The 144179-nt window shown below is 38.7% G+C and overlaps 4 protein-coding genes and 3 long non-coding RNA genes across 7 annotated transcripts in view; 2 read left to right on the top strand and 5 right to left on the bottom strand.

The window, feature by feature from the left end:
* LOC139947028 (uncharacterized) overlaps positions 1-58310 on the bottom strand; it is a 60718-nt gene extending 2408 nt beyond the window's left edge. Inside the window, exons 1-2 of the long non-coding RNA XR_011787306.1 lie at positions 58040-58310; positions 28549-28779 (exon numbers count right to left, since the gene is read on the bottom strand). This is a non-coding gene — a long non-coding RNA (uncharacterized lncRNA). The remainder of the gene's footprint in view (positions 1-28548; positions 28780-58039) is intronic.
* Positions 58311-66505: 8195 nt separating this feature from the next.
* Positions 66506-68828, bottom strand: LOC139947282 (cell adhesion molecule 2-like). The gene has a single exon (XM_071945168.1). The coding sequence runs from the start codon at positions 68607-68609 to the stop codon at positions 66834-66836; it is 1776 nt and encodes a 591-aa protein (XP_071801269.1). The 5' UTR covers positions 68610-68828; the 3' UTR covers positions 66506-66833.
* Positions 68829-75306: 6478 nt separating this feature from the next.
* LOC139947375 (monocarboxylate transporter 12-like) lies at positions 75307-97143 on the bottom strand. Its single transcript, XM_071945274.1, has 4 exons — positions 96918-97143; positions 95919-96062; positions 78308-79150; positions 75307-75434 (listed from the first exon to the last, which is right to left on the bottom strand). Exons 1-4 carry the CDS (start codon positions 97141-97143, stop codon positions 75307-75309), a joined length of 1341 nt encoding a protein of 446 aa, XP_071801375.1.
* LOC139947088 (uncharacterized) lies at positions 81588-89971 on the top strand. Its single transcript, XR_011787316.1, has 4 exons — positions 81588-81663; positions 87784-87844; positions 88339-88504; positions 89606-89971. It is a non-coding gene; the product is annotated as an uncharacterized lncRNA (long non-coding RNA).
* On the bottom strand, positions 83977-86583 carry LOC139947242 (THAP domain-containing protein 1 A-like). Its single transcript, XM_071945123.1, has 3 exons — positions 86451-86583; positions 85467-85591; positions 83977-84643 (listed from the first exon to the last, which is right to left on the bottom strand). The coding sequence occupies exons 1-3, from the start codon at positions 86519-86521 to the stop codon at positions 84603-84605; spliced, it is 237 nt and encodes a 78-aa protein (XP_071801224.1). The 5' UTR covers positions 86522-86583; the 3' UTR covers positions 83977-84602.
* An 89-nt stretch (positions 97144-97232) lies between the features above and the next one.
* On the top strand, positions 97233-143974 carry LOC139947374 (complement C3-like). The gene is made up of 27 exons (XM_071945273.1): positions 97233-97241; positions 97848-98027; positions 102531-102605; positions 103109-103163; positions 113361-113429; positions 113614-113905; positions 114763-114991; positions 116140-116364; positions 119173-119284; positions 120465-120569; positions 122828-123016; positions 123758-123833; positions 124390-124549; positions 125582-125656; positions 126517-126685; positions 127342-127556; positions 129546-129707; positions 131016-131084; positions 131340-131464; positions 131913-132000; positions 132272-132346; positions 136854-136959; positions 137549-137638; positions 138892-138981; positions 139485-139568; positions 140128-140266; positions 141990-143974. Exons 1-27 carry the CDS (start codon positions 97233-97235, stop codon positions 142141-142143), a joined length of 3417 nt encoding a protein of 1138 aa, XP_071801374.1. The 3' UTR covers positions 142144-143974.
* On the bottom strand, positions 133504-135960 carry LOC139947400 (uncharacterized). The gene is made up of 3 exons (XR_011787350.1): positions 135858-135960; positions 135009-135094; positions 133504-134637 (listed from the first exon to the last, which is right to left on the bottom strand). It is a non-coding gene; the product is annotated as an uncharacterized lncRNA (long non-coding RNA).
* Positions 143975-144179: the final 205 nt, after the last annotated feature.

Here is a 144179-nt window from a genome sequence, read left to right as displayed (position 1 = left end):
ATAACATCAAACATAGGCCTATTATACCAGAGACAGGTTTTGATAGCTGTCTTTAATGGCAGGCAAGTAAATAGCTTCGGAAACTCATTAAATATGTTTTATCAAAGATTATAGAGCGCCGCATGATGCGGAACTGAGAAGATGGGGAACTGAAGCTTTATCTAACGTGAAATACGCATGGGTGCCATTTCAGCAAGTGAATGTTTTGTTTCCCATTGATAGGAATGGTCATTGTCTGCACTGATCTGCACTGATCTACTGTTGTATCAAAAGAGTTACTCGCCGAAATGGCGTCCACTGGGATTTCACATTTCAGCCCAAGTTCCGCATCTTCGGCGCTCTATGATCTTTGGTTTTATACACACTTCAGCAACTCTGCACAAAGTTGGTATAAATGTAGCGCCAACTCTAAGTACATGATCGGGGCTACATTTACAAACTGTCCTGTGGCCATATTCAGATCCGGCGTGATATCCGGATCTTCTGATTAAGGTGCCGCTAGTGTCTCAGACAATCGGGGATGCTCCTAACGGAAGCGGCAATAGTCTGAATCACAATGTTAAGCCTGGATGAGAAAGTGTATATATGTAGGTAGAATGTACGAGCCGAAGACGAGTACATTTTTTGACAAATAAAATCAAAAACTAATTTAACGTCACCGTCAACCAAAGCTTACAGTGCAAAATGTCAAATATTCAAAAATACACAAGTATACATATTCCAATTCTCACAAGTACAGCTTTTCAAAGTAAAGGGACACTGATTGGGAAAGTTTTTTTGCACGGTACGCGAACAAACACGTGAACGTAAACGTCAGGAAATTGTGTTGTTAAAATCTCACATTTTTAGCATACGTGAAGTTAACATTAATCTCACTTGAGGTACGTACGTGCAGACGTCAAACGTGAGCATGCAATAAGTCCAAAGTGACCTAGTATAGACACAATTCACGTTCACGTTTTTGCTGGAATAAGGTGCAGCTAAAGCTCCCTATTAATTGACACTTGAACCCTAGGCCCATCAAATTATTTTCCCTTCCAAAATGCCATCCAAACTACATCAAATTTGGAGGTCAGAACTGGGCACATTATTTTTTATCATAAAACCCTATTTGGATGCTCTCAAATATCTATATGGAACATTTTGAGTCTATACACAAAATTGACTGGACGCTCTGTTTTCTCCCCTAGCCCTGGCGGCCATATAATTTCGTATTGTACTACAGCACAAAGGAAGAGTCCTGTAGGGCCAGGGTGCACCCATATCCACATACAATGCACATATTTTATTGTGTACAGTATAACATGAGGGTGCTATCGATAGAATAAATGTGGGGTCAATATACTTTTTGCAACCTCGTACAACTGAGGCGAAATAAAACGGATGACCACTGATAGTTGCAGCTGCTTTTGTGACAAGGAGAAATAATCCGTGTCCGAATTCACACTATGTGACACTGATATGGAATTTAGTGCTTTAAACTCTACACCACGTAGTAAAGCAGAACACCATATAGTGGGTGATCACAATCACTCGTTTTGACTACAAGAGTTGTGACCCGCTGTACTTTTGCTCCCGGGTCTTTTCTGGTATAGGATATTAGTGGTACACGACTATAGGTCGCGTAAATAGAGACAGTTTTGTCATTGTTATGTAGTTGTACTACCGTCAACGTTTAGTACAAGATATGATGACCCACGTGGACAGACAACACAATACAAATCTCGCGCGTCGAATGTTTTGTTTTTGGGACGACTGGTTCCGGTCTGTTGCTTTTTACGAGTAAACAACACATTCCGCGCACTTTCTAGTTAATTAAGTTCGAATACATGCTAGACTCGCACGGTACAATGTTTCGGAAGTATATTCTATATCATATCACCTCCTAACTTTTTAAATAACATAATATATTGCAGCAAAATCAAACAACTCATATCAGCAATGATACATCATGACAACGATAACAACAGTATCTTAACCAATATCAGTTATTAAAACAAATACCCGATAAACTTGAAAATAAACCTGATAAGCTCACCATTCACTTTTAGTTTGCAAGCACATGTCATCAAGATTAAAACATCATTCAAATTGTGTTCTTTTCCACAACGTCCAGTAAACGTTTGCACTGTCTACTTTACATTAGTACATTCCGAAAAGCCATCCTATTTCCATTAAATGTCAATGGCAGTTAGTGATCCTATTGGATTATGTAAAAGTGCTGGTGGTCTATCCGCAAATATCCGCTCAAGCGAAACCAGCAAAATGTAATAAAACTTATAGTTCGGTTAAATAATTTAAGCCACTCGGTTGTGTTAAGTACTATGTAGTGAGATTGTTGTAATTTAAGTGTAACGTAACGTTCCCTGCTTGTGCGGTAGTACATTTTTGTTTTTATCGGAAACTGGCAGCTAAGGTTGAATGGTTTCTGACTGGCATCTGCAAACAAAATATATTGACGAAACGACAACGATATCTAAACAAAAGTCAATATTGATGAATAAAGGTACGATTTGACAGCAAGAACAGAAAGGAATGAAGTACATGATTTCGAGTTGACATGGAGTTTTAAGTTCCGCTCACTTTGACTAACTTGAACTGTCCTACAGACGTGTATCGAGCAAAGGTGTCATTTTCGAAACTCCGGAAAACTTCTGGGTCAGAATTGACCCATTTTGGGTTAAATCCCCACGTTCCGGGTCAGCCTGACACAGGAATGGGTCACTCCTGACCCGGATATATAAATATCAGCTAACATAACATTTTCACCACCTTCTCCAAAAGGGAGGGCTATACATGTGCGGGAAAATTGTGCATTTTATTCAAAGCGTAAAACACAACATGAGCAATTTTGCTATACTCATTACTGGAATCACAGTACAAACAAACCTAAATGGTATAATGACACATACCGGCTAAATATATATCGAGGTAAGCATTTGAGGAAAATTGTCTAGTGCAATGTAATGAGGCAAGTTCATGGCGACTAGACTCATAAAAAGTAAAGACCACACGACAAGTCAAACATTACACACAGTTCACTGAGAAGCTACTTAGCACAATCCATGTCTATAGCCTCTATTGGGAGAATGTGTTGGGACCGTACTGTCCATCCAGCCTGTTCCAGCCTTTCCTATATCTGATGAAAACCCCCAAACAATCAAAAACATCCCGAAAACAACCCAAACTGCATCTATTATGAACAAAATATTACAGAAACAGCGAATGACCACACATTGAATTGGGCAACAATGTGTTCAAATTCTTGACTTCTATTTATGGTCAAATAGTGGCGGCAAGCGGTACACAAACCGTTGATGAAAGGATGGGGTTCGTTTGACACCCCCCCCCTTCCCCAACGCACCACACCCACCTGAGCCTACCCTTATTCTAGACGACGGACCTTTAGGTTCGGGCTCATCCAGTCTTGCTCCGATGGCCTGAACACAAATCTGACCTGCAAAATTTGCAGTCTTGAACCCTGACCAAGTTATGCACCAGAGTGTGACGAGTTGGGTAACATTATTGATGGTAAGCAATGGTTACATACTGTAATTGTGTAATTTGCACAGCGTTGCCTAGACCCTGCATGCCCTTATGGCACTATATCCACGGACAATTTAATATTTTAGACACTTTTTCGAAGAAACATGATATGGTTACACAACATATTGTTACAAAATCACAAGTTTTGTTTTCACTGTTAATGAAATTTTCATTTCGGTTTTACCCAATACACCAATGTGTGCAAGCACTGTTAATACCCCGTACTTTCCCTTGGGTTACTCGGGTGTGGTTCGAACTCACGACCTTTGCAATTCTAGAGTAGTGTCTTACCAACTAGACCACCGATCGCGCCCGGTTGCTAGAGGCAGTTCGAATCCAATTCGATTTTTTCTTTTTCACACAACTTGGGAAAGTAAGTATAGGCTATACAGTGCAGACATACGTTGGTGTATATGGGTAAACAACAAAACTAATATTTCAACCCCGGTGAACATAACATCTGCTAATGAACTGGCTTTCCAGTTCTTGAATGGCTAATGCTACTTGTTTGTTCTTGAGAACAGTCCTTCCAGTTTTTATTAGAGTTTTGTTTTCTATGAATAAATTGACATTTGTCCAATATTTCATATGTGTTCTTCATCTCTGTATTTCTTTTATATTTGTTTTTGTTTACTAAAATGAAACTTTGGAGATTGGGCACGTGGCTTAAAAGCTTTCCAACAGTTAGACATAAGCTTCTTAAAATATATGAAGTCGTTTATACGACTCTATTTAAATGATTAATAGCATTCGGCGGGTTTCAACAATAAATTCCTCAAATGAGATTTAGTTTCAGATTTAGTGATTTAAAGTTGATTCATGAATATCTATATAAATAAACTCCAGACGGAAAGAAAAGTAGGCCTGTAGTAAAAAGCATTTCGAGAAATATTTAAATTCGAAATTATGTGGTTTTGGACTATCTTATGCCCCAAATGTGAATCTGCAAAACGTAAATGTCAGATACGTTTCTCAGATTGTGTATTCCTGTTGTTTATTAATTTTCTTTCGAAGATATCTAAAAACAAGACGACTTTGTGAATTGTTTGTATGTATACGGTATACATGTACCTACATTGAATTAAAACACTCGAACGGAGCCAAGAAACCAAGGGTCTATTTTGCCTTCCACAGTGAGAGGCACTGGCGTGGACACTATTGGCAATTACTCAAAACCAAGCATAACAACTTACTTGGTATTAAAGCCATTGGACCCTTTCGGTAGACAGTGTTATCCAAGGCCCACACTTTGTGTACCACAACTTCTATATCAAATAACAAACCTGCGAAAATTTAGTCTCAATCGGTCATCGGAGTCGGGAGAAAACGGAAAACCCCACCCTTGTTTCCGCACGTTTCGCCGTGTCATGACATGTGTTTAAAATAAATCCGTAATTCTCGTTAACGAGAATTTATATTGTTTTGCTGTTTCTCAAAAAGTAAAGCATTTCATGGGATAATATTTCAAGAGAAGTCTTTCACCATTGCCTTCTGTAAAGCCGGTAAGTTATTTGTAAATCTGTGAACTTTTATTTTTTTTCTGAACCGAAAGGGTCCAATGGCTTTAAACAGAGCTGTTGGAGAGCTGTTGATGGTATGAAATACTGTGAGAAACGGCTCCCTCTGAAGTAACGTACTTTTTGAGAAAGAAGTAATTTCTCACTAAATTATTTTAATTTGAATTCGAGACCTTAGCTGAGGTCTCGAAATAAAGGCATCTTGAAGCAGACAACTTGTGAGACAATGGTGTTTGTTCTCTCCCATTAATCTCTCGCAACTTCGACGACCAAATTAGTCCAAATTTTCACAGGTTTGTTATTTCACGCATAATGGTGAGATACACAAAGTGGGAAGACTGGTCTTTGACAACTACCAATAGTGTCCAGTGACGTTAAAAAAATGTAACGATACTGCCTTGGTCACTTGAAACTACGTGTGTGACCCATAGAGTAGAATTTATTACTGTAAATACTTTTATATTGTAATGGTTATAGCCTAAGGAATATATTAAATTGCAAGCTGCTTATTTACAAAAAAATCATATTAACAAACAAACGAATCAACAGATTAAATAAATAATATTCATAAAATAAATTAATCCGCCCAGCTGGATGAAACTTGTGAACTCATGCCGAACACATGACACACAAGGGGTTCCTAAAGTGACTGCTAGAGCCAACAAACATATGCATCGCATACAAATTGCTTATATTATTGCCATATTGTACAGGTGCAAAACTCGCTTTGCATATCGAGGGACTTGCCAATATTTATTTGTTCATTGGCGTCAGTGTTTAACATAGTCGTTGCTTGACGTGTTTTGTCGACGGTTTGGGGCATTTCGGTGAATAATGTTAGGGGACACCATCATTTTTACTTGTTTGTTGATTATTTCTTTTATAATACTGTCATTATAGTTATTTGTGTGAGATTGAAAAGAGCCGGAAAGTCGAAACGTTGAGACAAAGACCTCACTCCGCGTTTCATTTGAAAAGTGCCGGTGTCTTTTTTACTGATCTTGTAACAGATTTAGCCATGTTTTTTTTCTTTCTATAACTGAAATACTTTTTTACCTGTGACATTAAGGAAACATTTCCCATCAGAAGAAGTTTCCTAACACAAATAAGGAACTACAAATACAATTATGAGACGAGTAACATTCTTATATAGATACTATGTTTAGGTGAGAATAAAACGTGTAATATTAACATATCAGGAATCGTCAAACAATATGCATACATTCGAAAACCTAAAAAATAAATTTCCCAAAACTGTTTACGAAACAGTATGCAAAACCAAACTTTTTGAAAAACTGTTTACATTATGCAAACACCACATTTCAAAAAAAAACTGTTTACGTAAACAGTATGCATGGTGGTAAAACCGAGCAATAGAACTAAGATGGAATACTCCGAACCCAAGCAGAAATCCATACAGGTGAAAAAGGGGGAAAAGCTCAGGCTTTGAGGAAACGAGGTTGAGACTCGTCCCTACAAGGACATCACGGAGGATCGAAAAGCCTTGACTTATAAATTTCTAGGACGAGGATCAATACGTATTTTTATAACAGCGAGATAATCAAGGAGTTTCGCCTTGGCAGAGGCTTCGAGGATAATATGATAGCCTTAATGGCAAGATTCACTTCCTTATTGCCAATCGAGCAAAAAAGGTAATTCTTTCCACACATCGATCCCCTCACTATTTTCTATTTCCTTTCAATGACTTTAATGATGAAGAGCGGAATTAAATTCAAGGCGAAGATTTATTGTTACCAGGCTACATTTGGAACAAGTAATCAACTTAGTATTGGCGATAGTTATACCCAAAATGATTCCTGTTTGAAGCTAATTTGCTGTTGCTGCTCCTGCTTTTATTGCTTCAAATAAAAAATAAAATAAAAACAAATGAATGTAAAAACGTACATTTTATTTTGTACTGATAACAAGGCCCTTAACTAATAAATGTGTAATACAACATTCAAGGGACCTATATCGAACTGGTTTATTTCATCTATTTGCATCAAGATAATGCACAGCTTTCGCCAGGTTCATAACATTATGCTATATATTTACGTAAGAGGGAAGTTAAGTCAAGTGAAGTTGCGGTTGGGAATAACACATTAATTTGATTCAAGATAAAGCACATGCCAGTGTGACCTTTAAAAAATGTCTGCTTCTCTGTTGTAGTACAGGAAATGTGGAAAAGGTAAACATGGATGATCAAACAATTCCACTTGATGCAAGGGAAGCCTTCTTAAAATCAAGCTCTGAACATGAGTGTCATGTTGGATACAAACATTAGAAAACAAATAGCCTAATATACAACGTAAAGCTGTAGCCGATTTTCAATCAACAGACCGATTTAAAGCCATCATACTGTTTCGGTAAACAGTATTGTGCAAGTCCCACACTTGGTGTAGAATAACTTATTTATAAAATAACAAACCTGTGAAAATTTAGGCTCAATCGGCCATCGGAGTCGGGAGAAAATAATGGGAAAACCCACTCTTGTTTCCGCGCGTTTCGCCGTGTCATGATATGTGTTTAAAATAAATCCGTAATTCTCGCTAACGAGAATTTATATTGTTTTAATGTTTTCTCAAAAAGTAAAGCATTTCAAGGAACAATATTTCAAGAGAAGTCTTTCACCATTACCTTCTGTAAACCCTGTAAATTATTTGTAAATCTGTGAACTTTTTTTTCTGTACCGAAAGTGTATAATGGATTTAAGTAAAAACAAAAATCAATGTCACTACTACCCTCACAACGTGTAAACTCTATTTCACAAGGAATTCAAACCATCGATTTATTTTCCTTCAAGCTACGCTCGAACTAGTTGCGTAATTAATGAGCACTGAACATAATTTCCCACATGCCCAATTTAGACGCTTAAAATGTGACCTTCAATTTGCTCAACATAGGCCGTGTCCGAAACGGCGACTTCGGCTACAGCTACGGCTAGATCGCGCGCGTCTGCTATTCTTCAACACTGGTAGACGCGCTGATCTAGACGTAGCTGTAGCCGAAGTCGTCGTTTCGGACACGGCAATACAATAATACCAGCTATATACCAGGGTCAAGGGTTAAACTCACGCCCTCGCCGACTTGTTTGGTCGACAACTTGGCAAACACACCAAGAAAAAACACACAAAAAAAAAAAACCCCACAGGGGACTACACTTTTAGTATTCTAAAGGTGCTAGGTCAAATTTTGATAATATATTTTGCAGATTTCCATCAATTTAAACCTTGAATTGGAAGAATCAATCAAGACAATTGAGTTTAAAGGAACACGTTGCTTTGGATTGGACGAGTTGGTCTATAAAAATCGTTTGTAACCGTTTTTTTATTAAATAAAATGCATATGATTGGAAATATGTTTTAAAAGTAGAATGGAACGGCCGTGTTAGTCGACGAGGTAAAAGGAAAACCGTGCAGTTTCGAGGCATGTTTGTGTGAATCATAGTATTCTATGTTTACAACAACTGTTATGCGTTTTATAACAAACGGTTACAAACGCTTTTCAAAGACCAACTCGACCGATCCAAGGCAACGTGTTCCTTTAAGCAACATTTCTCTGACATCTTCCGTAAAAAAAAAATACATATCTGTCAGAACAAATTAATTAAGCTGGTGGTGGACATATCCTAAAACACATTTTTAAGGCTATACTTCAAAAGAAAACTTACATCGATAACCTATATACAAAATTAAATGTTCGTCTCAAACTACAGTGTGTTTGTATTTTACAGTATAAACATCTCGTCAGTGCAATTTACCAAGTAACCTAGATGTAATAACTAAATAAAGTACATCGTCTGCTTTAAAGAAACGCATGCGAATGTTTAATCATGTACCCCAACACACCTGCACAAAAACAATGCATAAACACACACTCTGTGGGTATTCTGACATTTTGCTCTATGCGCTCAAAAGAAGAAAAAGTGCGAAAACACTGATTGGACTTGTGCTAGTCCACAAAGTGCTCCAAGTCTCTACATCGTGTCGACTGCCTTTGTTAACAGAGCATGCTTTTCTTGTAACACTTGTACAATTTTATAACGGTCAATCTAAATGCAAATTCCGCACTCAATTTGAAGTGTTTGATTGTTGAGGTGTTGTCCCTCGGGGATTCTTGTTCCGAAAGGTTTATGCAGATTTAGTTATACTTTTGTTTCACTGCAGTGTCACTGACCCTTAAGATGAGGGAGTTATTAATTTCGAGTAATTTGCGTGGGTTCTATAATTTTTAATTATTCTAAGCTATAGGCATTAAACACGAACACGGTATGCCCGTCGCATCGGTGTTTCTAAGCTATTTGAATCGCAAAACGTAATCTTTGATGAATTGAGCCCGCGTGAAGAGCTATCATTGGCTAAGCGTGTAACTGATCATTGTTTTACATCAAAGATGGCGGTCAATGACGCGTATTGTAATCCATTTATGGGCACATTGATCTCATATATGGACGGTACTGACTAATTTTAATAGAGATCATTATATATCATTAAATAAGCAGCACTGACGTCATCTCTACCTTCTTAGATGTAATGATAATACTTTTGCAGCAATTGAAATGCGCATGAACGCACTGCGCACATGCTTGGTTAACCAACATCCCTATTGTGCCCCTAGCCAAGAACACATCAATCAAATGACGTCATAGGCCTACTCACTTTATAGGATTTTGGTCTTTAATAATTTTTTTTTTTTCTTTTTCAAATGACTCTGTTATAAATATACTATCACGAGCGCGGCCCACGCTACTTTAACACGTATATTTTAAAGCCATTTTTTAACACTCTCTGAACAGAACAACAATTAAAAGTTCACATATCAACTAACTAACAGGGTTTATGGAAGGTTATGATGAAATACTTCCATTAAAACAGTATTCCATGAAATGCTGCACTTTTTGAGAAATTATTACAAGAATTATCAATTCTCGATATCGAGAAAAACGAATTTATTTTGAACACATGTCATGACACGGCGAAACGCGGAAACAAGGGGGGGGGGGGGGGGTCCCACTATTTTCTTCCAACTCCGACGACCGATTGAGCCTAAATTTGCACATGTTTCTTGTTTTATATACAAGTGTGGTACAAGAAGTGTGGGTTTTTGGACAATACTATTTTGCGATTGCTTTAAGCGGCGGCTGTCTGACAAGATGACGGAATCAATCTGAAGCTTTTCAGAACAGAGTAATAAGCTGCTAAAATACATAGGTTTCCAAACTAGAACAAATTTACTGTCGAAATTTGAACAGTTCAGCTAATACATTGATGGTAAGGGTCGTACTAAAATATAGCTTTACCATTTCCCGGTGGTCCGGCTGGCCATATGCCAGTCCTAACACCTGAGTACAAAACCGTAAAGATTTTGTCTAGGTTTCCCAGCTGTTACAAGTTTATTCACGGAGGAGCTGCGTCTCATACCAAAGCTACATGAACACCATACATTTAATGCGCACGACAAAATGGTGTTAAACGGTGATGGAAAAAAGTTCATATAAGATTTCAAAACTGTCATACAAACAAGTCGTGGACTTCAGTCCCGAAAGTGAAAAATCGCACAATTTGTGACAATGACACAAACCCATTGAAGCTAACGTTCATATGAATCAAAATGAGAACCAGTGAACAAAATCAGTTTTCAATTTATATTTTCAAGCATCGGGTTAGTGATCTCTATGGTGGAGTCAATTGTTTGTTAATGACACTGGATACTATTGGTAATTGTCAAAGACCCGCCTTCACAGCTGGTGTATCTCAACAAAATGCATAACAAAACAAACCAATCTGTGGAAATTTGAGCTCAATAATATTGGTCGTCGAAGTTGCGAGATAATATTGCAAGAAGAAAACACCCTTGTCACACGAAATTGTGTGCTTTCAGATGCCTCATTTCGAGACCTCAAATTCTAAGTCTGAGGTCTCGAAATCAAATTCGTAGAACATTACATTGTTACTCGAAAACTACATCACTTCAGAGGGAGCCGTTTCTCACAATGATTAATACTATCAACTTCTCCCCAATACGCATAATAAAGAAAGGTTTTATGATAATAATTATTTTGAGTAATTACCAACAGTGTCCACAGCCTATAAGAAACCACACAGATTTTAAGCAAACATGATCTTATGGTACGTTTTTAAACTTGGACTGCTTGATGTCATATAACAAATTGGTATATATTGGTTTACACTGACACAAGTACCAGCAGCAACCCCCCACCCCACCACAATGGTAAAAATATAAGTACATGTACAAATAAAGCAATTACATAATATTTTTAAGGGCAATCAAGTAAAAAGTCCATTTTTACAAAGACCTTCATACAAACTATTACATGTGATGAGCAGTTATAAAAATGATCCTGCAACTCACTGGAACGATGGTAACATGCAACGAACAAGTATTTTAAAGTGAATTTTTATTAATTCTACTTTCAATCTTAAGCGACGCAGCCTGTATTAAAACCGCTTTGGGTAATCTTGAAGGGAATCAAATTATGGTTGATTCGAACGGATATTAACCATCCATATACGTCAGATCCAAAAAAAACTAATTTATTTGATTAATGGAGAGCCTCTTCTGAAAGATTTGACAGAGCGTGTAGACTCTTATCTAACATGGACAATAGTCAGCTACCATGCAGAGGGGACTGGATACCAGATATGTACCAGCCTAACTGAACATTTTGGTAACTCGCCAAGCCGAAGTTTTGAAGAATTTAAAATTATGTCAGATCGTGAAAAATGAAGACTTAACAGTTACAAATAATTTTCAATGAATCGAATCTCATAGAAAATATTTTATTTATTATCAGACGGATTGAATCAGACACAATAGTTGTCAAGAGTCACGGGGGAAATAATTATCAGTAATTGTTACATGATTTGATGTACGAGGTTAAAGCCAAGGCAATGGTGAAAGACTTTTCTTGAAATATTATTCCATGAAATGCTCTACTTGTTGAGAAAACTGCAAAACAATATAAATTCTCGTTAACGAGAATTACGGATTTATTTTAAACACATGTCATGACACTGCGAAACGCGCGGAAACAAGGGTGGGTTTTTCCGTTGTTTTCTCCCGACTCCGATGACCGATTGAGCCTAAATTTTCACAGGTTTGTTAATATTTGATATAGAAGTTGTGGCACACAAAGTGTGGGCCTTGGGCAACACTGTTTACCGAAAGGGTCCAAAGGCTTTAATTAACGTTGGAAACAGGTGATCATGCGCAGACCGTCAGTTCGGGGCAGAGAAAGTATTCATTTTAAATTAATCTTAACCTTAGCCTCTTAAGTACATATAAGTACCCCACAAACCTGAGGAAACCTGTAAACAAGGGTGCTTGCCATCTCATGTGAACTCGAAACACAGGGTTTGAGGCCCGTTTCTGGGAGGACAAATTTCACAGCTTCATAACTTAAATCTAACCTGCAACAAGCCACTAATTTACACAGATTCACATTCCATTGCGGCATATATTTTTCTGCGGTGGGTTTTGGTCCTCATATATTCCTCACAAGTCCGTCATTTTCGTGAAATAATGCAGCTTCCAACGTCAACAAGTTCCTCTTACGATCAAAACCCACCGCAGAAAAACGTATGCTGCCATGGAATGCGAATCTGTTGAAATTGGTGCTTTCTTGCAGGTAAGATTTGTGTTATGAAGCTGTGAAAATTTTCCGTCCCAGAAATGTACCCTGATGTCCAGGACGTCACTGTAGTACAATACGAAAGTGTAAGGCCACCAGGGCTAGGGTTAACCCCTACTCTTCCATGAAAAGTGCTCTAGGTACCTGAACGTGCACTACAACCTAGAACACACGGGACCTAGGGCCAACTGCTTGATGTCCCATCTTAATCATGAAGGACAAAAACATTGGACATTGAATATCTGATAGTGTCTTGTTCAATGACAAAATAGTTCGAAGCTCTTAACCGCTCAACCTTTCCAAATGAATTATCCCTGTTTTGGAAAATGTGTATCTTAGTCAACAATTCATATTTTTTAAATTTTCAGCTACATGCGACCGCGCAAGCGCCAAAATGCATCCAGGGGTCATAACGGTATCACGACTCAATTCTGAGTTCAAATAATGTAAAGCACCGATCGTGTCCAGGGGATGGATGGTAGCTTATTGAGGTAAATTGTATGCAGCATGGAGGCCCATACACTTGCTGATTTAATCATTTCAATGGTAGAGCTAACGAGGCAACTGTTCAGTCCGTGTGTCGAGCACGGTCCGGTTGTCTTGATCAGTAAAATTGAGAGTTATAGTGCAACGCTGGCTTCTTGTGTTGCGATCACGAACATTGTGTGTCACTTAGGTCAAACGCATAAGTAAACTAATTAATTGGATTCCCTTGCACATCATTCAAGTTGCAAAAGTGCATTGCTCCCTGTACAGGCCACGTCCAGAATACAGGATTCATAAACTTGAAACGATCTTTTTGGGTTTGATCTGGTTTGTTTAGACTACACTCCATCGCTAGGTGGCAGCAGACTTACCAGGTAAATCTCCATTGTTTACGTAGCTCTGAGCATGTGCACATTACCAAGACCAATGGATTTTACATGGTAAATCTGCTGCCACCAAGCGTCCCAAAAGTATCCCATTGTGAAATCGATTACACTTCTTAAGGAAATCATAAACAGCTAACAAACAGAAAACACAAAATCAAATAATAAAGATACAAACTAATTTATAGTATCAATACAGGAAGACTGAAGTAATAGAGTGAGTTACGTCTTCAACATCTTGTTGTCGAACACTGTTTAGCAGCCGAATTAGCAGCCGGTGCTCTTTAATTGTGTGTTGCAAGAGAATACCCATGCTTTTGTTGTAATAAATATTAGGTGCAGATACGTTGTTCGCATCACAAACTACGCATTTTTACCACAGTTGACAATGTTTGTGCCAAGTTACCACATTTTGCCATGCATAATAACTGTGTACCCCTTTTCTCATCGCCAGAGCAACAACATATACTTCACATATTATACCCTCTCATAAGGTATTGTACATAATTGCAAAGGATCCGAAACTTTATTAAACTTTTAAAATCGATAAAATTAATATCATTTTATCGTTATTGAACTAACTCCCTCTACAACGATCTGAAAAAAAAAAAAAAAATATACGAAACCAAACAAAAATCGCAGAAGCGTTTTCAGATGTTAAAACCAAATGATGTCAATTTTTTTCACATGCTGAAATTGTGCGTTGTTTCAATTATTTTCTCCTGGCTCAAACAACGGATTAAGTACAATTGTCACTTGTCACAGGCGTTTTTTTAAACTCTACCGATTCTTTATAATTAATACAGTTTAGTTTGTCTTCTTCTTCTTTTTGACAAGTCAAACATTGAGTGATGGCCAAGCGATTTACCGGTTCAACGCACATGTAGTTCGTTTGTAAAATGCACCAGACAGTATCGTCGATTTCTGATAACAGTTAAAGGCAGATGACACTATTGGAAATTGCTCAAAATAATTGTTAACGTAAACAAGTTTCTTGCTAACAAGCATTGGAGAGCTGTTGGTAGTATAACACAATGTGAGAAACGGCTCCCTCTATAAAGTAACGTGGTTTTCTAGAAACAAGTAGTTATCTACGAATTTGATTTCGAGACCTCAGACTTAGATTTCGAGGTCTCGAAATCAAGCATCTGCAAGAACAAAATTTCGTGTGACAACGGTGTTCTTTGTTTTCTTTCATTGTGTTAATATCTAGCAACTTCGACGACCACTTTAGTTCAAATTTTCACATGTGGTTTGGTGTGTGCATAATGTTAAGATACACCAAGTGAGAACTGGTCTTAAACAAATACCAAAGGTGTCCAGTAGCTTTAAACCCCATTTGAACTATACTGGAGTCAACACAGTCCCGACCCTAGGTCAAACCCTGACTCCGAAGTGGGCACATTGCAGGGACACAAGTTAAGCATGCGATGTCTCCTGCATTCGTCTACCGGTGGATTGTGAGCGGAGATAAATCATCCGCCGACCGCAGTGATAACGGGTCCGTATTAGACGAGTAAAACATAAACACAAATCCTTAAAATGGAAACTTTACACGGAAAAAATTCAACCAGGAACATCTATCATTACACAATACAATACCCTATCACTTTACTGTCGCTGCATATGAAAACCCTTTTGCCTGTTTTGCTTACATAAAAGCATCTGACGTTGAACAGGAACTTGAACGAAAAATGTCAACTCGTGATCTTTGCTGAATTTCATTTAAAAGGTTTTCAATCAGTCACGAAGTTGAGTCACATGAGTATAAATAGATTTTTAATTTGGTTAAAAAACAATCATTCCGAATACCCTTATCCAGTGCTTTTCTGAAGTTACGTCATCACACTCATGTTACGTCATGGATGGGAGTTTTCCGGTCCCACAATAGACGTCAAAGTATTGTCTTTTTGACGCAAGCCGTCGATGGCAGAATTGTTTTTAGTTTTTCAAAACCTTGAGTTTGTGGCCTGTTTTTTTATTCAATACAAATTCAGAAGTGTAAAAATATCAACATTCCTTTAAACTGGTAAGCAAACACGGTATAAGCAAGTTTAAGTACCATTCCGTCAACAACAAATTTGCTCATGTATCTGTTTAAAAATGGGCCAAATTGTTCAAAAGCGAAAGAGTAGGCCTTAAAGACACTGGACACTATTGGTAATTGTAATAGAAGACCAGTATTCTAATTTGGTGTATCTCGACATATATACGCATAAAGTAACAAACCTGTGAAAATTTGAGCTCGATTGGTCGTCGAAGTTGCAAGATAAACATGAAAGAAGAAAAACCTTGTCACACGAAGTTGTGTGCTTTCAGATGCTTGATCTCGAGACCTCAAATTCTAAATCCGAGGTCTCGAAATCAAGTTCGTGGAAAATTACTTCTTTCTCGAAAACTACGTCACTTCAGAGGGAGCCGTTTCTCAGAATGTTTTATACTATCAACCTCTCCCCATTACTCGTTACCAAGTGAGGTTTTAAGCTAATAATTATTTTGGGTAATTACCAATAGTGTCCACTGCCTTTAGTACACAGTTAAAAGCTGAATCATGGACAGAATTATATAACACAATAACAACTTTCGAGTGGGCAGATCAAGAAATGGACATAACGGCTGGTAGGCGATGTGAAGGGAGGGGGGGGGGGGGCGCCGTCTCCAATATTGTTGAATTCCACTGACTCTATGATGACGATGTTTGTTCCAATCCAGCTCGACAAACCATGTATAATTCGTTTTAATATCTTGCCCGAACGTGTGCACTGGCTTGTGTGTGGTTATTGAGGGGATATAGCTTGTCAAATAATGCATGTAAATTGAGTCCATTTCGTTTAAATCTTAAAATAATTGTCTTCAGTTGGAGGTGGGGGAGTCTGGGTGTACATGCAGGCGTCATCGCGTGTGTATCAGAGAGCAATAACAAATATAGGGTATGATGTCAACGTTATATTCAGTTTGCGGTAATAACATGTGTAAATCTATTCTTGAGAACCTTGTCTAATAGCTATTTTTTGCCACTACTGCGGAGTAGATTTCAGAGTTCGGGGGCTACTGAAAAGAACTGTGCTGATATGTATGCAACGTGCGACAATGCAATAGGCTGGGATCGTAATGTCCCCGATGTGTGTGCAAGCATCAACTTTGTTTTGTTCGCGGGTGAAATACTTAAGCATTTGTTGGATTAGAGGCATTGCCCGGTGTGGTATCAATATTTTGGTTTGCGGTGCGAGGTAGAGTTTGTTCTTTATACAAATCGTGTTCTAATATTTTTACCATCCGGAGTACATTTGGCCGTATTAGAATATATCAAGACAGTTCCCTAAAGAACACATTTTTTACTGGCAAGTATATACACACATTAAAATAGGGTGGTGTAGGCGCAGTGGCGAACAATGTCATGGTGTCCAAAATAGTTGCATCGTGTATGGGTTAAAAAATAAAAATAATAATGTTAGCAAAAATAATAATAAGAACAATCACAACAAGTTCAGGTTCAGGTTTTTTTCTTCATACCATTTGTACAATGTAAGGGAACAATAATCATAAAACTTAATAACAGTATGGGCAGGGTCTGGCCAATATATAAGTTACGATCATGAGTTTTGAAAATAGACAAATAAGCACTCTGCATGTTGTGCTTTATTTTTTAGAGTAGTTAAACAAATGTATCATAACGTGACAAGTCAAGAAATATAATTTAAAAGAAAACTAACCCTCTATAACTAAACAATTATTTGTTAATATTGAGTCATATGGCAATTTAAGTAAAAGTTCATAAATCTTTCAAGTTATCTTTAACTATGACTTATTAAGAAGAAGTAGCGACGTCCTGTGACAGGAAGAGTTTCTTTCATCTCCAACAACAGAACGATCCGAATGCATTCGTGTTGTTTCACTTTGGTTTTATTTCAAAATGTTTCCAAACACGAACATTTGCTTCACAAATAGAGACCAGACAATGAAAAACAAATATATATATATATTCCCGGTTCCCAAATTACTAAAAAAGCATACTTCATACTTGAATTCACTTCAATCAGTGGATCATAGTATTCCAATTCATGATTGATTAACCCAGTAAACTCAAAATGAAAAACGCGACCCCAAATTTTGACTTACTTCTACCGCCGAATACGCTAAGTCCATCCATCCACAATAAACGCTTCCCCGCGCTCGCTGAATCCAATATCCCTAGCCTTCCTTCTTCCCGCCAAATCACGATTGACGTCACTAGACCTTGCGACGTCACACACCGCACAACACTCCTGATGTATTCGTGCATTAAAAAAATACCCCATCCTTGTTTTCTTCTTTTGGAATTCACGTGTGCTTTTTGAAAAAACAAGACTTCGCAAGACACATGGTAAACACGGCTTAATTAGCATGGGGGCAGACTGCTTAAATCGACCGTCAAGTTAGCGGCTTCCTCTATGCATGGCCGTGGGGAATGAGGCTCATCCATGAGTCTTTTGCTTGGCCTAGCGTATCCTTGAATGTGATTAAGAAATAAATTGGCATGGTGAATCCCTTCATGCCAATGTACTGCCATGGTGGCTTCTTTAGCCAAACGACCACAACATTTCCCATGAAATGTGTGTGCTTGTTTATTTTATGAAGTAAGATTAGAAAGATTAGCATTTTGCCCCATATAAATTGTTAGTCTTAGTAATGAATTTACCAATTCATATATTTAAAGGTGAGGTGGGAAAAGTCATGTAGTAAACACACATACGGATTTGGGTTGACGCGTTATAGGGTCTACACGATAAACATTAACACATAAATGTTTAAAGGCACTGGACACCTTTGGTAGTTTTCAAAGACCAGTCTTCTCACTTGGTTTATCCCAACATGTGCGTAGCATAACAAACCTGTGAAAATTTGAATTAAATTGGTCGTCGGAGTTGCGAGAGAATATTGGAAGAAAACATACACTTGTCGTACAAGTTGTGTGCTTTCAGATGCTTAAATTCGAGACCTCAGCTGAGGTCTCGAATTCTATTAAATTACCTTTATAGTGACAAATATTTTCTTACTAAAAAACTACGTTACAATGTTTATGATATCATTAGTGGCGTGTCATGGCCGAGCGGTTAATTAAGGGCACCGGATTCAAGCTCTGGTGTTTGATCAGCAGAGTGTTGGTTCGAATCCCCCGGTCGTGACACTTGCTACATAAAATTGGGGAGGTAGTGATTTATGCTCTACCGGCCAGGCTTCGAACTGATGATACCTACATCTATATGGACTGTAAAAGGGATAACCCTGTGTCAACACTAGGAATAGGTGACAACGGCCTCTGGAAAAAAAAAAATAATAATTGTAGCTCACACCTTGAAGTGGCCTTTAGGCCTTGTGTGTATGGCGACTTGCATTTAAAAAAAATAAAAATAAAAAAAAATACCAAAGTAAGTTTTTATGCTAATAATTATTTTGAGTAGTTACTAATAGTGTCCACTGCCTTTAAGGGAATCTTAGGGTCGAGGGGATATTAATTTATGATTTGAATATGAGTACATATTTGAGATAACATTATGTGCCGATAATGGCGACACATGATCCATGTCCATAATATATCACTGAATGCCACTGAGGCGTGTCATTGTAAATCCCCCTATGGAACCGTGTTGACATTAACATTGCGCCACGCCGGTCCCTGGTTAAAGAACCGGCTGAATTAAACATAGAGCAAGAGTCCTTTCTCTATCTATGATTTAAACAAGGACACCTCTAACACAGCCTGGCTATTTTTTTTGCCACATGAACTTTTGCAGCAGTCAACAATATTGTTCTTGAAGGGCATCATACTGAGAGTCCATTTATTGGGAAATTTACTCAATCCATTATACGAAAATGACTGGATCTAAATCTAGTTGTGACAATGGAGACCCTCTTTACCAATATTGTGATAATCTAGATCAAAATATTTTAGTTCAGTTTGAAATTTATGATGGGAGGTTTTTCAGATTAATACTAGTTGATACTCCGTGGAGATACAAAATCCTGTATTTTTTTTTCTTCACAAATCAATTTGTTTTGCTCTACTCGGAGAATTTTTATAACCAAACGTTTCTGGGAAATGGACCATACGTAACATCCTCTGCAATGCAAAAATAGACTTGGCTGTTGCAAACTGCTTTCTGGTTTTCATTAAAAAAACAATATTATTTTGAACGACCTCGCGTGTTGAGTCCAGCAGAGTCTTCCTATAAGGCGAATACAAGAAAGCCTTTGCGAAAACTCAAATTTAGGGTCGAAATATTCAACGAGATCTTGTCAGCTTCATTCTAAGCAATCTTACCTACAGTGCATATATAACTACGAGAGTGAAACTTTTAAAGGAACACGTTGCCTTGGATCGGACGAGTTGGTCTATAAAAATCGTTTGTAACCGTTTTTTTTTATATAAAAAGCATATGGTTGGAAAGATGTTTTAAAAGTAGAATACAATGATCCACACAAGTTTGCCTCGAAATTGCGTGGTTTTCCTTTTACTGTGCATGCGAACTAACACGTTCGTCCATTTATGGACTCCCATAAATGGCCGACCGTGTTAGTCGTCGTTAATATACATAAACTAGCGTGTCTATATAATGATATAAATACTTGAACTACCTTGCCGGCTGATAAATTGTCCAACATATGTCATAAGCACATGGCCTCGTATTCGTCTACAAGTACAAAGTTGGCGCCTAATTCCTAACTGAGACGCATTTTGGCCAGTCTTATCGTCTGCTTTGCCTTAATAGCTCTGAGTTCAAAGAAACAAGATATGCTGAATATACTTTGAAGAATTCTAGCTAAGATCGTAAGCCCGAAGGCAGAGTAATATGTGGTGCATAATTACAGCTCATCAATCCAAGCTTTACGACCGTGTCCCAAAACTTGCAAGAAATAATTTAAATAGGACAAGGGTTTCCGAGAAATCAAAGTGTGTGTAATAATTGGCAAGTTAAAGGCCCTATAGGCACCTGTGATAATTGTCAAAGACAAGTCTGCTTACTTGGTGCATCTCAACATAAGCATAAATTAACAAACTTGTGAACATTTTAACTCATTGGTCGTCGAAGCTTCGAAAGAACAATATAATAACATAGTACATTGTTGCACAAGTTATGTTTTCTCTGAGGTCTCAATCAATTGCTATAATAGTGATACATTACCTCTTTCTCAAAAACATGTTACTTCTGTAGCCATTGTTTCTCATCTAGCCTTGCCTAGTTACTAAGTAAGTTTTCATAATATCAGTCATCTTCAGTGACATACCAATAGTGTGCAATGTCTTTAAGTAGGTTGGTACGAGTTCGAAGCCACTTTTCGTATAATTGAAAGGGAGGGTACACGTTTGGTATATACTCAAAACAAATATTAACTTAAAAACTGACTTGGTAAATAGCATTGGAGAGCTGTTGATAGTATGAAACATTGTGAGAAACGGCTCCCTCTGAAGTTGCACAGATTTTGAGAAAGAGGTAATTTCTCACTAAAATAATAAACGACTTCTAGCTAGAAGTCTTTCATTCCTATCTGAAAGGACACGGATTGGTCCAGCAAGGGTGTGCTTTCTTTCATCATTTTTTCCCAACTCCGATGACCAACTGAGCTGAAATTTTCACAGGTTTGATGTTTTATGCATATGTTGAGATACACCAAGTGAAAATACTGGTCTTTGACAATTACCAATAGTGTACCTTCCCTTTAAGGTGACCATAAGGAGGCATTGCAACCAACGCGTTAGGGATTGTATTTATGCACTCAGCAATGGCCCTTGGAAACCGTACTCCGATACGGATATCTTGGTGGTTTGTGAGTACCAGTTAATCTACAGGGTTTTACACCGAAGATGTATCGAGTGGTTACTGAAATGTTTTCTCGGTCCATCTGATACGCCTAAGAGGGGGATTGGGAATAACACTGCGGAGAACTGACATCGTAAAAGGGTTGAAGCTCCGAAGGGCCCTGTACAAATATCACGGTTTATAATGCTGAGCAAGGCGAATGATAATGTGCTAGGTGCTAGGTTGCAGTGTTTACCACAACACGTTCACCATTTTGTTTAAACATTATTCTGAATTGATATGCATTAGCTGGCAGGAACTTATAATAATTGTCAAAATGTCCACATCATGAAACATACAGACTGATACGAAAAACAAAAGGCGCTTTTGTAATACGATTTGTGCTGAACTTGGTTAAAGACACTGGACACTTTTGGTAATTGTCAAAGACTAGTCTTCACAGTTGGTGTATCTCAACATATGCATAAAATAACAAACCTGTGAAAATTTCAGCTCAATCGGTCGTCGAAGTTGCGAGATAATAATGAAAGAAAAAACACCCTTGTCACACGAAGTAGTGTGCTTTCAGATGCTTGATTTCGAGACCTCAAATTCTAAACTTGAGGTCTCGAAATCAAATTCGTGGAAAATTACTTCTTTCTCGAAAACTACGTCACTTCAGAGGGAGCTGTTTCTCACAATGTTTTTTACTACCAACCTCTCCCCATTACTCGTTACCAAGAAAGGTTTAATGATGATAATTATTTTGAGTAATTACCAATAGTGCCCACTGCCTTTAAGCCTAAAGGTCAAACGAATCAAATTATTTTGATATTCATTTTGAAGTCTTATACTTTCCAAAACATGATTCACCGATCCAATTTGACACTTTATAGTCTGGGTGGACATAATATGTTATAATGATGTGGAACCACTATTGGTAATTGTCAAAGACTACTCGGCACATATGCATAAAATAACAAACCTGTGAAATTTGAGCCCAATCGTTCGTTAAAGTTGCAAGAAAATAATGAAAAAAACAAAAAAAAAAACACCCATGTCACACGAACTCGTGTGCTTTGATCAGACTAGCAGGAAACCCGCGCTACGCGCGGGTCCCGCTAGATTTCCGCGCTTTTTCAATTTCACAAAGCACTTAGATTGATCTTAACTTTGTATCAATCTTAATTGCTTAGCAAAGAGTGACGTCACAATACCAATTACCCTGTCCTTGGTTGAACTCTGTTTCGTTTATTTTTCCCATTCAGTTTATTTTTGTTCCTGTCCCGTATCATTTATTAGTCCCTTTTCTGTTTTCCTTTCCCGTATTATTTCCCCAGCCCCGTAATTTTGTTTTCGTCCTGCGTCCTGATCATTATTTTATCGTACTGTTTTTCCCGTTTTGTGTTATTTTTGTCAGTCGAATTAATTTTGTTAACCAAAGCTTAAAAATAATTTGTCATGTGCAATGAATGTCCAAAAATACGTAAACTTTTAAGGCATGTTTTACTACCAAAGAAGTCGTGTGTTTGTGGAGGGGGAGGGGGTAACAAAATAGGTGTAGATGTCGCGAGTTTTAAAATAAAAATTAATGTCCCCATGTGTAAACTTTTAATTTAAGGCGTGTTCTATTCAGTTTGCTTGAGGACGGATGTAATGTGTCCTGAAAAAATGGAGCTGCGTGATAGGTGCCGTTCCCCCGTCCCCTGCCTCTCCCTGTTCCAAGTCCTCTAAAGCCCGCCTCCGAACTCCATGATCCCGTCCCGTAGCAAAAGTTTAATAAAAGGTGCCGTTCCCCCGCCCCTTCCCTCTCCCCGTCCCGCGTGCTCTAAAGCCTGCCTCCGTTCTCCATGATCCCGTCCCATAGCAACAGTTAAATAAAAGGTGCCGTTCCTCCGTCCCACCCTCTCCCCGTACCACGTGCTATAAATGTGCCGTTCCCCCGTCCCCCTGCTTCCCCCCGTCCCACGTGCTCTAATGAAAGAAAAATGATTCTCCATGATCCCGTCCCATAGCAAAAGTTAAATGTAAGATGCTGTTTCCCCGTCCCCCTTCCCCTTCCCCTTCTCTCTCCCCGTCCCGCGTGCTCTAAAGCCTGCCTCCGTTCTCCATGATCCCGTCCCATAGCAACAGTTAAATAAAATGTACCGTTCCCCCGTCCCTCTGCCCCTTCTTCTCCCCGTCCCAGTTAAATAAAAGGTGCCGTTCCCCCGTTCCCCTACTTCCTCTCCCCGCCCCACGTGCTCTAATGTCGAGATGCTTGATTTCGAGACCTCAAATTCTAAACCTCTCACTTTTGTTACAATGAAAACAAAATGGTAGGTGGTTATCATCTATGGGTAAAATATGTTATTAAGGACACGGGAGAGAGAACACTCAGCTCTCGAAAACAACTTCGATTTGATGGGATAGAGTTGGTGTAACCATGATTACGGCAAGAAAAAACGACACCTGTACGTTTCCAAACCAATTTCAGTCACATTATTTAAATTCGACATTACGAGCAGAGTGTACACAGGTTTTAGTAATCGACTGTCTACAGTTGATTGGTTGCCAACGCCCTCGCTAATTACGTCAACACCTGTTGTTTCTTTTGTATTTGGGAAACTTTAAAATGTCATCCACAGTTCATGTTTTGTTATTTTTTTAACTTGCTTTTTTTGAGCTTCATTTATAATGTAAGCGCAAACAACGGAATATGCAACACTTTCACAAACGCACGTGCTACCACCGCTGTGCTTTTTTTTTTTTAACCGTTACGTCGATAGTCGTTACAAATGCGAGCAAAGTTGCTGCCGTGATGTTGCAAGTATCAAATGTTTTTATAAATAGATTTTCAAGTTTGACTAGGGTTCTTTATAACCAAACTAAGCAAACTAACTTAGTTTTTCCATTCATGCTGTAATTAGTTTTGACTTTGAATTGGTGCTATGGACCCTACTCAAGGTCACTGTTCCCGAGGCAGACCACAAACCACCTATGTGGACACCTTGCGCCGGGACTCTGGACTGCGTCGGGAAGAGCTGCATACAGCAATGTAGGACCAACGTGTTCGGAGGGCCATCATCCGATGCTCCGGATCTACTGAATGAATGAATTTTGACTAGCATGCGAATGTTCAAGGCCCTAAAGCATTCCATTATTATTCTTAATGTAGTAAACTAATTTACAGTGTGACAAAACTATTACACATATCAGTAACTTGCAATAACTCAAACCAAGTTAATGCTGGTTATTCTTAGCATGGAGATAGTAGTTTATGATGGCATAGAAGTTCTCAACCAAAAGTGTGACAAAACTATTACACATTTCAGTAAGTTTCAATAATTTAAACCAAATTAATGCTGGTTAATCTTAGCATGGATGTTAGTGGTTTCTGATGGCATCTACTCATCCCAAACCGATGCGTAAAAACTAGCACCTTCACCTCTCAACCAGTTTCCATATCAAACAACACACACACGCCTCTCAAACCGATTAACCTATATCAAACAGTACTCTATGCAATTATGGCGAGCTAAATAGAACACTACAACAAAACAAACAAATGTACGGTTCGCTGCTTATACGGCCATTACCAGAAATATATGATAAATAAATATTGCTGGCCAGGTTTATGGTGATCGTCTCGTTGTACATTGCCCGTAGACACATCAGGGGTCAATTTTACAGAGGGACGATATATGTTTGGTATCACTCTTAAAATTAAAGGCAATACACACTTATGGTTTGACTGCATAATCAGCTTTCAATACAACATTTTGAAAAAGAAGCAATTTTGAAACACGTCAGTATATAGGCCCTCAAACTAGAATTTGAAAAGCGTTACCACAGTCACGCTTCTCAGATTGTGTGTTTCTACTTAGAAATATTCGTCCTGCATGGACATAAATTTTGTGCGTTCCGGGTTGAAGACTGCATCAGCTTTCAATACAATATTTTGAAGAACAATTTTGAAAAACAGAACACATTTAAACAGATTTGTTCACATGTTATGTAGACTTAAAAACATTAGAATAGTTTTAAAAAGGTATATTTTGCCTTTAATTAAGCAGGAAATTTTGCGGAACATAACATATTTCTGCTCAATGGAAAATTAGCAGAAAACCACATTCTAAAAGTGAAAGAGTGTTTTTTATACCTGAATCTGGTTAATTCGAGTTGTTTTGCGCTTATCTACTTGAGTTGTGCTAATACAAGCAGTTCGTGAAATCTGGAACTGGATAATTAGAAGTTAATTTGTGCGATTCCTTTATAACACGTATATGTTATTTGTACTGTTTTGTTTTTAATGTAAAGTTATATACATTATACAATGCTCTAGACATTCAACTTAATTATTTTAAACAGTTCATGAAATTTGGAACTGGCAACATTATGGCAGGTAATTGTCACATGTTTTCATCTAATTTGTAAAGCCATTACATTCAACGTCTAGTATACAATGTAATTATTTTAGCAGTAAGGTTTATTTTAAAGGAACACGTTGCCTTGGATCGGTCGAGTTGGTCTTTGAAAAGCGTTTGTAACCATTTGTTATAAAATGCATATGATTAGAAAAATATTTTAAAAGTAGAATATAGCGATCCACACAAGTATCACTCGAAATTGCGTGGTTTTCCTTTTACCTCGTCGACTAACACGGTCGGCCATTTATGGGAGTCAAATTTTTGACTCCCATAAATGGCCGACCGTGTTATTTCGCAAAGTAAAAGGAAAACCATGCAATATCGAGGCAAATTTGTGTGGATCATTATATTCTACTTTTGAACCATATATAACCGCGTTTTCTGCGTCTAGTACACTATTGCACCGCCTCACTACAAACCTATAATGATGCGCAGTCTCCTATAGTTTATGATCAACGATGCATCAGCAACAGTGCTGTCAGGGAGGGGGGGGGGGGGTAGTTAATCGGTATCCTCTATTTGTATGTCAGGAGCAGAGGAAGGTTAATTATTAGCTGGTCGGAGTGAAGGAATTCCTGGTCGAACGGCCTTCATCGATTCAATGAAGTTAGACTAGCGCACCGATCGATTCACTTCTTTGATCACTGCACTACACTGCACTGCAGCATCATAGACCCCTTCAAAGCCACTTGTGCATGTCTACTATATGTGGGCGTGTCCATGTTACCGGATATGAGCCATTAATGTGCTCCTTGTCGATATGTAGCACGTGTTTCTATCAGAGGATTTACCGATCTGTTGTTTATTCAGCGCAATTAAATGACATTAACTGAAGCTATCAATTATTATACTTATACATAATGTTCAGCACTACTTAGTTTGTTATCGCGTAACACAAAACCATTTATTTGTTATGCATTTATTATTTGTTTTAATGAACCACTAACCTGTGTTAGCTGTAGTTATCATTAGCCATCGAGGACGACTCTGCTATGTTCGAAACGTCAAGCCTCTAGCTATGTTTTGATTAACTGCATATGATGCACATTTTAACGACAATTGACCTCACAATAATGAAGTCATTTGACGTTTGCATTGTGTGGCATACAACAATTGCCTTTAAATATTATTACTTTGTACCTGTCACCATGATTCTCATCGTTAATATCTCAGTTCATTCGCATTGAAAACGCGTAGTGAAACTAACAATGTCTTTAAGTTACATATCGTCGTATATCTACGAAATGTATGACGCCTATAATTGACGCCATAGCAGAAGAGCTACCAGCAAGTGCACATCTCCCCCCCCCCCCCAAAAAAAAAAAAAAATGTGATTAATTGTGTGTAAAGTAGTCATGGAAGGGACACTAGATTGGGCGAGTAGGTCTATGAAAAGCATTTCAAACAGTCCTTTTATGAATCGCATGGCTAGAAAGATGTTTTAAAGGTAGAATATATTAATCCATACAAATGTACGTCGTGAACTAACACGGTCAAGTCATGTGGAGTCAAATTGTTGACTTCATCAAATGGCCGACATGTAATTTCGAGGCATATTTGTGTGGATCTTTGTACTTTGGAAACATCTCTTTAAACCATATGCATTTTACACCAAACAGTTTCAACGATGTTTAGGCAGCAACACGACCGATCCAAGGCAACGTATTCATTTAAGTCTGGCTGGAGTGGATATCATATACAATGGTTGATTTGTTTTAATAACAGTTCAGCATATCCCTGATCTGCGCTGTGTTTTTAATGAAACGTGAACAGTTGTTTTTACTTCATAAGTATGGGTTACTAGTTCACCATTTGCAATATATTTTCATGCGAGTAAATATACTCAGTATATGAATACTTATTTACATGTTTATACATTTACGTGTGAAAAGGGAACCGGTCAATACTAGCCAACGGCTGTTTTGTTACAGTTTCTCAAAAGTCGATTTGTTTGCCATTGCATGCCGGCTAATACAAACCTACCCAATAAGTATTTGAAATAATTGATGATATAATATAACTATCGACTGTCTACTCATTAACAATTAAAGGAAAAAGACCTTTAAAAAATGCAGTTCACTGGTATTAGCTTAAATTTCCTATTGTTGATAGTGTTGATATTTGTTGGCCTCAGAACAAAACGGGCCTCAGAACAAAACGGGTCACAGAAAGAGTAGTTTTGAAACACTATGTGAACTTACACACGTCCACATAGTGTTTTTAAAGTGATGTCTTTAGAATATAATTTGTCCTAGTGCACATAGCATAAGTTAGTATTGCAGTGCAATTACATTTCTGGTATAGAGTGCAGTTCATGCCTGATATAACATAACACATTGAGATGAATTAAAGGCAGTGGACACTATTGGTAATTACTCAAAATTATCAGCATAAACCTTGGTGAAGAGTAATTGGGGAGAGGTTGATAATAATTTAAAACATTGTGAGAAACGGCTCCCTCTGAAGTGACATAGTTTTCAAAAAAGAAGTTATTTTCCACGAATTTGATTTCGAGACTCCTCGGGTTTAGAACTTGAGGTCTCGAAATCAACTATCTAAACGCACACAACTTCGTGTGACAAGGGTGTTTTTTCTTTCATTATTATCTCGCAACTTCGACGCCGGACCAATTGAGCTCAAATTTATACAGGTTTGTTATTTTGTGCATATGTTGAGATACACCAAGTGTGAAGACTGGTCTTTGACAATTACCAAAAAGTGTCCAGTATTGATATAAATATAAAGTACACGAACAAAACATAAACAATATTCACTCACCTTTGCTAAAATGCTATCTCCAAATCCGCTGGTAGGACTACAATGAAGTTCCTGCCTTAGTCATGTTTCCATGTAGTGTTGGTATAGTATTCGATATAATCACTATTTCTAATATTCTCCTTTTCAATACAGGTATATTTTCCAGGTGTAATCGAAGCTCTGCTCCCAGGTGCTAATTAGGAACATCTGTTCAGTTGATTCAGTTCATGGCCAGGTCCCGGTAAACTCTTGCTATAAGATAAACGGGAAATAGAAACAGTGGAATGGACATCACGTACATATTTTAAGGTGAGCAATTTCCTGGTAAGAACTCGACCGAGATATGCTAATAGAACACGTGCCCAACTCAGGCGACGCTCTTGAATTTTAAAAATGTTTGCTGCCAGTGTACATGAACATGGACACACCTGACAGCTCGTTTCACTCCTGGGCCATACTATCATGAATAACAAAGGTTAAACAAGTCAGATGTGCTTTCTTTTACCTTGCATCGAGTAAGTCACAGAATGGTATACCCTTACTCATTGTTAAGCAAATTAGCGACGAACTGATATTAAGTTTGATGGTGATTGTTCAAGGCGTTGATCGCCAGATGTCACGGCGTAACGTTCGGTAGAAATGCGTGATCTGGTTTACAGAGAATGTCCACATCAACGGACTTCAAATTTAAATCCTCCCCACGCCGATGGCTGAATGGCATGCACAAGCCACTTTGCTCTAAATTAATACGGATCCCGTCTTTGCAAACCAATCTCACTGTAGTGTAAAGATTCTTAATTTTTCGGTCTGCAGATTCTGCCAGCAGTGCGTGGCTCCTATATACACATACTATTTGGAAGATTGGACGTACAAACAACGTTAAAGGGCAGTTTGGTGATTCATTATTGATGCTCTGTTAATTTGTTGAATACATGTTTAACCTTAATTTCATGTCATTTTGTAGGCCTCGGCCAATCAATTTGTTGCGGTATTATCTAGTATAAAATACACTCGCGTGGGGCACCGCAGGGTACAGATACGGCGAGTTCATCAACTATCTTCAGCTGATAGGCAAGACAACCAGATATAGTTGCAATACACAACTTACTGCGTTTGGTTGTTTGTTGCTGGTCACGACTATAAGCCAGAGTAACACTAGTGTTATAAGCAACGCCCCGGAATAATTTAATAAAGTACCATATTTTGTTTTTCTCTTCCAAATGGGAGAACACATTAGGTCTAACACCAATTTCTGCCAACGCAATTACATTGGTGTTATTTTAACACCCAATGATGTTAATTTTGTTACTCTATTGGGTTTCTATATCGAATAACACCCACGGTGAAAAGTTTAACACTCTAGTTGTGCGGTGTATAGAAGAGTCTACACTAGACTCAATTCCAGTCGTATGTGGTCGCGATTGAACACCGTGAAGTGGACTGTTAATTTGAAATCCTCTTTGTACTCACAGGCGATTACTGTGGATTTTCATGAGAAAAAATTAAAACGTAAAACCTGACATTTTAACGAATACCCAATAGTATAACTGTAATTATTTGCAATCTGCAGTGTATGCAATGGATGGACAACTTTGGTTGATTTTGGTGCTTTATAAATTCCCTCTGATTGGTTGTTTCATGGGATTCTAAGGTGACCATGCCTTGGTCCATGGTATAATTGGTTAGCATGCTGCTTAGGATTTGTCTGAGCTAAGCGTGAAACGATAGATGAACCATCCCCAACAAAATGCCTTCATCGGCGGTGATGATAGCTGGTAAGCTCACTCCGTTTTGCAGTTTATATTTGTCATGAAGGTTTAACAAAAACGGGCAGATGACAAAAATGTTAATTGGAACGCCGCTTATCAGCTATTTCCAGTAGCAAAGCGCGCATTATAGATAATACTGTGCACATCATGTACTTTCTTTTATAACTTATGTTATCATTGGCCGTTTCAGAGCATGTTACTGGATTGGGCATCAATTGGGTGAAACCCATATACTGATGTAAATTACCGCTATAATTTACATATTACGTAACACCTAACATTTCACTGTATAAAGGTCAATCTCAACATGTTGTTAAAAGTAAACGGGTGTTTACAAACTGCAATGCTCGACACGGATGATCTTTCAATCACAATTCATGTTATATTTCTTGAGCAAAACATTAATTAAAACATAGTTAACTTTACATCATTAAAATTAGTATTCAGTAAATTCGGTGTTACGGAGTTTCATTTTTGGTTTTAAAGCAGCGTGCAATAGCAGCCACGAGGTGTTCATATAGCAGCTCGAAATGTCATTGTAATTTAAATAATGTCGTAATTATTAGTTCAGCATTGCATAACTTGATAACTACATGATCATGTTTTTGATTTCTTCCTATCGCAAGAATATTGACCGGAAGGCAAGACCTGCTTCAGCAGTTTTCCTTTTTCTCTGCAGTTGAAACGACATATTCATGTGGGACATTCAACTTTGACATTTGTCGGATATTTATAGGTATGGAGCTTATTAACTGTAGTCTGCATTGCTTCTTGAACATACATGTAAAAGTCCATACATGTTGAATGCACGCACAGTTAGGCATAAGCCAACTCAAACATTAGAATACATCACATGGTAAACCCGGAAGTCCATGATCACGGCATATTCGAGATACACGTCTTCATAGAGATATTCCTGCTTAGCAATTATGTGCAGGATACCAGTTATACATTGTACATGTGACATTGTACTTTGGTTGGTAACCGTGTCAGGTTAGCAACCTTTTGTTTTGCTTAGCTTATTTTTGTGCTTAATCATCTCTATGAGAGTGGCCCATGAGCACATTGTTGGAAACAAATATATTCATCACTACACGGGCGGGGGTGGGGATCAGAGGGTATTGGATTGGGAGAAAGGTTGAAGACTGACGAAGTTGAAATTTCTGCTCATCGCAACGGAGCGGTTGGTTAGGTAGATACAACGGACTAACAACTTCTACAACGGGTAAAATAATCAAATGCCTCGAGTCTGTCTGTCTGTGTGCCCCCTGGCACATGAAAAACAAACAGTGCTTCGATTTCCTTGTAACGTTTCGTGTTTAATCCACATGGTTCTGATCAGTCACAAACAAGTATGAGCTACTTATAACGTGGCTATAGCTTTGTGGTACTTTTAATGCATAATATAATAAAATAAGCCTAATATTTTCTTACAACATTAATGAATTAAAATTTAAGTTATTTGTAGACCCAATTCGGATGACGTCATCATCACAATGATCTCGGTTGCGCAATTTGTCAGTCATCGCTCGTGTATGCGACACCTAAATGTATAAGCCCGAGCCCTAAATGTAGCCTGACCTAAATGTAGCCCCAAACATGTACCTAGATGTAACCCGGACCTAAATGTAACCCCAAACATGTAACTTGATGTAGCCCGGACCTAAATGTGACCCAAAACATGTACTTAAATGTAACCTGACCTAAATGTAACCCCAAACACCACTCGTGTGTTTGATACAGAGTTAAGTATCATCATTGGATAACGGGAAAGACATTAGCTTTACTTCAGCTTGTATGGCTTTCGAATAAGTTATATTATATAGTATGTCTTGGGCGTTTCCGAATATCGAGTAGATGCCCAGCTATAATTGTTTACAATTATCTTGGGTAATTATTCACACATAATGCATTTCTTTATTTCGAAAAGGCAGAATGATTTGAAAGAATACAGTCCGCGGAAAAGTAAAACATACATGTAATCGCGCAAACATCACTTTAAGGACGACGCATGCATGTGTGGTGTTGACAACATATCGATAGTTTAAAACTCGAACTGCAAAACAGAACTATCCCCACTGGTCTGTCTTTCTTGTCGTGTGTGAACAGGGGTGAATGCCCGCACCGCGAGAAGCCCGGTGCATGAGATTGAGATGCATTAAGCACCGGTAAAAATAACCTCTTACCGGGACCCGCTTCAGTATTAAATATAGACTCGGAGTATAAAGCATTGATAGAATGTTCTCAAATCGAAAATAGATAATTCCTGATGACGTGCGAACCGGGTGTAAGAGATCTGTTAAACCGGTCGTGAAGGCGATGGGATTTTATATTTCCTCGCCCGGAATGGTTTGATGGAGGTTGGGAGGGAGATAATCGGCTTAGCTCATATTGCCGTCCGACCGTGCGAGCTAGAGGGGAAAACAAGACTGAGCAAGGTGGAAAAGCCCGTGGCACTAGGAAAATGTGCTTTTTTTGATTTGAATGTTATTCCCGGTAATTTTTTTTCGAATCTGTCAGCGGCATTTTGAAACTTACAAGCACATGGACTTTTAACAGGGTAGTTCTCCAATATTAAATTGTAAACCTGCTAGTAACTTTCTCAGGAGAATGGCCCGAGGGATTTTTTTTATTATTATTTTTTTTTTTTAAATATTCTCCATGCTCAGGAAAAGTGTTCGGTTGAATATCCAACAATTCACCGGTTGCATCTTTAAATAACCGTATTCAAAACACAAACAAACAAATGAATACACATAATAGGTTAACCAAACGATTCCATACTTTTTTAGAAAATTTGCATTTTAATCACATTAAAAACAAACTAGACTTGGAAACTCGTCCAACCTTAACAAATTATGTAAAAAAAAAAAAAAAAAAAAACGTTGAACGAATCCTTTTAAACATCGACCATGTCTGCCATGACGCGAATTTCACTGTTTCGATAAAACGCTCCAGGGCGTCCAATATTACGCCCTATCAATATTGGACGGGCACCTGCTTAAGTTAAAGTTTCGAATCGTCTCAGCAGCACGTGGTAAAAAACAATGGCACATGTTCATTCAACTAATTATAACATGCATTGATACTGTATGTGTTTTGTTTTCCGATGCACGGGTTAGTTTACTAATTGTGACGGTGTAACTCAGTTGCATACCTGGCCACACATAGGCCGTTTTCGAAACGACGGTTTTTGGCCTGGGTTCTGGCTTAGGCTGCGGTCGCCTGCGTCTAGTCCCTGACCGAAAACGTACTGTTGAAAGTTAGCTGACCTAACAGAGCCTAAACTGAAGCCTTGTCCTCGAAAAGGCCATAAGAAGATAAACTGCCTAAATGTGTACTGAAACATCACATTATCATAGACTAATTGCAATAATTGTCGTAGCATTATTGCTAGCTTGTTTAATTGTTCAATATCGCCACCACTGTTGACTGACACATGAAACTAATAACTTAAGTTTGGTTCAACTTGACAATAGTGAAATTAAGGTTAGGCACAATTTACACATTATTACCACAGGCTGGGACATGTATTGAAGGTCCGCAAACAGTCCATCATGATTCAAACAGAACCCACGTCCATCTTGTTGCATCTGTCATATTTCTTGCATGCACGAACCAAATGGACAAGCAGATCATGTTTTGAATCCGGCTGTGAATATTACTGCAGCTTCGTTAGGCACTTCAAGACACTGTTCCTAGATTTGTATGCCGACTGCATTTTCTGAGCCTCATTAAAGCCTGTTTTTCAACCACTCCTTGTTTAGTTATGGAAAGAGGTTAACCATTGCCGATGGGCCCTCGATCACGAATGAATGTCTACATTAACCGTCATTAAAATGGATCTAGTTTCTTGTTTAGGTCAAAGATGTTTAAGTTAGGCTCAACACACAGAAGGGAACAACGCACGTTAATACGGTGATCGTTAAACATTGACGCATGAACAAAGCTTGTCAGCAGAAATACTTACATTATTAGATGCTACGTCCAATTTCGGGTAGTCTGACTCGGACATTTAGGTACAAGTAGAAGTGCATAGATTCGTGAAAGTAGCAGTTCCAGGTACTAAATGAACATAAACAATGAATTTTCACATTTTTGTTTATCCCATGTCCATACATTTGTGCGAGCGAATAGTTATGTTCAGTGTATTTTGTGCATTTGAAACAGCATCAATCTATAAATTCTGGCAAAAATTGTGCAGATGAACAAAATAGCAAAAAAATCATGTTGGCGTAAGTTGTGCCATGAAAATTATGACGTTAACTGTCATGTCTGCAACATTCTTTGGTCCAAATTTTAATTGAACAATTTAATGCTCAGCTAGATTATGAAGTCACAAATTGACGATCTGTCAAGAGATAAGACGACAAGGATATTTTGTTTTTGTAATTTTACATAAATTGATATGACGAGTTGCACAGCATAACAATATTGGTACCGCTCAGACCACGCATGTTACTGACACAAACTATATCAATATTTCGCGATCTCGGGGAAAAGTGTGTGTGCATGAATATTCACATCAACTTGGTGTTTCTTAAATACCATAAGATTAAAGTCACTTGAACAGTACGTACACAATTGCAATTTTTCGGAAAACTAAAAAATTTGACGAAAATGTTAGCGAATTCGACAGAAAAACGTGGTATTTCGAGAAGACTGTGTGGAACACATTACTTAAAAAAATCGTCTTGCTCCATCACTGGAAGCCTCTACGTAATCTCTGAAGACACATTTACATGGCGTCCTAGCTTTGTTATATTGTTATGTTGTTCTGCTTGCTAAACGCTGTGATAGACCTAAAATTTATGTAAGTGCGCCATACAAATGCTTTATTTTATAAATTCCCATTAAATTTGACGTCAATGTTCAGGTTCTGTGTGTTTGCCCACCGTGTAGTCCATTATATACCTTTTCAACCATGACATTATATGACACTATCCGATGCATACCTCATCTGCTTTATTGAATTGTTTGATGTTGTTGTTGTTAAGTTCATCTATATATGCTCAAAACTACACTATAGCCTATAATTTAACACAAATTGAAACTGAAATTGCCAGGCGGTAACAAACAACACGTTAGTCTTGCGTCATAACCCGGTGCTATTGTTTACGACATTCAGTGAGATCAATACACATCGATCGATAACCAATCCCATCATCTAGTCAGCTAAAAATATCATTCATGAACCATCTGTTTTATTTGTTGTAATTGTTCCCCATCCCCATTCATTACTGGCATGGTTGATGTTCATTTATTGCCGAAGTGTACTGTTTTACATGATCAATGCAATGTAATTAGCCTCGTACATGTGGAGTAAACGTCAATAAAGCTGTGTGCTGACTGTATAAGAGTTTGGAATTTGTATACTGTTTCAAACGTTTAAACTTATTAGAGCAAACGAAGACTTGATGCAAAACGGTTAAATAGTTCTTGCAACAGACTAAAATACTGTCGTCATTAACGTGTGTGGGTGTGAACTCATTTAACACAAAACATTTTAAAATATAAAATTGATAATTTCGTATAAATTATTTGTATTTTTGTATTTTTATGTGAATTGCCAAATAAATAACAACAATAATAATAATAATAATAATAATTTATTTATACTATTCATTATTTCAAGGATGTCGACGGGCTGGCTTCGAGGTCAGTATTCAAATGAGGCTATAGCTGAAACTGCAGAACGTGTGTAATACCAGTCATTTACATTAGGCCTAAGTTGAACTATTGTTATACACAAATCGATATGGACAAACTGATAATAAATTGATATATTTTTAAAACCCACATTAGATGAACTTTAAACCAATACTAATTCGTGATGACGATATTAGTAATATCGTCATCAATTTTTTGAAAGCTATTGGACCCTTTCGGTAAACAGTATTGTCCAAGGCCCACACTTCGTGTATCACAACTTCTATATCAAATAACAAACCTGTGAAATTTAGGCTCAATCGGTCATCGGAGTCGGGAGAAAATAACGGGAAAACCCACCCTTGTATCCGCGCGTTTCGCCGTGTCATGACATGTGTTAAAAATAAATCTGCAATTCTCGCTATCGAGAATTGATATTGTTTTGACTGTTTTCTCAAAAAGCAAAGCATTTCATGGAATAATATTTCAAGAGAAGTCTTTCACCACTACCTTCTGTAAACCCTGTAAGTTATTTGTAAATCTGTGAACTTTTTTTTCTTTTCTTGTACCGAAAGGGTCCAATGGCTTTAAAGCCATTATACCGAAAGTGTAAAATGGCTTTAAGGCACACAATGTGTTTATAACACGGAAATGTTGCTGAAAGGTTGCTAGGTAAAGGCTGTATTTCTAGGGGCCGTTTATTTGATTTTCCCGTTCTAAGTAACCCAATCTAAACAACCATTGTGACTTGAAATCCCATTGTTCCAAATATATATTTATATTCATAATAATCCAACAAGCTATAGTGTACGCCAAATAGCACGGTTTTAACAAGGGAGTAATAAACAAACAATTTAACAAGAAAATTAGAAATTTAAACAGAGACAAATTAACATTTAATAGGAATAGGAATTACAAATGAGCCACACACAAATGAAAAAAAAAAAAGATAACGAAATAATCCATAGCTGCATAGGACACTGGTTCATGAGTTTCGTCAAAAAGGGAACTGCACTATTGCCATATCTTTTTTGTTTTGTGATGAAGAACTTGGTAAATAATGGATTGTCTAAAGAGTGATATTGTGTGAACAATTATTGGGAGGACACCATTCTGCATATCTGGCTGTTTTGTACATTTCCTAGAAAACTCGATGCACCATAGCTGCATCCCCACATGGTCTTTACTCTCTCTCTAAACGAATCTTGAAATAATATGCTTATTCGTGACGAAACATGTACGAAATAGTGGTGTATGTCATTGCTAATTTACAAAGTATATTTCGTAAAATTGTTTGCTCGTGAAATAGCTTTTTTTTATATGTTTATTACTGTTGGGATTCCGACAAAAGCCTTTTTTTTAAAGATAGCTACCCCATCTTATTGGCAGATTTGTTGTTACACGTGATAATACCTGCATGAACTAAACATTGTAATTTTCTGATGTCCACAAATACATAAAGTCAACAATTTATGTCTGATTTTTCTAGTGAAAGCGGCCACAAATCTGATCTCTGCTTTGTGATGACAGTTCCGGGTTGATTTTGCAACCCTTTGGATCAACCTCCGTCTGTCAAGGACATTGCAATCGTAAAAGCTCAATTGGCATGAGCTTGATGGAGGGGGAGGGATGGAAATGATGAAAAACTGCCCGGTTTGGCAATAACATGTTGTGCAATAAATACGTAAATCAACATGTATTGCCTTATTGGCAATGAAAGGGAGCAGAGATGAAGTGATAGTAAAGCTAGGATTTTCAAGGTGACAAGTACGTTTGCGACATGGAGGTAGCTCTGATTATGGAAGGGGCGGGGATTTGAAAGTATTGATTTCATTTTTTACACAAAAACTTCAAGAGTAATTAGAAACACGTGCTGCAGCTCTTGATGAAGGGTGACTTTGGTACACACCGCGAAGCTATCAAACTAAAGACTGCTCGTCAAATTATTATCTTCGAAACGATACAACACATGTATACCATGTTACTAATAGTCAATGTTGATCTTATCAATACTGTTATAATGGTTGGCTGAAACCTGTTGTGTTAGTGTCGTGGGAAAATATAGTGTTTTCTGACAAACAAACAAAATAATGACGTGGGCAAACAAATGTATCTCGAAATTATTAAATATGCCTTCTTCTGTTAAAAAAAGGGCCCATTAAACCCTGTAAGACGACCTTTGAAAATATTGTTCTTATTTTCCTTCTGAATAATTTTTTTTTTCAACATATTTTATTACCTGAAAACATTTAACCATAATGGGAACAAAGAAGACATGTTACTTTTCAAAACCTTTACCCTAACTGTAACGTGAAATATTAATTTCAGAAAACATTGACTCCGATAATGTGAAACTTCAGTTTCTTATTATATTAATCTGTCACACAAGGTCAACTGGCCTATCAAACATAAACAAATACTATATTTTATTTTACAGTCAAGGCTCGGGTAAATTTCATACGAGCAAATTTATCACCTAAGTCTACAAAGTAAATTATGCAATTGTCATATACGGTGAATGAAAAGAAAGGATTTTAAAAACAATTATATGAATTCAAATGTGGTTGTTGTGTTCCTTTGTCAGTCTCATGCGTCGTTTACACAACTAGCGCTTCTGCGAGAGGCCTGAGATGAACACACTGTACACACTAATTGACATGCTGAAGGCTCAATGGCAGCAATGACGTCATCTTGACGTGTCACGCGTACCTAAATTTGATTAGTGAAATGCTTGCTGAATGAACTGCCTTATTATGTGTCTCTCGGGTTGTTTTGTCACTGAATGCTGTGTCATTGGATATAATGATGCACCATCTTAGCATGATGTCTAGCTTGCATATGTAGGGATAACACTGCTGGCACTGGATAAAGCACTGCTGAGAACAACGAAACATAACCTTGAAATAACTCAAGATAAAATTGTCATCGAATTCTTAAAATATATTGCGCTTCTACAAAAGGGGCAATTAATATTGTATGATGATGCGTTTAGGATCAGCACGAAGCAACTGGTTATTGCTGCCGTAGTAGTCTGCCTGGTTTGAAAGTCAAGGGTGATGCTTGCCAATGTAAACGAGACGTCAGGGCATCGGACCATAATTTGATGCATGCCGGAAACTTAAAGGAACACGTTGATGTTGATTTAGTGAGCTTAAAGGAACACGTTGCCTTGGATCAGTCGAGTTGGTCTTTAAAAAGCGTTTGAAACGGTTTGTTATAAAATGCATACGGTCAGAAATTGCACGGTTTTCCTTTTACTTAACGCGGTCCGCCATTAATATGGGAGTCAAATTGACTCTCATAAATGGCCGACCGTGTTAGTCAACGAGGTACAAGGAAACCGTTCAATTTTGAGGCATGTTTGTGTGGATATTTGTATTCTATTTTTACAATCTTTCTATTAACCATATGCATTTTATAACAAACGGTTACAAACGCTCTTCAAAGACCAACTCGACCGATCCAAGGCAACATGTTCCTTTAAGCTCACTAAACCAAAATCAACTCTGGCTGAAATAAAGCATTTTTTAACTTGAATTAGTCACACTCCAATAATGGACCATTGAATACGTGATCCACAAAAGCCAAATGATGTATTGCGAGGATGGCTTATTTCGGTTGAACGATTGTTTTATACAGTGCACAGACAGCCATTTGCAATAATAATTGTATAAACACATCACAAATGAGTGGTAATTAGTTATGAAAATTAATAGAATAAAGACCTGACAAGTAACAATGCTTGAAGCGGCTCCCTCTGAAAAAAAAAATAATTTCCCACTCAAATATTAAAATATATCAAGCCTGAAGCAATTTGTCGCATCTGAAAGCACACACATTTTGTCAAAGAGTGGTGTTTTTTGCTTTCACAAGTTGTGCAACTTCGACGACTAATTTATTGAAATGTTTTCATTGTTGTTTTATGCATCAGTTGGAATACAGAAAGTGAAAATACTGGTCTTTGACAGTTAACAAACCTGTCTAGTGTATTTAATTCTGGTTTTTTTTAATACTCGATCCGTGACCAGACTAATCAGAGTCTGGCACCCATGTTCCGTAACAGAACGTCAACCATCGGCTGGGGAGTCAATTTAATATTCTGCTTCCTCTAATACAGTTGTTTTCATGCTCCCTTCAGTTGACTATATCACTGTGAAATAACAAAAGTGTATGGAAATGTTTGCATATGCCTCTTGCTTGAGGTGGTATGCGGGTAAAGGTGTTGATTCTCCTCCAAGGGCATGAACAGAAACCCTCCAGAGTAAAGGGAAAGAGACAGGTCTTCTTCTACAGGTTCCTAATCAACCAAAACAAACACAACATTAAAGGTACACCAGTGAAATATTTATTCGTTTATTTGTGTGCGGTATCATGAAATGTATAGCCATTAAGGGCAGTGGAGTATGATATGTCCTTCCAGCATGTTTTACTTTAAAAAAAATGTTTAAACACCTCACACTCTTTAAGTTGCGAAACAGTAATAAACAAAAAAATTAATGCGCAAAAAAAAAAAAAAAAAAAAAAAATTACAGTGCATTTTTATTGTTGTAACGAAAATTCATACAATGGTTACAAATGTTTTAAGCAGAAATCATGTTTGTGGTTTCCCTTCATGAACGACTACGAACACGAACAATACAACATTGGCATTTTCTTAGATGAAGCAACACAAAATAACGACGACGACAACAACAGTTAACAACAGCAAATACAGACAACAACAACAATTATAAGGCAACAATAAAACAAATAAAAAAACAGAAGCAGCCAAAAATAAAATAAAAATGCAAAACAACAAAACACAACTGCAGCACGTAAAATATCATGGAACAAAAGGTGTGCCTATATTGTCAGACCTCACAGTCAAACATTGACCGTTTAAACCATTTTAAGCATTGCTAGGCTCATCCAGGGTGCTGAGGATTATTCCTAGGCAATTCCCACAATCCGATTACAGAGTCCCAAATCACGCAGCCTCCATTATAATCTCGCAGTCAACAGGCACCTCATTACTAAGCCAAAATAACTAGGACGTGACAAGCAATGCTTCTTCTTGAAGTACACATGCAATCTCGTCGCTATTGGCGCCTAAAGTTGCGGGCTTTGGGACTCATAGTTTAACTATGGTTGGCGCCTCTATTGTAGCGTCTTGTAAGATAGCAAACGATAATCAATATTTTCTGGAAGATTATGAATTATTACATCAACTTGTTTAACACAAAATAATAACTACCAAGTATTCGAAACAAAATTTGTATACTGTATACAGTTTTGTTTTACAGTATGTTTACCTTGAGCTTAAACAAAAACAGACGTGTGCATGTTCGTACTTTTACTTCAGGGCACCTATGCCTACTCGGTGATTATGGTAACTTTGACCAAAAAAAGTAGGCAATTTAATTGTAAAACATATGTTATTCTATGAAGCATTGAGACTGTTTATGTGGTTGTCGATTGCATCTCTTTGCACATTCGACCGTAAGTTTTAGTGAAACATACATGTGGGGGTTCCCCCTCCCAAACGAAAGTTTGGAGATAACTCAACCACAGCATAAAGACAAGAAGGGGGAAAAGCAGAAAAAGCAAACACAGAAAAGTACTCTATGATCGAGTATTACATTGCGTGTAACCCCCCCCCCCCCCTCCAAAGCGTCACAACTTCAAATTGGAATTGCATCCACGTGGCTTAGAGGTCGAGGACCTTCCTTCTTTATTTTGTTGTAGATAACAACATTATTGATGTAGCCAAACACATACAATTTTTCCAGAAATTAGGAGATCGACCAACATTAAGTTATAGAAATGGCATGTACATTAAATAGAGTGTGGACACCCTTTTTACTTAAATCCAGATTTGGCACCTATTTCCGATTATATAACAAAAAGTTGACAAATTAATTTTTACATAGGGATTAATTTCCCGCGCTAAACCCTTCTCCAGCAACTCCTTCATCACCCCGAGATGCTTTACCGAACCTTCAAAAGCAAGGGTCGTGCACAACCTCAAGACAGCCCGGAGCCATGGACAGTTTGAATAGAAAAAAAAACGTAAGATAAAAACAGAATGTAGTAAATAGGTCGCATGATCTCTTTCCCATCAGTATAATTGGGTCGCGATGTCAATGCACAGCTTAATCGTCATTATGAATTCTTCAAAGGATATCAGTGTGAATTCACACTGCCCTGGATTTTCCCTCTTTCCTCTACACCAACCATCTCGATCAAATGGAAGTCACAAGCAGCATATAGCCAATAAGACTCATTCATTTTGTATAGTTTCGCAGTACTTGCAAATGGCTTTTTAAAGCATGCGTATATAATGTATACCACCGTTAAATTGTTAGATAGGTCAGGAAAAGTAATTCTAAAAGACACATTGACTGTTTTTTTTTTGCTATCTTAATCTTTTTCCCTTGTACCTCATATACTTTCCTAAACCTCAACGGGGATAGGGTAACCTAAAGTTGACACAATTATTTGTTGAGAGTTTTCAAGATTTTTAAATACCAGGTCGCATGATCTATTTCCCAGTATAATTGATATACCTCATGCCTCTACTCCAACCTTCTCAGTTAAATGATAAGCCACAATCAGCAGATAGGTTATATATCTCATTAATTTTGTACTTATAGTTTCGCCGTACTTGCAAATGCCTTTCTAAAGCATAATGTATACCTTTGTAGAATTGTATGAAATGTCAGGAAAAGTCACCGTAAATGGCACACATGCCTGATGTTGTATCTTCCCTTTTCCCGTGTACCTCATATAACCATCCAAACTAAAATGGGGACAGGGTAACCTTTAGTTATGTGATACAATTATTATTGAGAGATTTCTAGATTTTAAGCCTGAACTCTTGGTTGTTGATTAATGAATCAAGGATAGCAGAATGCATGACATTTTGGGGGGTTTAAATTGCATCAAACTGTAGCAGAACCAATGTTATAAAAAACTTGTTGGGATATGGCGGACACAATACTACAACACTTTACAATTTAATGAAATGTGTGTATACACCCAAAGGAAACATCACAACGCCATACCTCAGAAAGACCTATTAAAACAAAGTTTTCTTTAGTAATTTGTTTTATTGTATTCCATGTAAAATAGGCTTATGTTAATTACAATAATGTTATTATGTTGTACGTTTTGCTTTGTCATAATTATATGTTTTTGTCCTACCAAAATGTCCTATCATTTCTACATGTGCCACATTAAATCAAAAAAACTTAGATTGTCATTTTGATTGATGTGTTTTTTTGTTCCCTCCAGAATGCCCGCAGAATTGCATAAATAATTCTGGTAAAGGTTAAACCCGCAATTTGTAAAATGTTGGCGCAGTTAGCGTAAAGGCTACACTACGAATATGATGTACATCAACAAATAATATACAAACAGAAGTACCGTTTCACATGCATTATTTAAAGGCAATGGACACTCAATGGTATTTACCAAAATTGCACAAACACCGTTTTGGCAATGAGTAATGGGGAGAGGTTGATAGTATAAAACATTGTGAGAAACAGCTCCCTCTGCAGTAATGTAGTTTTCGAGAAAGAAATAGTTTCCACGTTTTGATTTCGAGACCTCAGATTAAGAATTTGAAGTCTCGACAAGCATCTGGAAGCACACAACTTCGTGTGATATGGGTGTTTTATTTTCCTTTCTTTATTATCTCTCGCAACTACGACGACCGACTGAGCTCAAATTTTCACAGGTTTGTTATTTTATGCTTGTGTTGAGATACACCAACTGTGAAGGCTAGTCTTTGACAACTACCAATGTGTCTTTAAGTCATGTGCGACAACTGGTTTACAACTTAGAATTGCGTTTTATATTGTCAACTGCCTTATGAATATTTATAATATTCCTGAGAAATACTGCAGTGACCAATTAAGCATATCCCTGGGGTACACCCTTCAACGAGTCGGCGCCTGTCAACCTGTAGTATTGCCTCATGAATATTCATGCTAGTGTTTGATGTATGCAGTACGTCATTACATCGACAAGAATGGATGGGATGACACTTATATAATAACTAGGTTAGTGAACTCTTTCTATACGGAGCTTCATGAGTGACATATATTTTACAATATAATTTGCTTCATTGACTAGGACTACTGAAGCGTGTACATGTCAATTTGTCATTGTAACAATATCACTTCAAGATGACTTAAAGTCGTCAAAGACCAGACTTCTCGCATGGTGTATCTCAGCATATGCATACAAAAACATACATGTGAACTCAATTGGTCGTCGAAGTTGCGAGAGAGTAATGGGAGAACAAAACACCCTTGTCGCACGAATTGGTGTGCTTTCATATGTTTCAGTTAGAAACTACAGCTGAAGTCCCGAAATAAATTCAAATGTTTTAGCGTGTCTCACAATGTTTTAAAGCAACAACAGCTCTGCATTGTTCGTTAAACAGTGAGTTTGTATGCTAACAAATTGTTAGTAATTACCGATAGTGTCCAGTGCCTTTAAGGAAATGAAGAAAGAGGATCATCATCAATTACCTCACCAAAACGTTATACTTAGATGACAAGTGGCCTTTTTCAGGAAGTGTCCTTGTTATCATGGTAAGTGGTTCTGTTTAGGATCAATAAGTCTCAATGAGATCATCATTACAAGTGTACTCACACGGCAGCAAGGAGCCATTATCTTGTAATGCGATTAATTTGACACTTCTGGAGTTCCGTAGTTTGTGGTATTAACACGTTAACAGTTTTGAAAATCTTTCACATTTCTCTAGGCCTTTGTGATCTATGTGGTAGCCGGACCAGAATTGACCCGGACTCAGAGTCAAGTTGGACCTGACCCGATTATGGGTCGGTGTGAATCGGAATTGGTGTCCAATTAACCCCAACATAGGTCAAAATTACCCATAATTTCCTAAAGCGCTGTACCTTCGTAATTGCAAATATGAATTACAGATTTGAGTATTATTAGGGCATTTCTCGATTTTTAAAGCAGTTTACATGAATTTTGAAGGCGGCTAACTGCAGTGCATGCACAAATAAACTCCAACAGCACAACTATATATAGCTGTAACTTACTATTATTAGAAATACACTGGAGCGAACTGAAATATGAATGAGAGTATAGATTGCTTGAGTGAGTTAGCATTTCCTCATGTGACATGACCTTACCTGCAATTCGCAAATTAGCTTCTGTATTAATATATGCTTTGACGGAACGTGGAATGACAACTGTTAGTGTACTAGGGTGTATCGATGTCAACTTTACGTACATGCCGTATGTCATTGTCGTCGTTACCACCATGGATTAACAGTGCAGATCCGCCTGCCTTCTCTCCTGGTCATTCGGTTGGAATTCGTATTTGTAGTGATGTTCACGGCTAGAGCGTGTTGGTTTTTTATGCACGCAATATAATTAGTTGAATAATAAACACAAAAGAAGATGGGGATTTGAAACACACGGTGGAAATTTCGGGTATTGCAATGAATGATGCCCTTTGTTTTGTTTCAAGTCAAAACATAGTTGTCCCAGAAGAAGAAGAAGAGCAGACACCTAGTCCCCCCCCCCCCCCGAAGAATAATAATAAATAAAATAGCTTAACAAGCCTACACATTATAAATGGTATATTATACAACACATAATATACACAAACGAAACATTAACATTACACAAATGCACACACATAAAAAAGCGAATGAATAATGACAACAAGTTCGACATCAGTCAATCAATCAATCCATCAATCTCTGGTATACGTATTGTTGAAACTGTCAGTATATGTTTGCATCTGCATGAGAGGCAACAACGGACAATTCATGATAAACATCAGTATTTTCATTATATCATTATTTAAAACCATCACTAAAGGTGAACTCGGACGTCGACGGATTACAATCGCAAAGCGAGTAACAGACGTCGCCTGTAAACACGTGCAATCGACACGGATTCGATTTACTGAAGGTTACGATCGATCTACCCGAAATAAACAAGACATTGTTGAATAGAGGATGCAGTGCAATTAACAAGGGCTTGTGTAAAGGTGTTGTGGTTTTGTGTATGTGTTATTTGAAATTGTTTGTTAAGTAGGATTTGGAACTTTGCATGATGGAAATACGATATAGCAATGTTTGTGGTAACACCATGTAATGACTATCTCTAAATGAGTTGGGGTGCGTTCTGAAAACATAGAGTAAGCTGAAAAGAACCATTGATTTCAACGTTGGTTCCGATTTAATATGTTTTTGTACAACGAATCGTAGTTCTTAAAGGAACACGTTGCCTTGGATCGGTCGAGTTTGTCTTTGAAAAGCGTTTGTAACCATATGTTATAAAATGCATATGAGTAGAAAGATGATGTAGAATGCAATGATCCACACAAACAAACCTCGAAGTTGCACGGTTTTCCTTTTACCTCGTCGACTAACACTAGGTCGGCCGTTTATGGGAGTCAAATATTTGACTCCCATAAATGGCCGACCGTGTTAGTTCGCACAGTAGAATGAAAACCATGCAACTTCGAGCCAAATTTGTGCGGATCATTATATTCTACTTTGAAAACATCTTTCCAACCATATGCATTTTATAAAAAACGGCCACAAACGCTTTTTTATAGACCAACTCGTCCTATCCAATGCGACGTGTTCCTTTAATTATGATGCAAACCGTATCATGGCGTTGTGCCTATCTTTCGTGGTCAGCAACAAACATATCAATTTATTTATTTTGACTGTTCTACAATGAGAGCGGCTTCAAATAGGAGAGCACTTCGCAATACCAGCATAATTGCAGTGTTATCGTTTAAATGTCTGGTACCGATGCAAACCGTCAATAAATAAAATTTAAAATATTAAAACAAATAATAACTGGTTTCGATATTACGGTAATACATGTATTGCAGACGGTAATCAAATGAATGGGCTTCACGTGCACTTAAATATAACTGGACTATTAAATATAAATATAATTATTTAAAAAACAAAAATGAATAGGGTAGTTTATCTTTATGTTTAAAGCCATTGGACCCTTTCGGTACAGAAAAAAGAAAAAAGTTCACAGATTTACAAATAATTTACAGGGTTTACAGAAGGTAATGGTGAAAGACTTCTCTCGAAATATTAGTCCATGAAATGCTTTACTTTTTGAGAAAACGGTAAAACAATATAAATTCTCGTTAACGAGAATTACGGATTACACATGTCATGACACGGCGAAACGCGCGAAAACAGGAGTGGGTTTTCCCGTTATTTTCTCCCGACTCCGATGTCTGATTGAGCCTAAATTTCGACAGGATTGTTATTTTATATATAAGTTGTGATACACGAAGTGTGGGACTTGGACAATACTGTTTACCGAAAGTGTATAATGGCTTTAAAGGCAATGGACACTATTTGGTAATTGTCAAAGCCTAGTCTTCACAGTTGGTGTGTCTCAACATATGCATAAAATAACAAACCTGTGAAAATTTGAGCTCAATCGGTCATCGAACTTGCAGGATAAGAATGAAAGAAAAAATACCACTGTCACACGAAGTTGTGTGCGTTTAGAAATCAAATTCGTGGAAAATTACTTCTTTCTCGAGAACTATGTCACTTCAGAGGGAGCCGTTTCTCACAATGTTTTATACCATCAACCTCTCCCCCTTACTCGTCACAAAGAAAGGTTTTACGCTAATAATTATTTTGAGTAATTACCAATAGTGTCCACTGGCTGCGTATCGTATGCCTTCGTTAAATGTCAAATACGTGTATTCTCACTTGGTGTATGCCATGCCATGCATAAACTATAAATACTCATTAAAACATTGTAGAATAGTGAACGAAAAATCCATTGGTTGCACAAATTTGTGTGTATGCTTTCAGAGGTCTAGTATGAATGTTTCAGGCTCCGCGTATTTTAATATGTGAGTTAGAAATGACCTCTTTCTAAAAAAACTACGTTACCTCAGAGGGAGCTGTTTCTCACAATGTTATAAACTGATTGCTGGAATTGAACACAAGAAATAACTAGAGTGTGATTCTAACCAACGACCTCCGGATAAACGTCGGCGCTCTACCAACTGAGCTATCTGTCCCTATGGTGGTGCTAACCCTACTTTGTTAATATCTTTGTTCGGGGTGCCAGTCGGAAGCCATGCAACCGTTAATGATCAACATCTCTCAAAGTTATTTTGCAAACAAATATTTTTGTGAAATTACTATAATAGTGTCCAGTGCCTCACAAACCTCACATCTAATTCGAAACTGTATGCGAGCCTTCATTGCCTATGTGTACAGTGCATAAATAACCGAGTGTGCTTGATCGACATCGATACATGGCGTGTATATTTCATGATGATACAGTCTCAAGAGATGAGCAGCTAGACGTCATGCACTGATTCAAGACATGGGTAATAAGGAGCACACTCTTACTGTGCTAAGTTGAAGTTGACAGCTAATTTTCTCGTCTTGTGGGCTTCATGGGCTGACTTAAGTTACGACTTTCATCAAGATTTGTGCCTCAGAGAATTAATAGTGCTTTTGTGTGATGTTAGTTGATGTGAATTATTTGTACAAACTTCATCATCGTAGTTATATTTATATCCATGTATTGCTAATAGTTTGGTTGAAACACTTTTAACATTTTCCAATTGTTTGTAAAACAAAACAACACTAAAAGAACAGCAAAAACAATGAAAACAACATCAACAATGACAACAACGACGACCACGACGGCGGCAATGGAAACGGCGACAGTGACGGCGACATTGACAGCGACAGCAACAGCAACAACAACAATAACAGCCACAAGACACAGACTAAACGATCCGAAAGCATTGATGTTAAGCAGAAACACGATGTCTATTAGACTGCCAAAAACAACCTTGAAATATTAAATCATAGTATGTTTCCAGTGTGTTATGTTGCCTGGCAAATATCTATTTCATATACAGAGTAGATAACCCAAAGTAGTGGGACTAACCCCCTGGGCCTCGTTTATAATACATGAAACTTGACATGTGTTTTAGTCATTATGGTGCACCATAATAAAAGTATATAGCTTAGATAAACACGATTCACCGTAAGCAACATACAAATCTTACGTTAAAAATTCCTAGTAAAACAACAACTTAATGTCCAGCCACACTAATGAACACCATGGCATTTATATTCTAAACAAATTAAGAAAGCAACACAAACGAAAAAAAATAAATAATAATAAAAAAAAAACATTTAGCATGAGCTTCGTGAAAAAAAAATAATAACACATAACATTTCGTCGAAATAGGCAAAAACCTGTACGAAATGGGTCAATGCAAAGACACGACTTTTAGCTGCTCTTGTTTATAATAGTGTGTGTGTCAAAGGTCATAGTTTGATGCAACGGATCATTCATGAATGAACCATCACGATTACAAATCCCTTGATATGCAGATGGTATGTTGAGACTACCCTAGCCTAAAATAGACTAGGAGATCCCATGGGGTAAAAGGTGTGTTTGCTCTAATTGAGTTGAATTGAACCCTGGTCAAGCAAAGCATGTGTTATTTGGGGTTATGAGGGCATGCATTGATTGGCCTCATTCTAACGAGGGGAGAAGAGAGGGCAGAGTACGATGAATGTTGGAAGAAAAACAAACCGCACAAACCATAGGCCAATGTTACATCCGGACTTCACACGTAGGGATGCGCACATGTTGTGCATACAGTAAGTAAATAACCGCATTCAGCATATTATTGTATTATAAAGTAAAAATGACAACAATAATATATTTATGAGGATCTATTCAATTATAAAATTACTGATGCAAAAATTTTCTTTATAGGGGTAAGTCTTCGAAGGTGCGAGTGACACCAGTTATTTTGCGTTTTGCACTTAATTCATATATTATTTATTAAGGGAAACCAAGGGTATCGACTCGTTCTTAAACTGCCGTTTAAAACCGGCAGGGTTGTGGCCGTGCGATAAAGGCCCTCGCCTTCGGATCAGGCCTGTGTCGAACGGCCACGACCCTGCCGGTTTTAAACGGCAGTTTAAGAACGAGTCATTACTCTTTTATTTCCAGTCATTTTTGTTTTAAATATATATATTTTTAAAGGCATAATAAAGTAAGAAATTATGTAAAACTTAACCGTTTTTCGACAGCCTTTCATTGAGCTCTGTTCGTGTTTCGCATTGTTTTGTATGACTGAGAGAGTGTTTGGATATGCATTGACAGGTATCTCTGAATAATGAAAGCAAATTGTTGTTGAAAAAAAAATACTATTAATAAAGAATGTACGCCATATCATTGTTAAAGATACTCGAGGACGATTGTCTCGTTAAAACGTATTGGACGTGTTTTCATTTGTTGATGATTTCCTGAGCACCATATAAAACAGAAACCCTCATTACAACCGGGTGTTAAATTATATTTATACTAACCTTGTCTTTTTTTTCGTGGGCTGCCTACCGTACAATTTAATTGCCCGTTGTGATTGTTTTTCTTATGTCTCAGCAAATGTCAGAAAGAAACGGTCACGAAAAAAATATATTTGTTTTTCTGGTAACTTGGTAATCATTAGAAATTCGTTCACCTGTGAAGTTGACATTTGTCTGCTTTAAATAAATATCACAGTGTTTTCTTAGTCAAACAATGTTGTTATTTAATGTTAATCTGTATAAAATAATATTTACTTCCATCGACATTAACGAGGAAATATTCCAACATGGGATGAGAGAACAATAAAAGTTGTCCTCATTGTGATCTGAACCCGAGACTCCTGAAACTCCGGGCAGATGCCACACTAAGCTCCGAGCCACACATCTCACTCGGGTTTTCCTGAAGAACCACATTTTTCTTTCGATGTCACATGGATGTGCAGCTGTTGTGGGCAAAGTAACAATAGTGTGTTGGTAATGATTTTAACAAACTTCTTAACCAAAACCCGCTTTCTGCAGATTGCCTCGAGGTTTTACCGAACTTCACCTACACAATTGTATATCGCACCGACGATGTCACGCAAGCTTGATATTGCGTGTACAAATATCCAAACCATGGATGGGTGATGAGTGATGCCTCGTCAAGTCAGTCAAGTATAACATTGGATAGCTAAAGTATCATCGTTTACTTTTGTATCAGTGTATAATAACTGTATATACAATATGTATGTGACCTTTACCATGCTATCGTTGTTGGTAGCTTCGATGTATAAGCAAATACAGCTTCAGCAGTGATCCGTGACAGGGATCTATTTTCAGAACAGTTTCAAGTTCAGCGGCTTGGAATGGGAGAAGACAACCGTGACGTCATTAAAGTCATTTCCTTTTGGTCACTTTGACTTTACATGAAAGGCACTAGACACTATTGGTAATTGCTCAAAACAATTATCAGCATACAAAAATCGTTAGCGATCAATGGAGAGATGTTGATAGTATAAAACATTGTGAGAAACGGCTCCCTCTGAAGTATTGTCGTTTTTTTGAGAAAGAAGATATTTCTCATAAAAACATTTGAATTGATTGCCAGACCTAATTATTTGATTTCGAGGTCTCGAAATCAAGCATCTGAAAGCACACAACTTTGTGTGACAAGGGTGTTTTTTCTTCCATTATTATTCGACGACCAGTTCAGTTCAAATTTGCACATTTTGTTTTTGTTGTGTGCATATTATTGATATACACAAAGTAAGAAAACAGTCTATGGAAATAACCAAAGGTGTCCAGTGTCTTTACGTGCCTTACACATTGTGTTGGGACTAGAATATACAGTAAGAATTGAGAGTAGCTTATTTTGTCAACACATCGAAACAGGCAGCCGTCTCAATTACTGTAACGCCTCTGGCATGGTGCCGCTAAATCGGTGTATGGTTCGGCGTGCGACGATGCACGCATTACGATTCCTGGATGGGTTGGATACCAGACTATTTCCCTCTTTGGACCCCGGTTTGTTAAAGGTCAATGCCGCGTAAGAAAGTGATACTCTAGAGGTGTCTATTCTAGGCTTCACACTTTAAAGGAATAATGTATTCTTTCTAAGACACGGGAAATGAAAGCTCCATTGCCGGTTACCAAAAAGTTCTTGTTCTACACGGTTTTCGTAATGCAGTACCAAACCTTCAAGAGTAACTCCTGGTTGCGACAATTGTGTCCCTAAAACAAACAAAAATGAGGCATGGGACACTTTTGGTAATTATCAGAGCCCATATTCTCACTCGGTGTTTGCTGCCCAACAATGCATAAAATGACAAACATGTGCACATTCGGACCTACTTGGTCTTTGAAGTTGCGAGGGAATACAGACAGAAAAACAACACCATTGTTGTACAAAGATGTGGGTTTTTACTATTGAGTAGAACGATTTATCTGTCTTAGAAACCAATTAAAACTATCAACAGCTCAACATTGCTTGTTACCAATTGGTAAGTGTTTGTGGGATGGCAGTATCTTTAACCTCTATTGTGATGAGATGTTGTGTGCATTGCATGTTACATGATCCAGTACTATCTTAAAGGCAGTGGACACTATGGGTAATTACTATAAATATTTGTGAGTATAAAACCTTACTTGGTAATGAGTAATGGGGAGAGGCAAAAACTTTGTGAGAAACTGCTTCCTCTGAAGTGGAGTAGATTTTAGATTTTCCACGAACTTGATTTCGAGACCTCAGATTTATAATTTGAAGTCTCGAAATCAAGCGTCTGAACGCACACAACTAAGTGTGGCAATAGTGTTTTTTCTCTCATTATTATCTCGCAACATCGATGCCCGATTGAGCTCAAACTTTTACAGGTTTGTTATTTTACGCATATGTTGAGATACAGCAAGTTAGAAGACTGGTCTTTGACAATTACCATTAGTGTCCGGTGGATTTAAAGAGAAGGGATTGTCCACTGTGGCAGTGACTGACTGCTGCAGCAACTTCTAATTAAACCAAACCTTCTCTACTGCGATGCAGTAATTCTGTTCGGAGTACTGTAACCAACATTTCCAAGAAAAGCTTGTTTTGTTTACTTATAGTTTCATCTCTTGTACGATGATGTACTTCATCTTAAGGGCACGGTGACCTATGCAGCTTCCACATCGTATACAACACATGCACCAGTGCTGTGGTATGACGATGGAATCATGCCCTAGCATTTGCGTAACTCCGTCAGTCGCGTAAATCATTGACAATTAAAAATTGACAACCTCGTATAGCTGGCGTGTCTATAAATATATTGAGCAGTCCTTTTGAACAGCATTCCCCCATTGGATGAGGATGGTTTTAAAGGCGTCGTGTCTTTAGTCCTCATACAACAATCTAGTTATTAGTTATCATAATAATTTTAAAGCTGTTATTAATAACAACAATAAAGGCACTATGCATTATTGGTGAGTACTCAAAATAGTTGCTATTGATATTAAACAAGATTGTGAGAAACGGCTCCGTCTAGAGGAACGTAGTTTTCGAAAAGTATTTTTTTCCACTTTGGTGTTTGAAGTTTATTTCGAGAACTCAGAATGTTATTTTAAAGTCCAGCAATCAAGCATCTGAAAGCATACAACTTCGTGTGACGAGGGTATTTTTCCCCATTATCTCGCAGCTTTGACGACCAATTGAGTTCAAATTCTCACATGTTTGTTATTTTGTGCATACATGTTGATGTACACCAATTATTAATAAGACTGGTCTTTGGCAACTACCAAAGATGTCCAGTGCCTTTAATACAGACTGTTGTACAAACTGTTGTTTTGATTCTGCCATGCTGACCAGAATGAGCAAATTAGTTTGGGAGTGGCGACTGAAGTCCCAACAAACTCTTATTGTCTATTATAACCAACTCGTCACTTCAAGGTACTCCCGAGTTTTCTTGATCCACGGGGTCGATGATTCGATCAGAATGAAAGCTACAAGTCCGTGTACGGGGGTAAAGGCCAGGCTAGGGTATTGAGGTAACTACCAGGCTATGAGACATCGAGTCAATCACTCCAATTACCCTTTGTTTTAAGATCAATATCTCTTGATATCGACACTTCGACAAGGTGATCAATAAACGCTTTGGATCACTTGTCACTCGAAGTGGGTTTCAGATGCTTGATTTCAGGACCTCAAAGTCTAATTCTGAGATCACAAAATCAAACTCAACTGTTTCAGTGAAAATGTACTCCTTTCGCGAGACTATACGTTACTTCAGGAGCTGTTTCTTACAATGTGTTATCACCAGCTCTCCATTGCTTGTTACCAAGTAAGTATATATGCTTTACAATTATTTTGAGTAATTACCAACAATGCCCGGTGCTTTTCACTATGTTTCCTGCAATACTCATATTTTATTTTACGATACTTTAAATTGAATTCGAGAGACGCACACATTGTATCTTAGGCACATGTCGTCTCCCGAGTAGGGCGCCCTCGCTAGAGGTCAAATGAATATTGCCCATTGGTCCATTGCCGCTATAGTGGCTGCACTTTTTAAATGTTTTATTTAAACTATAAGATGGCAGCGTGATGACGTCATTGCATTATAAGGCAAACGGTTAACGTGTTATCGAAGAGTCTGACATGTGTAATTTATCGCTTTTTGCAAAAACAAGAAAGTAATGGTATTTAATATTACGCTATACACATGTTGTTAAAAATTAGTTTTTACCAACACTACGTTAGTGCTATTTTAACACAAATATTATCTTAATGTTGATTTCTCATTTGGTTTTAAGGGAGGTGTTTATTGTATTCAAGTGACCACACCTGGGTAGTGTTTTAAAACTTCCGTTTGTCATGTGTAGGAGGAAGCTACATTGAACTTGTTTGATTTATTAGTCGTCATTATTTTTTAAGTTGTACCGACAAGATAAAGCTGAGAGCCACTACCGAATACCGATAGTGTTGAACAAACATGTTTTTCTATCATTATTTATTGTTGAAGACGGTGTTATAACATGTCCCGAGACACCGCGGCAGGTCTCCTTTAAAACCCAAGTCTCTAGTGCATGAATTGCCCTGATGTCTCGGTCGGCATTATAGAGATCACTGGCGATGAGCCTTAGCTATGTATGATGACGCATCGGTGCAGTGGTGGCACAACGTTAACTCGTTAGCAGCATTATCTCGCAAGAAAAATAATAAACATAATGTGATTTTAAATAAATATAAAACTAAATCTAACCAACATGGACAATGCTTGTGCAATAATATGTTTAACGCTATCTTTAGTCTTTCCCGGAATATGAAGTGGACAGGTTTGACTATAACATGAGTAACTAACGTAATACGAGTTTAATCATTTTACATTGAATACATGCAGACAACTGGAAGATAATGTGTCTACTTGCACAAGGCAAATTAGTTTACAAAATGAATCAAGGTCAACTTCATTGCAAGTAGGCTGTTATTTTTAACACACAAGCTTCACTTGTAGCAGATACACATTATTACCCATCTGTACTGTGTTCATTGGGAGAATGCCTACATTAGGCCTATGTGCCTCTGTCTAGTACAGACATTTTTTCTTTTTCAAAACCAGCCGTCGATTTCACAAAACTCTTCCTAACTTGAGACTAATCTTAGGACTTAGGACGAGTCCCAACCCTGCACTGTAGCATGCAGACCTTAAGATTAATCCTAAGTTAAGACGGGTTACTCGTCCTAACTACAACTCTTTGTGAAATCGACGGCAGATCGCGCTGAGATATATTTGAAGGGCTGAGGCATAATTGTGCATTATTTTTAAACTTTGATGCTGGGTACGTTTCAAACGAATAATGGTATTGAGAAGTCTACGAGTACGTATAGCGTGCATGGTAGCATTGTGACGTACTAAACTGATGCTCTTAAAGGAACACGTTGCCTTGGATCGGACGAGTTGGTCAAAACAAAAGCCCTGTAACCGTTTTTTATATAATGCATATGGTTGGAAAGATGTTTTAAAAGTAGCATACAATGATCCACACAAGTTTGCCTCGAAATTGCGTGGTTTTCCTTCTACTGTGCGAACTAACATGGTCGGCCATTTATGGGAGTCAAAATTTTGACTCCCATAAAAGGCCGACGTGTTAGTCGACGAGGTAAAAGGAAAACCACGCAATTTCGAGGCATGTTTGTGTGGATCATTGTATTCTACTTTTACAACATCTTTCTACCCATATGCATTTTATAAAAAACGGTTACAAACGTTTTTCAAAGACCAACTCGACCGATCCAAGGCAACGTGTTCCTTTAACTTGATTCACGGTGTTTACCAACTAGATATTTAAACACAACGAAATTAAAAGCTGATGTAAAGTTAGGGGATAGAGACTATTGTTGGGTTTAATACCCGTCTTACAGCGATGTTGATAAGCACCGTATACTCTCTTTAACTTTCCAGACCAAAGATGTTTTTGCCTAAAATGGCAAACGTCGTGGGCTCGAGATTTGTTTGTACGGAACTCTGGAAGGTACCGAGTGTGCTCATATAATGGTGTATGGTTTTTATGGAAAACAGCTGAAACGCACACCTAGCGTTACTATTTTGTTTACATTGTCTTAAAGGAATGTCAGTACACATCAATGTTTTGCAAGAACACCTCCATAACCTTTATGTTCAATTAACGAATAAGAGCTTCCCAATTTAAAATAAGAGTTTGTGACGTCAACACTATTGCACCATATCTTGATTCAACTATGTTTTGGGCTCAGTGTGCATTATGTCCACTGCTCAACTTGACCTTTTAGCATGTTTTCATAGGTGTCAGCATTGCATGCATGGACAAATGTCACAATGTTTAGGTAACGAACAATGTAATGATATAATGCACGAGAAACTATCAGATGTTATATAAAACATGTACAACCAAAAAGTCCGATCGAAAAGAGTAAAACATAATGTTTTTCAAGCGCCAGTGGACTCATGTTAAAGACAGTGGACACTATTGGTACTTACTCAAAACAATTGTAAGCATACAAACTTACCTGGTAACAAAAATAACAAGCATTGGAGAGCTGTTGATAGTATAACACATTGTGAGAAACGGCTCCCTCTGAATTATATTATAACGTAGTTTTCGAGAACGACGTATTAATTTTCCACGAGTTGATTTCGAGACCTCGAGGGCCCGAAATCAGGCATCTGAAAGCACACAACTTCGTGTGACGAGGGTGTTTTTTCTTCCGTTACTATCTCGCAGCTTTGACGACCAATTGAGCTAAAATATTTACAGGTTTGTTATTTTGTGCATAAAGTTGAGATACACCAAGTGAGCAGACTGGTCTTTGAAAAATTACCAACAGTGTACAGTGTCTTTAAATGACCGCAATTGCAAGTAGTATGTGGACCATCTAAAGTCTGCGCCCATCAACATGTATAACCTGTTTACGGTCAATTAAGTTTGCTAAGCTATACTAACCTTGATGTACATATCAAATTATTATGTATTCAACTGTTTTGAGTTTAATAGTTATTATTTTATAATTCGAATTTCTACTTCCCAACAATTAGTTCCTGTTTTTGTTTGTTGTTTCTATCGACCACTTTGCATACAAATTTTGAATACCCATAGTTTAAATCCGTAGATTTTTTTTTTTTTTTTTTGTATTGTATACCCGGCCGGTTAAACTGTCTTCACTTTTCTGAACCTCCGCACATCAACCGAGATAAGTGTCAATCAGTAACCAAAGCTCATCAGTGAATTGAAGTACAAATTTATTTGTCCGTAATCCGAACAGTTATTTAAATGGGAGAAATCAAATAATATAAAATTAGAGCCAGGTAGAGAGCTAATCATCTTTGCATAATATAAACCATTGTTTGAGCTATGGTGCAGGACACAAAACTGTATGGCACTATTTGTTTTGGGTACATTTTCTGTAGACACCCAAACCAAACAGTGCATGCACTCCTATAGTATCCACCATACCTCAAAAAGGCTATTGAGAAGGGGAAAAAAATGCAAACTAGCAATTAATTGGAGTTATTTATTGTGTTTCTTTTTAATAGTAAGGTTTTGTGTGGTCAATAGCAGCACTACCAATGAAGCTACGCAGACTTTCACTTGTCATCGCTTTTACAGTCATTATATTACACATGTATTGTGAGTAACCAGGCCAGCTGTACATGAGTGTGGAATCTACGATCATAACGCACACGGCTGAGGAAAGTTACACTTGAGTTGCGTTTAACATAACAACATAGACATACGTACCTTCAATTTTACAGTTTTCCCGTGTTTTCCTGATGCAATATCAACCTATCCGTGTGTGGAGGTTTGCTTTATATTATCCAAGTTAAATTTCCATGGTGGTGGCAAGATCGTGTAGGATAGTTCTTTGCTCTTTGCGTCAGCGACAGCCGCTTGACAAGCTCTCCACACGGGGATGTGACAGTGGAATCCAACCGAACTACACGGTAGATGCTACTCGTACTGACAACACGACGACCGTGGCGCGATGACAACGTGGGATAATTGAAAACTGTGTAGATCTAACTGATAGCGTGGCGAAACGCGTACTGAGGCGATGTGAATATTGTACGGGTGTTTTCTAGCGACTGTCAGTCTCTCCGTACAGCCCCGTGTACGTGCTTCATGCAGCACACTGCTGACTGTGTAACGAGGCGAAGGTTGGGGGGGGGGGGGGGGGGGGGGGTGCAGTGCATGTTTTGTTTTTGCATACGGAGTCAATATTCACGATCTCGCACGGCAGTCTATTTTTTTTTGTCGAGGGGAAGAAATTGTTTCTAAGAATTCTCCCGTCAATTTTCGTTTCGGATTTTTGAAGGGACATGTAATAAACAGCATCCGATAAACACAACTTGTGTGTTTGCCTCGCTCGTTTTTTTTCTTCTCAAACCTAAGATAGTATCCCATCCCTTTTTTTTCCGTCACAATGCTGGGTGTCAGTTCAATCAATTTCACGACAGGTATAGTACTTATACATTCAAACACCACTCTGTGTATGCTGTATAATTATGGAAACGGTAATGCCATGATGCGCAGGTCGTTAAAAAATAAAAAAAAAATAAAAACAAAAACAAAAACAAACATGATGTTGCTTCTCAACAGAGGGCGCTTTTAAAGCGACTATCGTTTTCTTCTTTATTTGTTAATGTTTTTATATTAATTACGAAAAAGCAAGCAAGAAAACAACTAATGTTATCCTAACTCTAGATCTACAGGCAGATCTCTCTCCGTATCTCTTATGGTGATCAACCTCTAGTCACTGTAATGGAATGCAGCGTGACGTCATATCAGTCAACAGCGCGTGGCGGGAGATCTCTGTAACGGGTCGTAGCACGTGCACTTTGGGCATGGGGGCGGTGTCGCGTGTCTGAAGGCTATTATTAGCATTCGGATTTACACGTTGACATACTTTGGGTCGTGACATCACAGCCGTTTAATATTGCTACTACTGAGGCGAACAGTATGAATATAATACATACATGTGTTTTCTGTTTCTGTTTCTAACCTCTAACCTCATGTCATGATTTTGATAAAACAATAAAAAAAACATTGTTGCTACAACACTGTGGTTTCTCTTTTGTGATGTTGCATTATGTATATTTTGATGTACAGTAGTAAATCAAACAGAATTGTGTTCGCATACTGCTACTACTAGTGCTACAGACTGTTTGTTTCAGGTGATGGTGCTGATTCTGGACAAGCTAGTGGTACTGCTGTTTTGAGGTTTGGGCTGTCGATTGGTGATTTTTTGGTTGTGTTTTGTTTTGTTGCATGGGGTCGTGTTGCTGCTAGTGTCAGCGCTTTGCACTCAACGTGGCTCCTTTTTTGAATACTGCTGTTGTCGAAGCTTCTCGACAAGTGCTGGCGATGGAAGTGGTGGTGATGGTGTAGGTAATGCTCTGCTGCGCGCGCTGTTTTGACTGCAGCAGCCTAAAACCCAATGGATTATTGTTTTTAAAGCACTGTACTTTTTATATGTTTCAGTTATGTAAACATCCGGGTCTTTTTTAACAGATACTTCTAAGTATTTATGGGTACTCGAATCTGAAACCGGTCTTGATTGTATGTGGTTCCGGGTCCCATTTTACAGAGATCTGGATCAGTGTTATCAGAAAGTTGTGTCCACATGCCTCAACAATTTCAAACTAACGCAAAATCGGAGCTAAATCCAATTTAAAAACCAGTTTCCGTGTGAGCTTGATTCAGTTCCTTTAGGAGCCCGGATCACTTTTGACGAGGATGATTAATATTTTCCATATGCATATTTCATTTTTAATTATGATTGCTGTTTACAGAGTCTAAAAACCAAAACAACAGCTGGTTGCATTTAACATGAATAGAAACAACAACAATACTGCTGTCCTGTTGTTTGATTAATGAAAATGTAAGTCTCTATAAAAAACAAAAACAAATAAGAACCATTTTACAACGTACGATGCAAATATTTGTTTGCGAGAAGACATGCAGTGCCATAATTCACATGACCGTCGTATTCTCCATGGGTTGTCTATTCAGTTTGTCCTTCTCCAAAACCATCAATGATGAGGATGCCTTATAATAATACATGCATTGTGATTGTATGTAATGAAAAATAATTTCATTTTAGATGCACGACACACACAGCTCAGGCATTCTCTAAAATTCACCATTGCTTGCATTTTTTTGTCTCTTTTGTCCCTCTGAATTTTGCGGTTTCAAAATGTCGATATTAAACAACAAAAACGTCCCTCTAGTGTTGTGATGATCAAACAAAAAATGCCCTTGATAAATTTTCAAAACTTGTTTGTTTGTTTTATAGTATACATAATAAAATTCAACTGTTTGGCAACTTTCATATTTATGGTACTTTTTAAAGAACAGTCGAGGCCACAGTCCCCCGCCCCTCTTCTCGGTGACAGTAAGTCTCCCTAATACCGATAAGTATCTCTCAAAATTGCACGGTTTTCTTTTCACGTCGCGAACTATCACGGTCGGCCATTTTTGGGAGTCAAAATTTTGACTCCCATAAATGGCCGACCGTGTTATTGGGCGAGGTAACAAGAAAACCACGCAATTTCGAGGCATATTTGTGTAGAACATTATATTCTACTTTGATCTTTCTAACCATATGCAACGTATATCTTTAATTAACAAAAGGTAACGCGATTTGTTGTAACGTGTTGGTAACTGGCCAAAAAAATTTCAACTAAAACCGAGAATAGTTTCTAAAAAAAGGTTCGAGTAAATTCAACCAAACGCTTACCTGATGGTAAGTGATAACTACAGATTGCAGTGTTTCTCACATTGAGGAGGCAGTTTCATCCCTGTACCGACTTACTATGTACGTGTACGGGTGGCAATTTTGTTTCTTCACAACGAAATCGCAACTTTCGTCGTGCTTTTCAGTGAGGGATTTGTTTCTTCTAAAAAATGAAAAAAGGTAATCCTAATTTTTTTAATCAGGATTTTTTTGAGGTTGGCAATTCTAAACAGCATTAAGAAATGCGTCCGGCTGTGCTATCTTATTTGAACCTCTGAACTTGTCCTAGCCGCCACGGGGTCGTGTTTTCGCAGGCGAGAAACAAGTGTCTAATCCACTCGCGTCAAGTGATGTACGCCTTGCTAATCACTCGTTGTCCTCTCGCCCTGGTCAGTCTAGTCAGAGAGTCTATGTCTATCTCATCCATCCCGACAGCGTGGCTCAAGCCTTTTCTCCATCTCTCCCGAGGCTGATTAAAGAGTATTCTCCCATGTCGTGATTCAAGGATGGGATGAAGATGCACGTGTTATCATTACCATGATTTCAGTTGAGTTTTTTTTTTTTTTTGAAAACAACAATTATAATTTTGTTGGTGTAATAGGGAGTTCTGAAATATTGCAAAAATTAATAAACTCTCACGAGTACTGATGGGTCGGTTTGTGCTTTTGTCGACATTTCTTTCATCATGTTGGGAATATATAGGTTTTCTCGGTCAATTTCGGCAAATGAGCAGCCAATTTAACCAGCAAGCTATTCTATTTCGCGCGAAATCGAATGCTACTGAAAAGGGTCATTCGATTTCGTTTTATGATTAGTCAATTATGTTGCGTCATTCGATTTAACAAAATAATCATTCAATTTAACAATTCATCAAAGCAGCATTCAAATTCGCAGACGCTTCTTGAGGCGCGTGTGTCACGAAAAAGAATGGCGACACGCTAAATTGAATAGAGCGCTAAAGGAATTTGACTTGACTGAAAACGAAATTGAATGACCGAATTCTGAATTTGAAACGCAGTAACACCTGGAGAGGCAAAACATTTTTAATTCGAACACATGGAAATAAAATTGGCTGCTCATTTGCCGAATTTGACCGACAAAACCTATACTAATTAATCAGTCGAAAGTCATTTGCTTTGGAGTGAGAAAATAAAGAAAGGAAAAATAAATAAATAATAACCTGAAGAATATTACAAGGTTAATGGCGTGTTCTTCAATCCCCTGATTTTTGTCATCAGTTTCAAGTTGTGCTTTTATGATTTGTTTTTTCAATGTTATCTTAAACGAAGTTTTACGTTTTGTTTTCCCCTCTGTTTTTTTGTAGATACAATCTGTAATTTTGAGTTTACAAATTTACCGAATAAAATAATAATATCCAAACAGAGATTATCTGACAGATTTATTTCAAACAAGAAAGTGATGAAAGGGGGCCAGTTAAAAAATAAAAACGATCCCAATCCTAGTTCAACCCTCAATGCTGCAATAGTTGGCGTTGTCAAAATCATAACATCCCGCTTGAGAAAAAAGCTGCGATCGTTGTCCGCATTATAATGTGTGTTAAGGTTGTAGCCAATAGAGGGCGGTATTCTACTTTATCGACAAACCGCCAACACAAATAACTGCACAATTTACACCAGGCAATATTTCCCTTGTTCGTATACCTGAAAGCATGAAACATACCTTTACCTAATATTGCTATCATTAAACGGGCATCTCTAGTTTCTCTGAATGGAATGTCACAAAGCTCGTGTTTAGTCAAATAAATTTTGTAAGTCTTGGGTATGGAAACTTGCAACTAAATTTGCCAAAGACTTTCTACCCTCAAGTCGGTAACTAAATAGCGGCAAAGGCTCAAATCGATTCAAAATAGTTACTGTTTAATATAATTAAATCGTGACCTCGGAATTAGACTTTGAGGTCCCTAAATCAAGCACCTGAAAGCACACAACTTCGTGTGACAAAAGTATTTTTTTTTCTTACGTCATTATTATCTCACATCTGACGACCAATAATTGCGCTAAATTGCTCACGTTTGTTATTTTATATGCGTATGATAAGATACACCAAATGAGAAGACTAACCTTTGACAATTACTAAAGGTCTCCACTGTCTCTACTAAGTACAATTCAATACCAACTTGATGTTACCTCTAACCTTCTGAGGATTCACCTCAGAGTCACAATTTGCAGAGGGTTTATATCAAAAGTAACTTTTGCAAAGCTCTTCTTATAGCCTCGCAGTTCAGTTCAATAAAAATGTAAGCCTAGCAAAAATAATTATCAAGATTGTCTTAATTAACATGCGTGGATCACTATTACTCTCATCTTCGTCCTCTTCGCGGTTTTTAAGCACATCAACACACTGAGGGTCACCATCAGCTGCTGAACCAGCGGTTGTATGTACGCCCTCTAGCGTCGCAGCTTTACAATTCATTACCGGTTTTCTGAAAATGTCATTAGCCAACTGATGCCATAGTTTAGGAGAAAAATTTTATACTTATCGTTATTTCTACTTATTTATTTTAAATTTTTTTTGTATTCTTACTATATATTTATTATTTGCTATTGGTTGTATAATTTTCTGTTTTGTAATGCTTTGTGTACTACATGTATATTATGTTAAATCTATATTAATTGTATTGTGTACCCCAGATGTGAGGCAACAGATCTACGGATCATAGTATGTATTTGCTTTTGTTGTCCCTTGCCCATCTCGGGGTATATTGTCAATGTATTATGTTTTGTACTGTTATGGCAAATAAAATAATAATAATAAAGTTAATCACATTTTCCTTACAATAACAACTGTACAAGTATATTACACACTTTAAACGAATAAAAATAAAACAAGCAATAGTTAGTAATAACAGTTATTATAAAAGTGAGAATATACATCAATGGATTAAAGGCAGTGGACACTATTGGTAATTACTCAAAATAATTATTAGCATAAAACATTTCTTGGTGACAAGTAATGCGGAGAGGTTGATGGTATAAAACATTGTGAGAAACGGCTCCCTCTGAAGTGCCATAGTTTTTGAGAAAGAAGTAATTTTCCACGAATTTGATTTCGAGACCTCAGATTTAGAACTTGATGTCTCGAAACCAACCATCTAAACGCACACAACGTCGTGTGACAAGGGTGTTTTTTCTTTCATTATTATCTCGCAAGTTCGATGACCGATTGAGCTCAAATTTCCACAGGTTGCATATGTTGAGATACACCAACTGTGAAGGCTAGTCTCTGACAATTACCAATAGTGTCCACTACCGTTAACTTATCTGTACGATTTTGTGTTTGTAGTAACTAACACAGCAATGCTTGGATATCATACAAAAGGTTGCTTCATTTTAACAATAATGGTTATGATAGGCTAAGTATGACATTTATAAGTTGTGACAAATTGTAAATAAATGTAAACATAGGCAGTACCTCCCCTTAAAATCACAGCAACAAGTACAACTATTTAATGGAATAAACATAAAATAGAACAAAACACAAATAAATGCAGTACATTGATAGAAAAACGACGAGAAACAGACCGTTAGAAAACACCCTAATGATAAATAAAGACACTTTTTATATACATATTTTTTGTTATATATTTTTTTGTATCCAATTAATATTCTATTAAACTCCATTGTTGTAGAGTACTTATGGTTATAGTGTGACTACATGGAATGATACAATAAAAAGTGGGTTTAAATTAGTCCACTCGTGGTACACGCTAAATTCGGAATTATAACTATCAACAATTATAATAACACCATAATTATGGTAAATTTCTTACCATCAACATTTTCAAAAGCTAAACAATAAACTACAATGGCGTTACAAGTCAGCACATCGAAGTAAAACTGCAAACCTAGTAAAAGCAGTATTGTGAAAAATACCCCCCTCAAAAAAAAAAAAAAAAAAAAAAAGTCAAAGATAAGTCAACATTTACGGCATTTAGAGAAAACACAACTGCATGAAGAGCCCCCCCCCCCCTGTGTGGAATGGTGTTGTCTATAGGATATGCAGGACGTTCAACTCGTTCTGAGCATTGTGACATAAGGAACAAGGAAGTACGGTATGTAACTTGTGTTTTATGCAGGATAAGGCAATGCTCATGTGAACGGAACATTACAGAATTGGTACAACAAAACATCATCTAAGATCACAGACCTATACATAACACTTACACAGTATGGTGATAATAGTAGAAAACATCATAATACCAAAATTATGTCTGAAATGTCGTATCATTTGATGAGGAGTCAATACAAAATAATTCCCCGCTTGGAGTTTGTAGCTGACTTAGGGTTTTAGTTTTATTCATGTTAATTTTTAATCGACATCATGCAAAATGTGAATCAATCGTGCACTATTTGCCCGTTACCAAGATTGCCGATCGACCCCGACTTCTACTTCAGTTTATATTACATTGCTTTACACTGCCATCAACTGTTTTGATAGCAAAAAAACAAAACACAATTATGTAATGTTCCCTTGAAAATGAAACTTATTTAGAGTGAATAATGGAGCCATGTTTTAAAACAGATGGATGGGAGATATGGGCAGGGCGTATAGTCGAAACATTGTTATGGTTTCACTTTCAAACGTGGCGTTAGACAGAGTGTAAACATTATTTTCCTGTTACTGCTTTCGTTTTCTAATTCACGACAATAAACCAGGACCAACTGTTACAACGTTGATAGTATTTGCGAATCAGTCGTACCCTGAGAAAGAAAACATGCACACATTGTTAAACTAGAAAAAAGAAAATAAAAAAAAAATTTCCCCCATAAATCGAATTCGTATTCGGGAAAACTGTATTAAAAAAAAAAAAAAGGAATTCACCATACTTTAGCTGGAGTAGAACCAGGGCCGAGTTTCACGTCCTTGCTAACAGCCGAAGTTTGCGCTGACGATCATTTCCTGCTTATTGTTCAGGCGCCGATTTTCTTAAGCGAACACGCAACAAAATCCCCACATTACCCGTTAGATACGCTTGACGTAGGCGCGGAATTCCCTGCGTCCATAAGCGTCAATTATTTGCTTACGGTAAGCACAGCCATTAAAGACTATTGGTAACTGTCATAGACCAGTCTTCTCCCTTGGTGTATCTCAACATAACCTGTGAAAATTTGAGCTCGATTGGTCGACGGAGTTGGTAGATAACTGTGCACGAAAAATAATACCCTTGTCACACATAGTTGTGTGCTTTCAGATGCTTGATTTCGAGACCTCAAATTCTAAACTTGAGGTCACGAATTACTTCTTTCTCGAAAACTACGTCACTTCAGAGGGAGTCGTTTCTTACAATGTTATATACTATCAACCTCTCCCATCCTCGTTACCAATTAAGGTATTAAGGTAATTAATTATTTAGTAATTACCATGACACTATTGGTAATTGTCAAAGACTAGCCTTCACACTTGGTGTATCTCAACATATGCATAAAATAACAAACCTGTGGAAATTTGAGCTCAATCGGTCATCGAAGTTGTGTGCGAGATAATATTGAAAGAAAAATACCCCTTGTCACTCGAAGTTGTGTGCGTTTAGATGGTTGATTTCGAGACCTCAAGTTCTAAATCTGAGGTCTCGAAATCAAATTCGTGGAAAATTACTTCTTTCTCGAAAACTATGGCACTTCAGAGGGAGCCGTTTCTCACAGTGCTTTATACCATCAACCTCTCCCCATTACTCATCACCAAGAAAGGTTTTGTGATAATAATTATTTTGAGTAATTACCAATAGTGTCCACTGCCTTTAAAATGGGACAATATAATAAAATTACGTTTCACAGTTTTTTATATATCCCGACGGAGTTCAGCATACTCACTCTGCTCATCCGATTGAAGTACTGCTGTGCTTGTTGCTGATGAGGGGCGCGGGAAGTCCAAGTCCGCATAAACCAGTCCTTCAGCGTTTTTCCCGCGTGACTCGAAATCGTCTGCAATGGGTGTGTCTGTTTCCTTGCGGGTATCATGTGCTGGTAGGTTGACTCTGTGATGGTCAGTCTTCCCTGGGTGGTTCCCGGTCTTTGCAGGCTTGTTCGGCATTGCGTAGATTGCATGGTCCAATGCACTTCCCACCTCCCCATCCACGCTTTCTACCTTGGCAACTGCAACATCTTCACCAGTTGTTGATGAAGCAGTTACGGCATATCTCTTGATTTCGTTACGCCGAGTCTTATCGGCGCACGCGTATAGTACTTCAGCCCCGTTCGTAGCACTACTTGGCATCCTGGCGTCCCGATCTCTTGCTACATCCAATGGGATTTCGTCGTATGTTTGATCATTTTGATTCCCGCCGGTCTCAACCTGTTTGTGTGTTGCTGCCGTCTGGCCTGGTTTGGTGGAGTTTGGTTTGTTTTTGATCAGGAAGCATCCGATCAGAGTTATAATTATCAGAAAGACAATTGAACCCAGAACTCCAACAATGATAACTATAAAGCTTGATTCTTTTGGAAGGGTATTGTCGTCAGTGTCGGGGAAAGATTCATCACGGTCTGTTTCTGTAACCGAAACTGTCACTGCCCTTGGTGTTGTTGTGGACAAAGGCAAGACGAACAGCAGCGAATTATTGGCGCTTGGGAATGGTGTATCATCTAGAAGTGCAATGCATTTGATCTGAGAGTTGTTGAAATCTTCAGGCGTTACATTGATAATCTCCAGAGTTTGCCCATCTTGGGCAAGTTGAAATCGCCCGTCGTGTCTATGTAATGTATCAATGTTAACCCTTATCTCATCTTTGTCCAACTGGAGCACACGCCATTTGTATTCGTTCGCCATCGATTGCGGTGTAGACTTAAATTCACATGTGAATGTCGCGTTCTGGTGTTCATGACGCGTCAAGTGAGAGGGTAAGATTGAGACAGTCGGTGATATCTGGAGAGGCGTAATGGAGCAACTTGGACCACTGGAATCAGGACCAGCTATACAAGTAAAATCCATCATGTTGTCAGCCTCAGTCAGCACACGGTCAACTGGATACGTCTCACCTGGGTTGACTTCTGTTTGATCTTCTGTTTGGATGGGACCGGTTGATGTGGATTTGTACCAGGTCAACAGACTAGGGGGATCACGTTCGGAGAGAGTGCATTCCAACGAGATGGTTTCACCGACTCTTGCAAGCATTGGGTTGATATTACAAGAAGGTTGGTACTGAGGGAGAAGTGGATTAACTGTCAATAAAGCTGTCTGACTGGTTTGGTGCCTCATACCATGTGGATCATATAAACTACACCAATAAGTCCCAGTATCATCTCGCTGGACGTTAGTGATATGCAAACGATATCGGTGGCCGTCCCGCTCAGCAACTATCCCGGTACGTCCTGCTGGTGTAGCGCTGAAACAACTAGACATTTGCTCGACGCCAAAACATTGATTAAGTTTCCTTTGCCAACTGAATCTATAATAATCACAGGTTGATAAATACAGTGATCCACAGGTGAATGTAGCATTGCTCCCCTCCGTAACTGTAACGCTCTGTGGGTTAAAGTTGAAATACGCGGATTCTGCCTCACAGATCAACGTGGTATAAAAGAGAATGCTCTTAAATATACACAACTTTGTAATCTCCATTATTCACACGTCCTGTAAGACAGCACTATCTTACAACGTAATAGTTTAATACAGTCATTGGTGAACCAAGTATCAGAATGTTTGTGAATGTTTCTTCCTACAACACTTTTATAGTACTACTCTATACATCGGAATATACATCGTCATTTCTCTTCCAGTTAAAACGAAATCCTGGGTTTTCCCCGGGTGTTTCCAGAAACACCCATGTACAGTGCGTAAACGGACGTCAATCAATAAAGTGGGAAGTGGTTAGCTTGCCTTACATGCGTTCGTCCAAATCGAAATCTGTCCTGTGATGTGGTAATTATTAAGAAAGCAAATTGGGTTGATTATGTCGTGACTTCGTGTTTTTACAAAGTCGCTTCCTTATTATTAAGCAACACTGATTTCTGTGATAAGACATTCACAGTATTTTTGCGCATTTACTTCCTTGTTGAACCAATGTCTGGGCAAAATTAACAGTCAACTGTTGTTACTTTTTTGTATAGGGAGATGACCTTGCTCTGAAATGTTCAACATGGCCGGGTGCTGGACGAGTTGGCCACTGTGTTCAGCAACTTTCTACGGATCAATTAAGTTGAGTTAAAGGGAATGTATACGTTTGGTAATTGTCACTTCCCTGTCCCCGTCCCACGTGCTCTTTAAAGCCTGCCTCCGTTCTCCGTGATCCCGTCCCATAGCAACAGTTAACTAAAATGTGACGTTCCCCTCCCTGTCCCCGGCCCACGTGCTCTAAAGCCTGCCTCCGTTCCCAATGATCCCGCCCCATCACAACAGTTCAAACAGTCCCCCTACTGCCCCTTCCCTCTTCCCGCCCCACGTGCTCTATAAAGCCTGCCTCCGTTCTCCTTGATCCCGTCCCAAAGCAACAATTAAATAAAAGGTGCCGTTCTTACCCCAGATGATGCTATGGGCGCAGCCAATGTGTACTGTACGCGCGCGCGGCCCATAGCAGCTGCGCAGTTCTTTGCTGGCATTGTACGCGCGCGCTGCCCATAGCAACAGTTAAAACGGCGCGCAAAACCCCACCAATTTTGGTGTTTTTTTGTTAATAAATCTGTCAATTCTCAACGGATTTTGTTCAAAAATAGATGAGTGTCAAGACGAAGTCAGCTAATTTCTTCCGTGTTAACTTGGCGAGGTTTGATGCGGTATCCAGGGAGGAGATCTAATAACACACACACACACACACACACCCACAGACAAACACTATTCGGCTATTTGTAAAGAGATAGTTTGTTTTGGTTGTTTGTTTGTCTTTTGATGAAGGGATCTCGGAAAGCTCCCACAAGGGTACAAATAAACACCAAGCTGAGGCAACAGCCAGTCTCTCGCATAAAAAGCATAATAGGTAAACTTCTATGACAATGAAATACATAATGAAAACAATGTGTTCAGCAACTAAACGACAACACTTACACTAGTCAATGGGAATCAGCGGTTGTAGGGTTCGAACCCACAATCTTACCACTGAACCACCACAGCGACTACCGGGCATGTGCGCATTGAACCAACCTTGGATTTTGCAGAGAGAAATGTCTACTTTAAACTTATATTTAAAAGCGGGTTGAAAAAAAGGTGAGCCTGAAAAAAATTATTGTAATTTTACTCCCACAACAACTGTTGGTCTCACAGACTGTTTGTAAGTTTTGCTGGCTATTATTTATAGGGTTTATTCTGATAATCTACACACACGCAATCCAAGAGGGGTTGTTCAGGTTTTGTTTTTAATGAGCGTTTGAAAGTTCGGTAGGATTTATAATTTTAAAACACGAACCAGATCCGACTTTAGAGGACGCATGTCAGCAATTGCTAAGATGCATTACTGTATATAGTTTCCTGTCCTATCTGTGTATCCGTACTGAACAAAAAATCGGGTTTTGATTCAACTTTGAGGGATTTTTATAGCTTGCGCCAAGCGTAACTATCTTGTGTTGGCACTGCATATGCGATTAACTGTGCTGGGTGCTCCAAGTGGACCGTTCGCACAGCAGCCATACAGTGCGTGCAGTCTCCTCCGTGATCGTAGTTCTCCGTAGGCGTCATACCGATCAGGTATCCAGACGTAGTGTACGGGGCCAGACTACCAATTTTCTCTTCAAATATCGCGCCTCGATTGACGTCACGAACAGCGCCCTCTCGGGTCGGGCCTACTTTTCAAATTGTAAATAAAATTGAAACTATAATTCCACTCATCAAAACACATAAAGTTGTGGAAAAGCTTCATTTTGACAAGATACCACTTTCAGGTGACTTCAACAAACGATTTGCAAAATATGACCCTGTTTGGCATTCACTTCATGTTCAAACCAGAATACTTAAAAGGCAGTGGACACTATTGGTAATTACTCAAAATAATTATTAGCACAAAACCTTCCTTGGTAACGAGTAATGGGGAGAGGTTGATGGTATAAAACATTGTGAGAAACGGCTCCCTCTGAAGTGCCATAGTTTTCCACGAATTCTTGAGGTCTCGAAATCAATCATCTAAACACACACAACTTCGTGTGACACAGGTGTTTTTTCTTTCATTATTATCTCGCAAGTTCGATGACCGACTGAGCTCAAATTTTCACAGGTTTGTTATTTTTTGCATATGTTGAGATACACCAACAGTGAAGGCTAGTCTTTGACAAGTACCAATAGTGTCCACTGCCTTTAACGGAAAGAGCTCTTAGACTCCATAACGCTAAACAAAGCGTGAACCCATTTTGATATTGACTTCGTGTTCAAACTGGATGATGTAGTTTATACCGGACATATAGCCCAGGGTCTGGTTTGACACATCTTCTGATGGCAGTTTTTATACTTTTGCTATAACCTTGACAGCCCCTGTCCAACTTGTAACTATTGTGTATGTCTACAGATTTAAGAAAAAGATAAGAAAACAAGATCGGCGTAATCGCAGCAGCATGACTAAAGCGAGTAGAGCCACCACAGTGAGACAATGGACACCTCCAATCAGAGTCTCGATGGACGGCATCTTCGCGGCAAGACTTGAGCAAGTAGAACCACCACAGTGAAACAGTGGACACCTCCCATCAGGATCTCGATTGGGGGGGGGGGGGTGGACGGCGTTCTCGCAGTAGCCAGACTAGAGCGAGTAGAACCACCACCTCCCATCAGAGTATGGATGGATGGCGTCCTTGCAGCAGCCAGACTAGAGCGAGTAGAACCACCACCTACCATCAGAGTATGGATGGACGGCGTCCTTGTAGCAGCATGGCTAGAGCGAGTAGAACACACCACAGTGAAACAGTGCCGGACACCTCCCTTCAAAGTATAGATGGACGGCGTCTTTGCAGCATCTTGACTAGAGCGAGTAGAGTCACCACCAAGAGGTAGTGGACATATCTTAATATAGTCTGGATGGACGGCGTAGTCGGAGCCAGACTAGAGCGAGTAAAGCAACCACAGTGAAACAGTGGACACTTGAATGCAGTTAATGCCAAGTGTAATTAATTCGAGTAATTAGTGTATGTTAATTAACAATAATCAGTTATGTTGTTTACAAGTAATTGATGATACTAATAACTACATACATTCTAACTACAACTTTTACTAGCCCATACACCCTTGTGAACGGCATGTCTTGTATTTATATAGTCAATAATCCACAGACTTTCCAGTCATGGTTTTACACCTTTATTAATTAAACTGTTTACCTCTCAATTCGAATGTTTTTTTTTAAAGTATTTGGGTCATTCCGTGTCAACTCAACACGCTTTTGGACCTGACCTTCACGGATTTAAATGAAATTCGGTGTGCTGATTGGACTCCCTGAGAAATGCCCAAGTCCCAATTTTTATGTAACTCGGATCATTATTTTGGGAGATACGGGTTAACGAACTTTTGACTAATTAGCATGACCTGCTATGTTTGGACAATCATATTTCCAAAAGTAAAACACCTACCGAGATAATATTTACATCATTTTGAAGCTCTTGACATGGCCCACATTTAATAACATAAAATCAAAAAATTTCCACGCACCACCGACAAAATACGCAAAAATTTGACCTTTGACCTTGACCTGCGAAAATGCGTAATTTTCAAAATGCGCAATTTTTTTTTTTTAATGCAAGTTTAAAATGTAAGCAACAATAATCTGAAAAATTGTGATGGGCACTCATACAGCTTTTTTGTTATGATTTTTTTTAACAAGGCCAAAACCATAAAAACGCATTGTACATGTACATGTACATACATGTACATATACAGTGTAATGTGTAGTAATGTGTACATGATACATTAGAAATTCAAAGATAATCATTCACCTTTCGAGTTTCACATTTTGATGTATAGTACAAACACAAACTAAATGCATTCGCTAGATCCGGCAAGGATGCACTGCTTCAGCCCAAGTTCAGCAAATTTTCAGCAAAACTTTCAGGAGGATGTTCCTTGAAAAGTTCAAACACTTCTTTCAGATACAAAGATCAAAATGTTCCTGGAGATGTTTCTTCTCACCATCAACAGTAACCGATACAAAGTCTTTCATCCCTGGCATTTGTCTGCTGACAGACTCGAACAGGTAAAAGTCTCTCACAGTTTGCACCATTTTTGATGAAAGAGATTTTCCAGCCTAAAGGATTTGGAATGGAAAGCATTCCCTGCTAATTCACCAGTTTCTTTGATTTTCTTGGCATGTAGTTTGATGCTCCCAGTTCATCTGCTATTCTTTTCACACTCCAACTCACTGCTAAGACACTCAAGACATGAACTTTTTCACTTTTCTTGGTCAAGGAATGAAACTTTTGTTTCAACTGAGTTATCATCTCACTTTCATCGTCACCGAACTATTTTCCTGTAGCAGTTTCCAGTTTCTGCTTAATTGTTGTCTCTATTTTCTCAACCTTGTTTTCCGTGTAACTTCCATGAGCTTTCTTCTTACTTATGATAGGAGATACACCAATAATTGTCATAGCCTCATTGATAGTGTTAATGTCGGTATTTGGCTGCACTAAAACATCCTGATGTGCAGATTTTGACGGTCCCTTAACTTCTGGATCACTTCTAAAACTTTTAATTGTTGGGAGCATTTTCTCAGGCGACAGTTCAGATATCTACTTGCGACAGCCGGTGCTGTGTGCTCAAGTGAAATAAAGACTTGGATGCTCCAGTATAAACCTAAATGATACCTGCCTTAAGCCTGCTTTTTTTTCTTGCTTTGTGATTTAAATGGGTCACAACACATTTTTCTCTATGATCATGACTTGACTTTTAAAGGACTAAATAAAGCTTTTAAAGCACTAAATGTGAATACTCTGTACACTGTACATTGTATAACATGTATACAGTATGTCGGATACACATATTAAATTAAGGGGATGAAATGAATTAGCTCATTAAGTCATGTCATGAAATAGACTTTTGGACTCCATATTATTACCAGGGTGACGTGGTTTTTATTTATGTGCGTGTACACACTACCACACAATACTCTGTACACTGTACAATGTGTATGTTGTACAATGCGTTTTTATGGTTTTGGCCTTGATAGCCAATGTTCAAAAAATCATTTAAAAAAAACTGTAAAAGCGCCCATCACAAGTTTTCAGAATAATGTTGCTTACATCTTAACCTTGCATTTTAAAAAAAATTGCGCATTTTGGAAAATATGCTCTTTCGTAAATCAAGGTCAAAGGTCAAATTTTTGCGTATTTTTTCGGTGGTGCGTGGAAATTTTTTTTATTTTTTGTTTTCAAATGTGGGCCATGTCAAGAGCTTCATAACGATGTAAATATTATCTTTGTAGGTGTTTTAATTTTGGAGATATGATTGTCCAAACATAGCAGGTCATGCTAATTAGTCAAAAGTTCGTTAACCCGTATCTCTCAAAATAATTATCCGAATTACATAAAATTTGGGATTTAGGCATTTCTCAGCGAGTCCAATCAGCACACCGAATTTCATTTAAATCCGTGAAGGTCAGGTCCAAAAGCGTGTTGAATTGACACGGAATGACCCATTTTTAGTGTACATATTTTCTTACAGACAATTATACACAAAAGTACACAAAAGTAGGTTGCCCACATTATAACTACGTTTTTGCCAACGTTGGAAATTGACATGTTATACGGCTCAACATTTCCCGACTTTGGCACAACCTAAGGATGCAGACATTAGGTTACCCGTGTTTTAACTACGTTGAGCCAATGTTTGAAATCGACCGGTTATTACTGCACAACATTTCCCGACGTTGGCACAACCTATAATAGCCGACGTTAAGTTGCCCCTATCATCACTAAATTGTAAGTTGTAATTCTTACCGTTGTCTTTCATGCTGTTTACAAACGTCCGTACAACGTTTACAAACTGACTCCGACCTTCCCGACGTCTTTTCAACGTTCGTTTTTTGATGCCGACTTTGCCGACGTTCACCGACGTTGGCCCAACGTACGCATGTTAGCTGGGAGAGTCACCACAGTAAAGCAGTGGACACCTCCCATCAGAGTTTGGATGGACGCCGTTTTTGCGGGCAGCCTGGCTAGAGCGAGTACAACCACCACTGTGAGGCAGTGGACATAACAAAATCTTGATACAGTCTTGTTGGACGGCGTATTCGGAGCCAAATTAGAGCGAGTAGAGCCACCACAGCGACTCAGTGGACACCTCCAATCAGAGTATGGATTGACGGCTTCTTGGCAGCAGCCAGACTCTAGGGCAAGTAGAGCAACCATAGAAGAGACTTCCATCAGAGGCTGGATGGACGGCGTCTCTGTAGCCAAACAAGAAGCAGTAAAGCCACCAAATCGAGACACTGGACACCTCCCATTAGAGTGAAGGCTAAGGTATAACTCCCGAGAATGTCGTAGATTAATCCTAGAAAGAAACAATAAAATAAAATAAAATAAATAGGCGGGAACTGTTCTTGAATCAGATCTGTTGAATCAAAAGAGGTCTCCAAAACTTTAAAGCGGCCGTGTAGTCATTACCCCAAGCAGTTATGGTGATACGGTGTGGAGTTTTTACTCCCGTGTACACTCACATGCATCTTTCGATCATAATGACAAAGCCCCTTTAACCATCTGTTGGAGAATTGATGAATTTATTACCAACGCTAATGGAGACACGGCGAATGTTGCGAAGTATGAGCTTTTGTTTAAAATTTCCGTTCGTAAGCACATTCGCTAGCATATTCTCCCCATTGTGAGAGTAGCATTAGATACCTATTTCACCTAGCACTTTTCACCGCCTAATGCTACTCTGACGCTGGGAGAATATGCTAACGAATGTGCTTAACGATTGGAAATATTTAACAATCGCTCAAACTTCGCAACATTCGCCAAAAGTTCACCATGTCACAAGTCATTCTGCACCTCCTTACGAAGATCGGTCACTTTATGCTGCTCTCACACGCGGCGAATATGCTAGCGAATATGCTATCGGAAGGACATATTTGACAATCGCTCAAACTTCGCAGCATTCGCCGTGTCTTCGTAAGCGTTGGTAACAAATTCGGAACGTTCACAAATTGTTCCTCACCTCCTTACGAAGATCGCTCAATTTACAAACTGGTTTGTTAATTTCAGCGAATGTTGCGAGGACGGTCATTCGGCGTGATTTTCGTAAGCATTGGTAACGTTGGTAAAGCGTGCGTAAGCGTTTGCAACGTTCGTTAAGGCATAAGCGTTGGTAAGCATTCGTAATGTATTCGTAAGCTATTGGTAAGGAGAGGGCCGACCGAAGACGATCGAGGGGTGAGACCGAGATGAAAGTACTCACTATCCAACCGCCATTTTGGACGAATTCTACGCGCAGTTCAAATATTCATGTTCGCAAGAACATTCGCCACTCTGATGTGAGAGGGGCAATACGAAGCGCTTTCGTACATTCAGCGAATGCTGTGAAGACGGTAATTCGCCATCGATTTGCGTAAGCATTTGGTAAGCCATTGGTACTGTTGGTAAAGCGTACGTTTTATGCGTAAGATATTGGTAAGGAGAGGTTTAAGGACGAATTCATCGCGAATTCGTATTCGCAAGATATTCGCCCAAGTGTGAGAGTAGCATAAAGCCTGGTTCATACGTTTTGCAAAGGCGAATGCGGAGCGAATTTTGGTGACGCAACAATCGGTACGCGCTCCATTTCCCTTTGTGATGCAATGACATTCGCATCGCACGAAGCATTCGCAGGAAGTATGAACCGAGCTTTACGCATATACGTAAAGGTTTGAGTAAGTTTTTTTTTTTTCGTCCGTCCGAAAATGAAAACAATAGTGGCTTCCTATAAAGCGAGCAATTCTGTCACTATGAGACGCTCAGGGCGCTTCAAGGCAGTAGACACTATTGGTGATTACTCAAAACAATTAATATCATAAAACCTTTCTTGATTACGAGTAATGAGGAGATGTTGATAGTATAAAACATTCTTAGAAACAGCTCCCTCTGAAGTGACGTAGTTTTCGAGAAAGAAGTAATTTTCCAAGACCTTGAATCCAAGACCTCAGATTTAGAATTTGAGGTCTCTAAATCACTATTTGAAAATACACAACTTCGTGTGACAATACTGTTTTCTTCTACATTATTATCTCGCAACTTCGACGACCAAATTATTGAGCTCAAATTTTGTTTGTTATGTTATGTATTTGCTGAGATACACAAAGTGAGAGGAATGGTCGTTACAATTGTCAATAGTGTCCAGTGTCTTTAATAATAACATACAGTATTTCCTGCAAGGTATGTGGGACTACATACCCAACACACGGAACCAACGGCTTTACGTCCAATGCAGTGTAATCCACAAAAAATATTTTGTTTGACTATCATGCCGTAGCCTGAACATTTGACGTCATACTTCGAAGCTCGTGATTAACGCCATAGACCGGCCTCTAGCCGGCTTGTATATTCACCTTTGACCTATATTCATCACATAAGCAAAAATTATACACCAACATTGCATGCAAGTACATGCACATGCGCTTACTGTATATATAGTAAACATGTACACGTTTACCCAAATGGCATCATTGTATCCAATGAAATCACTGGTTCCTGGAAGCTGGCTCCTGCCTTTATCCTTGTGGTTAAAGGAACACGTTTCCTTAGATCGGTCGAGTTGGTCTTTTGAAAGCGTTTGTAACCATTTGTTATAAAATGCATATGGTTAGAAAGATGTTTAAAAAGTAGAATACAATAATCCACACACATTTGCCTTGAAATTGCGTGATTTTCCTTTTAATTTGCGGACTAACACGGTCGGCCATTTATGGGAGTCAATGGCCAACCGTCTTAGTTCGCAAAGTCAAATATTTGACTCCCATAAATGGCCGACCGTGTTAGTCGACGAGGTAAAAGGAAAACCACGCAATTTCGAGTGATACTTGTGTGAATCTCTATTCTACTTTAAGATTAACTTTCTAATCATATGCATTCTATAACAAACGGTTACAAACGCTTATCAAAGACCAAAGACATAGGCCCAGTCTACCCACGCCGTAGTTTTAAGTTGTTTTAGATGTGAATTATAACGGCTTCATTAAAAGTATTGTTGTCCGTAGTGGATGGTTTCTGTGGTGATAATGTGTTCCTGTCATGAATAACTGTTATGTGTATGAATGAATACATCCCCGGAAGTGATACAATTAACGTCTGATAACGCCAGACGCGGTACGAGGCGCACGAACGAGTTTTGTCACCAAATGTGCAATTCAAAATTTGTCTGATAAAGTACCAATCTTCGACTTGTACACTTACCTGGGAAATATAAAGAGAGGATCCTGCAAACACCGGCAACAATTCCAATCAGACCTAGAACAGATCCCAATAGATCAGCACCAAATGTCTCAATAATAACGACGTCAAAAAGCACCAATGGAATCGAGTTGAAATAGCCGAAAACGAAAGCAGACACTGTAATCGGCCAATACGAAAGCAGCCAGGGATCAGCGAGATAGTATATGCAGCTTGATAAGAGTCCGATTCCTAGCCAGGCTGTGCTGCTGATAGCTGTGATATGTTGAACCAAAGGACCTATGGTTACACTCGCAATAATTCTGCCGACTCCATAACTGACGACAAAAGTGGATGCTTCCTTTAATAAAAATCCTTTCGAAATGGTGTTTGGAACAAAGTATATGAGCCAAGCTGTGTACATCATCATCCATATGTTCATCATGAAGACTATGAGCCAGAAAGGTGCCGAAGAGAGTAATTTTATCTTCAAAGTCTTACTGATGAAAGAAGAAACACTGTTCTGGCAAGAGCAACAACGACTGTTTGATGCAGCTGCTTCTCCTTCACCGGTAGCAGCCGTTTCTTCTACTACAGCAACTGCTGCATATTCGTCATTACTTCGTGTTGTAGCGGGTTCTTTCATTAAAGCTCCACAGACAGCAAGATGTGAATATGCCCCTCCCGTTAGCAGCATGGTTCCCCTCCAACCGTAGACATCCATTAAGAACTGCGTCAGAGGTATAATGGTGATATAGGCAAGAGAAGATCCAAGGCCTCCCAAACTAAGCGCCATTGTAAGCGACTCACTGAAATGATGACTTATTGCTTGTCTTGTCACTATACTTGAAACACCAATTGCTTGCCCTGGTGGAGAAAGTGGTATTCAAACCTTAGAATTTGTGTTTTGTTCAACAGCTGGTGGAAACAATATTGACAATTTGTATTTTTTATTATTATTAGTTTTGGCATTAAATACCTGGTCAACTGGTCATCGAAATTGCAAAAGTAAAAACGGAAGAAAAAACACACCACTGTTGCACAGGCTTCAGCTGAAGTAATTTATTTTGAGTGGGAACATACCTCTTTCTCAAACATAACGTTACCTCAGATGGAGCCGTTTCTAACAATGTGTTAAACTTGAACAGCAGCTCTCCATGGCTCGTTACCAAGTAGGCCCAAGTTTTTATGCTTACAATTATTTACGGTAATTACAATAGTGTCAAGTGCCTTTTAGAACAATATCATAAAGATACATTTTAAACAGATTTTGCTAATCAAAAACAACAAATTGCATGTGTTATACTTATATCAAATAAATCTGAATCCTTTGGGTCTAATTGTCACACGAGACAACTTTGAGGCAACCAACTGCATTGTATGCTAACCTTGGCTTTCGAACCAGCAGGAAAAAAAATATTTGAACATTGAGAAATGGGTGGCTTTTCTTCTATTAGGGGATTGCCTGGCACTGGTTGCCTGAAAATTGCCTCAAAGTGACATTTTCCTGATATGGTGACCTTTCAAATGGAGATAATGCAACGGTGCCATTGAAGTTTCAAAACTGAAGCAAACAGGCATGTACATCACTGTATAACTCGATATTATGGAACATCAAAGAGGCATTTAATCATCGGTGATGATCTTTTGCAACCGGTGATCAAATTTGTCATCGGTTGTGGTCCTATGCGATCGGTGATCAACTTTAGCAATCGGTGATAAAACACGATCGGTGGTCCATTTTAACGATCGGCCATGCATATTCATTATCGGTGATAGTATTAGCGATCGGTCATGCATATTCACGACCGGTGATAGCTTTTTGCAATCGGTGGTCAACTTTAGTGATCGGTGATGGCTTTTTGCAATCGGTGGTCAACTTTAGTGATCGGTGATGGCTTTTTGCAATCGGTCAACTTTAGGGATCGGTGGTGGCTTTTTGCAACCGGTCAACTTTAGGGATCGGTGATGGCTTTTTGCAATCGGTCAACTTTAGGGATCGGTGATGGCTTTTTGCAATCGGTCAACTTTAGGGATCGGTGGTGGCTTTTTGCAATCGGTCAACTTTAGGGATCGGTGGTGGCTTTACGCAATCGGTCAACTTTAGGGATCGGTGGTAGCTTTTTGCAATCGGTCAACTTTTGCAACCGGTGATGGAATTTTGGGATATCCGAAATTTGCGTCTGGTCGGTGCAGGCTTACTTCAAAACCTACACTGTAAAAAATTTGTGTGAATTCACAGTAGCTTTTTTGTTGGAAAGAATCAAAAATGAACAGCAGAAGTTGCCGTTTTCCTATTTCTCTGTGAATATACAAAACATATGCAGTCTCTAAACAGTGTGCTCCTATTCTCTGTAAATTTAAAGTCTGCTGTTGTAGGAACATTTTGTGACGGTACAGTGAACCCTTGAGGATTTGACACATTCTGCTGTTTCTGAACAGCCGGGTTGTCTTCTAACATTGACAGTGTCAACATTAAATCATCGGTGATAGCCCCACCCCCCCCCTCCCCACCACCTTCTGAGGGCCTACCGCACGTCCCGTGGCGGATCTATAGCTCAAGGGAAATTCAATGTTATAAATTATAATATTATGATACAAGAATACTTTTTGTAAAAGGCCTACACTATCATTTATACGTTGAAGTTTATTGTGGCACCTGCCTAAGTATGAGGCTAGTATTTGGGCATGAAACGAACCTTTAACACAAAATCAAATTCAGTAAGTCACTTGAACTAACTGCACTCTGATATAGCAGCTAATTGCCTTCCATTCTTAGCCACTATAATAAACTGCGGATTTAGGCTTTAATATCAGTGCTGGAAAGGGAAAACTCCGGCCCTCATCATCGGTGTGGCGCGGGCGGGCATGTGTGGTGTAGGCTACTCAGTAAAGTAAAAATTGGAATGAAGACTCGTAGGCCCTAGTAGCCTAGAGCTAATTTTCGTCCGAAGATTACAGGATATGCCCCTACTCATGTAAAAAAGCATTGCATTTACTATCATAGGAACGTTGTGGTGTCGGACTAGAAAGCTCTGAACTTTCCTTGGTTCATTGATAAAAAATTCATTTAACAGAGATCGTCCCCTCCAGCGTATCACACCACAGTGATTTTTCCCTGGTGGCCCTCAAATTTTTGCATTAAACAAAGAGAAGACGGGTACCATTACGAAGTTCTTGTCGTCTTCTGTGTGTGTGCGCGGCAAATAGGGGAAAAAGTGATCAGCAGGAACTGGTTCAGACCGGCTGGATCTTCCGCCGTCGTTTGTGCGCGTGCGCTCTCTCCACCACACGTCATCACATTGTGCGCTCACTTAACTTTTTTGGAAGAGTTTGTACTTGACCTTTGCTGATCAGTTTCCACGACAAAAAAATTACAGGTAAGATTAAGAACACTATTCTGTGTTATTAATATGATTATTATTACTATTATTGTAAGTCACATGGTTAACATAAGCCTAACGCTCGTTAGGCTTAAACATAAAATATGACAATTGGAAAATTTATCTTGTTTAGCGACAGACGATCGTCAGATCGTTGATAGACGTGATAGATGCATAAAGCTATATAAAAGAACTAGAGGGCGCACTGGCCATTGGCAGCAACGCTTAACCGCTGTGCGCACACGGAGCACCGTCGGGCATGGTGAGACCGGGCAAGCAGCGCGAAAAGTACCAGGATGTTATAACGCTAGGCATACACAAAACGTAAACAAAACAAATTGTCGGGTGAAGTTCCCGATCTGGGCGATTAATTCTGAACGGCAAATTAATAGTTTTTGACCAGGCTTTTACTGATAGGAAATTTTACAATACCTTTGTGAAGACAGAAAGGTAATCCACAGAATAGATTGAAGGGTTGATCCAGTTACTGGCCTAAAAACAAGATGGTTTTTGTAAGTTGATGTCTCTTTGACGCGTTATTTTTGTTCACATTTCGCTCTGTATACAATCTACCATGGTGATGCAAAACAGTTCTGATGAACAAGCCACTGATTTTCTTGACAAGCTGTGTGCCGTGATCGTCTTCCTCTGTCAGGTCTTGGTCTTGGAAGTGCTCAGCAAGATCGTCGAATACCGAGCCGCGAACTCTTGCTATGTCATGCTGGACGGACTTTATGAGGGCTGGGGACGTTCCGAGTGGTCTCGGCTTACTTTGCTTATCTTCCGGATCAGTAGTAGTCAGTGCTCTCCTGTATGCGCACAATTCAAAAAAGTTTCGGCGTTTAGCCTTTGTTGTGTCGTACCCAGAATTGGGATTTTTAGGATCCAACTTGCAAGTTACAAACATAACACGTGTGTGGCAACAGGGTCACAAGAGAGGGATTTTGAGGATACGAAATCTAGGACTGAATGCATCTAATAACTTTTGCTCTATCACAATCCAAATAAACTTTGGCGATGACAAAAATTTAGCTGTAGGGTTAGGAAAACAACTACATGTACGGGAACGTGATAACCACAACTACATGTATACCTACATGTACCATGTAGGCCTACACGTAAACGCCAAATTTTGTGAACTTTCTTAAGGAGACTTTAAATCTAACCCACCCTGTGGTAAACATTGTACATGTGTACATCCTTTGGGCTTATCAATTAGCACCCCGACATCTCGTTGACGGGACTCGATATTGCAAGAAAACTTAACTGAAAACATAACACAACAAACGCGGTGGTTATTTATATTTCCAATTTATTATGTTAAATAAAAAAGACATAACAAACAAACAAAATGTGAATTATGAAAGTTAATTAAAATAAAACTTGGAAAATTCAACAGAAAAAAACCCTCTTATTTGTTAAACAATATGTAACAAAAACTTTCCACATTTTCAAATCAGTAGACCGCTCCCTGCGTTCAGCTAAATTTGAAATATTTCAATGTGTTCGCAAAATACATTGTACAGTTGTATATCAACAATTGAAAGCCTGCCCCCCCAAAAAAAAAAACAAAAAAAAACAAAAACAAACAAAATACATTAAAAATAAAGAAACAAAACAAGCATTGAAGATAAATAAACAAGTAAAAACAAGAATTTTCTTTTTTTAAACCATGAAAATAACAACAACAAAACTTGACCAAACATCTTTATTTCAGAAAAAAAGTACACTTTTAAGTGTACTTTTTTAAAATATCTAAATAGACTTGTGCATACTTTATGTCATAAAAATGTGCACACTTGATTTTATTTGACGGCACCCTCCTCTTTAGGTCAAAAAAGGTTGCTCCATGGCCCATCCTGTGCACTGCTCATATTTCAGTGTATCCTTATTGCTCTACCTCTAAAATGGCAGCAAGATGACATCAATGCACAAGGTCTATTGGATATTTTAATGCATTTCAAATTAATAAAAACCTATTTTAAAGGCACTGAACACTATTGGTAATTACTCGGATTACTTTACTTGGTAATGAGCAATGGAGAGCAGAGCTGTTAATAATATAAAACATTGTTACAAATGGCTCCCTCTGAAGAAGCATAGTTTTTCTTTGTGAAAGAAGTTATTTCCAGCTTACCCACCACATAAACAAAAGAAGGAAGCAAGTAAGAGGCCTCCACCTAAAAGAAAAATGATGAAAGCGGATCCTGGCCCACAACCTCCTAAAAAAGCTGTTAATGTTGCAGAAGAGCACATGTATGCTTTATCGCTCAGTTCAGTCAGTGGTAAACTAACAGAAACAACCGGCAAACTTCAAGAGGGTCGTAAGGAACTCAAAACAGGAAGTTACAAAACAGGAAGTGAAGCGTCAAAGTAAAAAAATCTCAAGTCTTCTGGACGCAGTCAAAGATAAAAACATGATAAACCAGGGACAATTGGAGCTGTTGAAGCTGAACTTTGGACCAAACACTTTCACGCTGATTGAAAATGAGCTGAAGTCAATGGAGAAAGACAAACATGGTCACAGGTTCTCTGAGGAAATCAAGCAGTTCGCGGTCACACTACATTTTTATAGTGCCCAGGCCTATGAATTTGTAAGACAGTATTTACATCTCCCACATCCCAGCACAATTCGGAAATGGAGTGCAAGCCTGAGTTGTGAACCTGGGTTTCTGACTGAAGTCATAGATCATCTTAAGGAAGCGGCAGCTGAGAATTCGTTCAAGAAGCACTGCATGCTTGTGCTTGATGCCATGGCAATTAAAAAGGAAGTGGTGTATGATCCCAAGAACAACAAGTATGCAGGTTTCATCGACTGTGGTCATCTCTTGGCTTCTTCTGAAGACAATCTTGCTACAGAGGTTCTTGTATTCATGACTGTAGGATTGACTGGCAATTGGAAGTATCAAGTCGCTTACTACCTAACAGATCACCTTTCAGCTGCATTGCAAGCTCAGATCATCTCTGGGATGCTTACCTGTAAATGAAAAGGTGAACTTGGTTGTTTATAACATCTTTAATAGGTTTTGAAATAATATAGCAAATTCTTGCTTTCAATTAATTTATTTTATGGCCAACAACACTTCTGTAGGGTCATGCCCTGAATTCAACAACCTTTGTAACATGACCATCAAATCATGCTTTGTAACCTGATAACAATTCTGATGTGCTAGTTGGACTCCCTAAAGAAACCCCAAGAACAGTGTTGTTATGTTATTTGGTTATTACTTCTTTTTTTATAGTAAACAAACTTTTGACTAACTAGCATTACCTGCCGCATTCGAAAAACCATATCTCCGGAAGTGAAACAGAAATAAACTTCAATAAACATCATTTCAAAGCTCTTGAAATAGCCTTCATTTCATAAAACAAAACCACAATTGTAACATGTTAATTTACGGACAATTTCAAGCAATTGATCAAAACATACCTATTTCAACATTAATCAACTTACTGCATTCTGATGGCTTTCAATTCATTTAGTTCAATTGATTTTTCATGAATTTGTTTATTTATTTTCCTGTACTAAATATTTTTGTATTGTAAGCACCGTGATTTAGTTTTCTAAGTAGAGCGGATTTTAAATGCCGTTTATTATTTATTATTATTATTATTATTATTATTATTATTATTATTATTATTATTATTATTATTATTATTATTAGTATTATTATGTGTTGTAACATTTTAATCTGCGATAGTCAGATTCCAAAGCATGTCAATGTGAATACAGTCAGAGGGGTCACATTAAATTGACACGAAATGACCCTGTAATTAAATAAGAACAAGTAAATACAAACCTCTCATGTAGTCATCCTTCTTGAAGTGCTCGCTGCACACCACGTGGTGCTTGGAGGGGAAAAACTTGGCTCTGCTGATTGCCGTCACCCACTTAGAGAGTAAAGCCTGCTTTCCAAGAGGAAATCTGAATTAAAAAGAAAATCCCCAGAATAAATAAACCATGTTTTCAAGAAAGCATCTTTATAAGCCTTTGGATAGATTGCACCTTACTGCAGGCACGAATTCCATAAACTCCTGTTGTGATTGGACGTACAATTTTGTGCTAAAAAATTAGTTGTCATTGATGAAACATGGAGTAATTTTACCCATTGTTGCTGACGGTCACATGTAATCCACCTATTGCAAGGCCCATTAATTATTACTAGATTTGAAGTTGGAGACAAAATTCACAAAAAGTAGTACTCAGATCCCGCAGTAGATTGGTTTGAATTAGAAAACGCTATTTAATTCAATTTTACAAAAACCTTTTTTTAACATAAACACTCAGGAGAGCTTTCTCGTTTTAATTTATTTGTAAGCTATTATTATTAATTATGAACTCGAATAAACAAAAACGACCAACCAAGGCAGGACTTGTCAACATGATTTGTCTCTAGTCTTCCCCATGCCTGAAAGTTGGCCATGATTTCCGCGCTGAGGATTTGTTTCTGTTTCTAAATTCTAATTTCTATACAGTACTACAACACTGTTCAGCACTCCAGAAATTGAATATAACTTGCCACCACTTGCCATCACCCAGCACCATACGGTCGGACCATCATGACCATGCAATCTGCTAAACTGAGCCCCAAAAGTTAAAAATACGTGTCATGTTTAACCCATCGATCCGCGAACTTCTTCCCAACAACAAAGTTACACAGGTAAATAGGTAGGCCTAGTACATTACGGCTGTTAAAAATTATAATTCTGTCCAGTTTTCGGACACGGGGAAAAAAGCCGTTCATATTTTATTTTTAATGTGAAAAGTACCTTAAAATACTCACTTATGAAATGAAACACCACCTCCCTTAACTCGACGGTTGGTGCAGCCAAAAGCTGCACAACTTTCAGGCATTTTCCTAACGATTTGTTAGACTGTGCGGGAAAAATGAGTGGCCTTCCTACGTTCAATATACGGGCAAACGCACTGAGCGATTGTGTTTATGCCCGGTTTCCAAATGTCGACGCGACTTCCTTGTCGGCACAGGATACAGCCGAGTGCGCCCTCTAGGTCTTATTATATAGCTCTATGGATAGATGACAGATTGTGTGTGTTTGTGTGTGTGCATGCATAACGTCAACACAACACACAGACAGGCTGCATGTGGATTTGGGATGATTTGTTGTTTGCCATGGTCCATGGACATGAATTATAAAGTTGTTTTTCTGGTTCTGGAAATGTCTTGTATTTTGCTTTACTAGCTTTCCAATTTCAGTTAATTAAAATTAGCCTACCCTCTGGCTCTAGTTTACTAGTAGTATTTTACAACATGTCTAGTCGATCATCTGACTGACAATACATAGATGTCTTACTCTTAGTAACATTACAATACAACTAAAAATCAGCAAATTAATTCAGTAAAATTAAAATGAATGTGATTATTTCAGTCACAATTTTTTATACTAAAAATTCCTACACTAGGCCTAGGCCTACCTATTAACCTTACTACTGTTTTTTTACTTGGTTGGCAAGCTGATTTATACTAAACTCACTGTGGTGAACATATGAGCAGATGAGGATGCATTAAAACACATTTTTTTAGCCTGGCATGCCTGGTCTGGTAATGGTATAGTAAGTGACGCTCCATTTTGTTTGTATCTTTTTGTCGATTGAGTGCTACTGCTAGTAGTAGTATACAAATATTGACTTACTGTGTAGTACTGTTCTGTAGTAGTAGGTACGTTCACAACCGCTAGAGGGCGCTGCGCGCGCTGGACCAATTTCCGTTAATAAATGAGAAACTGTGCCGCGATCTCAAGTAGTGCGCCAATTATTTAATAACTAAGGGATCAGTTGAAAGTTTTCTTTAAATACTTTTCAAGTGGGAACATCTTCCAGTTCTGACTTAACCAGATATATTCGGCATTTGTTTAAAGACAAAAGGTACAAGTACAACATCAATATTAAACCCTTACTTTTCAATATCATGAAATAACCAGTGAAAAATTCATCGCGTTTTTATATGCTCTTGTTATGAGAAATGCTGACAACAGCTTAAAGGGACACAAAGTATAGCAGTGTCATGGTAATTACCAATGTTTTAAATGGCCTCTGGTATTTATATATTTTGAATGTTATACATGTTTGTGATTTGTTTTCTTTCTTTCTGTATAAAGGAAACTGCAAGAAGCTCTGACTTTGACTGTGACACGGATAGCCCTGTACTGGCCTATGCAGGTAAAAAATACCTTCGAAAATAACTGACATTTTAGTTCCCCAATTTAATTTCACCATTAATAATAACTTTAATTTGAGTTGAAAATCAATCATACTTAATTTTTTGTGCATATGCTTACAAGGCTAAGTATAGTATTATTGATTGAACTATGGTGTTTCCCATACTTAATAAAATCAATCTTAAATCAGATGGTTTATTGTTTCCAATAAGACATTTTGTCTTAAAAAATTGAAACTCCCACACCCTGGATCATCTGAAAAATACTGCAATATTTTGTGGTCAACAAAAAATGTCACCGATTCAACATTTTAAGCCCACAGATTTCCTATGCTCATTAGACTTACCCCGTGTGTCTTAAAATTATTAACTGTGGGAAGATGTAAATAATGATTTGGTAAAAAAAAATACCTCATTTTATAACCTAAACTGGTCCTTTTGTTATTTGCATTTGCAAATAAATTGGTGTTTGTTTAAATGCTTGTTTCTGCTGCAGGTGACAACCCCTTCCTGAGCGCAAAATGTGCAGTCTGCATCGAAAGGAATCCACTACTCCATTGCAGTGATCTTCTCAAGGGTCTTCAGATGTGGTTCGTGGTGTTCTATGTTTTCAATCTACAATACCCACCTAATATTGCAGCTACTCCTGAGTTCATGCAAAGGTAATTATTTTGAAGCACTTGTATTATTCTTCATTTTGGCCAAGTGGAAACAACTGCAGATCAACTGCACTTAAAGAGCGGCTTTAATGTGATGTACTCATTTTCCAATAGATATAGTCCTCATGTGAGTGGTGAAAAAATTACAAGTCTCTAACCTCACGTTAAAGTGGTGTAATTGCCATTCTATTCGATACCCTCCAGTGCAAAATTTGTCAACGTTCAAAACATCCTACATGACATCATTCAAGAGAAAAATGGGTTCATTTTTGTACGGGTTGTTTTGGTTCATTCGTGACTTCAATTTGAAACATGACGTCATTGGATTATCAACAACTAATGAGTCTTTTCCATCCAAGGAGGCATTTTTTGGAAAATAAGTATATCACAAAATTGAATTTGACATTAAAGACCCTCTTTAACTGTGTGATTAAGTCTACAGTGCACAATCCAATAAATTCAGTAAAACTGTTGGAATAAATCAACCACAATTATTTTGTTCATAAATGCCAACAAAGATACAACCGCTTTTGTTCCAGTTAGTTTACCTGCCAAACTTGTGTGACTTAAGACATGCAAGTGTAAACCGAAATGAATACTTATTTTACACGGTACTGCAGCAAACAGTGCAATAGTGTAATGGAGCATAAAAGTTGGATTTTTGCAAAAATTAGTTTTTTTGTTTTTTTCTGAGTGTGCTTACCCCCCATGAACATTTTGTTTGCATTTTTTTTTCTGTTCTGTGGATTCAGTGAACGTTTTTGAGTCTAATGGTACCATGTTAGAAGAGTTTGTGAGCAGCCAAACACACCGTACTGCAGCTGACTGTACGATGGAAGGGATAGATGCTTTTGACTGGCATGGTGCAGTGCAGGGTTAAGAGCAATAGTCAAAAAAGAAAACAAACATTTTTTAACAAACATTTTCCCTCAAGAGTATTTACTACTGTTAACTTCCTTTAAGACTACAATCTGTTTAGAACAATGCCCATCAACGAGTATGACAAATAAGCATAATCATACAAATCAACTTTAAAGTGGATACTGGCATACAGAATTAGATTGATGTGTATAATGTACAGTTTTGTATCTTTTTTATGTGCAGACTGCTGTTCAAGATTAGACCGGAAAGAGGCAGCAAGAGGTCCTCCAACACCAAAGGAGGGCCCAATAACAAAGTTGTACAACTTTGTACCAAGCTGAAAGACTTTGAAGAAATGTGGGTGGTGTAGAAGTAAAACAGTTCAGATAGCACTAAAGTTGAATGTTTTTTTTTTTTAAACAGCACTACATGGTGTATGTAACAAAATTCCTGAGTGTTTTAGCTAGTTTTCTTGTTAAAGTGAACGCTTGATGCTTTGAGCTTGATAACAATACTGTTTTTAACTGTTTCACTCTTGAATTAACAAGCAATAAAGTAGGATAGGTTTGTCTCAGTTCATGACCCCCCCCCCCCAAAAAAAAAAAAAATAAATAAATAAATAAATAAATAAAATAAAAATAAGCTTTGAAATTTCATAAAACTTACTTGGTGTGACAAACATGTAAAAAAAAAAAACACTAACTGGGGGAATTTTTTTTTTTACAGGGGAATTTTTTTTTACAGATGTTCGCTGTTACCCTGTTGGGCTTAATATCTGTGTTTTTCTCCATGCACTGATGTGTTCAGCACTGCATACTCAGTACTGGGTATACAGTGCTTATAATTTACATCAGTGTATGGATAAAAACACACAATTATAATTCTTTATCACCGATGCAAAATTAACATGAACATTTTCTCTTGGAACCAGTTCAAGTATGTACTGTATTTAATGTTTTTATCAGTATTATTGCTGCAATGCTTATAATAGACAGATTGAAATTGTATAATCATTAAAGACTGAAAAAATCTTCCCTTTTAAGTAATTTTAAACAATGTGAAAAACACAATTTTATTCAAAAACATCACCTTCAGTATACATTTGCACACTGGCAGAAATTTAGACAAAAGGCCTATACTTATGAAGTTGGAAATACTGAGCCAGTGTTTCCATTGTGGGATCATTTGAAACTGTATGTAAGTTGCCTCAAGCCGACCTTTGGGGGTTCAAATTTTTGGCAAACTTTGATTGATTTTCGATAAAGGGGCACTTCAGACCAAAACATTTCGCAGGATGCTTACTACCATGATCATCTTTGTAACAGTAGTCTTTAGGTTGAAAATGTTACACCATTTGTTTTATCAAGGTCATTACCAGTGTATGAACCTACCCCTAATTAATAGTTTCTCTTGAAACAATTTCCATTATGAATTGAACACAAACGTAGTACGAATCGTGTTGTTATTATTGATGCAATATTTATGGACAATAGAGACTGGTTGAAGTTGGTAATGTGTAATAGTTAAAACATGCAGAGTTGTTCACTTATTTAAAGAGGAAGGGAAATGAGCAATTCATTTTTGTGATGTACTCCTTCTTTTCCAATAGATAGAGTCCTTATGTGATCAGTGGGGAAAAATATCTCTAACCTCACTTTAAAATGATGTAAATGGCCCTTGTATTCGATAACTTTCCGGGGCAATGGTTATCGAATACAATGGCAATTTACACCATTTAACAAGAGTAGAGACTTGTAATTTTCCCCCAATCACACGGGGACTCTACCAAAATTGAATTGGTCATTTCCCTTCCTTTAAGTCATTTTAAACAATAAATTATAATGTAAAAAAAAAACATGCTGCTATCAATTTTTTTAAAGTATTATTCCTTGTGTACATTATGACGACAGTTGCATTATTTTGAGTGAATTTCAATTAAAGTTGAAAAAACTGGCAATGTTTTGTGAAACTGAGATAAAACGTGTGTGATATGTCTTTTATTTTCTTGTTGTTTGAATTATATTAATGAGAGGGTGGTCAAGTTAGCAAAACGAAGCATTGTGTATACACAGAAGATTGGTCATCCTATGTGACATAACAGAGATTCAATGTAAACGCGCAGAAAGCAGTGTATGTTCTGTCACAGAGAGTTGTTCGTGTACAAAACACTATGTTGATGAACAAAATCCTTCAAATAAATCTACTGTTGTGTCACAGAGCTTCTACATTTTAGCCAACATCAATTACAGTGGATTGTGCTGTAAAGGTACAGTACACATCACAGGAGATTCTGATGTTGATGCACAGTGGAAAATCACAGTTGAATCTTCTGTAGACAAAAGTAGCCTCCGTAATGCCAATTGACAAAACAAACTACTGTAAATTAACAACATTTTTTTTAACAGTGTACGAGTATGATTGTGTAGATTGTGGATATTAATTGTTGTTATTTTCTAGTTCACACCACCATGGATGAATAAATTACACGCAGCGGGTTGACTGACTTGCGAAACATTTTTAGAAGAGTACCATTTTATACCCAGATAACATTCATACATTAGGGCCAACGTTGGTGTTTGGCATTGGTATTGTGTAAGCTTTTGGCGTTGGCCCCATGTTGGCACTACGTCGCCACGATCGGCATTGGCACTATGTTTAGTTCTTACATTGGGCTAATGTTGGCTGTTGGTCGGCAGAATCACGTTGGGTTTACACTGGCGATCAATATTGAGCCACAGTTTGTTTTTTAGTAATTAAACAATATTCGGCATTGTGTTGGTATCCGACGTAGAACCAATGTTGGCTCTAGGTAGTCGGTATTACCACATTAGTTTTATGTTGGCACGGGCACGCAATATTGAGCCAACGTTGGTTATAAGTGGGCATCAATATTGCCATTGTGTTGGTGTTCGACGTAGGACCAATGTTGGCTCTAGGTCGGCATTACCACATTGGTTCAACGCCGGCAATCACTGTCGAGCCAACATAGAATATTAGTGGGAAAGCAATAACGGCTTGTGTTGGTGACGTAGGACCACAATATTGGCTCTGGGTTAGGAACATCACCATTGTTTAACGTTTGCGATCAGTGTTGGGAGAATGTTGGTATCATTGAAGCTTATTCATTGGACCAACGATGGTTTTTAGTCCATTACATTTGCCTTGGCAACGATTGCAATAGACCAACAATGTTGAGGTCGGCATTATGACAGTTTATATCATTTTTTGCTATAATTTTTTTAATTAAATTCTGGTTCATTTATTTTAAAATGTCATCGCAGCATACCGCTGAATTGCAGCATAATTCAAAATATTTAAAAATATTACAATAACTAGTTAACTAGACATGAGGTGTTTGTGCACGCGCACAAAGCTGTTCCGTGGTCTTTTGCTTCGATTGAGGGCTTCATAGATTATAGAGATTATAGTTGGTCTGATTTCGAGAAATAACAGTTTTGGTCTTTGGTTTTGGTCTTTGGCAAAACAGTTTTTTATACCATTATTTGCCAAAATGGTGTGCCACTTCGAAACCAGTATTTGCCCCCACAAAGTTTTCTATACCATTTTGTCAAAATGGCGTGGCGCTAAAAAAACAAAACAGTATTGGCCCAGAAAAGATTGTCTATGGTGCAGCTACAAAACCAGTTTTGGCCCAATAGAGGTTTTCTACCATTTTGCCAAAATGGTGTGCCGCCAACAAACCAGTAGACAGATGTCAGAAAGTAAAACTTTCATTATCAGACGAAAATTCAACCAGCATTTTAACTCGTAAGTTTTTATTATTCAAATAAAAATGCAAAAGTATATCAAATATATTAAATTTAAATGAAATTACTTTGCAATAAAAAAGTCCATTACAATAAAGTGTAGTTGCCCATGATAAACAAAAATATAAACAATGAAAAAACAGTAGCAATGAATAAATTAAATTAAAAATGCTATGTAAAAACCAATAAAATAATAAAGGAGGTATATATTTTAGAACATTATTACATTATTGTTTTAATAGTATTCGGTTTCTCAAAATGCCGGTACTATCAGGGGTCGATTTCACAGAGAGTTAGGACTAGTCCTAACTTTATAGGACATAGTCCTTGGAGATATAGGAAACGTATGGCTAGTCCTAAGTTAGGACGACTAACTCGAGATAAGACTAGTCTTAACTCTTTGTGAAATCCACCCCAGGTTCAATAACTTGCATGGCCTAATTCCTTTTTAAATATCAAGTCGGTTTAGTAAAAATTAGAACATATTTCTTTACCGTTTTGCCAAAGCCAGTTTTGGTATGATTGGCCCCGAAAATTAGTGGTGTAGTTCTTGAGGTATGGTCCCACTTCCGGTTGACCCTGAAGTAGAGGTCAACAAGGGGACACATTTTTCAAAGTTAATATTTAACGCAAAGGAGTGTGCAACTGAAAAAAGGGTTTGAAAATCGGTTGTACAGTTCTTGAGATATGGTCCCACTCCCGGTTGACCCGGAAGTAGAGGTTAACATGGGGTCACGGTTTTCCAAAGTAAAAAATTAAAAGGCGTCTATAACTGAAACCAAAAACGAAAATTGATTGTGTAGTATAAATGAACAAAAAATGGGCCAACTTCCGGTTGACCCGGAAGTATACTTCTTGAGATATGGCGCTCTACTAAGATTTACTAATAAAATATGCAAATGAAGATCGCAAGGTTAATTAATTAATAATTTAAAACAAAATTACGTTTAGAGTAAAGCTTATTTTTCAAGCTTCAATTTTATATATATGATTTAACTATTTTATCTTTATACTTTAGGATAATATTAGGCTTAAAGATACTGGACACTATTGGTAATAGTCAAAGACCAGTTTCTCACTTGGCGTATCTCAACATATATGCATAAAATAACAAACCTGTGAAAACTTTAGCTCAATCGGTCGTCCAAGTTGCGAGATAATAATGAACAAAAAACACCCTTGTCACACGAAGTTTTCAGATGCTCGATTTCGAGACCTCAAATTCTCAATCTGAGGTCTCGAAATCAAATTAGTGGAAAATTGCTTCTTTCTCTAAAACTACATTACTTCAGAGGGAGCCGTTTCTTACAATGTTTTATACTACGTGAGCAGTCATCTTGATTTTGGTAATCTACTATAGCTCGTACTTGTCTTAAATTATGTTCATAAAAGTCTCTCTTTTTTTGCGATATGACACCTCTATAGGTTTCATACCAGTGCTTGCTTCTCTTTTCTAGTCAAACCCATTTAAATTTGTTTTTTATATATACATTGTTTTACTTATTTATTCATTCATTTATTTGTAGATCTATTTTTTTTTAGGGGCCGTTTTGTTTATTTATTTTTATTTTGTTGACACCTATTTGTTTGTCATATATTTTCCTATTTGTATGTAACTCTTTTTAAAAGGAGGGTGAAGGTCTGTTGCGTGGTATCGGATCATTCAAGTTGACAGGTTTATGGGTAAAATGGAAGCGAAAAACAATGGTAATGATGTAATGGGAAATGGGTGTAGGTAGGTATACGGGTGTAAAGTTGTATAGAGTAGGGAGGGAAGTGGGGAATAAACAGGAGAAAGGAAAAGAACAGAAATAGAGTGGAAGATGTAGAAAAAACAATGGCGTGCACACGAGGGATACAAACACTGACCTTTCCCATGTGCAGCAGTATAGCCATTTTCCCCTTGTAAATGTAAGGACTAATTTCCCACCACTGTCTCTAGATACCTCAACAGGCGGCCTATTATGCAGATCCTATGTCATTCCATTTCTTGTAAAACCATGGAGCAATGGAGGAGAGCCTGGGCGCTAATTGGATTAACGGCAGTGGACACTTTTGGTAATTACTGAAAATAATTATTGTCATAAAACTATTCTTGATTACGATTAATAGGGAGAGGTTGATAGTGTAAAACATTGTGAGAAACAGCTCCCTCTGAAGGGACATAGTTTACGAGAAAGAAGTAATTTTCCACAAATTTGATTTCGAGACCCCAAGTTTAGAATATTATGAGGTCTCGAAATCAACCTAAACGCACACAAATTCGTGTGACAAGGGTGTTTTTTTTTTCTTTCATTATTATCTCGCAACTTAGATGACCGATTGGACTCAAATTTTCACAGCTTTGATTTTTTATGCATTATGTTGAGATACACCAACTGTGAAGGCTAGTCTTTGACATACCAATAGTGTACACTGCCTTGTTCTAACTACTTTTAATGATCATATTGGTAAAACACACACATTCCTAGATAACACAGGCTAAACCCATGGAGCTAGAGCTCCATGCTCGTATACACTGACCATGCTCCCGTGATTTTGACCATTACACCTCCATGATTACATCATCCAACACAGGTCCAATTGATGTCACAATCATAATGTTGTTTCTGTGTGCCATCATTTCTATAGGACCACCACCGATGACAAATTTGATCACCGGTTGCAAAAGACCATCACTGATGATTAAATGCCTCTTTGGCGTTCCATACGATATAGCACCATAATGTTGCACACAGTACAAATCAAACTTCTCTTTTGAAACAAACAAAATCGGATCTCTATCTTACCGGCAAATAGAGTTAGGAGGATCGCTATCTGATATAAACTGGACGCAAATGAAGACGCTATCAGTGACCCACCTACAAGTACACCACTCACAGTGACCACAGCTCGCAATCCAAATTTATTTCGTAATGGAGAGGCACAAATACCTGTAAAAATAAAGTATTGTTTTTCTAGTAAGAAAATATTTTGTTAACAAGACTGAACAACCTTTTTATAACTGATGGTCACCACTTATTAGTTGGCGATGGGCAGGTATGAACGATTGTTACGGCATGTATTGTTCATGTATACGTGTTGGACGTGTCGTGGCCGAGCGGTGAGACCCGAATTCAAACTAAGGTGTTTTGGTTCTAGTCCCAGTTGTGACACCTGTGTTTTATACAAGTTTATCCGTTAATTACATAGGTTTGTAGTATCAACATAAAGTTAAAAAACACATTTTATGGACTGATCTATCAAATTTTGTACAATTTTATATAAATTTTGGAAAAATTGATTGTTGACCTTGTTTGAGCTTTTGACCCCGAAATGACCTTAAATATCAAAGAAGCTTTTAGCATCCACTCTGATCGTCATCCCGAGCCCATGATCCATACATCTAGCAGGGATGCCAGCCATAAACGAACTATGCCGTCCAAAGTGTAATTTCACACTTTGGCTGGCCTACTAAGAGGTTTAACCTTACTTTACGCGCGCAAAATACGTGAACGTGAACGTCACAAATCGTGTTGTTTATGTGTGACGGCACCACTTTGGGCTTATTGCATGCTCACGTATGACGTCTGCGCGCTCGTACATACCTAACGTGAAAATATGTAACAACTTCACGTGTTTAAAACGTGAGATTTTAACCACACACTTTGCTGACGTTCACGTTCACGCGTTACGTGCAGCTAAACCTCCCTATTGCCGTGGCGTCATTGCCCTTAAAAAAAAAAAAAAAAAAAAAAAAAAAATCGTATATGCTTGGCAATTGGACCTATCTCTAGCATGCAGCTTACCTGAAAACTCTATACTGGCGTCTATAATAGCAATCATCCAGCCAACTAACCAAGTCGAAGCGTTGAATTGTTCTTGTAGGGTGGGTAACATCACAGCAAGGCCCTTAATCAGACCAACCCATACCATCCAAGTTGAGAATAAACCCATAACAGCAAGCCATCCGTTACGGCCGCCATCTTTAAAGGCTTTCGCAATCCAAGCTACACCTTTGGAAATGCGTTCCATTGTTGGTTATCGAATTATTTTTAAATGTTTATCCTCGAAAGAAACCTACAGTTACCGCAGAGGAAAGTAGGATGTTTGTACTTCTCTGCATGTCGAATGTATGTGATGTGTTGCCGCAAACAACGATAGTCCATAAGGCCACTGAACTCAAAAACCTGTGCAGATTATTATTTATTACACTGAGTTTTTATTACGAATGGGATCTGTTGCCAACATGCCTTAAAGATGAGCTATAACGGTACTCCTACATTAAAATCACTATCAGAACTTGTTTATGTTGTGTTCAGCTATCAATTTATTGTTGTGGTCATGTTTTTCTCCAAATAATTTAGCTACAATTTGACCGAAAAAATTTGACCTCGATTCTTCGATTTTGAAATTTCCCGCCCTGTATTGGTTCCCGGCTATTAAACCAACACTGAAATCCAAGCGGATTTGTAAACCAGCGGACGTCATGAACGCGGGTTGAAACCAACGGTTCTTTTCAGAACCACCCCAACTCATTATAGATAGTCATTATTTCGCAAACCTTTCCATATTAATTTCAACATTGGTTTATTGGTTTACTTGACAGCATACCAATGTAGAATAAACCCCGCTCTAAACTCTCAGTTTATGATTTGCACGACAAACCAAATTTAGCGAATTATTAAATATCCAACGGGAACTCTTAATAACTGTTGTGTTATATTTTGTTTGACCAGGTTACTGTTGGCTTTGCAGGACTTCCACGGGAGGACGGCAGCAACGTTTATAAGTCAGATTTTAAGGAGAAAAGTATTACGATAAACGTCACCGCCATGCCGAATACACACGTTGGTCTGCTTGCTGTGGATGAGGCTGTATTTGCCCTCCTCAAATATCACAGACTCACTCAGAAAAAGGTAAAGTTTTGTTTTGCTCCTAATGTTTGGATGGGTATAAAGAGAATTAACCTGATATTCTAGATGGAGACCGAAACAATTTGGGTTGTCGACCCCTCGCCCTCTTCATACTCATTTGAAAAAGGACTTGAGCAAAGTTGTTTTTGACGGGAATGCTATTTAAATTCCTTTATGGCGTGTTTGTTTACCATTTGAATGGTATTTTAGTATTTGTACAACTCTTGAATTGTTCATTGTCGACTATAACAACCGGCTCCAAACAAAAACTAGAAACACTTCTACCGTTGACGGCGTGTGTCAAAATGACACTACTTTGACGTCATGTGTGGGAGTTTGCTTTGCTATACCTCCACGCTGCAACAAAGCGGCTATACAAATTGGAGCTCCCACATATGACACAACATGCTTGATGACGTAACGGAGCTTTTCGCGAATCTTACAGAAAAGCGCCGATATTTTTCCTTCTTTTTCTGGGGGTCAAAGGGTTAGGAAACGATCGGGATTGTAAGAAGTTCTGAGCCACTTCTCACCCATGAAATGTCCTATACGATCTACGTCTCAAAGAGCCTCTCCTAGTCAAACTCCTATCTGCCCGGCTTCACGTGCCGATCCCCATTTCTAAAGGTGGGCAGGGGTGAGCAGGCTGGTTTCTGGCGCCGTCAAACCAGATTGCTCCGGGTAGGTGGGGCTCGTCAGCCATTGGAGGCAGTTAACCTAGGAGAAGGAAAACTCTGATTTAAAACCCTGGCAGGTTGGGCTTGTTAGCTCTGGACAGCAACCTACCTAGGAGAAGGTCACTCTGATCTAAAATCTCAAGTCTTCGTGCAGCAGCGAAGACGGATGACGTTTAGTGGCTGTTGCTGTGGTGCTACTCGTCCGACAACACGGCAGTCCTTCAAATACTGAGGCTATGGCATGTTCACTGCGACAGCTAGGCAGAGTGCGGCTGTGATGGATCTCCATACCGTCGATTCAACGCTCCGTCTGGTTGCTCATGGGAGTGGTTGCGCAGCCGCTTTCTTTTCTCGCGCACGCCAATCGCCTACTCTACTCTTCGTTTGAGTTGCTCTCTTCAGTGGGTACAGGGTTGATCGCCTGGAAGTATATAGCAGAGACGTGCAAGTACGGCGATCATGGTCTGGTTTATGTCGCTGAACGCTGTCTTGAGATGACAGCGGTCCTCGGCTGCTCCATGATGTCAGGGCTCGCCTTTTTAGGATGACTGGAGCCCTCCCCAGCTGGGGAAGCCCCTAGAAAAAGGTGGTGTAAACATTGTTATTCTCACCCGCCGGTGTCTGGCTAGCCGCAGCCAGAGCCGATCCTCTGTTGTGGTAAGAAATCAACAGCTTTTAAAAAAGGACTGAGACTCGGATCTTGGAACATACGAACGATAAACGAAAACTCTGTTCGCCCACAGAGAGCCTATGCCTTTATTGCTATGGAGCTGCAGAGGATGCGGTAGTGTTTGTGCACTTATAAAATAGCGAGGTGCGGAAACATGGTATAGTCAACATTATCGAGAAATCACACACATTATACTGGAGTGGTGGCAAACACTGCACAGCAGGTGTTGGTTTTGCTATCTCAAACGACCTTAAGCTGCAGTATCAACAGACGATAGACTCATGACTATGACAGCTCATATTCAACCCGGCAAAAGTGTGACTTTTATCAGTGTCTATGCACCAACAATGCAGAGACCGGATGATGAAAAGGAAGCCTTTTATGAAGAACTAAGTCGCATTATCTCCAAGACAAAAGGACAACTGATAGAGATGGGAGACTTCAACGCACGTGTCGGAAAAGAACATGAAGTCTGGCCTGGTGTACTTGGCAGACATGGTGTAGGAAAGATGAACTCAAATGGTCTGTTGCTGCTGGAAATGTGTACACAACTGAAACTGACAGTAACTGTTCAGAATGAAGAACAAGTACAAGAAAACATGGTAGCATATGAGATCCAAGCAATGGCGTCAGATAGATCACATCCTTGCGAATGCCAATGCACTCGACGACATCCATGTCACCCGTGTTCTTTGGAGTGCAAACTGCTTCACCGATCACAGGTTGCTCATCGCAGTGTGCAGTTTTGCATACATGCGACCTCCACTTTCAACTCACCCACCTAGAAAATACGACACAGTGATGAACATCCAAAAGCGCACTGAGCTACAGACATTTTTGACAGATGTCAATCTAACAGACGAAGTTGAAACTTGGGAACATACCAAACAGATCCTTCAAGATGCATCCAAAACAGTTCTCGGCAGAAGGAGGGTAGTAATAACGACTGGTTTGATTCTCAGGATCATCATATTCGCAAGCTGATTGTAGATTGTAGACAGACAACTTAACAGATCTGAACTGCGAAGCCGAATCCGTGACCTGAAAAATAAATGTTTCCAAGACAGAGCAGACGAAGTTGAGAAGTTTGCACAGAAGAAAAAAATATCGTAAATTTTACAAATCGCTCAAAATGATGTATGGTCCTAAATCTCACAGCTCTTATCCCATCATGTCCAACGATGGCCAGCTCCTGACCTCTCCTTAAGCCATAAAAGCCAGATGGATTGAAAATTTTTCTACACGTCTAAACCAACCTGCAACAGCCAACATTCAAGTCCTGAATGATTTTGAACAGCACCCAGTCAATCACGACCTAGGAATGGAACCAACATTGCCTGAGATAATGGAGTCAATCAAGAGGACGAAGTGTAACAGAAGCTCGGACCAGATGGTATACCACCTGAAACACTAACAAATGGAGGAGATGTCACGATTAGGCACTTACACAAAATCTTCAGTGACATGTGGTTGCATAAGAATATCTCTACCCTGCTGACCTCAAGAATGCAAATATTTCGATCATCTACAAGAAATGAGCCAAGTCTTTGTGTGGCAACTACATAAGGTATATCTCTCCTGAGCGTGGTTGGCAAATGTTTTGCCGACATCTTGCTTCAATGCCTTCAAAAAATCCTGGAACCCTTATACCCACAATCCCAGTCAGGATACAGAGCTGACAGGAGCACCATCGATGAAATTTTCACTCTACATCAACTGATGGAGAAAAGCAGAGATCAGAGGCGATACATGTATATTGCCTTTGTAGATTTTGCCAAAGCATTTGACAGTGTCAACAGGCGACTGCTGTACCAAATACTCTCCAAAGCTGTATGCCCACAAAAGTTTGTCAAGATGATTCAAGCTTTTCACACTGATGTGTTTGCCAGGCTTATTGTGGATGGTGAGCTAACTGAACCGGTAAGATACGAAACCGGAGTCAAACAAGGATGCAAGTTGGCGCCAGCACTGTTTCGTTTGTTTGCGGCAGTCCTGCTATATCTCTCCTTCACTGACCTATAATCCAAATGCAGCATAAAGGTCCGCTTCAGGTTCGACTGTGATTTGTTTGACCTCAGGCGACTGAAGGCAGCATCCAAGACCCAACGAGCCCTAATTCGGGAAGCACAGTATGCTGACGACATTGCCATCTTTTGTGACAACCTTGATGATCTACAACATCTGCTTATACGCTCTACAATGCCAAAGCATCTCAGATTGGTCTAAGCATCAACAAAGACAAGACTGTGACTATGTGTACCGGTCCAGACGTCACCTTTGAGATTGATGGTCAGCCACTCAATAACGTGGACCACTTCAAATACCTGGGGAGCCATATATCTGCCGACTGCAATATGAACTACGAACTCAAGAGCAGGATCCAGGCTGCTTCCTGTGCCTTCGGGCGCTTAAAAAAACGGGTGTTTGACTGCCATGACCTCACAAATAAGACGAAAGTGAAGGTGTACCAGCAATGTATCATCCCCATCTTAATGTACAGCTGCGAAACATGGACACTGTACCAGCACCAACTCCGCACCCTACGAACAGTCCAACTTCGTCACCTTCGCCAAATTTTCCGAATCAGATGAAATGATCTTGTTCCAAATGACGATGGCAAAGGTCGAAGACATCGAGGTAGTTTGGATGTGGTGCCAGCTGCAAAGGATCGGACACATCCACAGAATGACCAACGAGAGACCAGTGAAAGCCTTATTCTACAGTGAGCTTGAGGAGGGCACCAGGCGTGCAGGACGTCCCTTTCTGCGTTATAAGGATGCTTTCAGAAGAACACTCAAGAGGACGTCCTTACTTACCACCGGGTCTCACCTGGCATCAGACAGGACCACCTGGAGAGCATACACCAGGAAGGCCTGCACCAATTATGACGCCGAACGGAGACTGAAGAACCTTGAAAGAAGAGCTCGCAACTGCCTCAAGGTTTAGCGATGAATGCCCGTGTCGGGCTATGGCCCCTACTCCATTGTATTTGTTATACTCATACTGACTCAGTGATTTAAAACATTTCAAATGACATTACATTTTAGCAAAGATCACTACCTGCCATTTTGGTTCATGTTAATGGAAATATCTCAATAAATTGACAAAGTGACCACTGCCCTTAAACGTGACCTCGTTTTGAATATTTTATCATCGCAGGTGTTTGAGAGAATGGCTGGATATGATCTAGGCTGTGGGCCCGGAGGTGGACAGACTTCAGCCAATATCTTTAAGGTATTTGTTTTTTCTTCTTAAAGAAGACCAACATTTCTTTCGAGGTTTTTTTTATGAACTATTTTTCCCCCAGGTTACTAACGCAATAAGACTTAAATAATTGCATTCCAAAACCCGGACTGTTTTTATGCCACAAATACACAGACAAGTTAAATCATAAAATCTACTATGCAAATTTTTTCCTTGATTTGACCTACATTTCTGCTTTTCTTAACTTTAACAAAGTTCCCCGTCTGTGTCATACTCCATTAAAGCTGACAACTTACACCTGTTATCTCCATGTATTTCCTGTCCCAGGCAGTGGACTTAATTGGATCATGCACAAACCAGTAGAGCTGCTCAATGCCCCCATGCAAACTAACTGAGCATCCATCAAGTTTAATGCCCCGTAAACACTGAGCAGGTTGTTGTGTCGGACTTGCTTTTTGTGCCAAAATCAGAAGGTTGTTTAATAATGGACCTTTCCGGTAAGGGCGTTTTGTTTTCTTCTTCTTTTTCCTTAGGATGCCGGAGTCACTGTGATGACCACTGCTACTCTGAATGTACCACACAGGGAAGGTAGGACAAACTGGTTATTTCAAAAAAAGTCATAACCAGCCATTGTTTCAAGTGGTGTACGAACGCCTTTTTAAAAGTATCACAAACCATACACTTCCATTATCACAATGTTATAACCAATGCATCGTAGTCATAAAACTTAAAAGAACAAAACTTAAAAGAACACTTGTAAAGGGTAACACAAACAAGAAACTTGTATTTAGAACAGTACAACCAACTGCAGCACTGGCAGAAAACGTTTGCGGCTGATTTGATAAAATAAAAAAAGATTGTTAATAGACTCACATGAGTCAATATTTTTTGAGCAAGTGGGACGTATTTTTTTGAAGATCGAAAGGTTGACCAAAAACAGGTTTTCAAACTTTTCTCGCCACAAGGCTAGGACGCTCGATGATTCCACTGGGAAAGGTCGTGAAACTGTTGTCCCAAGGAAAGGTTTTGATTGCAGCATTCTCATAAATCAGTGATCTTTGTGTCATATACACCTACTAATATATTTTTCGCTCTACAAACCAAATTCTTTTAACAGTCCCTAAAACAAACAATTCCTAACGGCGTTCGTGTTTTTTCTGTATCCACACCCACACTCTGGAACTCTCTTCCTTTACATATACGAGCTACAACGTCTCTGGACATTTTCAAAACGCTGGTAAAAACCCACCTTTTCAAAATGTTTTATGATTGACTTTCTGTCTGTTTTTTAACCATTTTCTTTTGCCAACAATTTAATTTGGAAATCAACATTTGTATTCAACGTACCCTTTTTTCTTCCCAAGCTATGTAACTTGTATTTTTTTTTTACTTTTTGTTTTTACTATCGTTGTTTGTTCTATGCGCCTCGGAATAAGTATAGTCTTAGATAGATGGCGCTTTATAAGTTTTAATTATTAGATGTTCGGAGCAGAGCAGAGCATAGCTCCGAACACCTTTTGTTATTGCGTCCCTTAACCGCTAAATCGTATGAACTTGAAACTTCGAACATAGTTAGATATTCACTAGGAGAGAAAAAAAAGTTAAGTTACGTCATGATGACGTCATCCGTTCTTGAGTTATGAAAATTCAAAGTTTATTATTTCACAAAATCATAACTTTTGATCTACATGATGGATTCTTACAATCAAAACATCATCGGAAAAGTCGTTAAAATCTCCGTAAAATCTCGTTAAAATCTCCGTAAACTCTGGCAAAGGTCTGGTTTAAAAACAATAATACCGATTATGTCACTAAAGTAAAGAGCGCCCTCTAGCGGCAAATTACAAACATCTCAAAATACACTCGTACTATAACATTGTTGTGGCAGAGTTTTTGATAATTGTTTCAAAATTGGTATACACAATCTTCCCCATAATAGCAACCTATGTGGAGTCTTAGCTTGATGACGTCATCATGTATCACGTGGTATTGCTTAAAAGGTGCACTTTTCAAAGCTTTGTGTATGCCAAACCAAAAGTTCGACTGAGGTGGAACTTGGTGTATTGTTAGTCAAGAACATTAACTTCTTGAACTCGAAAATACGTCATGATGTTGTCATCGTGTTTTATCGACATTTTTTGTTTGTTACAAATCTTGAGACGAAGCAATTTGCAATATATATATTTATATATATGTTGTTTTTACACCACGCTTTGAAAATGCGTTATTTAATACCTTTTAGGTTGAAGTGTTCACCGTTTGATGGTTTACAAATACATAATACAATTCTGTCGAAGGTCTGGTTTAAACAAAAATAAGTAAAATTCTCTTAAAATATACTTTATTGATGTTTGTGTCAGAGTTTAACTAAAGACATTGACTTAGCTTCTTGAACTCAAAAAACGTCATGATGACGTCATCATGCTGTGTTGACAATTTTTGCAATTTTTATAACTTTATTGCAAATGTTGAAAACAAAGCAAGGTGTAATGTTTGTTTTTTACATCAGGCTTTTACTCACGGAAACCGAACATCTTGAGTTTGTTCACAAACTCTCAATGTCTAGTTTTTGTTTACTTCTTCATCTTCTTCTCTCCGTCCCTTGTCCTGTAACAAAAGCACACTTCACAAACTCATATGAACTTGAAACCTCACACATCGATAGATACGCATTAGGAGTGGTATACTAAAGTGTTACGTCATGATGACATCATCAATTCTTGAGTTGTCACAATTCAAAGTTTATTATTTCAAAAAAACTTTTGATCCACATGATGGATTCTTACCATTGATACGCCATCAGAAATGTCGTCTAAAACTCTGTAAACGCCTCGCAGACATAACCCCATTTTGACCTTGTCTTCTGGTTCAAATCGGATTGTTTGTATATTTCCGTCAAAAATACATTTTTGGTTTTGACTACCATCATACTACGTTGATTACTATGGTCCCCGTCTGATCACTGAATGTAAGCAACATCGGGCCCGGTCAGTACCTGGATGGGAGACCCGCTAGGCCAGTTAATAGTATTGTTTTCATATATATATATATTTTTTTAACTTGTTTTGATATAATTAGATTCGTTTATAGTCTGTTTTCAAGGCGTTTTCAACAAACATTTCCCTTCCGTTAGTTAGACTTTTCTCCAGTCATCATCATTGATCAGTTCCAATGTCCTGAACCACAGAAGCTAGTTTGAGAATCTGTACATCGTATGAAAGGGCTAGGGCTTTACACACGCAGTTTGTTTTCAAGGCGTTTTCAACAAACATTCTTTTCCGGTTAGCTAGTCTCTTCTCCAGTCGTCATTAATCATCAGTTCCTATATCCTCAATCACAAAAGCTCTTTTAACAATCTATACATCACATGAAAGAGCTTTACGTATGTATTTTTTTTTTTTTTTTTTTCAAGACATTTCAACAAACAGTTCTCTTCCGGTTGGTTAGTTTCTTCTCCAGGCGTCATTACTCATCAGCTCCTATTTCCTCAACCACAAAAGCTCTTTTGACAATCTATACATCATATGAAAGGGTTTTACGTACGTAGTCTGTTTACAAGGTGTTTCAACAAACATTTCTCTTCTCGTTAGTTAGTTTCTTCTCCAGTCGTCATTACTCATCAGCTCCTATTTTCTCAACCACAAAAGCTATTTTGACAATCTATACATCATATGAAAGAGATTTACGTACTTCACAAAAATGGGTATGTTGGTAACTTTATCTTTACCTTTTGACCGGAAGTGCATGTAAAATGCTTTGATTAGGCGTTACTTCTTGGAATTATTGCTTTGTATTGTCCAGTCGGCTTGTATTGTTGTACTCCCGGATGCCGAACACCTTGTTTTTGTTATGACAAAAACTTAAGTCTAGTTACTTCTTCATCTTCTTCTCTTCAACTCTTGTCCTCGAACAAAAGCACACTTCCCAAACTCGTATGAACTTGAAACTTTGCACATAGTTGGATATGCATTAGGAGTGGAATACTGTGTTAGTTACGTCATGATGACGTCATCCATTCTTAAGTTATACAAATTCGTAGTTATACAAAATCATAACGTTTGATCTACATGATGGATTATTACAATCGATACATCATCGGAAAGACGAACATTGGTCATGTTTTGATCTAACACCGAGAAGCAGAGACGTGACATCGACCGGCCACCCCTCCCCGCCCCCACCCCCCATTGTACAAAGGGCGTTTGAAACCCGCGGAACTCACGGCAGTATTGTATTACACGATCTATAACTTATTGAACTTAGTACAATCATCATTTTTTTCTGATTATTTATTAAAACAACCATGCAAGTTATTCCGAGTTTAATATTTTGAAGGGTTTGTTTTCTCGAATTACATGAGCCATTTTGAACGTTCTCTATGTCTTAGGAACGTACGTAACATTAACTAATCAATTTCTACCTCCACATGTCAGACATGGATGTTACAATACAAACATTCGAAGTACTCTTACAATTAGTTTGCAGAATGCTTAAAGTATAAGGCCCAAGCAATTGGTTGTCTTGCTACACTGTTATAACAATGACACAACCCCCAGTGTTATAAAATTGCTAAAATTATTAAATATTATTAACTGAGAACGCCCAGAAGGGTGCACTCCACTATAATAAGCCAAAGTTCATACGCCAAGCTTATTGGTAAACCCACAAGTTATTTGTTATTGTTATGTTATGCAATAAATAGATTGTATAAATATAATTATCTAGGCCTATCATGTCACAAACAACTGCCATTAGTTTGAGTGATACTAGTAGTATATATGAAGGAACGCACACCCCGCGGCAGTCCGGCAAGCGGCTAGCGCGCATGCGCGCAGCGGTGGTAGGCTGGGTGTGCCGACCCAGGCGGAAGTGGGCTAATGAAATTAGGGCGAGCCACGCAGTGGTAAGGGGTTTGTCCCACGGCAGTGTTCGGGAGGCCCGAAGGGCCGATATGTGGGGTAGGGGGTTAACATGATGCATGGCATTATGTTGAGTGGTGTTTGAAAAACACCTCAGTAGTTGTCTCACGACAGTGTAACTGAGTGCAAACCGTTATTGTTTGTACTCAGTTCGCGGTGCGTTAGTGATTTTTTAAAATCACGAAGCGCCGCATCACAAAACCACGCAGCACAACCGAGACGTGTACTTCTCGGTTGTATTTTCACGAAGTGAAAACAAAGCGGTTGATTCCACGACGTCTGACAACCGTCGTGGAAGAATAAAAAGGGTTGGTCGAGGATTAGAATGTGTTTATGTATATGTGTGTTTGCAGATTCAAATTTATTTATCTCACCCGTTGTCTCTAGTGCTACCCCGTCTGTGTAGCCGGTGTCACCCTTGCATTTGGTGTTATGTATTACTAAGTTAGTCGCTTATTCTGCACTTATTAAATGCTTAAAGTCAACTACTGTGTGATCAAAATGGTGGACGGAGTAGTGTCATGTGTTTGTGTAATTATGGTTAAATTCAACGTCTGTGTGACTAAGATGGTGGACGGAGTAGTGTCATGTGTTTGTGTAATTAAATTCAACGTCTGTGTGACCAAAATGGTGGACGGAAAAGTGTCATGTGTTTGTGTAATTACGACGGAAGCGGCTGATGTTCACACAGATTTTAATAAATTCGACGGCTGTGTGACAAGGGGACGGAGTAGTGTCATGTGTTTGTTGTTATTTTCACTGATTGATATTTGCTGTAACCTTTTTATGGATTTTTGTTATTTGCTGGAACTTTTTAATGGACTGCTGTAACTTTTTAATGGATTGTTGATGTAATTACGCATTTGGTTGTTTTTGTATGGATTAATTTTCATAATAATAAAGCGCAATAATAAGTTCAATAAATTACTATTGTTATAAGGTGGTGGAGTAGTTTGTATGACGTCACATCCCATTCCCGAACATGTCTAGACAAGTTTCTTATTCGTCCAACTGACGTCATATCCTGTTTCCGAACACGTCTGGACAAGTTTCTCATACGTGCTCGTATACTCGTTCTGGTTAGTTGATTGGTCTAGGACGTCACACCCCTTTCCCAAACATGTCTGGACAAGTTTCTCATACGTGCTCGTATACTCGTTCTGGTTAGTTGATTGGTCTAGGACGCCACACCCCTTTCCCGAACATGTCTGGACAAGTTTCTTATTCACCCAACTGACGTCACATCCCATCTCCGAACACGTCTGGACAAGTTTCTCATACGTGCTCGTATACCCATTATGATTAGTTGATTGGTCTATGACGCCACATCCCATTCCCGAACGCGTCTGGACAAGTTTCCCATACGTGCTCGTATACCCATTCTGATTAGTTGATTGGTCTATGACGCCACATCCAATTCCCGAACGCGTCTGGACAAGTTTCTCATACGTGCTCGTATACTCGTTCTGGTTAGTTGATTGGTCTAGGACGCCACACCCTTTCCCGAACATGTCTGGACAAGTTTCTTATTCACCCAACTGACGTCACATCCCATCTCCGAACACGTCTGGACAAGTTTCTCATACGTGCTCGTATACCCATTCTGATTAGTTGATTGGTCTATAACGCCACATCCAATTCCCGAACGCGTCTGGACAAGTTTCTCATACGTGCTCGTATACTCGTTCTGGTTAGTTGATTGGTCTAGGACGCCACACCCCTTTCCCGAACATGTCTGGACAAGTTTCTTATTCGCCCAACTGACGTCACATCCCATCTCCGAACACGTCTGGACAAGTTTCTCATACGTGCTCGTATACCCATTCTGATTAGTTGATTGGTCTATGACGCCACATCCAATTCCCGAACGCGTCTGGACAAGTTTCTCATACGTGCCCGTATACTCGTTCTGATTAGTTGATTAGTAGATTGGTCTGTGACGTCACATCCCATTCCCGAACGCGTCTGGACAAGTTTCCCATACGTGTCCGTGTGCCCGTTCCGATTAGTTGATTGGTCAATGACACCACATCCCAATACCGAACACGGTTGGACAAGGAACTCAAAATGAAAAGAAACGGGATTTCAAAGTGATCGTCTTTACTGTTCAAATTCAAAACATATCATTTGTTTAGACAAATGCTTTAACAGACCATATAATCTACATAATAATAGTTGCTTAACAAAGCTTAATCAACCAGGGTACTTTTTTTTTGTATTGAATGTGACGTCACAGACGAATCTAAACTGCGCCAATAAAGTATCAAAACACTTACAAATGGTCCGATATATCGGAACCTGAAATAGTGTGCCAAAAAATAATTATTCTTTCCGAGTCACCGTTAATTTCTACACATTTTGACACATCTTGTGTTGCGCTACGATGTTGTTTGGTGGATTCATGGGCACTTGAGTGGCTTAAGGTCGAATTTCAAAAGTTGCAAAAGCCCCTATTCAAGCTACGGTCAGTAAATGGTGGAATCGCTACCAAACTCAGGGAAATGTGGACGACCTGCCAAGGAGTGGCCGTCCGATGGTGAATTCTGCGCAGAAGAAAGTGAACAAGTCCATCTAGCCTGACATCACTCTCGAGGGATTGCGACGCATCCTGATCAGGAAATGGCAGGGGATTGACCAGGGACAGATCAGAGGTCTCATTGGGAGTATGAGAAGACGACTCCTTGGCGTTCAGGACAGTGATGGAGGACACACTAAGAACTGAGGACAGGATATCAGCAGTTTTAGAGTTAAAGATACGGCAGTAAATTTCATGGTCAAATAAACGAAACGAGTTTGTGTCTTTTGTCTTGATTTTGTCTGTGTGTGATGCTTACGAGAGTTCCCTTCTGGAATTGGGATGAATAGGGGCTTTTGCAACTTTTGAAATTCGACCTTAAGCCACTCAAGTGCCCATAAAACCACCAAACAACATCGTAGCGGAACACAATAGGTGTCAACATGTGCAGAAATTAACGGTGAATAAAAATGAATAATTATTTGTTTGTATACTATTTTAGGTTCCGATAAATCTGACCATTTGTAAGTGTTTAGATACTTTATTGGTGCAGTTTACTAATCAACTAATCAGAACGAGTATACGGGCACGTATGAGAAACTTGTCCAGACGCGTTCGGGAATGCGATGTGACGTCATTGACCAATCAACTAATCAGAATGGGTATACGAGCACGTATGAGAAACTTGTCCAGACGCGTTCGGGAATTGGATGTGGCGTCATAGACCAATCAACTAATCAGAATGGGTATACGAGCACGTATGAGAAACTTGTCCAGACGTGTTCGGAGATGGGATGTGACGTCAGTTGGGCGAATAAGAAACTTGTCCAGACATGTTCTGGAAAGGGCTGTGGCGTCCTAGACCAATCAACTAACCAGAACGAGTATACGAGCACGTATGAGAAACTTGTCCAGACGCGTTCGGGAATTGGATGTGGCGTCATAGACCAATCAACTAATCAGAATGGGTATACGAGCACGTATGAGAAACTTGTCCAGACGCGTTCGGGAATGGGATGTGGCGTCATAGACCAATCAACTAATCAGAATGGGTATACGAGCACGTATGAGAAACTTGTCCAGACGTGTTCGGAGATGGGATGTGACGTCAGTTGGGTGAATAAGAAACTTGTCCAAACATGTTCGGGAAAGGGGTGTGGCGTCCTAGACCAATCAACTAACCAGAACGAGTATACGAGCACGTATGAGAAACTTGTCCAGACATGTTCGGGAAAGGGGTGTGACGTCCTCGACCAATCAACTAACCAGAACGAGTATACGAGCACGTATGAGAAACTTGTCCAGACGTGTTCGGAAACAGGATATGACGTCAGTTGGACGAATAAGGAACTTGTCCAGACATGTTCGGGAATGGGATGTGACGTCATACAAAGTACTCCACCACCTTATAACAATAGTAATTTATTGAACTTATTATTGCGCTTTATTATTATGAAAATTAATCCATACAAAAACAACCAAATGCGTAATTACATCAACAATCCATTAAAAAGTTACAGCAGTCCATTAAAAAGTTCCAGCAAATAACAAAATCCATAAAAAGGTTACAGCAAATATCAATCAGTGAAAAAAAAACAACAAACACATGACACTACTCCGTCCCCTTGTCACACAGCCGTCGAATTTATTAAAATCTGTGTGAACATCAGCCGCTTCCGTCGTAATTACACAAACACATGACACTTTTCCGTCCACCATTTTGGTCACACAGACGTTGAATTTAATCATAATTACACAAACACATGACTCTACACCGTCCACCATCTTAGTCACACACACGTTGAATTTAACCATAATTACACAAACACATGACACTACTCCGTCCACCATTTTGATCACACAGTAGTTGACTTCAAGCATTTAATAAGTGCAGAATAAGCGACTAACTTAGTAATACATAACACCAAATGCAAGGGTGACACCGGCTACACAGACGGGGTAGCACTAGAGACAACGGGTGAGATAAATAAATTTGAATCTGCAAACACACATGTACATAAACACATTCTAATTCTCGACCAACCCTTTTTATTCTTCCACGACGGTTGTCAGACGTCGTGGAATCAACCGCTTTGTTTTCACTTCGTGAAAATACAACCGAGAAGTACACGTCTCGGTTGTGCTGCGTGGTTTTGTGATGCGGCGCTTCGTGATTTTAAAAAATCACTAACGCACCGCGAACTGAGTACAAACAATAACGGTTTGCACTCAGTTACACTGTCGTGAGACAACTACTGAGGTGTTTTTCAAACACCACTCAACATAATGCCATGCATCATGTTAACCCCCTACCCCACATATCGGCCCTTCGGGCCTCCCGAACACTGCCGTGGGACAAACCCCTTACCACTGCGTGGCTCGCCCTAATTTCATTAGCCCACTTCCGCCTGGGTCGGCACACCCAGCCTACCACCGCTGCGCGCATGCGCGCTAGTCGCTTGCCGGACTGCCGCGGGTTGTGCGTTCCTTCATATATACTACTGATACTTTATTTTATGATTATCAAATGATTCACTTTCACTTTACTGCTCAAAGCGACCTTCAAAACCACATTTGTTAGTGTAACTGTGTTCCTATTTTATGATTGTCCACAATTTTAAACCTATGAGCACTGTAAGTAAGGCTGATTGCCTTCGCAATCAGATTAAAATAAGCAACTGATCGGATGATCGTTCAAATCTTCTCCAGTCATCGTAGTCATCAGTTCATATTTCCCCAATCACAAAGCTAATTTTGACAATCAATACATCAAATGAAAAGTACTTTAAAAAAAAAATGTTGGTGACCTTCTCTTGACCTTTTGACCTGTCTAAACCAGATTTGCATTTAAAATTAGTTGGCGTTACTTCTTGTTTTTGTCGATTTGTTATTGTCCAACATGCTTGTATTTTTTTATTTGTGGCTGGCCGGAAGCCGAACACCTTGTTTTTGTTATGAGAACAACTTACATCTAGTTATTATTATTATTATTATTATTATTATAATTATTATTATTATTATTATTATTATTATTATTATTATTATTATTATTATTATTATTATTATTATTATTATTATTATTATTATTATTATTATTATTATTATTATTATTATTATTATCGTTATCGTTATCGTTATCGTTATCGTTATCGTTATCGTTATCGTTATCGTTATCGTTATCGTTATCGTTATCGTTATCGTTATCGTTATCGTTATCGTTATCGTTATCGTTATCGTTATCGTTATCGTTATCGTTATCGTTATCGATATCGTTATCGTTATCGTTATCGTTATCGTTATCGTTATCGTTATCGTTATCGTTATTGTTATTGTTATTGTTATTGTTTCAAGAAATTGAGTGTCCTCAAGCTGTACAGAGAGCCAAGAGGTCGGTGTCAGAAGAGGAGACTAGCAGTATTTGTAAGTATGAAGTTAATAGAAGGTAGAGGGTCAAACAAACTAATGAAGACAAAGTAAACACTTACTCTTTTTTTGAAAAGGCGCAACGAAGTAACGAAGTGTAGATTCGTAAAAATAATATACACTGTCAACAATAGCGTGACGTCACAAAAAATAGTTTAAGCCCTATTAATTTTAAACGCAGTGGATGATTATGAAGGAGACAGAAGGACGTACTGTACGATGGGCTTGAGAGATGTGACGGACCCTAAGACCTTCCCGTGCTTCCGACGGGCCAAACTTCTCTCCAGACGGGAGGGGCTGCCGTTGGACAGCCCCCTGGTTGAAGCGTTTTATGACTGCTGTAAGAGTAAAGCAACGGCGAACCAAGGGAGGAGTGATGCAGATAAGGCCTTGAATATATTGGTCGATGAGCAAAACGCTATGATACGATCAGACTTTCCTGAAAGCTGGATGTTCTTCAACATCACGACTGGGTAAGTTAACAAAAAATTGCATGTTGGTACACTAACTTCAGTATAATACAGCAATAGTGAATGCTTCATGTGCTATGGTTAAAACAACGACTTCCGAGGTGATCCCCGGAGCGTTCTATTTTTTCCAAGGCGCCGCCGAGGGAAAATGGAATGGTCCGGGGATCACCGAGGGGGTCGGAGTTTTAACCATAGCACGAGTAAAAGCAGTCAATATTTTGTTTAATAACACTCCATCATCCTTGTACACGTAACGTTCTTACGCGCGTTTCGGATACGCATATGCACAACTGATTGTGTTCGAGGTGGGTAAAAAGGCGTCTGGGTACTGCTCGCCGTGTGATAGTCGTCACACGGCAAACGATGCACCATCACACGGCCGCCGTTTCGAGTAAATCTAAGACATTATTATGTGACGCGCTCTAAACCAATGACAAGGCAGATTGTAAGGGGTGTTATAACACTTGACATCAGATTACCTTTAGTTTTCGGAACTGTTGGATTGTTATAATCATTTGAATCAGGGAAACTCACCCGGGAGAAATAAGTTCGAAAGGTGGCCACGTTTTTGAGGTATCGCCAAAAAAACGGAGCGATATTAGTCCGTCGAAAGAAGAAGAATCCGTATTTGAATACACAATCTGAGAGGCGTTATCGTCAGTAACGCTTCTTAAAGACATACTATGACAATATTTAAATTATGGGTTATAGTTAAAACTGATTATCTCTCTAAAACCCCTTAACTTCGAAATGTTTTGACACTGATGTATTATTGCCACTAGCGTAAACCTTCTCGTTAACCGTTTCGGAAAATAAACATCACAACTCTAATTTGTGGCTTGTTTGTGTTTACGTTATAGGAAAGACGGTTCTAAATTTCAAACTGTATCTCTGCGCGATAGTGTAACTACTTGGGTAGTGGAAGCCATTGGTGTATCCAACCAGTACTTAATGTGCGTCGCTGAACCTGCCAAACTGCGAGTCCGACCGCTCTTCTTCTTAGATTTAGCTTTGCCATACTCGGTCAAACGGTTGGAGCAAATTGAGATTATCGTGACGGTGTTCAACTACGCTGAAGAAGAACTCCCTGTAAGTGTAAACAAAATAATGGACTGGGCCGAATTTTGTAAAGCCCGTAAGCAAAACAAAAACACGCCTCCTTAGCCCAGAAAACTTATGCTTAGCAAAAAATTGAACGTTACTAGCCAGACTACCATACTTCAGTTTTATTTGTGTACATCTATGTATATTATTTGAAAACTGCAAGCAAGTCTTACTAATTATTAGTATTTTTATTTTTTTTCATAAACGAAACGATTTTTAAAGGCACCTCTGACGATCTATTAATTTTACAGGTCGTGTACAAGTTAGCCTTGATCGAGGCTGTGTAGACAATTACTCTAGCTAAAACCATAGAGCAAGGATAAACCTCAGCCGCCCGAATGCGATACAACGATAAAAATAATAGCACACCGCACTCTCACGATCACACTCACACACAGCGCCTGTGCACACACGCCTGACGGCTGTGCGGCACCATAATGTAGCCCGAGCCCTAAATGTAGCCTGACCTAAATGTAGCCCCAAACATGTACCTAAATGTAGCCCGGACCTAAATGTAGCCCCAAACCTGTACCTAAATGTACCCTGACCTAAATGTAGCCCCAAACATGTACCTAAATGTAGCCCGGACCTAAATGTAGCCCCAAACATGTACCTAAATGTAGCCCGGACCTAAATGTAGCCCCAAACATGTACCTAAATGTAGCCCGGACCTAAATGTAGCCCCAAACATGTACCTAAATGTAGCCCGGACCTAAATGTTGCCCCAAACATGTACCTAAATGTAGCCCGGACCTAAATGTAGCCCCAAACATGTACCTAGATGTAGCCCGGAATTAGGGCATGTTTGGGGCTACATTTAGGCCCGGGCTACATTTAGGGCTCGCACAGTGCCGCACAGACGACTCACGGGCTTGGATTGTGGGTGATAGCAGTGTGTGGAAAAGCGGTGTGTGTGGGACTGTGCAAACGAGCGTTTGTGTGCTTCTTCGGGTGAGAGCGTGGTGTGCTATTTAAAGACAGTCGGGGTACCGGAACAGGAGTTGCATTGCATTCGGGCATCGCATTCGTGTGGCTGTGGTTATGCACATTTTCAGCTTTAAAGTAAAAGCAAACTATTACACAGCCTTTCAAGGCTATGTACAAGTAACATACTTTCTATTTTACTGGCACAGGTAACAGTCCACCTAAAAGGAGCAGAAGGTTTGTGTTCCGAAGCTCAAGCAGGCGAACTGTCCGAAGGGAAAACAATAAACGTACTCCCCAACGAACCTGGTGCCGTTAAGTTTGTCATAATTCCCCTGGAGGCAAAGCGAATCCCGATAGAGGTGCACGCTTCCAGCAACCTGGAGGGCAAAGACAATCACAACGATGCCATCGAAAAGTTCCTGAATGTTTACGTGAGTATGTAACTTTCAATGCATTAGATTACAGGGCCATTACTAAATGTTTGTAATTAATTCTGTGTTTTTAAAGTGTATTTTTTTATTTTATTTTTTATTTTATTTTTTGTCTATAAGTATCAAATTTGAGTCTTTTCAGTGCACACAGGGACAACAATTTACAGTTTTTACTTGTAATCTGTGATGAAATATATAAAGTGAATTGCATTGACAAATTAATTAGCACAAACAAATTATGTTTAAACATTAATACAGTGGATACAACAACTCCCAACCGGTGCTGGCACTCAAGCTGTGTTGTTTGGAGAAGACTCAATCGACTCTAGTCGACAACTGGTCACGGCAAATCCGCTCAAGAAAATTGGATCTCTAGATCTGAACGACCAGGGTCTCATTTCGTGGCTCTGCTGCCGTAAACACATATTGGCGATGTTCGTGATTATACTTGGCGTATTTCACGGGTTAGCTGGACATGTTGGCTGTGTGCGTGCGTACTCCAAGCACAGAAATTCGGCTCCTGTGCGTAAGCAGAAATCGTGATCGTAAGCGTATGAATTGACGGTAAGCAGATTCATGCAATTGGGTCCATGATGTCACGCGATTAATCGATTCAGAGCCAAGCCACAGAACAAGGATTAATTACTCTAGGGAGACATGCAGTCGACATCACGAAACGCTAGGATTAACCCTATCCCCAGCTTTCAGATACGGATAATATGGAACTTAACTCCCCCTAGTCCTAAGAATAATTCTAAGTTAGGACAAGTTTGTTGACATCGACGGCTAGCTGAGCTCAACGATTGCCAACGACCATGCCCAGTTCCGCCTGAAACACAGCCTCTGGCGTGTGTGGACACGATGAAGAAGAATAAGAAGCAGAAATGACATTTCACATTACACAATCTGCCACTGGTAACCTGCTCATTTTAGTTTCGGGAATTTGATTAGTCTGCTCGCACCCAATCAGCTCACCACACTGCAAAAAATATTGGGTATATTTTGACCAACATTTTGACCAACGTTTTTGCAGTGCACACACAAACACATAAAACACTTTGATAAACAGAGTGCTAAGGGAAGGGATAGGCCATGGATTAGGACCACCAAATGGTATGGAAGAAAGAAAGTCAACTGTTACAATACTTGGAAATGACAAACCAGTTCAAGAACTTCTAGTCAGTGTTGCTTTGGGCGTGGCACATTTTCTTCCCAGAGAAAAAACGACACCCCTCCCACACTCTAAAAAAGAAGTGTAAAAAAACTTGCTGAGTAAATGTGCTGGGTACGAAAGTTGAGTACCTTCTTACGCAATGTTGGGCAACGAGGCGATTTGGCTTGTGCCCTCGAGAAGGTAACTTGTACCTTTTTAAGTTGCATAAAAAAATTAGCCAGTGAAATCAACTTATGTGTACAAAAACGCATTTTCCTCGCCACAGGATCAAGTTTACCTTGCGACGTACTAAAAAATGTTCTTTTTGTGGTAAAATGTTGCACGTAATTGGGTAAACTGCTCCTCTTGGAAACCATTTTACCCATAATGCAAAGTGCACATTACACACACACGGACGTATCGTACAAGTCGCATGGCACAAGTCATAATCAAAGATGGATGGGGTGGACGTAATTCTGATGTTGCAGGTCGTTGATGTCTGATGTTCATTTAACCACGGTTGTAAAGAGATATTTTTGGCTTTATGGTAGATAGTTTGTTTGAGGAACAACAGTCTGTTGACGGGAGAAATGCATCACCAGGAAAGACGCGGATAGTAGCTTCAACAATTTCGTCAATAACAGGTTTGGCAAAACCAACCGGCTCTTTTCAGAGCCAAAACCGCTTCTAAAAAGAGATTGTTACATGTAGTCTGCTCGCAAGACTTTTGTGTTCGTGTTTCACCCCCTGAATGTACACAAACTTTCCGGTCGTTTTATGCAAGGTTATTATTAGGTTGTGATCACCATAGATTAATCGGAAATTATACTGTCCAGTCCAATTCAATGTATATGGCTTTTTTTAAATGTTTTTTTAGTGTCCGTGTTTGCTGCAAAAATGCATTACTTCTTTTTTACTTAACACTAGGGGTTATGGTGCTCAACTACTGAGTAAATGGGTAGTCGATTGTTGGGTACATTTTGACACAACAAAGTTGGGTAAGAAATTTGACGCATAGTTGGGTAGCCGTTTTACACAGAAATTGAGTAAATTACGACGCAACCCCTGTTGCGTTGCGTTTTACCCTCCAAACGACCATGTTCCCTCTTGAACACCACAAAGAGTAAAATTTTACGCAACATTGGGTATTTTTTTCTTAGAGTGCATAGCCAACCTGGTGTGATTACTGTCCAGTTTTGTAAACATTTCACTTGGTCTGGTGAAGGATGATTTATAGCTCACTGAGCCATCTCCCTGATGGTCATACTTCAAGTGGAGTATAATAGGCGATTGTTAAAGTATCGGGACTCTGGGGTATCCCAGCTTAAGGTTGTGTCTATCGTTTGGTTACGGGAGAGGAGCCGTCGTGTGGACTCGACAACAATGGCCGAAAGCTTGAAGCTGGGCAAGTGCACCCAATTGATTACCTGGTTTAAGACATCAGGTGGGATACAAAGGGGCGGGCGTTTTTGTTTACCGTGAAAGAAAATGGATCACACCTTAATTGATATTAATTATTAAATGTGAGTGTTTATGTCAATTGGGTGTTGTTAAAAAAACCTCACATTTGGCTTTCTACATTAAAGAGAGGCTGCGGCCATCTAACACTGCCATTGCCTCAGCAAACGTAAATTTTTCCTTATTTCTGTACACAGCAAGAGGGTTACATACAGCGAGACACTGAGACAATAATGGTGGATCCAGTCAACTCCCGAGCCCTGGCAGAAAACCGTCGAGGGGGAGAAGACCAGTCTTTTCAGCATGACCGTAAGTACCATAAAATATATAAATGGCAAAAATAGCATGACCCAATTGCAAAAAAGCTGTAAAGCAGAGCAACTTCCATTGCTTGGCAAAACTTTTTAATATTAATGGGGCACCAGCTGCAACAATGTAAATTGATGGATTTTTGGCTAAATTTTTATCAGTTTCTGTTATTGCAATTTCTTGGAGGCGCTTGGCAGGTTTGTATGCTTACATTGTTTTTGTTTTGTTTATATGTTGTTTTTACAATTGGACACTGAGCCCTAACATTGCCTCTAATAAAACAAATATGGAAGTTTCAATGTTTATCAATTGACATGTTAATTTTCCATTTTTATCTTTCTATGGACAAACATTCGCAAATGGATTATAATGTTTTCCCTACACTTCAAAAACAGTTAATCATGAATAAAAAATGACGAAGAAAAAAACATTACTGCTGAGCGCTGTGGTTGTTTGCATGTGTGTGTGACAATATTATACTCGTGGATTAATTACTTAAATATATCTGGATGTGTTTTCTGATAACTTAAGGAAGCTTTCTCAAAAGCCTCGGCACTTTCTATGCATGAATAAATTATACTCTAGTAATAATGTGCTACGATCCAGTGGACCAACTGTTTTACTGGACTGCAGCACTGTTTTACAGTGCGTTTCAATAAAACGTATCATCGGCCCATTGTGCCGGTCCTGTGAAAAAAAATTCACTTAAACCATTTCTACCATTCAGACTTTTGATGGGCTTCTCAAACCATTGTTAAGTGTGTTTTGTTGCCTTGGATCGGACGAGTTGGTCAGTAAAAAGCGTTTGTAACCGTTTGTTATAAAATGCATAATATGGTTGGAAAGATGTTGTAAAAGTAGAATACAATGTTCTGCACAACTTTGCCTCGAAACTGTGGGTTTTTGTTTTACCTCGTCGACTAACACGGTTGGCCATTTTTGGGGAGTCAAACTGTGTTAGTTCGCGACGTAAAAAGAAAACCGTGCAATTTCGATGCACATTTGTGTGGATCATTGTATTCTACTTTTACAACATCTATCCAACCATATGCATTTAATAACAAACGGTTACAAACGCTTTTTATAGACCAACTCGTCCGATCCAAGCCAACGTGTTCCTTTAACAGAAGAGATGTTTGAAACTCAGAGGCATTACCTTCTCGTATGTGTGTGTCTATAGAGTTCTGGGGTGAAGATGGTGAAAACAGCCAGATCGATGTCATACGATACAACCTGAATGGAGATGCCATCCCTGGTACCCATAAAGTCCATATCAGTGTCATGGGTATGTATTAGGGCCGAAGTTCATTAAAAAATACGTATTATACGGTTTTCGCGTTCGGTTTGGCAGTTCAAATAAAAGCGCCCTCAAATATCATTTATTGACAGGTTAAAGTCGTGTGACCAAAGTTTCCACCCCTTTCTTTATCCCCCCCCCCCCTTATGCCATTTTATGCCCCTCTTCCGATTTGTTAGGACTTGGTAAGGAAATGGTTAGGACTTGTTAGGAAATGGTTAGGATTTGGTTAGGAGATGTTAGGATATGTTAGGATATGTTGGGACATGTTAGGACTTGGTTAGGACATGTTAGGACTTGGTTAGGACTTGGGTTGTAGTCCGGCCGCTGGTGTGAAGAGGTACCAAAGACTGGTCCCGTCCTCGTAGAATGTTGAAGCAATCTTACGCATAGACGTCATCCAGCCGCAATCTTTAGTTGTGATGATGAAACCCTTTTAAAGGCGATTCGCATGACACAGGGATCCCACACGTTGTTTTATTCCGATTGTGTTTGTGAGTGTAGTGATGAATGTTTGCATTCGTGTCTGCCATCAAAAGTTTCTTCAGTCTGTATTTGAGGGAAATGTCCTAAAGTTCACTGTATGTAGGGGAGCAGTATATTGTTTTATACACCGAATTACAGTATAGTGACTTTCAAGTTTAAAATGTTTAGAGAAGTCAGAAAGTGTTTCAGGTGAAGAACTTGCAATGATGTGAGGGATTAAGGTCGTGTCTGAAATTGAAGGCTTCATCCACGGCTACGGTTTCGGATAAGGCCTAATATAAACCTTACAAAATGAGGTCGCACAATAATTGGTCAGACAAGTATAGCGACACTGATGATAAAATAATGACCGTACCATGGCCAAACTGACATCACCGAATGTCACAAGTTTGATAAGAAGGCCAACAATTCTAGCTTGAGATAGGTCAGCCATAGTGCAATGATAATGCCTGGGATAATTTGGAAACAATAAACTTGTGAAAATAAACTTGTGAAAATATTTGTGTTGATCATAAATCGCCACAATTTTTTTTTTTTCGGCAAAACTGTCATCAACCAACGTAACAAGTTTGTTAAGACTACCACACAGTTTATATCTAAATTGAGTTTGGCCAGTCTTAGTGTGGAGATAATGACTTGGGCTTTACATTAATGAAGAAATGGCTGCAGAAATGTTTCCAAAAATGACTTCAACTAATGTTACACAATTGGCGAGGAGACCGAAACAGCTTATAAACTCTAGCATGGTTCGGCCATTATGCGAAGACAATTACTGGAATAGTGTGCGGACAATAAACTGAAAGGCAGTGGACACTATTGGTAATTACTTAAAATAATTATTGTCATAAAACCTTTCTTGGTGACGAGAAATGGGGAGAAGTTGATGGTATAAAACATTGTGAGAAACGGCTCCCTCTGAAGTGCCATAGTTTTTGAGAAAGAAGTAATTTTCCACGAATTTGATTTCGAGACCTTAGATTTAGAACTTGAGGTCTCGAAATCAACCATCTAAACGCACACGACTTTGTGTGACAAGGGTTATTTTTCTTTCATTATTATTTCGCAACTTCGATGACCGATTGAGCTCAAGTTTTCACAGGTTTGTTATTGTATGCATATGTTGAGATAAACCAACTGTGAAGGCTAGTCTTTGATAATTACCAATAGTGTCCACTGCCTTTAAAGGGTGGCTGCAGTTTTTTTTTATTTAAACGATTAAACATGACTTTTTGTACCTGAAATATTGTTTTTATTTTTTTATTAAATGCGCAAGTATTTTAAAAATGGTTTTAAAGAGATTAAACGTTTGCATAAACGTGACGTCATGTCGGCAACCCAAGCCGTCGGGCCCCCTGACTGTGTGCATATAGAGACGTGTGCACTGTGTGGCCTGATACCTAGGCGCGTGTAGTTAGGGACCAGACTCTTTTTGCCGACGATATGTTTGAATTCCCGACGTGACGTCGATGGTAGGGGCGGTAACAATCCACAAGAAGGTGGGGGGGCATGACTTATTCGCTCATTACGCAAGTCAGATATGTCGGGAATAAACAAAACACATTTTATTGATGCTCAATACATATATCAGAAATAAATGACAGCAAAATTAACTGTTTTATTTTAATTCACTGCAGCATCCCTTTAAGAAAGTTTTGTTTTGAGGTTTTGGTCTTGTGCGTTATTGGTAATTGACCGCAAAGCCGCCAACAACCAGTTTATGCAGATGTTTCAGTTGTGTTTCGTTATCATTATCTTCATAGGGAACATCATGGGCAATGTTGTAGAAACCGTCCTTGGAGGGGTAGATAAACTTCTTCGAATCCCAAGTGGGTGTGGTGAGCAGACCATGACTAAACTGGCGCCTAATGTCTACGTCTACAGATATCTCAAGTATAGTGATCAGTACACTGCTAACCTGGAAGAGTCTGCTAAGAAGTACATTGAAAATGGTGAGCACCCCGGAACCCGATTTTTATGTTGGCATATTCTTCCTACTTTCACCCTTATGTTAGTTTCGAAAGCCCCTTTTTCGAGTGCAGTTAATTATATTTTATTTTGCAATTGTTTATATTTTCAGTGCATGCATTTGCTAAAATAATTAAATGCATAAGCTATATGTTACTGAACATAAACTGCACGCCCTGTGAAACGGGCATGCGTTCGATGTTGTACTAAGGCTTTCGACCCAAAGTATGTTCCGTGAAGTTCCTTAAACTAATATTGACTGATGTGGAAAATATAATTAGCTGCATTGAAAATACAAATAACTGCATGTGGTTAATAACTACACTCGAAAATTTAGATAACTGCGCTCGAAACATAACTGTATTCGAAAATAAAATAAAGATGGCACTATTAACAACAACCTATTCAAACTTCGAATGGGCACAGCAATTTTCCTTTGGTCAATGGGGCACCTAGTTGAGGAACAACAACCTTGCAACTTAATCACAGAGCACCATGCTGTGGCTCCGTGTGTTGTTTCAAGGTTTGCCATGTGTTCAAGGTCAGCTGCCCTTCTCGAGAGTAATGTCCGACTTTCATTCCTAATTGTGGCTGCTTCACAAAACTTGTACACTAACAAAGAAGTCCTGAATTTGTCTGCGGGGTTTCTAAAGGATGTATATTGCAACTGTTTGTATTTGCAAAGTCATCCTCACCATGTGCATATTATACGTTGTAATTGTCAGGAGTGATACATGAGCTGAAATTCCGACATGATGAAGGGTCATTTTCCATTTATCCATCACGTCCGGGTAGTACTTGGTGAGTTTAAAACCTTGTAGATGAAAACTAGTAAGCATTGGGTATAACGAAGTTAGTTTGAATGTTGTCTTTACCAATAAAACCCAATTTGATGTACAGTAATTTCACATCCCTTAAAAAACGAATATTAGGTTCCCTGTTTCTGTCTAGTTAAAACAAATTGGTATAGAGATAAATACAGTAAAATTATTTTGAGTTGAACAACGAAATATTGACTAAAGAGCATGCAGGACTTGAACCCGTAACCACAACAAACTAAACTTTTAAGCGGTCTCCCTCGACAACTGCTACCTCCAAGGTCGCATCATGTCCGGGTGTGATCCGTTTGCTACACAGTCAAACAAAGATATTGACACAAATAAATAGATAATCTGGAAATATAAGTGTTGATCCGGAGGTTGTAGGTGCAAATCCTGCTCTCGGTCACTTATATACCGTTGAAACAATATTTCAGGTACAAAAAGTCATGTTTAATCGTTTAAAAAAAAAAAAAACAGTTTCTTCATACATCTTATAACTTTCTGAGCAAGTGTTTTTTTTTATATCTCACTTTCAGGTTGACTGCCTTTGTGGCCAAAGTCTTTTGTCAGGCAAGAGAGTTTGCTTACGTCGATGATAGTATAACTTGTCAACCTTTGGAATGGCTGACGACAACGACACAAAACGAGGACGGTTCGTTTAGAGAGGTTTCATTTGTGTCTAACAAAAGAATGATTGTGAGTATACACAAATCCATAGTTTGCCATCACTGGCAACGTAAATTCAATTAGTCAACCGGTATATTCCACAAAATGAAACACATGACTGTGAGAATAAAAACTACCAGCTGAGAGTTCTACCCAACATTTATAGTGGCGGAAAAACATGTTTTTCCTAGTCGAAACTTATGGCTTTGGATACCTTTTTATGTGCGGGTAAAAATTAATCTGCAATATCACGTTTCGTTCAAAAACAATCGTAAGTTAACTTACTAAATTCTGAAAAATGACTTATTTCGGGAAACAGGGAAAAATCTGCTAGTTGTGGTATGGGACATTATTTGCATCTCCCCCCTACTTAACTATCAGTATGAGAAGACTTGATAGATAGCAGAGAACATTGTGTGGGCACACAACTAATGGAACATGAAGCTTACACAAACTACATACTTTATTATTATAAAGGTAACATATTCTTACAGTCACTGAAACTAGTCATACAACTGTCCACTGCCGTGTAGCCAGGGATCACACCCAAATTACGATCCAACCTGTGAAGCGGCAGCCAGGGGATCACCAAGGGGAGACAACTTTTTATTTCGATTCCGTTTGTGATTTATCCCGGTTCTTCCAAAATACCTTAAAGGGGGATCCCGGATAAGAAACCCCACAAGTGCGCCTCGAACATTCATCAGGGTGGAATTGTGCGCATTAATTCCGTTATTATTATTCTCATTTATCAATTGGAACACACAATCTGAGAAACATAGGTAAAAGACAAAAATTGGGGGAAGAAAACTTACATATTTTCCTTTTTAAACATACTTCCAAAGCGAAATGATTCTAAAAAAGTTGTGTCGTATCAAAATCATGTACTTCTAATCGAGTGTATTGCCATATCGCTAGTTCTCTTTAAGAATAATTTGTGCCATTGTTAGTGCACGTATTTAAGTGAGATTTGACACAGTTGTCTGAGATCAGGGTACTTATAAGCCTTTTATAGCATAGGTGTGTGGTGCTATTTATAAAACAATTGATTCGTGCTTTCAGGGCAGTGTTCAAGGAAGTGTTTCAATGACAGCGTTTGTGCTGATTTCTCTGCTGGGGTGTGAGTGTGCTTCAGTGGTGAGTAAATAGTTCAACCAATCCTCTACTGTTAAACGATTCTGGTTAAGGTTTGAACAAAGAAAGCATCACTGAATCCATGCTAACCCTTGGAAAACGCTTCCCTATTGACGTAAGCGGGGATATCACTGCTCTGTGTAGTGGCAAGTTATTTGCTTACGGTAAGCAGAGCCATGACATTTTGGCCCTGCACATGCCTGGCGGCAATTTCGTTCCCGATTTTTTTTTAAGGATTCCTTTTTTTTTTTTTTTTTTTTTTTTTTTTTTTTTTTTTATCAATTTAGAGACAAACAACTTTCCCATTGAAACGATCGACGACAGTGGCAATGTCATGTGCAGAAAAACATGCTGCCTGGCGCATGGCGCGCTCTTTCATTCATGGATCCGCCCTCGATTCAAACATGGTACTCCCTAATAAGCAATATGTTTGTTTGGGGTGCCAGTCACCAGCCACACAATATGTAATTATGTTGCCTGGGATCACACCCAATCTGGGAAGCAGCAGCCAGGGGACCATCTTCAGGGGATGTAACTTTTTAATAGGAAATGTCACGCTATAAACCACAAGGGAAACTGACTGGGTAGAAACTAAACAATTTGAGTTTTAACAAAGAACGATAGGCTGGAGCAGGACTTGAACGGTGACCCCGTGGTTAACGTACCTGCACTCCATAAACTGAGCTCCAAGCTCTAAGCTCGCGGTCTCCCTAGTAATAGTCCATATATCTTTGTTCAGGGTTGCCGGTCAGAAGCCATTCAACCGTTAGCTGCCGTGTAGCCAGGGAAAATGTTTCCACTGATGATGTCATATAGTCAACATATGAAATATCTCTTTGTCTTTTACGGTTTACGGTGACTAGGATACCAGCAACTCTGTTGCCCTTGCTACAGCCTTCTTAGAGGGTCAACTGCCACAATTGACCAAACCTTTCGACATCGCCATCACTGCATATGCCCTCGCTCTGGCCAAAAGCGACCTAACCGAAGAGGCTCTCACGATGCTCAAAGACATTGCTACGTATGAAGAGGGTAAATTTGAAGTTGTCAAACTTCTGTAATCATGTGGACACTTGAAATCCAACTCGAAAAAGCACACCCCCATGTTTGGCTTGTCAATATTGCTATTAATCTTTGTGCCGCAACCTCACATATTTTGTGTAGAAAAAAAACATTTAATTTTAAGTTTTTTTTATTCTTTAAACAATATTCGGCCTATAATTTCATGAAAAAATAAATAAAAAGTGTAGTGTAGTCGCTTTAAGCCGCGTGCCACTTTAAGCTTTGCACACGCGCTGTGGAGTTGTTGTAATCAGTTGCAAGAGTTTAGTTGTGACTAAGAGTTCGTTCCAACCATGGAGCAAAGAAGTTGACATTAAATGTTATAAACGTACATCAATATTTGACATCAATACTGTAAGCACATTCAATTATTGCTAAGCAGAAGCAGACTATTTCATCAATTTTACATAGTTGTGGCACTATATTAGGTAGTGTCTATAATTTGGAAGCTTTATCAGTGTGTAGTGTGTAAGATTCATACAGTGATGAGAAGCAACGTGACCGGGATTTGAACCCACAATTGATTCGGCCATCAGAACTTGAATTCAGTACACTAGACCAATCAGTCATGGATGACACGTTGAGAGAACATCGCATTATGATTGATTTTGTCTTTGTGTATTTAGAATCAAAACATCGCTATTGGGCATTGGACGTCTTGTCATATGGCGCTGGTCCAAAACCATACTTTTTCAGCAGCGAACCCAAAGCAATCGAGGTGGAGACAACAAGCTATGCACTGCTGGCCTTTCTTGAGGTGGATGACTTGTCATACAGCCATGACATCGTTAGATGGCTAACAAACCAGGAAAACTATCAAGGTGGATTCGTGTCTACTCAGGTAACAATGAACACACTGACTTACTAATGGACTTCAACAAAGGTGCCAATGCAAGCCCAGTATTGTTTCAAATCATCTCACTAATAGTCTTGGCCCAAGATTATGGTGCTTGATATTGGATAGTGTACTGCGCGCGGTTGTACATGTAAATGGTCAAAGCGCGCCCGCCACGGTATGATTTAGTTTACTGGACTGCTTGTAATCTAGACTCTACTGGCAAGCAACCATAGTCTTGGACATCTTGCAGCGCTGCGTGCGCTGTGGGCGTTGCCGTAGTATGTAAATCGGGCCGTTGTCAAGGTTGTGTAATGCATATTCAATATGCGACTACTGAAACTTGCTACTCAACAATTCGTGCCTCAAATAGTTGCGACTTCAACACACTAGTCACGAATTTGTGCATTGAAGTGTTGGTGACTCAAGTCAGACAAATCCAACCTCACATAAAGCTTAGCTCATACTTCTATGATGAACCATGGAGCTCCATGGATGAACTATGTTCGTTCATCGTTCCAATACCAAAACAAACCTCATGTAGTTATGTAGGAGTAGGCTCATACTTCCTTCGAATGCGAATGCGAAGTGGATTTTGGTGTGGCAATATTTTTACGAGCTGCCCTTCCAGAAGTGTGACACGAGAAAATGTTGCTTCACATGATGAAATAGAACTAGCAGGATCGAAGAAGGAGGCCTACATGAACATAACAACAAGTTTTGAAGTAAGGTTTGTTCAGAGCAAATTGGGTGGCACAAACAATGCCCACTTTAATTATGACTTAAGGTTTTATGTACAGATTCGATCAATATAAACAAGATTCTCCTCACTCACCACTTTGTGACACTGACAGATACACATTGACTTGGGATCCATGACTTGCAGTTGCAAACGTTGGTTGTATGGTTGTATACCATGCTCTAGTTTATTCACTCAGTGCATGGTCCGAACTGCCTGCATGCAGCATGTGCTGAGGCACACGAAGAACTGACGGAGGTAATCGCAACACAGACCGTCAGCAGAGAGGGCACATAGCTGGTATATTTTGACAAAGTCGTTAATTAATTGCCATCTAGATAGCAGATCAATACAGCTTCGGCTTACTTTTTCATCTTTAGCATTCATAATCGTGAACATTATTCCTATAATTATTTATTACGATTCTTCCTCCACGACAAATACGGAGCTGCCAGTGCCGTGTAATCATAACATGAATGACCCTGGTCACCACAAAACACATTATGCTAATTTATTACTAGATCGCATGCTGATTGGTTGATCGGTTCCGTCGGAAAGCTGAAGCAGAAAACAATGACAAAATTAACCCAGCGCTGCAAGAAGTCCAAGACTATGGTAGCTTGCCGGTATAGTATAGATTACAAGCCGTCCAGTAAACAAAATCATACCGTGGCGGGCGCGCTTTGGCCATTTACAACTGCGCGCAATACACTATCCAATATCAAGCACCATAGTCTTGTGGGCCAAGACTAACTTATAATATGAACAGAATGTTTGCTGATAAAACCAAAACCTACATCTCGCCCCCATTTTGTCGATAAAAAAATGCTTTACACCAACATTGTAAACATATTTTCAATAAGTGTCCAGTATGGTTGTACAAAGACCCCCATCATAGGCCGCCATCTTATGTCAAACAGTGTAATCAAGCGTACTTGTTTATTAATAATAACAATGACAATAGGATAGTTCACAAATCCTCGTAGCAAGATCGAGGCTCTTGTGAGATGGAATTTCTACTGCAAGAATCAATACAGTTCAGTTTGGAGAAGTTTCTTGAGTGTATAGCAGCTGTGAGGTAGATGCCGTGATGTTTTAGGGAAGTTCATTCCAGGGGCGGGGGCTACTATAACCAAAGGCTCCTCGGCCAACATATTTGGAGAAGAGAGTAGTTGTCACCTTTGGTTCGATTCGCTGTCACGTGTCTTACCCCAAAAATGTTTCCTTTTGTCATGTTTTAAAATCCAAATCTGCAGGATACAGTTATAGGCTTGCAGGCACTGTCTGCGTATTCAATCAAGTCGGACATGAACGTCATCGATATCGACTGTCAAGTCAGTTGTCAGGAGGCGGGGTTCGAAAAAGAGTTCCTGCTGAAACCCGACAATGCAATCCTAAGGCAGTTTGCTGAAATTAGGGTGAGTTCTTTGTGCAGCGCCGGGCTTCAAGTAGCTCCATGACCCTGTTAAATCTTTAGGCAGGTGCGGATCGGGTGACATTTTCTGACTACAACTCATCGATGCGACGTACCCGGTGGACTTTAGTCAAGACGCTCGAAAACAGACTAGCCCGAAACTTGTGACATAACCGCTCGCGCTGGTCGCATTCGTAAGTGATGTAGACCATCCGCCTTGATCGCATTGTTTAGTCGGGTTCCACGACCAAAGATTCCTGGACAACAGGTGCCAGTCGGATATTTTGGGGGTCTAGGAACCAGACTAATCTATGTACATGGTGCTTTCATGGTCCTACCTTTTTGAGCAACGAACCCTGAGGTTGTGTGTTATTTTTAAGGGCACCAATGCAATGACCAGAGGGCATGGAGGCAATCACCTATTTGAGCAAAAGACAAAGTATTATGACTACAAAGTTGTGCCCCCTCCTGGATCCGCGCATGCTGCTGATCCAAACAACCCAATGTTGGAAATTGTTGGTGCCGCCCCCCAAAAAAACACAAACAAAACAACACTTGTAATACCTTCCGGCGGGCCTGCGTGAGCTAGCTGCCCAAAAAGTACACTGCTCTCAAGTCCGCAATATAATTTTACTGCGTATCAGGCTGCGTTCGTTTAGCTGCCCTGGGTCTACCCCGGTGTGTGGCGGTTTTTTATTCCAGGACGAACGTGGGTAACTATCTGCGCACGTTCGTCCTGGAAAGAAAAAAAACGCCACACGACGGGGTCGACCCCAGGAAGCTAAACGAACGCACCCATAAATGACTGAGGTCAAAATGTGAATATACTCGCCAGTTTTGGATGCCGGTCTATGGCGTTATTCACGAGCCTCGAAGTGTGACGTCAGATATTCAGGCCACGACTCACCTGAGTTAGTCAGGTGATGCGGGCGTTATTGGTGAGTTGGCCGCGCTGTGCATGCTTCTGAAGGCAACATAATAGAATGTCCGGATGTCAGCTGCTCAGCTGTTAGCAAAATATGCAAGCCGTCCCGGGCGATAAAAAAAAAAAAACATTCGCCACAAGTCTGTCATTCAAAATGTATTGAGAAGTGATAAAAAGTGAGAAAACTGTTCTTTGACAAAATCAAAGGTGCCCAGGGGTCGTTTTCACAAAGAGTTATGACTCGTCTTAGGATTCATCTATGGTATGCATGCTACAGTGCAGGGTTGGGACTCGTCCTAAGTCCTAAGATTAATCTTAAGTTAGGAAGAGTTTTGTGAAATCGACGGCAGTGTCTTTAACATCGGAATTGTTAATGTTATTATTTAGGTTCCAGAAGATCAACCGGAGTTCCAAGTGTCTTTTGAATCTGCAGGCACAGGCATGGGTCAGTTGAAAGTAAGTGTAGACTTAATGTTTTGTGAGGCAATTGCATTAACCCACCCATAGTAAACAAGCTACAAGAATCACCCTACCCCAAACGTTAGCAACATTATACCATAACCTCCCCCCCAGCTACCATAACATAATAGCCAAGTATTGGTTAAAACAACCTTTCAAACTCCGTTCAAAGTGTGCGTTTCTCAGTTCCATCAGATCTTGCAAGAAATGGTCACAACTATAAGCCCAGCCAGTTTTGTTTTGTTTCCTTAGTTTGAGTCCAGCTTTAACATCCCGGAGCCGAATGTGCAAAGCTGCGACTTTGTGCTGAACATCAACCAAGAAGCCATTGAAGTGGATGAGAACAATCAGCGTATCCGGTATACTATTGACCTGAGGTATGCAGCGAAGTTGTGGTGTAACCCAACTTCACAAATCTGCCAACAAGTTATCACTTTTGTAGATTGTAAACCTTACTTGACGTGCACTGAAAGTCATACATAGTGTTTCGTCAAATCGGCTGCTGGCTGAGCCTAATTATTAGAACACTTTGTCTCTCGAATTTCACCCCATAGCACTAGTCCGGCTGGCCACCATGACATGTTAAACACATCAAACATTAGACTGCATGGACGTCCCATGGCAATTAGCAGCCGAACTCGACATTTGTTGCTTTCCGTTTCACAGTTCAAAGGTAGACGAGTGTACACATTTATCCCGTTTTCTTGCAAAACAGTTAGCCTTATCTGTAATTGGCAGACTGGTAAATATTGCTTTTCTCAAAGTTTTGTCACGGGTCGTACTTGTTTAAATTTCGCTGATATTTTGTTTCTTCTAAATATGCAGTTATATAAAAGGCGAGGCGACAGGAATGGCAATTCTTGAAGTGGGTTTATACACAGGATATAAAGCTATGGCGGAAGATCTGGACGAGGTAATAATTATTATACACTCATGTCACATATATTTATTTTGCATCACTTATAAATAATTGTAATTTTCCGTCATCTATGAAATCAATTCTAGAAAGATTAATGTGAGAATGTAGGATTTAAAATACCTCTAGCTATCGAGTAAGCTTGTTGGTCTAGCAATAAGACATCAAGTTTTGTTTTGTTCAGTCAATCAAGAAAATCAATTTAAATCAACACATTCGTTGCGTAATCTGCAATCAAATGTAAACAAAACATTTTTGTTTTTTTTAGGTCAAACGCAACAGCGGTGACAACATCCATCTTATTGAAGAAACTGATCTATCAGTCGTCTTTTACCTGGATGAAGTATGTGAAGAAATTAATTACGTTTAAAAAACCGTAAACCCTAGGCCTAGTTGAAGACACCTTTGTTGAGAAGATTACATAACAATTGTCAGTTTTAGATGTGCAACGAAATCACTGTACGTGGTTTGAGTATTTGGGAATGCACGGTCTCTACCGAAACTACCGAAAACATGTTATCGGGGCCCACTTTCATGGCTCTGCTATCTGTAAGCAAGGAATCATCGCTTGCGGAAGCAGTGAGTTGTGTACTTTTTACGCCAACCGTATTTCACGGGTAAGCGGCGAATGTTTGATTGATTGTGTGCGTGCGTACTCAGCGTTAAATAGGCATTCTACACTATAGCCCGGTTCATACTTCCTGCGAATGCGAATCGAATCTTGACGTCACAAATTCGCAACGAACAACTCGCAGCAGTTGCCCTCTGCTCTACTCCCTTGCGAATATCGCTGCGAAAGGAGGGTGTGACGTCAAATTCACGTCAAATTCGCTTCGCATTCGCATTCGCATGAAGTATTAACCGGGCTTTACACAGCTAGCGAATAAATGTGGTGCTTGTACGTGAGCGGATTATGGTGATTGTAAGAACATAGTTTGGGGGTGAGCAGGGCCATGAAATAAGGTCCAAGTAGGGACTTAAAACCAACATTAGGATGACGTACTGGATTAAAACCGGAGCTTCTCCCTGTTGATCAACCTTGAGTAATAAGAGGAGGATCCACTACCTTGAGTACCCTTAACATGACCCTGTGGTTTACAGCTTGGGAGGCTGTGATGGGGTGAAAACCCCTTGTCGTGTGGAAAAAAATACGTTATGAAGCCATTCCTCCCAGCAAACATAATAACGTGCCCTGAACGTTGCTACGACGTTATTTGAATGTTGGGAGAACGTTTTTATTTAACGTTGTACGGACGGATAAGTGTGGAGTTTTGTCAACGTCTAGATAACGTCGGGTCATGACGTAATATAATAACGTTGTGAAAACGTTAAATCTTCACGTTTTGATAAAGTTATTTCTGAACGTGATTGTGACGTATTTATATAACGTCATCAACAGGAAAAACCCAACGTTATAAAAACGTTATTAAATGCTTTAAATAAATGTAAATTTATCACAAAAAATCAAGACACATGCATACCAAAAGTGCTTTTGGCTCTCTTAACATCTTTAATTGCATACAAATCATTTCATAGAAAAGACAGCAAAACTTTTTAATGCATGGTTAAATATAACTCAAAATGCGTTGTATAATAAAAATGGCAAAGTTGGAGATTTACAGTTAAATGGTCTGTATACGTTTGGCAATGACTCTACAAATTCAAGGCAATAAAAAACAACTGTATTGTCAGAAGTTCAGCAGCTGTAGGTAATGTAATGCATTTTGAGAAACGTTTAACTTCGAAGTTCTCCGGTTATAGAAAAAATATATCACTTTTTATTCCCCAAAATTTAGATCTAAGAAATATTCTTCCTGTGTGGAAATAATCGTCCTGTCTTTTCCCGGTGAAATCTCCAAAACACAAACATCTTTTGAAGTGAAATATTCACAGAGGGTTAGTTTTATTGTATTTATCTACATGTATATAATTATTATATTATATACACATACAGTAGGTTCCATACCATTGTAACTGAAACTCACTGCTTGTTCAAATCTAGTTGTAGATACATCGTACCATAAAACTAACCTGTGAAAATTCATGTGGGAAGAATATATTGTCTGCAATTTGAACACCCAATCTGAGAAGCGTTTCTGGCAGAAACACTCATCAGCTTCAAAATGTTTTTCCAAAACCACATTACTTCAAAGTGAACTGTTTCTCAAAATGTTTCTTACCAGGTAATTTTATTGCCAAATGTATAACAACCCTTTGAAAACAAACGTTTTTAAAGTTAACTTTAAACATAGTTCCAATTGTCTTCAGATTTCATAAGTAAAAATACAGTGCCATTTTAATGAATACCCACACAAATTGTTTTGTTTTTTTTACATTTGGATGGAGCAAAATCCAGTGTGAATGGCAAAGTTGTTGAGGAGGAATGTTGAATTTAGAACTTTTTTGAACATATTGAATAATGTTAAATACTGTTCTTGTTTAAATTTCTTCATTTAGTGCATCTACGTTTTTAAATCAGTAACAAAAGCTCAGCTTTGAGATAAAATGTTAAAAAGGGTTTGGGGAAAAAAGGATAGCAGGCAGCAAGCGGTACACGGCAAAATTGTCGATGGATTAGTCAGAATCACCAAGGGTCACCACATCCGAAAAGGTAGGTATTCCTCAACAAGGTTCCTAAATGTAAAAGAAAATGTGAAACAAAGAGAAAATTGAGTCATTTTGACCTTTCCCACAAAATGTGTACATGCATTTCCTTTATCAATGTACACATGTATATCGGTTCATCCATGTCGGGTCAACAAGAACTAGTTTGACATTGTTATTTTCTAATGTATACATCGTGAAACATAACTGTCCGTATGTACTTGCACATTATCAAAATGTCTATGGACTGAAAACATGTTCCATTAATCTTTGTATAGGATAGTGAATACCTTTTGTCTTCAAGCTATCTAGTTTTTTTTACAATATAATAGGCGTTGCCAACATTTTCATTGAGAGTATTTCACATACAAAGCTACATCATGCACATGTAATTCACTCACCTGTACTTGGGCCCAACTTTTGTTGTGGGGAAATTTTTAGGTGTCAAGAAGATGAGATGGCCTTCTCTAACTTTTTCAGCAAGCTCCTAAAAGTAAAATAAAAACATTTTTAAGAAAAACATAAAGTAATTGGGGTGGTCATTCGAAATGGTAAAACTAAGCATTTCCATTCCTTCTACCCAGTACCCACATATTGTTTGTCTCAGCTAACAAAATTAACTGTAATTGATCAACAAACCTTTTTTTAAATGCTGCCGTTTCATTAAAAATGGTAAATCAATCAACATTAAAAAAGCATCAATCATGCTTCACTATTCCATATATGCTTTCTGAAAAAAAATACAAATGTTGGTTCCTTTCAGTTATCCCTTAATTACTCCTTCAACAATATTAATTATAATTTATATATAAATTGATGAAATACTTTTCCTTTTACCGTAGCTGATTTGTGGAAAGCACAATAACAGTAACACACACAAATTGGTGCCCTCATAAGTAAGCATAATAATATATTAAATTAAACATCATGGCGTCGAAAAGCAGTCAATTTTCCTCAAAAATCTGTGGTTCACAATTATTCTACTCTGGGACAAAGGATACAGAGTAAACTGGTGTCAAAGAGCACGGAGGAAGACTAAACACGAAGATTGGTTGGCCGTATTCTAGCTACCTCGGCCATTGTATGTGTAAAATCTATGTCTCATTGTATTGTTGTCTGGAGATGTACACACGACGTACATGAATGATGACATACATGTATATAGACAATCGTGATAACCAAAGAAAATACTTGTTTTTTTACGGAAAACACAACAAGATAAAGTGAGTTTTTGTATGTAGAATACTTACCATTGTCGAGAAGATGACAACTTAACAACCGATGTAAATTTGGTCGGCGTAACGTACAGGCTAGGAGAAGAATACGACGGTTGAACGGCGGAAGTGCAGCATATAACATTTGAACAATCCCCCACAATCCTCCGCGCGGATTGTAGCCTCGTACTTTATATGAGAATTTACTTTTTTAATAATTGTATGAAGTTTTTTATTATTAATCTTTTTGTTCTTTACTAACACCTTTATGAGTGTCTTTATTTTTTTTATTTATAAAATATTACCATAAAATAATATTACAATAAAAAAATATTATTTTTTATTGAAAACGTTTTGTAGAGGATTTCTGCATGACCGCGGTCATCTGCCTCGTGGTACAACGTTGATACAACGTTATATCTGTACGTTGCCCACGTGCCCCGAGGATACACGTCGTGCGACACATGCCAGTGAACTGTCAAAACACTGTTCGGTAACTTTGTTAAAACAAGTTTCCACAACGTCCCATTATCAGACGATGAAAACTACGTCGTTGCAAAGTTAGTTGTACGTTGCCAAATAACCTGACGAAGGTACAACATTCAAGCAACGTTGCCAAACAAAGCTAAAGTGACTTTATTAAGACGTTGTGAAAACACAAAGCCACAACTCTCAGATAACGTTTTGCACAGAACATTCACATAACGTTTGTATATGACGTTTAAAAAACGTTAGACAAAAGTTGTATCTAAGTTATGGAGTAACGTGACGAAACCAAAACCTTCTGACAACGTTGCATAACAATATTCACAGGACGTTTTTATACGATGTTAAAACATAACGTTTTTATAACGTTGTATTTATGTCATTGTGTAACAAGACCAAACTGCAACCTTTTGGCAACGTTGTCGGTTAGTTGTGTTTTAGTTGGGAAGCAACATTACCAAAATACAACTTCACAGTAACGTTACGATGACGTTACGTGTTTGCTGGGCTGATTGTGTAATACGAATATTGATGTTTCCTTCTTAGATCAGAAGAGACCGAGTTGACGAGATCACCTTCAAAGCCGAACGGAAACTCAAGGTCGGCAAACTTCAGCCTGTGTTAGTGAAGGTGTTTGATTACTATAACCCTAGTAAGTATAATAATAATAACGAACTGTTTTATAACCCTGTGGGCCGATTTTCAAAAAGAGCTTAGCTCATGCAAATCAACCTTACGTCCCCAGATCCCCGAGGAGATAAAACCCTTCCATGCCTTTGCGCTTTGGAGGCTTTTAAAACTGGAGATCAACCTCTAGGTGAAGAGAACAAGGACACAAATGTTATGACTCGGGACTCGAACCCACATCCCGTTACTTTAATTTGATGGGCTTAACCGCCCGTTCATGACCACAATTTGTCTAAATTATAACTTAATACGCACTCTACATATACAAATTACCCTGGTTCATTATTTGCATACAACGTGTAGTAAACATGATATGTTGAAACTGGCTCTAGCTACCGGGCAATCACGGTTGTCTCTAGTTGGTATGAAACGCTCTAGAATTGCAACGAGCGTGGGTTCGAATCCCGAGTGTTCAAGTATTAAATATGCGACTGTTTTCTTATTTTCCACAGAGCTCGGGAAAATTCTGGGTAAACAGTGCTAACACAATATCGGTGTAAGGGTAAAACTAAAACATGAATAATAATATAAACATTACTTTGTCTTTAACACAGCCGTTGAATGCAGTAAATTCATCCATCCTGACGAAGGTGGGGCTCAGTTGAGTACATTGTGTGTCGGAAACACGTGTTCCTGTGCAGCAGGTATGTGGCGTCATCAGCAATAAGGCCTAATATTTATCAGGGCCTGATATTTATGTTGTAGCTGGCGTGTGGTTTTCCTGTGGTAACTGGCATGTGGTAACTGATGTGTGGTAACTGAAGTTTGGTATTTTGCATGTGGTAATCATGTAGTAACTTGTGTGTGTTTATATGGTAACCAGTGTGTGGTAATCATATGGTAACTTGCACGTGATATTCCGGCGGTAACTGGCTTGTGGTAGTCATATGGTAACTGGCGTGTGATATTCCAGTGGCAACTGGCGTGTGGTAATCATATGGTAACTTGCACGTGATATTCCGGCGGTAACTGGCTTGTGGTAGTCATATGGTAACTGGCGTGTGATATTCCAGTGGTAACTGGCGTGTGGTAATCATGAGGTAACTGGCGTGTGGTAATCATTTGGTAACTGGCGGCGTGTGGTAATCGTGTGGTAAATGGCGTGTTGTGAATTGTGTGACGGTAACTTGTGTGAGGTGATCATGTTGTTACTGGCACGTGGTATTACCATGGTAACTGTGTGGTAACTGTCCAGTGATATAGTCCCCCAAAACACAGGCACACCACATGACTATTCATGTGGCAAACCGTGCGGTAAGTTGTGAGGGAATTTGTGTGGTCATTTTATGGAGTAGTACCACAGATGAGGTATTCCCCCATACATATTCCTGTGCACATTAATTTTTGTAAGGGCAGGAGGGAATAGGGTGTGGTCAAAATAGATCGATTGTTTTAATAATTTATATAGGTGTATATATATATAAGTGATTATGTACAGTTTAATTAACCAGTGGAACAATTTATTTCAAATTAAATAACGATAAAACTCCCGGGCTATTGTGTTCAATTGTACTTTTCTCGGATTATTCTCATTTTTGGGGGACCAAAAGTGATTTTAATTTTTAATTTTTAATTTTCCATTGCGGTAACCGTATTCTCAAAATGCACTATATTATCCAAAGCTGTTTTAACCAATTGTTGTTGCCATTAATATTCAGAGTATTAACAAATACCAATTAATAAACCACAAGTGAGATTGAAGAGGGAAGTTCTACTTGATGTGGTACCCCCCCCCCCCCCCCCCCCCACCCACCCACCCAACCTATTGTGACCTTACTTCGTGTTAGGGAGCACCGCCATTTTTTATTTCCATTGCCACATTGTTGTGATTTTTGTGTTCGTAAAAGAAAGTCTATTATATGATGATTTTTGTGATGTTCCTCCTTGTAAACTGCAGGCAAATGTTCCCTGGGTATCATTATAGACCATAAAGCCGTTGAAGTTGCGGATTTGAAGTTAAAGGCTTGCACCACTGCATCCCATTTTGGTTAGTATTCCTAAACAACAAATTAATAGTCACAACAAATAACTGGTCTCAACTTTCAAGAAGATTGACCAGCAACCTCTTGTACTTTTGCCCTAAATTACATGAAATTTCAATGAATGGACAAAAAGGCCTTCCCTTTTGTAAATTTGGGTAAGATGTCATGCAACTTCAACAGGAATTGGCAGCAAGGACCCTTGTAGTAAATTACACAAAAAATACCAGCAGCAAGGTTTACCGCCTTGTAAAATGGGCTCAAACGACATGAAACATCAACACGAATGGTCGAGCAGCAAGGAAACCTTTTGGAACTTTCTTAAATGAAAAGAAACATCAAAATTAATTAACAGAAAATACTCTTTTGAAATGGGTTCCAATGTATTTTTAATGACAAGTGTTAACTGTTTTAAACGAACTATACATACCATTAGACCATCGCGCATCAGTGTTAGGGATACCAATATGTCATTAATGCATTACTTGTATTCGATGCTTATATAACACAGCCTTTGAAGCAAAAGTTGTGTCAGCTAAAAGAAGAGGGTCTTTCCAGTCCATCAGCATGACCATAGTGATGCCTGTTAAACCAGGTAAGCTTGCCTGCCAAAGCTGTTACCCCCTCGCTAATAACCCCACCCTTCCTCTCTTGCTCTCTTAACGTAAAAGAGTGAAAAAGCACTCTTTCAAAAGCCATATGAAGGGCAACTCTTTTTCAGGTGGTCTTCCAACTCTGTTATATTAGAGTTTGCATCTTTTTGAGTGTTTTTTTCACTCTTACCTGGAGTGAAACTCCTCTAAAAGAGTGAAAAAACACCACTCTTTTGGAAGAGCCATATGAGGGACAGCTCGAAATGTAACGAGTTTGTCACTACTTTACATTTCGAGAGTGCACTGACCTCACATGTCCCTATTCATGAAGCTGCTAATGCAACGAAGTATTGTTTATATCTATATGGCGTGTCATGGCCGGACTACTTCGCCGGACACATCTTCTGGTGTTCTCTGCATCAGAGAGTGGGTTCGAATCCCAGTCAAGACACTTTAACAAAGCACTTGACGGTAATGCATTATGCAATACCATTTGGCTATTTAAGTGCATATAAACACAGAATATGATGTAATTTTCCTGTCTATATTTTCATCCCAAAGGTCTAGATCTTGTGGCTGTAAATCAGAATCGAACTTTCTTGAAGAGTTTGAGTTGTGACGAGCCACAGCTAAGGAATAGACGCTACCTGGTAATCGGTACGGGTGGAATACCATTCAAAAACGACATGGGAATGGCCAGGTAATTTTATTAGTACATTATGCTAAAGATATATACATTTGTTACCCATAAAAGAAGAACAAAAACATTACAACGAATGTACAGTATAGCAACCGATTCGTTGAAACTCACTGGTACAAAACAAAACATTTTCTTTGCGAGTATCTTAAAGGTTTAACCATAGTTTGTATTGTGCGCAATTGGAAATAAGCAAGAATTACAAACAAACGAAACACGGAATAATTAATCAGCAAACTACCAGTGAGACTTAACAATATTTAAGGTAAACACAGGTACACATTGTTGAAAGAAAAACATTAAAAAATTAAAAATTCATATAGATCAAAGCAGGGTGTAAAAAATCACAACATAATTTTGAAAAGTACTGGTGGACAGATACAAAATAATACAGGTTGCTCCAAGCTAGGAACTACTGTCTTCGGTCGTGAACAAGACAACACAAGTTTATCAGCTTCCAGAGTTTAGACTGATCATAATTATTGGGTAGAACTGCATTTTACTTTCTCCGGCAAAAGTCTTTTGAAAACAAATTTAAAACCAAAATTGTTGGTGTTCGTTAAAAGGATCTTTGTACTTTTTGAAACACAAAACTCATTTACATTAAACTTACACCGTTTCAAGATAATGTTAGTAGAAAGCGTACCGTAAAATATTAGTTGCTGAGGTGCTGTAGTTTTTGAGAAATGAGTAAAACAATGTCATGAAAATACGTTTTTACACGATAATTGTCGTCTCATGATCACCGAGACGAAAATTGTTTTACTCATTTCTCAAAGACTACAGCACCTCAGCAAGTTTTTAATACTCAGGGAAGCTTTCTACCATCATTTTCTTCAAACTGTGTAAGTTTAATTTAAATCTGTGGACATTGTGTGTTTTGTCCTACCAAAAAAACATAGATCCTTTAAATAAAATTATTTGTGTTTACAAATTACGCTTAATTTTCCCTTTTAAAGTATTTCTTAAGTAATTATTATGTATGTGTTTTCGAAACCAAAGACTGCTCTTAATCGAACGTTAATCACTTTAGCTCGCAAGCCTCAGGAAACTTGTAATCAAGGGCGCTTGTAATAATATGTGGACCAGTAACACCGGGGTATCCCCTCCTATATAACTGTTCAGGGTTCTTTTACATGAACCACCTTCCCCATGATATGTATCTCCCACCAAAGTGACAAACCAGTAATAGTTAGTTGCCTTTCTTAATGGCACGTTTTGTTATACAGTGACGTATCTTCAGTAGCAGTAACGCTTGGTTGGCTGTGTATTGTGTGGATGCAATAACTGCATGATTATCTTGTACGCTGGCACACGCTATCATAATCACAGTTTACGACACTGAGTGGGCAAATGGTATCGTTGACAGTAAACTGTATTTTATTATATGATATCACATTGCAGGCTTGCCTTAGCAGAAGTTTAAGAAAGCTTGATGCAAGCTTGATGGCACAAGCTTGTCAACGACCATGAAAACAAGTTGACGCAAGCTCACATAGAACCTGCCGCAAGCTTGCCCTGACTTGCATATTAAATTTGAACCCCGCTTGTGACAAGCTCTCTGAAAGCTTGCGGCAAGCTTATATACCAAAACCATTGTGGATGTTGTTTAAAGGGTAGACAGTAGGAGGGTTAAACTACAATTTTTCCAGGTTTTATTGGATCAGCAACACAATTTAATGTTGATGATAATTAGTTATTGCTCTTTCTACTTTTTGATCCACAGCTACAAGTACCTCATTGATGAGAAGATGTCCTTCTACGAGTGGCCAATAGAGGGCGGCGGTAGAGATCTCACCAAAAATAGATGGAGGAACCTCAAGCGCAAACTAGATCAGTTGAAAAGACAGCTGGTTTATGGGAGTGGATGCCCGACTTAATCAAATACTTAGTTGAGTCCTCTACTTAAAGGATCCAGACTAAGATGGTATTGCACTCTCTTAAACGAGAGTATTACACATGTTTATGATCATTTACACATGAGAAGGGAGCCATTTCTAGTTCTTTTTGTTTTGTTTGGTTTGCTGAGATACCTATCATTAAGCGTTGATAAGGAATTATATAACTTCCTTTCTACAATATTTTGACTGCTTTGATACGATTGAGCGTGGATAAGAATTTAGATAATTTCTTGTTTACTCTATGCTGATGTAGTCTATTTTGCTTGACGGTTTATACACTGGACATTGTCAGTAATTATAAATGACTAGGCTTTACAGTTGTTCTTGTTCAACATAATGCATACAATAACAAACCTGTGAAAATTTGAGCTTAATCGGTTTTCGAAGTTGCGAGATATTAATGAAAGAAAAAAACACTATTGTCGCACCATGGTCACACGAAGTTGTGTGCTTTCAGATGCTTGATTTCGGGACCTCAAACTATAAACCTGAGGTCTCCAAATCAAATTCGTGGAAAAATTATTTCTTTCTCGGAAACTATGTCACTTCAGATTAATTACTCAACTATATACCCTATCTATCGTAACCAGGAAATGTTTTATGGTGATAATATTATGTTGAGTACTTACCAATAGTGTCCACTGCCTTTAAAAAAATGCAGATAACGGAATATTATTATTATTGTACACTATGCTGTTCCAAGTTTTGAAAATCACAAGGGTTGGCACTCTATCATTATTTGGGTCGAGAAATAAAGGTAAGAACCAAGTCAGGTATATAAGATTTGAGGCATTGCATGGTGAAGTATCAATTACCAGGTAGAGTTTGTTCTTGGAGAACTGTCTTGCCGCGGAGTAGACAATCGGGGGTTCGGGAGACTTCGCAGTTCAAAAAATAAAAAAAAATAAAATAAAAAGTCCTGCTTTCAACAATAACTACCAGGGCGGATGGTATAGAAAATAGACTTGAACTACTACTTTAGCTTAATAGGATCGTAATTAACTGTACTGCCGCGGAGTCAGTTCTGAATTGGTCTCAACGTTTCGACTATAGCTTGCTCTAGTCTTCGTCAGGAGACTGTTATTAAACTCAAATATTGTTATCAAACCTTGGTCAACAATTTGAAAAGAGGGAAGTACAACACTTTTCATGATTTTTTTGTCAACAGTAAGACAAAAACCAAGGCGACTAATTCTAGCAGTTTTCATCGAATTTGTTTAAGGTAAAGAACAAACTCACAGGGGTTAAGTCGAGCATTTGTCATGAAATGTTTGTCAAAAAGTGATAGAAATAAATACAAACAATTGTATAAGTTAAGCACTTTTCATCAAAGAAAATGCCACGGGTTCAAAATTGGGGGGGGGGGGGAATTACAAGGGTTACGACGAGCGACTGTACACAATTTGTTTTTAAATATAACAAATTACAAGGGAGTTCAGCACTTTCCATCAGGTTGGGTCCAGCTTTGTCATCAAATTTGCTTCAAAAAGTGAATTTTGTTAATGTAACAGCTATTATAATTGAATGGGGATCACAGTAATATGGTATAGGTATAGCATTTTTATGTGGTTTCGGGTCAAATTTTAAATAAAACACAAGGTAGGTTCATTCCTGTCTGTCTCTCTGGTGAATATTGCATGTACCAAATGAAAATGCAAAAAGTTTACCAAAGCTTTTCAATACGAATTAGGATACCAAGCATGTACTTGTATAGCCAATTACGCACGAATGTAAGCCAACTTTCAATAAAATTGTATTAATTGCAAATTGCTTGTTATTTTGAAGTGTTTTCGTTTGTAGCCTTGATTTTTCTGAGAAAGTAAAATTAGCTGATGCAAACTGTTAACCAACCATAACAAAATTGAACCTATATTAACGAATGATTAATCCCCTGAAGTTTAATTCCTATCTTTCTGGAGGCTGAGAGGTGTGATAACCTGTTAGATTATTGTGTTAGCGCCCCCTACTGACTGGTTGTAGAAAGGGTGTTTTGTAGTTGTGTTGGCATCCATCTT

Source organism: Asterias amurensis, chromosome 14 (assembly GCF_032118995.1).
Source record: "Asterias amurensis chromosome 14, ASM3211899v1".
In the NCBI taxonomy this organism is placed as follows: domain Eukaryota; kingdom Metazoa; phylum Echinodermata; class Asteroidea; order Forcipulatida; family Asteriidae; genus Asterias; species Asterias amurensis.
Note: the sequence above shows the minus strand (reverse complement) of the source record. Positions and strands in the feature narration are given on the sequence as shown.

What these genes read in the sequence shown, in the direction of transcription:
- LOC139947282 (XM_071945168.1), bottom strand. Translation starts at nt 68,609, where the DNA reads ATGGAGATTACAAAGTTGTGTATATTTAAGAGCATTCTCTTTTATACC.
- LOC139947242 (XM_071945123.1), bottom strand. Translation starts at nt 86,521, where the DNA reads ATGCCTGAAAGTTGTGCAGCTTTTGGCTGCACCAACCGTCGAGTTAAG. An exon ending in GGTGGTGTTTCATTTCATAA is followed by an intron (nt 85,592 to 86,450) that starts GTGAGTATTTTA and finishes TTTTTAATTCAG; the next exon opens with ATTTCCTCTTGGAAAGCAGG. An exon ending in GAAGGATGACTACATGAGAG is followed by an intron (nt 84,644 to 85,466) that starts GTTTGTATTTAC and finishes TTTCATTTACAG; the next exon opens with GTAAGCATCCCAGAGATGAT.
- LOC139947375 (XM_071945274.1), bottom strand. Translation starts at nt 97,143, where the DNA reads ATGGAACGCATTTCCAAAGGTGTAGCTTGGATTGCGAAAGCCTTTAAA. An exon ending in CCTCCTAACTCTATTTGCCG is followed by an intron (nt 79,151 to 95,918) that starts GTAAGATAGAGA and finishes TTTCTCCACCAG; the next exon opens with GGCAAGCAATTGGTGTTTCA. An exon ending in CCTCTCTTTATATTTCCCAG is followed by an intron (nt 75,435 to 78,307) that starts GTAAGTGTACAA and finishes GTTTCTTTCTAG; the next exon opens with GATTAATCTACGACATTCTC.
- LOC139947374 (XM_071945273.1), top strand. An exon ending in CTTCAGCCAATATCTTTAAG is followed by an intron (nt 102,606 to 103,108) that starts GTATTTGTTTTT and finishes CTTTTTCCTTAG; the next exon opens with GATGCCGGAGTCACTGTGAT. An exon ending in TAAGAAGTACATTGAAAATG is followed by an intron (nt 123,017 to 123,757) that starts GTGAGCACCCCG and finishes TGTAATTGTCAG; the next exon opens with GAGTGATACATGAGCTGAAA.